This window comes from Diadema setosum, chromosome 14, assembly GCF_964275005.1.
Source record: "Diadema setosum chromosome 14, eeDiaSeto1, whole genome shotgun sequence".
NCBI lineage: Eukaryota > Metazoa > Echinodermata > Echinoidea > Diadematoida > Diadematidae > Diadema > Diadema setosum.
Window position 1 is genome coordinate 30,139,241 of NC_092698.1, and position 132,261 is coordinate 30,271,501.

At 38.9% G+C, this 132,261-nt stretch overlaps 1 protein-coding gene across 1 annotated transcript; it reads left to right on the forward strand.

Moving 5' to 3' along the window:
* The first annotated feature begins 5,019 nt into the window (after window positions 1-5,019).
* On the forward strand, window positions 5,020-114,551 carry LOC140237700 (transcriptional activator GLI3-like). The gene is made up of 14 exons (XM_072317625.1): window positions 5,020-5,137; window positions 30,906-31,008; window positions 72,010-72,213; window positions 84,059-84,158; window positions 89,451-89,668; window positions 90,846-90,980; window positions 91,337-91,616; window positions 92,381-92,570; window positions 102,834-103,112; window positions 107,561-107,710; window positions 108,844-109,008; window positions 109,590-109,865; window positions 110,454-110,883; window positions 112,876-114,551. Exons 2-14 carry the CDS (start codon window positions 30,933-30,935, stop codon window positions 114,498-114,500), a joined length of 4,128 nt encoding a protein of 1,375 aa, XP_072173726.1. The 5' UTR covers window positions 5,020-5,137; window positions 30,906-30,932; the 3' UTR covers window positions 114,501-114,551.
* Window positions 114,552-132,261: the final 17,710 nt, after the last annotated feature.

The window sequence follows — 132,261 nt, forward strand, 5'->3', positions numbered from 1 at the left end:
CTGCCATTTGTAGTTATATTTTTCGCTTTGGAAATTAAAGGGGACGCACCGGGCACAACTGCTGTCAATAACTGGCAGCAACATCAGGAGAATGCCATAGCGATTAAATGCGAGCGAGCGGAGCAAGCGAGCCTTAAAATTTTGACATTTTGCAATCCCAGAAAATGTCGTTTGTAGCTGCATTTTTTCGCTTTGGAAATTAAGGGGAGGCACACCGGGCGAAAACTGCTGGCAATTACTGGCAGCAACATCAGGAGAATGGCATAATGATTGAGCGAGTGAGCGGAGCGAGCGAGTTTCAAAATTTTGACTTATTACAGTCCCAAAACTGCCGTCTGTAGCTTTATTTTTAGCTTTGGAAATTAAGGGGGGCACCGGGTGAAACTGCTGGCAATTACTGACAGCAACATCAAGAGAATGGCATAACAATAAAATGCGAGGGAGCGAAGCGAGCGAGCTTGAAAATTTTGGCTTTTTACAGTAAAAAAACTGCCGTTTTTTGCTGTATTTTTTTCGCTTTGGAAATTAAGGGGGCGCACAGGGCGCAACTGCTGGCAGTTCGTACTGGTAGCAACATCAGGAGAATGGCATAACGATTAAATGCGAGCGAGCGAAGCGAGTGAGCTTGAAAATGTTGACATTTTACAGTCCCCCAAACTGTCGTTTGTTGCTGCATTTTTTCGCTTTGGAAATTAAGGGGGAGCACCGGGCGAAAACTGCTGGCAATTACTGGCAGCAACATCAGGAGAATGGCATAATGATTAAATGCGAGCGAGCGAAGCGAGCGAGCTTCAAAATTTTGACTTATTACAGTCCCAAAACTGCCGTTTGTAGCTATATTTTTCGCTTTGGAAATTAAGGGGGAGCACCGGGCGAAAACTGCTGGCAATAACTGGCAGCAACATCAGGAGAATGGCATAATGATTAAATGCGAGCGAGCGAAGCGAGCGAGCTTCAAAATTTTGACTTATTATAGTCCCAAAACTGCCGTTTGTAGCTATATTTTTCGCTTTGGAAATTAAGGGGGGGGGGGGAGCACCGGGCGAAAACTGCTCGCAATAACTGGCAGCAACATCAGGAGAATGGCATAATGATTAAATGCGAGTGAGTGAAGCGAGCTTCAAAATTTTGACATCTTACAGTCCCAAAACTGCCGTTTGTTGCTATGTTTTTCGCTGTGGAGATTAAGGGGTGAGCACCGGGCGAAAACTGCTGGCAATTACTGGCAGCAACATCATGAGAATGGCATAACGATTAAATGCGAGTGTGCGAAGCGAGCGAGCTTGAAAATTTTGACATCTTACAGTCCCCAAAACTGCTATTTGTAGCTATATTTTTCGCTTTGGAAATTAAAGTGGACGCACCGGGCACAACACTGCTGTCAATCACTGGCAGCAACATCAGGAGAATGCCATAGCGATTAAATGCGAGCGAGCGGAGCAAGCGAGCCTTAAAATTTTGACATTTTGCAATCCCAGAAAATGTCGTTTGTAGCTGTACTTTTTCGCTTTGGAAATTAAGGGGAGGCACACCGGGCGAAAACTGCTGGCAATTACTGGCAGCAACATCAGGAGAATGGCATAATGATTAAATCCGAGCGAGCGGAGCGAGCGAGCTTCAAAATTTCGACTTATTACAGTCCCAAAACTGCCGTTTGTAGCTTTATTTTTAGCTTTGGAAATTAAGGGGGAGCACCGGGCGAAAACTGCTGGCATTTTATGGCAGCAACATCATGAGAATGGCATAATGATTAAATGCGAGTGTGCGAAGCGAGCGAGCTTGAAAAATTTAGACATCTTACAGTCCCCCAAACTGCAATTTGTAGCTATATTTTTCGCTTTGGAGATTAGGGGGGGGGCGCACCGGGCGCAACTGCTGTCAATCACTGGTAGCAACATCAGGGGAATGGCTTTCATAGCGCTTAAATGCGAGCGAGCGGAGCGAGCGAGCTTTAAAATTTTGACATTTTACACCCCCAAAACTGCCGTTTTTAGCTATATTTTTGCGATTTGGTTTGTCCCACTTTTATGGGGGAACCATCCCCCCCCCCCCCATCGACGCCTCTGCATATGAGGGAGCTTTTGTTAAGTGAAAGATATGCTGCACACTCTTTGACAAATTAGGGAAATATACGTCAATCTCAACAGTGTACTTATCGAAAGGGATCCAGTATAGCGGAGCTTTTGCATGTTTATGATTGCAATTCAACGATTTGGTGCATAGTTCTGGCGGTATTTGGACAATAATTCCATTAAGAAAGTTCGAAATTTGTCCTCATCTCGGAAATTGCTTGGGGGATAAATGATTTGCCTGCCTAAACACTTTTGTAGGGGCGGGGCAAATGCCCTTTGCCCCCCCCCCCCCGAGATATTTTCGACGCCCCTGATCTTCCCTGTGTATACCCATAGATGTATCTTGACTGAATTATCAGTCACTGTCGTTCCTCATGAATGATTCAGGAAATGGAGGGGGTTCAATTATGGCAATATAGTTTTGTTATTGATTGTTTGTTTGTTTTCGTACATATTTTGCAGATGGTCCCAAGTTACTCTCGTCTTAGCATGTTTACATGTAGGCCTACACTATTTGACGTTGTCAACGTCTGAGCCATACCTTACAGTGTATGTCCATGTCCGCGAGCGAGCGAAGCGAGCGAGCGCTTGAGAAAATTATGCATTCGATTTCCTACAAGATAGAATACTGTTCAGCTCTGTTACCTGTCTGAAGGCCGGCGTACAAACGTCATGCAATATGCCAAAATTGATACAATCACATTTCTGCTTCCTCCATTTTTTTTCTTCAAAATTCAGGGGGGGATGATTGTACAGGCCATCCCCCCCTCCTCCATTTCAGGGGGGGATATATCCCCCCCATCCCCCCCGGGATTTACGCCCATGTATCCGGCGACACAATTCTCTTGGAGTGGGTGCGGTGCAGTTGCAGGTGTGGGTGCAAAATGCAGTTGAAGGAAGAAAATAGAAATTGAATAAAAATAACTATCATTCACCAAAAACATATGGGAGCATATGATTTGGGAACAAAGATCATTCTGTAACCAGCTCGTTTAATACGTCTACATAAAGTGCCACGCATTGAGAAAATTCGTCATTTCTGTCTTTTCTCATTTCTAAAAGCGCTTAGAGACTTGAATGTAATTTGCGCTCTATAAAAATGGTTTATTATTATCATTATTATTATTTCGAGTTGGTAAAGCATGGCAGTTTTTTTAAAGACTTTTCACATAGTATATTTTCTCATGATATAGGGAAATTTCATAACCCGAGTTAACGTATATAGTCGGATGGTAAAATCTTATCGTTTATCTCTTTTATAAGTGTGTAGGACTCTTGAATATGGAACTCTTCATAATATAACTGAATTATCTAAATTTCTAATTTGAACAACTTAATCAAAGACGTCAATGGAAATTTCAGAGCATAGTATTATAATGTCTATGAGCAAAAGCAATGTATAGGCCTGGTGTGTGTGTGTGTGTGTGTGTGTGTGTGTGTGTGTGTGTGTGTGTGTGTGTGTTTTCTTGTTGTTCTCGTAGGTCATATCATTATAATTGGAAGGGCGGGAGGACGATTAGGCCCTACCACATTCACTATCCCCGTTGTAGATAACCTCATTTTGGACGTTAAAGAATAATGCATTCTTATTTTATGGAGTTTTCGCAGATTTCATGCAATGTTATAAATAGCTATGGTGAGTGTAATATTTATCATAGGACCTATATCACGGTCCGCCATCTTATCACACTCAATAGGTGACTGCCTGCTTTTGATGTTAAATTAGCTGGTCATGCATAATGATAAAAATCAAAGGTTTCGTTTAGACTTGGTCTATATACTCGAATGGTAAGTATGAATGTCAGGGGTAAAATTCCCAAGGAGAAATGCCCGAGGTAATAATGTCAAAGTAGTAATGAACGGTAGAAGGTTAGTTTTAAATAAAAGAGAGAAAAAAAAGTCAAGAGGTAACATTTCCAGGGGAAAAATATCGGAGGTAAAGATGTCAGAAATAACAGTATGAAAGTCTTAAATGCAGATGTAAATTTCAAAAGTAAAAGGAAACTCAACAAAAATATCAGCCCAACTTTTATACAATGTACTACGAAAATTCAATATCGAATATATAGATTATCAGTTTGAGCAGAAAAGGCACGTAGAAGTGTAATGAATACAGGGACAGAGCATACACCTTGTTTCCTAATGTAAGAAGTGCCGATCGTAAATTATAATCACGATCATACAACATTACTGTTTTTACATCAGCGATCATTGTTTAAATCATTTTGTTCTCACGTTACCCCGACTGCGATGTCTTGAAACAATTTTAGCTAGTAGTTCTTTTTGCGACAGGTCGACTAACAGCGCTGTCTTCACCGTATCAGCCGTGTATTCCCGTAAATACTTTGATATCTCACAATCAGTCAAACATGCTGGCGAAACATTAAAATATAGCGAAAAGTACAGTATCTGTTTATGCTCAATGTCAGGGTACTATATTTTCGAGACTGGTTTGGAACCTTTCAATCCCCGTGAAAGCGACCCCAAACCTATATGGTTTTTGTACTAAAGAGGGCGGTCTATAATTTCCCTTTGGTGAGATTGATGAATGGCCACGGCGTGAGTTGCTCTCCGAAACGGCGCAGGGAAGGACCTTTTCGTTTTTCGTGTGGATACAGCAGCATGATGAATGGAGCTAGCGAGTGAATCGAGGGTTCGCGATGTGCATGCTATGCATGGTCGGCAAGCTAGCTTAGCACAGCGTCTTGAATTTGATTCAACCGAACTGCGTGTACCCACGGGATGCGGGGTCGGCGGTCACTCAGGCGAAACCTTCGGCAACTTCAATCCCGTAACGTTCTCAAGCTTCAGACAAACACGCCTTATGTGGAGATTGTTAAGTAAATAATCCCCCTTTTGGTAAATGTAACTGAGTAAAGTGTCGGTCAAATAGGTTGTCCCAGTAATTGATATTCTCAGCGTATATGGCAACAGACATTAGCGAAAACTCGAAGGACTCCCGGGCCGCCAGACCCCGCGTGGTCGTCAATCGGCATCCTGTAGACAGAAGGAACCTCGCGACATTCGCGTAGCGGCAAAGAATCAAATTTCAAGCTGTCGGCGAGGTAAGTACGGTACACATTTTGAGAAGTGTCTGTTTGCAACTTGCCATTGTCTCTGGAAAATAATCTACACAAAGACAAAATATGAGATTCAGCAGTTGCAGTATTTCTATCAATCTAAATTCATATCCCGCAGGCCCGAAGTTTGCTTTGTTCAGATTGGAGGTGCAGTGACAATATTGAGTCTGTAATTTAGCTGTTGACTTGTGTCAGTTTATGATTCATTTTAGAAGTAGAAATCTGTGCATTCACTAAATAAATCCCAATGTTGCATTTTGGCTAAATTATGATGTGCCATTGCCTACTAGTCTATCAAATTCTTGGACTTGTGAATTTTTTATTAAAGGATTAATTGTTAGACGTGTATGATTATGAATGAAGTAACTAAACACAGCCCAGTCGCTGTATATGTGCTTCGCACAGCGTCTGGTCGGCTATGAATGAAGTAGACCATTGCCTAGGCACTATCACTATAAAAAGGCCTGTTTGTATGGTAAAATTACTTATTAGGTCAGTCAGATATATAATGACAGCAATAGGCAAAAAGGGTGACTTCTGTACAGCGACAAGACTGTGTAGATACAGACATAGAACAAGATTTAGGTAACAGCACAAACTCAGCACTCCAGCAGTCACCAAAGAAGAACTTAACAGAAGTTCCCAATGGTTGCCCTTGTTAACAATAATCATTGCTGTATAACATACACAGCCCTGTCATGTGTCAGCTGTCGCTGTACAGAAGTGGTGCTTCGCACAGCATCTGGTCAGGCTACAGGCCCTGTACTGCTGTAGTGTATAATGTAGTATAGACCTTCAGTCACTCTGTTATTTGACTGAGTTTGCCAAAACTGTCAAGTTTGTTGTCATCAGGCTGCATATTCTACAATGTTCTTGTGACTGAAAATATGAAAAGTATGAAATAAGTATGGCGTGAAATTTGTCATCATCAGTGAGTCCTGTCATTTGTGCAATTCTATCAAGTACTTGTATCATGGCATCTAGTATCTAAAACTTTAGATTTTATGGGGAATTGGATCATTTGATGGTAGCATTACTTGCATAGAATTCCTTGTTGGTATATGTGATTTGCAGCGGTATCTTCAATGTGTACCCAAAATTAAGTTGATGTGCCATAAAGAGCAATTTTACCATTTTTGAAAACTATCACTATATCAGATGGATTGGAACTAATGGGTAAAAGTGGGAAGGATAGATTTTAGTGTTCAAGTTCTTTGAAATATTGTTTTACATTGTTGATGGACTTCTTGAATAGAAACAAGAGACATGAAACAGGCATGTGTAGTTGTATTCAGTTACTATGATGATTTTACAGAATGATCGTCGTTCTGAAAATATCATGTCATGCACACAAGATTTGCACATAATTCATAGTGTATCTTGATGTAAGTTTAAAAAAAAAAAGCATTTTCATTCGTTGCTTTTATATCTCTGCTGTTATCTAAAATGACTGCTTGTTAGCCAGGTTTCCCCTTAAAACCCCCCTAGAACTGTCATTGGTTTAGATAATTAGCTCATGTGATGAAGCATTTGATCAAAATCATAGATTATTACTACCAACATCATTTAGCAAGGAAAGCTGTGGTGGTAAGATATACGCTTATTAAAATGCACAATTAAGTTTCGTTTACATCTCATTCGCATTGCACCAGTAGCACTAGTATACAGAGGCATATATCTGATTCTCAAATGGGTGGTGATAGGTTTGATGTTATTCAGATTAAAGTTTTGCCTAAATGGGAATAGTATAGTATATCATAGTCAAAAACGATGATTGTTAAGGCCACAGAAGTCATATGATACCAAGTCAATGAAAAATCACCAACGAGCATTTGTGTGTGTGTGTGTGTGTGCAAGAAATGTCTTTGAAAGCAAAGACAGTGATCTCAGAAGGCACATTGTGTATTTTAAGATGATGGGCAGGACTTCTCAAAGGAAGTTTTTGAAGGTGGCACAAATACAGAAGGCTCATCCTATTTCAGGCTCTCTAGGCTGGCGCAAAATTACTGGATGCAAATTGCGGTCTCAAGGTCCAGTAAACACCAAGCCACACCACGTAGCCATACTCCTTTTCAGCTCTAAATATTTTTCCACAATAGCCTAGTTGTTGAAGAGAGAGAGAGGGAGAGAAATCACTTTCCTTTTCTACCCTCTACCTCTTTGTCTTTGCTTTCCGTACGAAGAGTACGAAAAGAATAAAAAAAAAACAAAAAAACGCCTCCCTGCTGAGTCGAGTTGCCTGGAGCAGTAGACTTACTGGGATTTACTTTGTAGGGTGTCTTCCTGTAAAATAGCTGCAGGAGTAAACCACAAGATGACTCCAGAAATGCAGGAATGGTACACGTACAGCACTCCACACTAAATTTTCAGGGAGGTGATCCCACCTCCCTGTTTATATGAAGCATGGAAAAACACTCATGCACACACACACACACACACACACACACACATACACACACACAAGAAAGGAAAAAACAAACAACAACAACATTTCCCAAGAATCTTCTCATGAAGTGAGTTTTAAAGGTACATAATTTGAATGTTAATCATAAAACCTGGTTGGTACGTCAAATGAGTTGTTGAAAGTGATTACATGCCATTGGGCTTAAAACATTGAGTGTATGCACTTGAGCCATTTGTACAATAAGGCATACAGTCTGACTAACATTATTTTGAATGTATCATAATTTTGAGAATTTCATTGATCACAATGTCATGTTAAGTCAAATATTCATGAAATGTTGTAAAAAGGGGGATGAGGGTAGGGTCTTTAGTTGGCATTCTTGTCTGGTAGTCTGGCTGAGCTGCAAAACACCCTGCCCCTAATCAATTTCATCGGAAAAGTCTTAGCCCCCCCCCCCCCCCCCTTCACACAGAAGGTCATTAACCTCATGTGAAGGAGTCACTCAGGTAAATTACAATGTGTATGTGTATGAAGTCATCTGGAGAAAGTGTGGCTAGTGTTTTAAATCTATTCCAGTCTGTGAAGATTACTAGCCAACAATTTCCAGACAATAGGGTGGCATTGGCAGTTTTATTTTTTTCTTGAAAAAAAGAAACAGGTATTTGTATAGTTTTTATATGTATGCTTAGCAGTGCTAAAAGATTTTAAAAAGTATTTGAAGAAACTAAGCTATTAAAGAGGATATTTTTGTAGTACCTGTATTATAATGTTTTGCTTTCTGCTGAGTAAGATGACTTTGCACTCTGGCTTGTGCTTTTTCTGGCAAAGTTTCAGGGGACAACTTTCACCCAAACTTTCCAAAATTTCACTTGCAATGAGAACAGAATTATATAGATATAAATAATTATCACAATTTTCCCCATATTTTGAAAATATGTGTAGCTCAAAGTGTTGTCATAAAAATGGATGTTACCAGTTAGGATTTGAAGGATTGTGAGCCATGGGGTCAAAGGCGAGGGTCAGAGGTCAAGTGAAAATGCTCAAATTCCCAATCCAGCCAAATGAAGCCTGGTTCAAGGAGAGTAAACACTCCACACATTTGTGACAAGCATTTATTTCATTTTTTTTTTTGTGCCAATTATGTGAAACTGTCATGTCACATTGTCAAGATGTACTCTAAACCTGTTGGGAGAACCATGCGACGTGGCGGAGGCATACCAGTCTCCATAGCAACATCTATAGTTTTTTTGTGAACAGCATGAGGTAAAATTTGGTCTATCCAGTTATTAGTACCCAATTACAAATTTTCTTCAACAACAAGAACTGCCTCAACTCATGTGGATAAACAGTTTGCCATTTATGTCAGAGAATGAAGTTGAATAACCTGTGATTTCATTTTTTTTTTTCATTCTCCTGTTGGAAGTCACACACTGAATTAAGAGCTGAGAGTTAAGCTTGGAAAAAAAAAGAAACAGTGTTCAAGTCATTGCCCTGATTTTAACTCCAATTTTGCAGTTTTCCTTTCCTTATGTCAGGTGCTTCTTTTACACCTATAACAGAAGTGAGTAAGCCCAACCTCTTGAGACATCAAACCTTCATAATATCTACGTGGAGATATTTTGATATTTTCTGAAAGGCTCTGTACCTAGTCTGTTTTCCTATTTTGTATCCTTCTTCTTATTTATTCATCACAATGTCTGGCATTTATTTGTATGTTTATTACGCACTTTATCAATTTATCCTCTGCAGCGTGAAGGTCATTTGTAAATAATCCAGGACCAATTTGATCCTCATTGGGACTTTTTCTGAATGGCTCATCTACTGGGCTGGAGAAAGGGGACAATGGCCTAAGTGACTGGGCATTGAGGCCCGGGCCTAATCTGGCTTTTCATGGGGAGCACATCATTGATGGAGACATTCCACCCTCCCTTTCAACTAGTTCTAGCCCCTCTCTTGTTTGGTTGCTTGCTAATAATGGAGCTTCCCCCCATAGTTCTGAAAGAAGGGCGGTAACTTGCCCTCAGCTCCTTTTCAGTGATGCCCTGCAATTTACCAGAGCTTTGGTTGGAGGGAGGAAAGAGGAGGAGAAAGGGGAGGACAAAAATGAAAAGAGATTTACGCAATAGTGGCTTCTCTTTTTACTAGTGATTAGTCTGTGCCCTATACACTTTATCGGGCTGGGGTAGAGTGGGATATATTGGGAGTTGGTGCTGACTGATAATGTATTTGATACATATATGTTCAGTCTTCTTGGGAGAGAATAAAAGTGATATTTGCTGGACTGTAGGGCCATTCTCTCCAGCAGCCACAAGATTTTGCACTTCTGCTCAAATGCTCAATCAAAATTCAGCAGTCCGTCAAGTTTGTGCAATGTATGTGTAATATGCTTCCAGCATGCTTGAGATGCAGATATAGGAGACAGGAAGAAAGAACCCATAAATTAGCTGTCACATGAACAGAAGTTGCAAGTTTTTAACAATCACACACTAGACTGTAAGTGAAAATGTGGATTTTTTTGTGTTAACTAATATTAAAAAAAAAAGGAAAAGAATTCATAAACTTCTTGAAAGTTTGAAAACTTGCAGTATCTCAATGAGATTGTCCGGAGGAAGAACAGAGAGAAAAATTATGGGACCCAGAAGGGTCCTTAGCTGCCTTGTGGATGCCCCAGCCCTATGGATAGCAAAAAAAAAAAAAAAAAAGATATATAAATATTTGTACAAACCCAAAGTAGCATTTTGGCACCTCTGTTTCCTGTTGCACCTGCTTAAATCAAGTCTGGATTCTATGGTTTTATATTATTATTATCATTGTGAGTGCGGTGTCGAAAGACATTTTTTCCTTCTTCTGTGACATGTGTCAAATTCTCTACTGAATATGAGTGTTAACTTGCGAGCATGAAGGAATTTCTTATCAATTTTCCTTTTCCTGTTGTTTCAAAAAGAATGTTATTTTAACCTGTTGTAAAGTTTCATCTGTTTCAGTTTACAATTGACAAAACTTAATATTAACATAGCTTTCTTGACTTTACACTTTCCTTGCATGTGCATACTAGTACACTGTAGCTTTATTAGCTAAAAATATTGCAGTTCATCTGTTGATTTTATTTGTCATAGTGACATATATAACTTCGCAGATTCCCAAGAACATTTTATATAACATTACATATTATACATAGGACCATTCAAGTTGTTTTGGAAATAATATTCCAAGTTATTACTTCCACCAAGGGAAGAGTTTATATTTTCGTTACCGTTGGTTTGTGTGTTCATTAGTAGTTAGTTAGTTAGTTTGTCCGTGTGCAAAATAACTCAAAAAGTAGTTAACGGATTGGGATGAAACTTTCAGGAAAGGTTGAGAATGACACAAGTACCAAACGATTAACTTTTGGCAGTGCTCCGAGAATTTTTGGGGAATTTATGAAGGATTTTTGATATTTTAGGCTGCGCGTATTTGAGGTTTGCATGCGCGCACTAAAGTGCATGCTCTAGTTTCTGCTAGGGCGAGGCGCGGTGTGCAGCTGAGGGTTTATGACGTAACATAGGCTTCTATATTGGGAAATTGGGCGACTTTCAGCACACAATGCTGTAAGTACGTATGGGTGGTAATCACTGATACATGTATCTCTATGGAAGAACAAGATCAGTTATGGAAATGAGCTGCATGCTTGGTGGAGGTCTGTGCTCTCAGAGTACTTCTCTAGTTGGTATTTTTTTTTTTTTTTTTTTTTTCCCAGTGGAGTTGGTATTGCTCAAGACTCATTGTTTATTTATTTTAGTCGCAATGCTTTGTAAAAGGTTATATTCTCAAAGAACCAAAATTAATCAAGACAGCAATAATGGATTAATGAAGACGCATGTCATCACTTTTTTTTTATGAATACACCTCCGCATTTATCTGCAGAAGCAATGTCAGTTATTGGGTTTGGAATGCAGACTACTTGTATGGAGAAATCCTTTCTTTATATTTCCTTTGAGCTGGTCATGCCCTTCCTTCTCTAGTGTTGAAGAAGTTATTTGTGCTTGTGAGATGGCACTGTGTGTGTGTGTGTGTGTGTGTGTGTGTGTGTGTGTGTGTGTGTAATGAGAGCTAATTATCAGAGTCACCTGAAATTCTTTTGATATCAATGGACAAAGCAGGGGAATGGACAGTTATAACATGTAAATTGAATGAACCTGAGGTAAAGCATCAATGACTCAGCTAGCAAGCCAAATACAGGATCAAGAGCATTATTGTTGTATACATGTATGCCACTTTGTTGAGCTCTACAAGTTGCATTCAGAATTGGATTACGAGTCAATACCAGAAGAGATAACTGTTTGCTGTTTGTTCCTCTTTAGAACTCCCCTACATAATCCCCCAGCATGCGCTCAGCATGGAGCAAATGTAGCATACATAGTGTATACACCATAGGTCTCTGTTTCATAAGTATAATTGTGAATGGGGACTTATTGAGACAATTTCATGAGTGGTTGAATTTGCGATTGGTAGCCATGGTGACAAGGGTGACAAATGAGTATTATCTTTGTTCAATAGGAGAGTGCAGATTTTCCATGATATACAGCGAATTCGTATAATTATATATTGGAGGCAATTTCGCAAAAAACTGCATGTATACAGTTCACATTTTAGCACACACATGTACAGAACAAACAAGTGAAGCTAAATGAATGTTATTGTCTCAATTTCATTCCATCTGCAGTGACAAAAGAATTATTCTACAGTGAACAGCTGAAACAGAAGCTTCCGTATATATTACGACTTAATAAGGTAATCCACCCCATCAGAATATGTTATTGAATAAGTATCAGATGTGATGACTTAAAGACCTGGTAGCGTGGGGATTCGTGCGAGCTTGGATTCATGGGTGGTCCGATTCATTCGCTGCCCACTGGGGTACATTCGTAAACCACGAATAGCACCGTTCAGCGAATACATGCATCGAGGCGTACGCTCATCGATATTAGTCAACTCCAGTCTAGAATCTGCGGCTGTGTGTGTGTACTTTCGTAAAGATCAGTGATAAAGCTGCATACAATTTATTTCGCCTGCTCTTTTCCAGTTGCCCGAATGAAATTATATACATCAGGGGACTTTATGACATTCTCATGCCATGTTTTTGATCTCACATGACTCTGTCCAAAAATGTAACTCTGCACCATATTCACTAGCTTTAATTAGATATAAAATCAGATTTAAAAACTAAAGGATGATAGAGGTTTCATCAAAAGTAGACCTTTGATTTGAAACTTATGAACTGTGTTTAGAATATTCAGTGTTTTCATAAGTTAAATACAGACCCTGTGCTAGTTGCAAGCCATTTTACTGAAACTGACAGAGGTGATGATGCCCTCGCATCCCAAGTCTTCCATTAACCCATTGAGGACGAGTCCCGAGTATACTTGGGCAGGTGTCTATGGGAAATGCTTGTTGTAGCAAAATCAGTCCGTCCTCAACGGGGTAATGACCCCCCTCAAGAAAAAAACAAACAAAACAAAACAGACAGTCACAGTCTTCACTTTAACCCATTGAGGATGGGCTGATTTTGCTAGCACAACACGCATTTTCCATCTAAACGCCTGCCTGAGTATACTGGGTCTCGTCTTCAACGAGTTGATAATGTCCTTTTTTTGTTGTTGACATAATTCAATTTTGTGTGTAGTCAATAAGACTTAGATGTATCTGCCCTATCAAATTATTTTTAGTCTCATGATAACCTAGCAAGATTACGTTTGGGATGAAGGAGGTTGCAGTAGCTAAGTCATCAATTAAAAACATGATTTTGATTGTATTGCCATGTACATTTGAACATATCATGTATGGGAGAGTTGTAAGGTGATAACATTGGTGCCTCTTCCAATTTCACAGGTTTGATGTTCAAACTAATTAATCCACAACTTTCTTAGTTTATGTTTGTTTGTTTTTTAAATGAAAATTCTAGCATTTTTTTTTTCATGTAGTTTAGCAGTAGTTCATATGTATGATAACTTTCAAACAGACAAACAAACCCAACAACTTTTGGAAGCCTCTTTAGCTATAAGGGCATGCTTGTCACTTTTTTTGTTGTTTCAAAGAAAAAAAAAGATTAAATATGGGAGATCATGTCAAAGGTAAAAGGTCATGACCCAAAGTTAACTATCTCAAATGAATTCACACAACCCAAGGAACCGCAAGGTAGAATGCCTTCAAATCAACTTTGCTGGGAGGCCATGACAAGACTATTCATTGGACTGTACTGAAATGAATCTATTTGAAGTCAAAGGTTAAGGTCAAAGTCTCAAATTTGACCATCTTGTCAAATAACTCCTACTACAATTCACTCAGACTTGGTAGCAGCAAGAAAAAATTTTGAGGTCATTTCTTAATGTGTATGTGGTCAGAAATTTAGATGCTATGGCAACCATGTGGAGACATCACGAAGATGTCTTCATATCAGTGAGAGACATCTCAGAGATGTTGCTTCAATATCCCTGCGACAATAGATGGGTCTTCACCAATTGAGGCAAATAAGTTGTCATCTTGTTAACCCGTTGAGGACGAGTCCCGAGTATACTCGGGCAAGCGTCTATGAGAAATGCGTGTTGTAGCAAAATCAAACCGTCCTCAACGGGTTAAGAGATGTCTAGGAGGTCACCAGGCTGGACAATTTAAAGGAAGATATCAAGAGAATTCAATATATTTTAATTTTTTAGCACTTGAATAAAAAAGTACAATGGACTCCCGTTATAATGAAGTCCTCAGGACTGGCAGTTTACTTTTGTTATGTCAAAGCTTCCATATAACCGAACAAATTAACAATAAAAAAAAAAAAACAGAGCAGATAATGTTGCAGTCTGAATTTTTACTTTGTTGTAACTGGAATTTTGCTATAACCATGTTCATTATAGCGGGAGTGCACTGCACATGTAAGTGACTTAATGCTTTCAGAAAACATGGGAAATTACATTGTATGTCATTAGCAGGAGGAGGGACTGTGCACTTTTCAAGAATTTTTTTTTTTTTAATATTAATCTCAATTAACTCTTCCAATAAACTCAGTTTATTGGAAATTTTGGGCAAATGGCGCATTAAAGCTGCTCCCCAAAAATTCACCAAAAAATCACAGACCAATTTATCACACATTGACCTTGGATAACATTTATGCGAATTCGGCAATAGGGTGTTGTGTTCAGAGTTACATGTATGATGTGCTGTGCAGGCATTGAACTTGGCAGGGACTACATCAGTGTTTAGTGATGGGTAGTGCCTAGAGATAAGAGATAGATATGATGTAGACAGAGAGAAAGATACAATGTACAATGTAGATAGAGAGAGATTGAGCAGAGAGGTGGGAAGAGAGCTTCCCACCTCCCTGGATAGAGCCTACCCAACTGTAAGTTCCACCTCCTCCATCTCATGACATCAGTATTTGGCTGGGGGGCACCGTGTTATCGGGTTGTCGATTTATCAATCTTTGTCATTGAACACCCTTGATTCTGTTGTCAGGAGAATTTAAAAACAAAACAGAAACAACAGCAGCAGCAGCAGCAGCAACAACAACAACAAAAACCCTTCGATGATTTTTCTTCACACTAGGCCCAAGTATCCTACACGAGGTCCAAATGTGCTGAGCTAGATATACTGTAGGTCATCCAAGTAGTCAAGAAGATGAGTTGCTATATCTCTCATTCTTGACCTGATGAGGTGGAGGGGACAGGGAATAACTGTATACGCCACATTGAAATTCCCAACGATTTTGCGAGTGGCTAAATTCGCGATCGTGGAGTCCTGCACTGAACGGAGAAGTGTAAACGTGTATGTCACATTCACATCGGGATCAGAGTCGTTGTTTTTGCGTGTCTTTAGTTTCGCGAATAGCACCTGACTCACGAAATAGGCAAAATTAAGAACCTCGCAAAATATTTGGCATATACAGTACAATTGTATCTTGTCTTCTCTGTGGCACTATAAAGCTTGCATACCCCTATCACCCTCACTGCCAGGCTTTGTAATGAAAGTGGGAACATGGGATTGAAAAAAGTTGAATATTTCATTTGCCTACCTTTCACACACACACACACACACACACACACACTGGTCGAAGTTTTGATGGAATGAATTTATATTTATATCCAAAATGTTTCTGACATCGGAGATAATGGATTAAAGTAAAGCAAAGACGAGTGATGTTAAGTCATAAAGGCTGTTTGACTGTCCCAAAATTATACAAAAGACTAAATTCCTAAACTTCACTATTATGAAGGCTCACAGCTCTCCTGGTAATTTGTTTGTCTTTTTTTTTTTTGGTATTACCTTCTTTATAAAACTAGACACTGAAATGAGAAGATTTGTGTATGAATATTCTTCAACCTAACTTGATATAGACATTATGTCTTGCATGAAGAGTAATGCTGTCTCTCAAGAAAAGCAAGAAAATTGCTTTAATGAAGAGTAATGCTGTCTCTCAAGAAAAGCAAGAAAATTGCTTTGGGAAGGATCGAGGAACAGAAAAAAGAAAAGAAAGAAAAGTTGGAAAAGAAGTCATGCAAGACACAGGGGGCATATGCTATATATGCTATGTGCAAGTTTATTTACTGCGGGCTTTTGGGGTTAAAGGTTAACCCCTCAGCTATTCCAGTTTGACTCCAGAGGAGAGACCCCATCAAAACCAGACAAGGTAGGGATAGTCTTAACTCAGACTCAAGTCTATTTTATCATCATGTTCATACAAAGGCAGTTGTAGCTGATGTGAGTGAGTGGAAGAAAAAAAAAAAACAGCAAAAACAGCAGCAACAACAACCAGAAAACAAAATTACAATAAATTAGTTTACACATTTGTATTGATAGTGTATTGATACAAGACTTCACTCCGATTTCTCAGATTCAATTGTTTACAGATGAGGCAAAAGTTGGTTTGGTTCAGAGGAGAGCTAAGTGAAATATTGTTTGTTCTGTCCATGAGCATAGGTGTGCTCTTTGCGTACTTCATCAAATTACTTTATCCTGGATGTTGTTCTCTTCAAATCCCTAGAATAAGAAACTCTCCACCATTTGATATCAGAAGACATCAAACCTGCAATCTCTTTGTGTGCTGCATAGAATGTGCAAACCAACATTTTCTTGTCCTTTATTCTGCTTTACAGAGAGAAGGGAAATTAACAATAACAACTACTAACTCTTTTGAAGTTTGATATTGCTTATTGTGTTTATCAGCTGATATGAAAATGTGTTTGACAGTCTGTCTCTGTAACTGAACCAAAGTTACTCAGAAAGTTGGATATGAAGGCATGATGATAGCACCTTTGTCAGTTCTTTTTGCTGTTGTCTGAAAAACTGGAATAATATAGAGAAATAAATTGCATTGGATCGACCTCATAATGATTTTACTCATTAAATGGTGAGTTTTGGTCACCCAGTGCAAGTGGATGTGTTGTTTTATAGCATCATTTTAGAGAACTCTCAAATTGTATGTCTATTTTATACTGTAAAACTAGAAACATACGCGGCATGAAACTTTTGTGAATTGGAGCCTGTAGCCATTTTCGTGCCATGAAATTTTCGCAAAATGCCACTGTCAATCAATGCATTGTGTAGACAAACATTTCCACTTGTATGCATTTTACTTCTGCAAGTCTTGGCTCCTCGCAAAACTTGTGATAGCTTCATGCATGTGAAAATTTCTGGGTTTACAGTATGCCATATAGGCCTATACATAAAACATGGAAGAATTCAAACATGCTAATTGTTAAACCACACATCATATCAAACAAATTGATAAAAAAAAAAAAAATTGCAAGCAAAGCAGTTGGCTTTATGTGGAAGCTGGCATAGTGAGGTTAACTAGATTTAGCATCCGGCAGACAAAATGTAATAACTGTTGTGAGTCCCCGTTTGTGTTGTCACCTCATGAACCCATGAAATCCATTGCCTTCACAAGGATGCAAAAATTGGAGTGGGCAGGGGCGATAAAGTGTGTTTTCAAGTCATAAGGTTTGTTATTACAGGAGAATCTTGAGAAGTAAAGTGAATCCAAATTCAGGAGCATGAAGGAATGCTCAAGGAGATAAATGCAGGAGTTGTTCTCAAGGACGCAAGATATGAGATTATCGCATGCGATTCTTCTCCCTCTTTTCATGGGAAGGGGGATGTAAATGCTCTTAGGCAAATGAAATTTACAGTCCAGACGGGCTGATGGAAGGGACACATGCTTCACATTGCTCAAGAAGCACAGATCGAACACTACTTTGTACACATTGTTAGCACCTAATATGTTTGAATCTAGGTTAGACAGGTTTCTCTTCACAATAAATGCCCTGTTTATTGCACCACTTGTGGAAAATCCTGCCGAAGCATGGAAGAACTCCCAAAGGGTGCGCAGTGTCTAACCTCCTTCTTAGGCAATACATAGTGTATAAACAGTTGAAGAATATGAGCCTGAAGTCTTGCTCATGATCGCGCACCCACCTACGCATTAAAGGCATAATTTACCATTTGCAGGTGAAATAAAACCCAGCATTAGTGCTTCAAAATAGTTGTAAAATGTGAGTTAGGGATAGAAACAACCAATGTAAAAATTTGTTGAATATACAAAATGTGAACAATAGTTGTAATAAAAATATTTCTAGACTAAACCGTCTACAGTTACGGTTTTTTGATAAAATAGTGATATACCCCTTATTTTTCAGGCTTTATTGCAAAATTGTTAGAGGGTAGGATGTTTTGTGATACAATTGAGGGGAAGGATTTACCCATGTGGACAGGCAGTTTTATGGCAATGTTTCATACTGAAAGCAAATTGAGTCGCAGCAAGCACAATAAATTAGGGCCTACCTGGAACCTCATACTTTAAAAAAAAAAAATCATTTTCCTACATTGTAGGTACTATTGCAGGCCAGTGAATCCTTGGATTACTGTTGTATGGTTTGATATTTTGATCTTGGTGCAGTAGACTCTAATCTCAATCTATATTTCCATGCATACTATGTGACAGAAGATAATGGAGGTGTATGTGTTGTAGTTTTGATGCACCCATTGTCATCTCATAGTCCATAAGGGCCACATACAGGTAACTATTAATGTTGTCAGCTGCGAAGGGACTGTCAATGTACACCAACTGCCCAGCTACCAAGGACAAGGTTGTGTTTGCCCCTACTGCATGTTGGCGGCAGTGCATCCAAGTTTAGCGGTGGTGGTGGTGGAAAAAGTTGACATCTTGCAGAGAGAAGTTTGGAGATTTTGTTTCAAAAGGAGAGGGAATTATTAAAGGTGGCTGAACTGTGCAAGCTGCTTCTTTCTTTCTTTCTTTCTTTTTTGGAAGATGGTTTTCGAGAAATGGATTGTGGACATTTTAGAGAGGGTCTGGACTATTTAATCTTTCTGAAAATTGAAAACCACAGACAAAACTCTCCCCCACTGGTCGCAGATGAGATTTAGGAGTGTGCTCAGTAGTTTTCATCTAAAAAACGAACCATGCAGCATTCTTTATTTCCACCTAATTCTGTACATTGCCCTCTAACTGGACAGGCAGCTGAAGCCCAGTGGGTTGCTTGGTTACATCTCTCCCAGCAGGAAAACTTCTTGCATTGTGTTCAGTCCACCGGTAATCGTGGGGAAGACTTCTACTTCATTGCACAAGTTCTGTGGTGGATCTTTTTTTGAATATGTGTTAGAATGCATTGTTCTCCTGTTATTGGTGTGCTTACTTTTCTATTAAAGAACTCTGAGAGAAGACGGTTTGCAGAGCTATGATGAAGGGGTGTTTGATGCCATAGATCTCCTAAATAAAAGCAGGGGTTTATTCGGGAAGGGCCCCTAACTCCCTAAACTCTTGTCATCTGCTCTGTGTGAATGCTCACATCACACACTGTGATGGATGAAGACCTTCAAAGTTTGACTTTAATACCAAGACTGGTGATTAAGAGTTTGCTAGATTACACCTCTTTGATACAGTGAGAGTGTTTTGCAATTGGGCAGCAAAGCTGTGTTAAGACAGTCAGGAGGGTGTTGACATTATTTTACAAGGAAGTCAACACCATTATGATAATTATATGTTGATACTTGTCATGTGTTGACACTGTATTTCTCGCTTGATGCTCTTTTTTTTTTTTTTAAAGTGATACAAGCTCTTGTCATTGCCTCTTTTTTAAATGTCAAACAGTGTCAATGCAATTGATTATTTCTGCAGTAGTTAGTTTTGCATTTCAATAAATATTTCCTGCATCCCTTTCTAGTACTGTAAAACATGATATATTCGCGGCATGAATTTTTCGCGAATGGGAGCCGACGGCCTTTTTTGCGGCATGAAATTTTCGCGAACTGCCACTGGCATTCAATGCATATAGTGTAGACAAGAACGTTTGTGTGCATTTTAATTACGTGAATCTCGGCGCTCGCGAAATTCGCAAAATTAAAATGCACGCCGAACATTTCTCGTTTTACAGTAACCCATTGGGAACCTCTCCCCTTTTAGAGAACTGTACCTGTATATCTTGTAACATACTGCAGGGCCTATAAGTGCAACATAACAAATGTTAGCAACACTATGAAAAACTGGTTTTGAGGTAGAACACTGGTTTTACTCTGTCAATTCTCTTTAAAGGGAAGGTAAACCCAAAGAACAATGTGGATTGAGTGAAAGCAGCAACATTAGTAGAACACATTAGTGAAAGTTTGAGGAAAATCGGACAATCGATGCAAAAGTTATGAATTTTTAAAGTTTTGGTGTTGGAACCGCTGGAGGAGGAGACTACTAGAGGACATGACGTATGAGTGGACAACAATACAAAGAAAATATAAAGGAAATTCAACAAAAATTCACTTTTCTAGAATTATGAAAGAGCAATGAACCAACCGCTTTCAGAAAGCAGGGGGAATAATTGCTACCCTTAACATATGTCAACATCAAGTTGATGGAATTTGTCATTTTCATGAAAAATGGATTTTTGCAGAATTTTCTTTATATTTTCTTGGTATTGTTGTCCACTCATACGTCATAACCTCTAGTAGTCTCCTCATCCAGCGGTTCCAACATCAAAACTTTAAAAATTCATAACTTTTGCATCGATTGTCCGATTTTCTTCAAACTTTCACTGATGTGTTCTACTAATGTTGTTGCTTTCACTCAATCCACATTGCTCTTGGGGTTTATCTTCCCTTTAAGTTGTAGTCACAGTAGGCGTGTCTTCATCAGCCCGAAGTTCAAACTAGCGGGACATTTTGCGGTCTTAGAAAATAGCCCGATACAGCGAATGTGCGTCTTCATCAGCTCGAACAGCCTGCTTCGGGAAATTAGTCCGAAAATTGACGCATGCGCACTTTGCAATATTACTCTGCCTGGCTCGCGGTTCGAAAGTGGATTTCCCCGCTCAAAATCTCCTATATCACCGTATGTACGATTCTACAACCAGGGAGGTGAGCAGTACAGCAAATTCTCTCCAAAGGGATATTAATAACTAAACGCTACTCTTTCTTCTGTCCAGTGAGCGGGCATCTTATATGAAATTAACGAATTGCAATGTTTAAACAAATCCAAAATGCACACAATCTGCAAGAATCTTCAGCTAAGGTATGAATAGAGTGGACCAGAAGAAGAAGTTTACAACAAAACAAAACAAAACAAAACCAGCTAGCATGCACGGCACTGAGTTTTAATAGGGAGGTGAGAGAAATAACCTCCCTGGTTTTAAAGATGACAACAACAGTAGGCCTATAGTACACACATGTGATCCTTGAATACACCGTGCGTGTAATGTACTATACACAATCACTATAGCTGCTTGTACATGCGCTTTCCATTGCCAGCTGGCTAACCAGAAGCGTGGAGGGATCGAGAAAATTTCGGGCTGATGGAGACACACCCAAGATAGCGCGCTATTTCACGAATTAGCGCTCTAGTTGACGAACTAGACCAAGATTTTGGGGGAAATTTTCCCGATCAAATAGCGCGCTATCTGCGTCTTCACTACACAGATAGCGCGCTATTTTGACATCGGACTAGTTTGGTAACCGCAAGATAGCGCGCTATCTTGAAACTTCGGGCTGATGAAGACACGCCTATTAGTCAAATTTCTGTCTTAGCTAGAAGAAAATTCTCAGATCAAAATATAAAAAGTGCACATAGATTACATCATGTTCAGTGTGTGAATATTGCCCTAGCAACAGCTTATCATCATACCCCAGTAGTCCCAGCCTCAATGTATGCAGAGTTATCTGCTTTTTAGATTACCATAATTTGTCATGTGTACCCCCATTAGACCTTCATAATCAGTAGGGCCTAAATGCCGGGTGAGACTGATATTTAATCATTTACCCATTATAGAAATTGATGAGATGAGAGCACAAAATAGAAAGTGGTCTTTGTATTCTCTCGATATCTCTCTCGCTGGCTTGATTCCACCAATCACAGTATGTTTCTCTCTGTGGTGCCTTTACCCCTCAGGGCATCCTAGCAATTGTGTGTTTATCTAGTTACAAGTCTATCACCCCACCCCTCTCCATTTTTGTTTGTTTGTTTGTTTGTTTTTTCTTTTCTTCTGGCTAGCTGCGAACTTGAGGACTGCAGCTGGTATTATCTGGAAAGGGTATTGGGCAGATGTGTAGTACAAGCATGCAGAATAACTTTTGAGGCCTATCTAGCTGGAGCTTGCTCTGTGACATATGTAGAATAATCGTGGGGTAAGAACACTGCTTCACAAGATATCCGCTGTACCAACTGCAGCCATGTAGATTGTCAAGTTATTAATATCCTTACTTGGTATTCATTGTTAGTGACCTAGATATATTGCTATCTTGACTTTGAACTGTAAACCCGTTAGGTATGAGCTGATTTCGGTATGCCATATGTTTTCCGTAGACACCTGCCTGAGTATACTTGTGACTAGTTTTCAATGGGTTAATGAACCAGGCCTACTCAAGGAAAGAGCAACAATGTACAAAATCGCCAAGCCCCCACAGCCCATAATTCTCCCTGTAGCATCCCTGCAAGTGACTTCATATGTTATATCATGGAGCTACACTCCGCGGTAATATTGTGCCTGCATTAATAGCCTGCTTTGTCATATGTTAGTTTTTTCCCCCACTTTCATTGACACCTTGAACCTTAGTGCGGTGATCACATCACTAGAAAAAAAAAAATGGGGGGGAGGGGATGTTCCAGATAAAGCTTGCTGCCATTTGTCCTTCTTCACTATGTTTGGGGGGGGGGGTGGTGAGGATTTGAGCCACTGCTTTTGAGTGGAGTCATGACTAGATGAGTGTGGGTAAAGGGTGGGGGAGTTTGAGGTCTATAAAGAGAAGAGGGTGGGGCATGTATTTGATATCTTTTCATGGATGACGGAGATGGGGAGGGAGGGGGATGTGGGAAGGGGAGGGGCAGGCGGTACTTTCAGAAATGCGACCTAATTTGACAGTAGGTGACGCTGGGTACATCTGCATTCCCTTTAACCACTACAACATCCGCGGGCTCTTTGAACTGTGTAAGAGAACACTATTACCTGTCATTATCAATGAGACGCCAGCTTCTCCCGCTATATTCCAGCCACGCCACAGCCTCCTTATGATCCTTTCCGAGGCAGAGAGTGCCCCTGTGGTGAATGGCAGTGTTTGTTAATACAGTACCCTCAGCATGACCTCAACTTGAGTTTTTTTTTTCCATCTTCCCTTCTATTATGTTAAAGGTAGATCACATACATGTAGCTCCTGCTTGCCTGTGACATGTACACATGTAATTGGACTCCAGTTGGAGTCCAGAACAGAAATTGAACTTCTGTTCATCATCCTGACTATCACTGTGATACTTCCAGAATTCAAATGCGTTCATTATATTCAAGGAAAGTGGAAGATGGTTACATAATTGCAAATATGTAAACTTTTGATTTATTAAAAGAATTCATACATAATGTCTAATTATTATTGCAGAAAATGGACAAAATGTGGACTGTAGCCTATAGGCCTATAGCCTACATCAATAAATAGATAGGCCTATTCATTTGTAAGATCCCTTTTAATGCTGTGAAATTGTCTCGACAACAAGGACTTGTAAGAGGTAGCTACTACCTTTAAGGGTATGTCATCAGACGGCATCTGCTTTCAAGTCCTTCTGCAGTGAGGTGATCACTGCACAGTTTATTCGCCAGTCCCCTTACCACCAGTCATCAGCAGGGTACCAGTTTGAGTCCTCCACTGATTACTTCCCACTCCCTACCAACCCTCGCCAGGTTCTGGCTGAGGAAAGAATAGCCAAGGATGACTACAACTTTGCCTCTGGCCCAAAATCACTGAGGGAAGACTGAAAATAAAATGTTTACTTCATTGAACTGTTGATACAGGAACTGCATGGTATGCAGAAAGGGGGGATGCTATTCAACATTAGATACTTATTTTTCCATGTAAGGACAAAAATAATGCCTGTTTATCATGGAATTATGTGTTCAAAGTGCCAATGTCTGTGTCATACAAAGATAAAGGACCTGCTTATTCTGTATAAGGAACATACCCTGGTACCGCCAATTTTGCCTGTATGCCATTCCCTCAACCCATCTTTCACTGTGCCCAATGAAAGTTCCTGAAAATTGATACTAATTCCTTTGTAGCTATACACTATTTTTCATTTAACAAAATCTCATTATAGAGAGGTCCATGTTAATAAAGAAAGTACTTTGAAAAATCTTTTTGATTGAAAGCATAACATTTAAGGTTTAACACTAACAGGTCAGTGAAGATTTGAGCAAAACCAGATTCACATTTAAAAAAATTGACAACTTGAATGTTGATAACTTGTTTTACATTGGTACATTCAGGCAATTCCACATTATTTGTAGCCATGACTGTGATATTGCTTGTTTTTTTTTTATATATATTATAGTCCTTAAATACATTAAATGGAAGGCACTGCTCTGCTTACTTTTTCTGGAAAGGAAAGATTTTGATGTGGGTTGTGACTGTTCTCCACATATCAAGGACTTCTTGTAGAGTTTAGTAGAGTTTATGGCAAGTCCTTGATGCAGCACAGTAGATGGTGGGGGGGGGGGGTGGGGCAGCTGGAGTTAGGCAGCTGATTCCTTTGTGAAAATGAACATTCATGATTTTTAATCCTTGTGTGTATAATAAAACAAATTTGATCTTCACAAGGGAGGTCATAATCAGGGATGGCTACTGTGTTGGCCAATATTTTCACTGAAATATGGAATATGATTGTCACAGATAGTGTTTTCATCTTATGAGATACAGAGACAGATTATTATGATATGAAGACATTGAGATATTCAGTCATATATTGTTTTGTATTATCTAATATTGCTGTAAATTGTTCTGACCTGCTACTTTGCTTAGTTTTCTCATTCAGCTGTGTCCATTGGCTGACTATTTTTTTTTATTTATTTATTTTTAACAGAGCTCTCCTTAGTTGATGGGAGTATACATGCATTATGTTTTGTTTAGTATGTTTTCATGACAGTTTTATAATAGCATCAAGAATTCAGGGCTTTGTTCATAAAAAAAAACCCAAACAAACAAACAATAACCCAACACCAACAAGACGCAAATAAAAACCAGTGTGATCATTTGAAAAGATGCCATGTAGTTAGATATTTAGTTTGCATTCAGATCACAACAGCAAAAGTTGTCTTGTGTTCATAAGATTGTAAAATCATCGTCTGTGCATTTTTTGCCTCGTGACTGCTTTAAACTAGAGTGATATGATTTGTTGTATCATGAGTCTCTCTGATCAACCAAAGATTAAAACACTATTATTGTTTGAAACACAGTTTTGAGCATGAGTTGGTTTGAGCTGAATTAATTACCTGCCAAATCCCTTTCTGCAACACTCGCAGATGTATAGAATACTGTAAATCAAGAAATGATAGCGGCATGTAATTTTTGTGAATTAGAGCCAACAACCTTTTTTTGTGGCATGCAGTTTTCTGGAATTGCCACTGGCATTTAGTGCATATAGTGTAGACAAGAATTATAGCATGCATTAGCCTAATGTCACAAATCTTGGCTCTTGTGAAATTTGCGAAATTAAAATGCATGCAAAAATTTAGGCCTATGGTTTTACAGTATGCTTCACGTTTGAAATGATCGATCAAACGGTGAGAAAAGAAATCTTTTTGATAGGCTCTGCTGACTCCTGAGAATGTGGAAATGACTACAAAACTTTCCTGTGCAACAAGGAGTTTTTACCATGTTTTTTAGCATTTAGCTGCTGTAAAGATGAACTTCTCAATATGTTTTATATTTGCATGCAAATAAGTATGATTCATGAACAGTTGTCTTGAGCGAGATACTTGTAAGTTTCATGTGGGACCAGAAGTTTTGCCAAGCATTCTGAAGTACCCCAGCAATTCCCCCACCGCTCCACCTCCCCACCCCCCCCCCAAAAAAAAAAGAAAAAAAAGAGAAAAAAAAAGAAATTAAACTCCACTTGGTGAAGAGCTGCAAAGCAGTCAGCACACACCACAAATTAGCTATAAATAGGAGACATTCAGAACATGGAAAACACCTTGTTTGTGTGAATAAATCTGAACAATCCACATGTTTATGTGGATGACTGGTAACTTTGAGGCCTCTCTCCATCCCGATCCCGAGGGAGGTCGGAAGAAACCTCCTGGAGTCTGCCGTGATGAAGAGCCCCAGCTGTGGTGGAGCAGAGCGCAGGAAACAGCACTTGTTATTCAAAATCCAACACTTTTCTTTGCCAGTGATGTCATGTGATACAGTAGGTTGAATATGACAAGGACAAAACAATATTGTGGAATGACAAGTTGATCATAATCACTTTTCCCCCCTAATGGTATGCTGGATACATATCCTGCCACAGAACAGTAACAAGTTTATAAACCATTTCGGCATGTTTTATTGCTTAGTGCAAGCATTTGCGGTTCCTGTTGCACTGTGTACACTTTTCATTGTGGGTATAAATGGCACCAACCTTGTGTATCCAGTTTATTCATGCCCACTAAAGAGGCTATTCATAACCCTTGAGGCTGTTTGCTCAAAGTCTTTAGTCCCATCTATAAGCCCATGTGGAGTGGCTTGTTTCTTTGTGTAGGACATTGCCATGACACACTTTTTGTTGGCTTAGTGTGTAAAGTAGGGCTCACTGTAAGCTGCTACTTCAGGGCTGGGTCCAGCAACGCCACGAATCTCAAATGAGCAGACCATGTTCATGTGTTAAAATTTTTATAACGGAGCTTGATCAGTGCTGACTACATTTCTGCCTTATAGAAAAGGTCAATTTTGTCACTCCAGATTTCATGCTGACCTTGATAGCCACGTCATTTTTGTTGTTGTTTTTTTTTTGCATCTTGGAGTATACATTGTAGATATGTTTTTGTTTTCTCTCTTTTAAGCATGTTCTTCAGAGAACATTGTCCAATTTGTAAGATTTCAGTCAGACATTTGTAAACTCCCAGAATTCTGGGCTTAAGTCATTCATTCATACATTCTACTCAAATCCTTATATCTTTGGGTTTTTATGAATGAATGAATGAATAAGATCAAATTAAAAGTCATGTCCTCCTTTTCAAGTTATTTAAGAGATCCCATTCATGCTCTTGAGCATTCTTTATATTATTTTCATTTTACTACCATTAATATAGGCCTACTGTTATTACTTCTTATATTTCTTTTTCTTTTTCTTCTTTTTATTGTTATTGTTGTCATGAATATTGTCATTGTTATTGTTAATGACTTGTTGTTATTATTAGTACTTCTTTTACTACTATTCTTATGAGATAAGTAGTGATTATCGAAAAACAATTTTGTGTTCAAACCAATGAGAGAGTCATGAGATAGGTCCTGATTACATCATCACCTCATCTAGAATGAGACTATCTCTGTTCTGTTTTCGTACGCTCAGAGAGGAGTTCCATAGATACCTGTTCCTCTTCAAGCATTTCAGCCTATCATCTCCAGTGAATGTTTTGCATCTCATACTGCCCCACAGTCCAAACTTGCATGCCATGCATTGGCCTGACACATCAGTTGATGGGTACCAATCACCTGACAAAACATGATAGGGCAAGGCAGGTTCCAAAATAGTTGTCTGCCAAGGTCACTGCCAATGCTACCGAACATGTTGCATCATCCCGCTCTACCCATCCCAATGTTCCATCTCATCATATGTGATACTTTTCTGTGTCATATCAAAGTTTGCTTATGATCCATCTTATGGAAATAGACTGAAAACACAAAGTCTTGGCTCTTCAAGATGACATTTTTTTTCCCCATTGTCATGTCATCAGTGGCGGACAAACACTTCTAGGAAAGGGTATTGTTTCTGTCATGCAAGCTTTCCATACATTACTCGTGAAGCCACTTGTCACTGTGAGTTTACCTCGATGGTTTTAGGGAATTCCCCAGGGGGATCTGTCGCCTTTGTGCTATGCAAGCAATGTGGAGATGGCAGTATTTCAGACTTCCTGCCTTTCATTTCTACAGACCATCTCTTACACCTCTTTCTTTGTCTTTTTTTTTCCCCAGGCATATATATCATTAGATATTTGGATCTTCAAAATTTGATTGTCCGCTTTGTGTAGTAGTGAGAACAATTCTCAACCAGCAAGAATTTTGTATATTGCATCATTTGGAATGATGTTGTGAAAGAGTCCACAGGAGGATTTCTGCCACTTTCATTTTTATTTTACCCCTATGAATCATCTTGATGTAACAGTATTCTATTTGAATACTATGTATCAGAGGGGAGCTGCAACACTTTTCCTCCCTTTTTAATGGGACAATTTGCTAGAAGAAGAAAATACTGCGAGAATTCTCCACAAATGAGCCCGCCAATGCAAATTAATGAAAAACATGTAGCTCTCTATATGCTGATTTACTGACTTGTCTATTGTTTTCCTTGTATGTTCTTGTCCATCTTAATCATATCATTGCTGTACTTTTCTTTGGGGATATGTATGCCTACAGTTTGTCAGTTTCCTGTGAGCACAACTGATGCATTTCGGAAAGTTCATATTGGCAAGCATCTTCATACCCCACTTTTCTAGCAGCAGCTTTGTTTTATTTTGGGCGGCCACACATGGTAGGTTTGTTCCTAGGAGGAATATGGCATCCATCATAATACTGTTTTTGCAGTCATTTCCTGGATGAAGTCAGATGAAAACTTCATGCTAATTTATTGTATTTTTTGTTTATGGGCCTATATTTGTTTGTTTTGAAGTTATTATTTTTTTATGCCTCCACCAACGAAGTGGCCGGAGGCATTTTGTTTTCGGGTCGTCTATCCGTCCGTCCATACGTCCGTCCCGTTTTGGTTTTGTCGATATCTCAAGAACCGTGAGGTGGTTTTGCATCAAACTTGGTATGAGGGTATATCCTGGGGGGGATAATACTTTGTTTGGATTTTAGGGTCACGGGGTCAAAGGTCAAAGGTCACAGGTTATTTTGTGAAAAAAGGTTGAAATTTCATGTTTTTCTCCATATCTCGCAAATGGTTCAAGGTATCTTCATGGAACTTAGTATATATGCATGTACCGATGGGCAGTGATTATCTAGGGAAGTTGGGGGTCATGGGTCAAAGGTCAAGGGGTCAAAGGTCAAGGTCAACTCCTCAAAATATCACTGCTTTCCTTATATCTATGCAATGCCTGAAGGATTTTTTTTAAAACTTGATGTATGCATGTATAACCCAATATATATTCTGTGGGAAGTTTCTTGCCAAAAGGTCAAAGGTCAAAAGGTCAAAGGTCAAGTGAAAGTGCTAAATTGCACTTCTTCCTCCATATCTCAAAAGTAACTCAAGGTATTATCATGAAACTTACATATTTATGCATGTTCTACCTAACAGTGATTCTCTTTGGAACTGTGAGGTCAAAGGTCAAAGGCCAGGTTTAGATAATGGGCCGAATGCATAAAACAAGCAATTGCTTGTAAGCAATTGCTTCAAGCAAAAGCACAAGCTCGTCTAGTGAAAGGTGTAGCTCAAGCAATTGCTTAAATACATATGCATAATCTTTTGCTTGTGCACATACCTTTTGCGTGCATTCAGCAAGCAATTGCTTAGGGTTCGAACAATAGCGTCACGCTTGTGCGAACACTGTACGTCTGAGAACAAAGGTGTGTTTCGTATTAGGTATTTCATAGGGGCATGTGTGAGCTGGAACCTGACATAGCAGTATAGTGATCATAACAACGCTCATATGAAATACACACACACACACACACACACACACACACACACACACACACACACGCTTATACCTTTTGGTTGTCCCGCACAAGCAATTGCTTGCGTTTTCAACAAAAGGGACGTGACGCCTGTGCGAACTCAAGAACAAAGGCGAGTGTGGCAGCATGCATTTGAAAGGGCATGTGTGTGCAGAAACATTTCCTGACATAGCAGAAGAGCTATGAAATGACACTCATAAATGCACACACAGACGCACACACACACAACTATACACACACTCGTATTACTGGCTGATTCCCATCACTGCTTACAATAGCCCGCATCTGCCAGATTGCACGTGGAGAGACGTCTCCTTGCTCTCCACCGAAGTGAGACATCCTACCTGTTTTTCATCAAATTTTGCGTGCTAACCACTGGACATTCCCGTTGTTGAAATGAAAAATTTCTTACTCTACTTAAGAGTAATTTCTTGTAGATTTATACCACTCCTTCACAATTGTTGTCTTTCTTCCATGAATATGAAAATGATACTTAAAAGGGAACGTCCCAGATAAGCAAAAGCTCAAGCTCATTTTACAGAGCTTGGAAAATCGTAAGCAATTGCTAGCAAGAACTAGCAAAAGGTATGTTTTATGCATACGTTTTTAAGCAAATGCTTGGTCTCTAAGCAATTGCTTGCGGACAGCAAGCAATTGCTTGTACTTGCTAGCAAGAGCTTCTGCTCGCAAGCAATTGCTTGTTTTTATGCATACGGATTCGAGTAAAAGGCTAGCACAAGCAATTGCTAGCGTTTATGCATCCAGCCCACTACTATTTTACCGTTTGATACTGAAATTATACTTTTTCTCAATACCTTGAAAATTACTCAATGCATAAACTTATAAAAGGGTCAAAAGTCAAGTAAAAATCATCAGTTCCCCCAAATACCTGCACTCTGACGTTTTAATCATTCATCCAATCAAACCTAGTTCTAGGAAAGTGAACATTCAGCACATTTGTGGCAAACCTGTCATTTTAATATTTTGCCAATTGTGTGAAACTTTCATCACACATTGTCAAGACATTGTACTACACTATAGACCTATTAGGAGAACCATGCATTATGGCGGAGGCATACACCAGTCGCCGTAGTGACATTTCTAGTTTGTGGTAGATTCATGTAGAAATTCCTTTGTTCATTCATTGGTTCATTTCTTTGCTTTGTTGTATTTGCTTTCATTATGCAGAATTGCCCTGATGGTAGGTTTTGGAGCATGGCCAGTCATTTGCCAGCGAAGCGGCAGGAGATGGAACGCATTCCTACCAAGCAAGAGAGAGACTCGCCCCCAGGTAAGAATCCTTGGCCAGCTCCATCATTCAATCATGCTCGTGACTTATAACTTCCTTCATAATACTCTGCTATGTTGTTTTGAGAAATTAACTTTCCTACAAGGTAGTTAACAAGTAATTTTTTTTTATCCTCATGTATGCATCATTATGATTACCATTGTATGCAGTCAGAAGTGTTAATGGCGATAAAGAAATTTTGGTGATCAGCACTTTTATCATCACATTTATTGTGGTACTGATGGGTAAGCTGTGGGACAGAATTCGGCTCATTTAAAGGACAAGTTCACCTTTATTAACATAAGAATTGAGAGAATGTAGCAATATTAGTAGAACACATCATTGAAAGTTTGAGGAAAATCGGACAATTCCTTCAAAAGTTATGAATTTTGAAGTTTTTGTGCAGTCACCGCTTGATGAGAAGACTACTGCAGTGTGTGCTGTCACATGCGTACAACAATATAAGGAACATATAAAGAGAATTTCACAAAATTTCATCTTTTGAAAAAAGTACATATTCCCTTGACTCATTACTGACATATGTTATGAGTAATATCATTCCCATTGCCTTTAGAAAGAGGCAATTCAAGTGCTCTTTTATTATGCGAAAAAAGTGAAAATATGTTGAATTTTCTACATTTTCTTTATACTGTTGTACTCATATGACATCACGAGCCTTAGTAGTCTCCTCATCCAGCGGTTCCAACACAAAAATTTTAAAAATTCATAACTTTTGCATCGATTGTCCAATTTCCCTCAAACTTTCACTGATGTCTTCTACGAATATTGCTGCATTCTCTCAATCCTCATGTTTATGAAGGTGAACTTGTCCTTTAAGTGCAAACAGTCTGTCTTTTAGTGCTGAAACAGTCCAGGGATCTAGGCATATGCCACAGACAAACCAGTCTTCCATCCTGGAATGTAATTCTGTGTTTACAATTGTAGCATCTTGGAAATTATTACATCAACTTGAGAATGATGTATGGCTTTGACTGTCCCCCATAAATCACTTTCCTATCTACATGCCACCATCATTAGCAGTATTGATGCAAAGTGGAAGGAGAGTGGTGCTTGGCGTGTATCCATCAACACCCAGATGTTTCAGCAACCCTGCAAAACAGTGGTAGCGTTCTTGAGATAGAGGTCATTTGACTAGTAGCACTTGCTTTTCCTCCAGACTTGCAAATAAGCGGTGACTGTAATGGCAGTCCTGTGGCTGGAAACTATAAACCCCTAACAGGTCACTTCTTGCAAGAAAACCAGCAATGACCTCACTGTCTTGACCTCTTGCTTGACCTCTGGGATACCAAGGGGGTGACGGTAGGAGCAGGTATAAACTTCCCTCCAGGGGTCCAGAAAGTCACACCCCTGCTGCAAAATAGAGCAGACTAGAATAGTCTGAGGTGTACAGACCCAGAATCCTGACTGAATGACTCTAGCCCTCTTTGGAAGTCATAGTGATCCTCTAAAACTTCTGTATATTGCTACCGCAAGGAGGTGTGCATATCGTGTCATGCACTCCAAGAATTGTAATGCCCTCGCATTGGATGATATGGGCAAAACAATTTTTTGGTGTTGTTTGAGAGAAAGTAGCAGTGTTTGAATAGACTAAGTACCTCATCTATCATTCCTGCAAAATACACTGTAGTCTATATAGTTACTCAAAATTTTAAGTATTCTGATATTCTATGAAATTGTAATACCTGTTGCAGAGTACAGACCAATGCTGCCAGTAGAGTACAGAGTCCTTTCTCCGAAGTCTGTCAACTTCTATATTTGAAGTAGTGTGTTGAAATGCCTCCATTCTTGATATTTCTTTTAAATGGAACATTGCAACCAATAAACATTTTCTTAATGGTAGTGATGATATAAAAGCTGTTGACATTACTTGAAAATTGAATAGAATGAAAAAAAGAAAACTTACAGTACAAGAAATAAAAGTGTAGGTCCTAATTCTCCACTATGTTGAAGCTGGCTAGAAAAAAGTAGCGTGTGTGAGTAAGACAGAGTGGACAAAGTTTCATCAAGAACAGGCCTCAAATTGGAAAATTACAAAATTACAAATGTTCACATTTTTATGGAAGAGTGATAAAAGAAGCAGCCAAATATGCAAAGTAGATGAGTTAAAAGTGTCATTGGCTTATAAATCTCACATACATGTAAGTCCACACACATAATCTTCACTATTTCTTGTTCTTTTTATATGTAATCATAGTGAAAGGCATATCCTTCCCATCAAAATGTTGTGATGTTGCAGTAACTTCATGAGGATGAAGATTAGGGGCAAAGTGTTGTAGCTGCAGAATAAAAAAAAAGCAAAATAATGTGCTTTCACTTTCCTCTATTTTTTTTTTGTGTGTGCACATAAATCAGTGGAAAATTGTGAGCTAATGACTTTATCATCTCAACTTAAATCATCTATTGGTTTTGACCAGTAGGCCTATCACTATTCAGTGAAAACATAATGAAACTTGGAAATTGATTTTGTAACTCTGTTCTTTCAGGTAGGCCTCTAATTTTGATGTCCCCTTCAATTTTGTTTGTCTATATTTTATGCATTTTATATAAAAATGGAAATGTTGTGGAGTCTGTACAAGTAGGCCTATAATGGAGAACAATTTCTTTATGTGTTCTTGGTCAATGGAAAATAAAATGTAGCTTTGCCAATGTTATAAAGTTTCTTGTTGTAGACCCCCCCCCCCTGCCAAAAAAATTAAAATCCAAACAGCAATACTGTCAATGGTTATTAATCTCTTTTAAAGAATGATAATAATTTTAAACTTGAATGAGTAGAGTGAGTGGAGACAAAAGGGTTATAAAGTTATGAATTGTCTTGGTATGTGTTTGTACTCCTTACACTTCAAAGTACCGTCTTTCCATAATGCAGACGATTGGCAGTGAAAATATTGTAAAGATGCTGGAGTTGTACCTGTACTCCAGTTATCTTCACTGTATGTTTCCCCATTATGTGTGGCTTTAGTTGTGTACCCACATTTCCAATAAAGTTTGTGTTGAGAGACTATCACAACTGTTGGCCCTTTCTCCTAAATCCTAAGCAGGAGGTCATTAGGATAATGCTGCCATCTAAATCCATAATCCTGTGTCCCCGTTCACATGCCATGCTTCTCTCCGCAGTCCCCTCCAAGCCCCCAAGTCGGTCTGGTTGGGGGCAAAAAAACGATGGAATTTTGATTGGAAGTTTCACTTTACACAAGGTGACAGCTCAGGGGGGAAAGGTGGAAGGAAGGAAAATGGTAACATTAGAATATTTCGAGATGCTGCCCCCTGTGAGTTCAGATGTTTTATGTTGCCGTCGGAAGTTGATTTGGTGTTATTCTTTTTTCCCTTAGACTCGTGGAAGGAGACGATTTGTATCTCATGGAATCACTGAGCTTACTCTACACATTGATACTAGTTTAAAGAAAACCAAAACCCCAAAGAGCAATGTGGATCTATTGAAAGCAGCAATAGTATTAGAACATATCTGTGAAAGTTTGAGGAATATTGGACAATTGATGCAAAAGTTATGAGTTTTTGAAGTTTTCGTGTTGTATTCTTGTACAGTTGAACCTCTATTATCCGGCCTCCCTTTATCTGGATCTCTCTATTATCCGGACGCAATCTCGCCGTGATTTTTTTATCTTTTTTTAATAATTACGGGAGGAAACACACATGAATTACATATACTTGATACATTTCTTAATAATTATTTAGGTAAATCATCCCAAGAATTTATAAAAGAAAATGATTTCCGCTTGCAAACACGAACCTCTATTTTGGGGTCTGTTACTGAGTGTAACAATGAAAAGGTCGCAGTATACACATTACTACATGTGGTACTACAATGGGCTACATCAGTACATGTGTATGTGTATGTACCATAGAGCTCTATTATACAGTATGTACATGTATAAAGCATTGAGTCTCCCATATCCGGCCAAATCCCTTATCCGGATGAGCCCCGGTCCCGACTTGTCCGGATACGAGAGGTTCAACTGTAATCACTGGATGTAGGTTTCATTACGTCATGTGTGGACAACAATATAAAGAAAATGCAAAGAGAATTTCACAAAAATTCATTTTTCATGAAAATTACACATTTCACTTTCCATCATCTTGATACTGATTATTCCCCTTGCTTGTTGAAAGTGGTTAGTCAATTGCTCTTAAATTATGCTAAGTTTAAGTTAAGTTTTCTTTATATTTTCTTTATAATTTTGTCTACACATGATGTCATAAACTCAAGTAGTCTCCTCATCCAGTGGTTCCATCACCAAAACTTTAAAAAATTCATAACTTTTACTTGCATCTTTTGTATGTTCTTTCATAATTCATAAAAGGTTTCTCATTATCTCACAAACACACACACACAAGTTGGAAGAAGTTGGAAACCTGCATCCCTATACACTTTAGGTTGTCTAGATCTGTCCTCATCCAGCAAGTCTTCTAGCCCAGGGTTTTCTTTCAAATATCAGCTTAGGAATAGCTTGTAAGAAATTTTGATTGTAAACTAGGTATGCTTACAAAATATTGAAAGGAAATTTAGCTTGACATAAAATTGCAAAACTGTTGGGTTTAGGTCCAGTGTCAAAGACCACAGACTGCACAGTAAGATGTGAAAACTTCACTCATTGTGCAATAGCCAGAAGAGTAAGAAGTACACAGTTTGTAATGCAATAAAACTTTCAATGTACACACTGTATGGAAGGCTGGAGATCAGTTTTTGCTAACAGCTCTTTTGCCAGTAATGAATTGTATAAGGTTAGTATTGTGAACATTCATTAGAATACTCCAGACTCATCAGCATGATACAGAGAGCCTCATATGCCAATGTGACACTGAATTTCCATCTTCCGGGCTTCTGCAGTGTTTAAGCTTTGTTTTTTATGTTACTTTAAGTACTTAAAGGGGAACTCTTTACCAGTCAAAGTTAGTCTGAAAGAAAGAATGAAATTCAATCAAAATCATATAAAACAAAAGTAAGTAAGGAAATTGTTCAGTTTCTCAAATACTTGCCCAACATTCTCAAGAACAGTTTGATATTTATTATAAAATGGGTTCAAGAATGTAGCCAGTTGGAAGCGCTGAAATGAGTCACGTGTGCGTGCATTAATTTCTTAGTAAAAATATGCACTAAGAAGAGTCTCTCTTCCACCTCCCTGGCCTGACGTACGTCACAATGTTTACACTAGCAGTGCGCACTCAATCAGTTGTTACAAGTGCGTCACGCGCTACTATACGCGCTGTCAATCCTGTAAACAACTTCTAGTTCGGGCCGCGGGCTGCCACAACAGCCGGCGGCCTTTCTCGTGCATAACACGTGGCGTACATATACTCTTTTATACGTACGTACAGTACTTACATGTATGTGCGGGATTTCCGAGTGCGACGTGCGTAAATGTTTGGGACGAACATCTTCGGACATCTTGACTTTTGAGCGAGTGCTACATGTAGCTAACTGGTATTGACCCACAAAGGTACGTGAATAATGCTGTTAGTTTTCGACCCATTTTATAAAACAAATGATGCACAGGATTATTTTGTGGCGTTAGTGAAGGTGCGGCGCACTCTCGAGTATTGACAACGGTTGCAAACATGCACTCGGCTGCGCCTCGTGCATGTCGCACCATTGTCAATACTCTCAAGCGCGCCACACCTTCACTAACACACTCTATCCTGTGCATCATTTGTATAATAAATTAATATGCATATGAGTGAAGTGATGATGTTATCACATCACAGACTTCCACTGATTGTGTACAAAGAATAGACAAACATTTTATTTTCTGCAATAAAATTGTAAAACATAGCATTAATCCTGGCTGAATAATAATCAGAATGATGATCAGTCATCCCACGTAGTAGGATTTGAGACTGGGGCATAACTTATGCATTTGAACGAAAAACATGAAATGTTAAAATTTTGTGTACAAACTATAATGCAAGTTGTAAATTGTCATTGTTACACTTGGAAAATCAAGCACTCTTTTTTTTTTTCAGACTAACTTTCAACTGATCTGGAATTCTTTAAATTGCGTACAGTTTTTGAGGGTACTGTAAAACATGATATTTTCGTGGCATGAAATTTTCACGAATTGGAGCTGACGGCCTTTTCTGCGGCATTGAAAGCTGACTTTGGCTGCTCGGGATAATGTTTCAAAGTGGCATTACATTTATGTACTCTATCTTATCTATTGTTAAAAAATGCCTCAAACGCATTTGGGATCATGATTCTGCCTCAGAAATGTTTTAGATAAATGCACCAGGCAAGTGATGACTTCGCGTTTGCCTGTTCAGAAGTTTGGAGCCCTTACCCAAATGCCCATTGGGGCATATGGCAAAAATATTTTCTGGAATGCCTTGCAATATGTTCTTTGAGGAATAACTGTATACAGCATGTGCCATCACGATGATATAAGCTCTGCATTGGTTGTATGACATTGAATAATTTGTTATTTATTATTACAAAGTGACTGCTCTCTCGTTTGTGTAGCACCACGTGATCGATGCTCCAGTTTTCAACAAGTCAGATTTGATTAATCTGCAACCGCCACGCTCAGTGGAAAACTGACTCCGGCCTGAGTCAAGTGCAAGTTGTATAGGATAGTGATGAAAAATGACTGGTCATTCAGTTTGTGGGTGTAATGGCCCATATCATGGAGGCACATGTTCAGATTCACAATTGAATTGGTGATCTTTCAAGTCGAGTCTGAAGACCCTTTGATGATAGTGTTTTCAGAAGCAGTGCTAAGTTTGTATCCATGGATTTATAGATGGTGAGAAATACATTGTATATAGGATGATTAGTTGTGGTTCCAAAACTTCGTGGAAAGGGGGCAGAACTTTCAAACAGGTAATACAGTACCAGTTTTTGTTTGTTTGTTTGTTTTTTTGCCAGCCTTCTGTATAAAAAAAAACCCTTGATAGAAGTTGGAATGAGAAATGAATGAGTTAGATTCCAGGTAGGTCTCCTCTGGTTTGGGAGGAGAACAACATTTGTAATTAATTTTTATGTTCTCTTGTCATGTCACAAGTAACGTAAAACACAGTATTTTCGGGGCATGAAATTTTCACGAATTGGAGCCAATAGCCTTTTTCGTGACATGAAATTTTCGCGAGTTGCCTCTATTGAACATTCAATGTGTATAGTGTAGACAAGAACTTTCACATGCATTGAATGCCAGTGGCAGTTCGCGAATTTTTTCGTTCCGCAAAAAAGGCAGTCCGCTCCAATTTGCGAAAAATTCATGCCGCGAATATATCATGTTTTACAGTAATAGAGCAAGAGATGTGTGGGCGACGCTGTAGTGTGAAAGCCACTAAGGCATTGGGGTAAACTACTGAGTGAAAAACGCAGGTCAGCTTACCAACAGCACCTTTGCAGACCGTTTGGCGCAGTCGCTAAAACGTGTACTTCCACTGCAGAAGATGGGACTAGAAAAATTCAATTGGGAGCTCATTTGGAAGTTGGGAAGAATTTTTACATGGGTTTCTGCAATGATCCCCTGAGTAGCTAGCATGAAAGGGGTAATAGGTTGCATTCACACAGAAAAATTGTGGGATAAGGATCGCGATTTAAATAGTGCAGTGTTTTGGGCCTGTTTAGATGGACAGAAATAACCTGCTAATTCTTGGCATTGCCAATACCTAGGTGCAGTGCGCAGAGCAGCATTTTAGATGCATTATGGGATAGCTCATGGGACAAATTTGCCCCAATTTTGGCTGCACATGCACTCAGATCATGCTCTGTCTTTCTCCAGAGATATTTTTTGTTGAAGATTTCTTCGCTTTCCATCATATGACCAGCACATTGAAGCCTTGCAGTTGTGAACCATAACTCTAGTGACCGCAAATCAGTAATACTTAGAAACTTTCAACTCTTTTAAGCAGAATTATAGCCAAGAAAAAAAAAACAACGGGGCAGCAGCGGAAAAGTAGACAAATAACTCCATTGAATTGTATGAGAACTGCGACTCGCGTGTGACAACCGGAAGTGAACAAGGGCACCGAGGAATCCCACAGTGCATCTGTGATAGAGCTCTTCAGTGTGCACAGAAAAAAAAATTTCTACGCATTGGCCATACCGAGAATTGCTTATTGTGATGATTTGTCAACCAAACTGCGCATGACGTAAATCTACTGGAATGGTGACCGTTGCCCGTGTGTTAGCACACTGTTGTGACGTGTGTTTTGAAGGATGAGACAAAAAAAACAAAAACAAAAAAAATTGGATTTTTGGTGCCAGCATTCATGTACTTGCAGTGCAAATGTCATTTTGTTTTTCAAATCATGGCTATAATTCTGAAATGATTGTAAGATATCTTGGGACTTTGGTTGTGATACCTCACTCTCTATTTAGTGGGATTTTTTTTTTTTTCTGTCCATGTTTGTAGGCAAAAATCTTGAGATTTGGATTGTGATGCAAGTCTCAGCATTTGTATGTAGCTATAAATTTGCATCAGGGTAATCCCACTTATGGTCGTATCTGGTGCAGAAGAGGGGGAGGGGGGAAGGAGGGGGGCGATAGACTGCAAACTGTTGTTTAGAAAGTTTAGAAAGAATAACTATTTAAAAGAGCTGCTGGAATTCAGTGAGCACAAGGACCGGAATGCCTGTGTTTCATTTCAGCTATCTGTTTGTGGCCTGGAGCATGTGTTTGTCCCAAAGAAGACAGCAGATTAAAAAAGAAGAAGAGAAAGAAGAAGAATTGCTCATGGTGAGGAGGAAAAAGAAAGAGAGAAAGTGAAGTGGAATTGGCATAGTGAATGTATGCTTGAGTGAACATAGGAAAAGGCGATGTATAGAAGAGGTGTAGTGGAGTGATGATTCTGCTGATGCCCCCTGAGCGGTAGGCTAGCAATCTTCATTGGTGGTCCATCCAGAGTTGGCCATGCATGTAATGCGACCTGCCTAACACTATCACTGCAGCGGTGAGAGCCTCTCTGCGGCGGGATGTGCGTGTGTATGTGTGTGTCATTGTGGGAGGGAAAAATCCTCCCTGAGTTTTATACCAGTGTTGAGTTCATAACCAGGTTGAGAGTAGTGCAGGACACTTGATGTAGAAGTCAATTCTCAGCATCATATCATGGAAGGAGAAAGTTTTGCGAGACTGGAGTGTATCCACGCGGCAGCAGGTATGCGACATCTGGCTCGTAGTGGGAGAAGGTCTTGTGGTCTGCGCTGGAGGTGAGGATGACACCACAGAGAAAAAGACGGACGAGCTTACGGACGCCAACTTTTTGAAATTGGGCCACTCAACTTCAGCTGTCTTCCATCTCCCCACACGTCAGACAAGGCACTGTGTCATAGTGCAGGGGGAGTGCAACTGGTAGAGCTTGGAAGTAGGGAAAGGTTGAACTGCAGGAAACAACAACACTCCTATCTCTGCTCTTTTGATGGGAGAAAGAACACAGAACTGTTTGATGTGTCTAGTTTGTCTCAGCTTGACAAAGTCCATACCTCCGACTCTCCAAGGATAGATAGATAGATAGAAGGTGTTTATTGAAAAACTGGAAAGCTGCATATCATATTTGTCATCCTTTTGCTGCATAGGACAGGGAGATACAACCGTGAAATCGTGGAGGAAAGCAGCAGATTAGATCGGCGTGTGCAGTGATATCATCCGTAAGGATTCTTAATCTGGAATATATCACTACAGAGAGGTGTGCGTCCCGATATTTTCAGCTATAACCCATCCCATCACGACAGAGCAGCAAACCAGCTGGGGTCTGGGGACACTGGTGGTTTGAGGTAATGCTGAGGGGTGGTCTGTGTGTGGTCCAGTGTGGTGCCATGGATGTGCACGCCTGCACATTTATCCCGGCCTTCCGTTATGTTTGGGTTGATTGCCTAACTGCAGAGTCACAGGGCTTTCAATAAGTATCAGACACATGTTTTTGAGAAAGAAAAAGAAGAACACATGCATTTCTAACTCATGCCATTACTGCATGTTGCCAAAATTGCTGGCATGGATAGTAAGTTTTTCATTTTGTAGCAGTACCATAGTGGTTTCGATAGTCTCCAAGAGAAATCCAATCCATGGTTGAAAGTATTGATTTTGAGTCAGAGTGATAGATGGATTTTTTTCCCCCAGATTTATATGACATACACTCATGCCCAGAGATCAAGATAGTTCTGTTTCAGTACTCCCCCCCCCCAAAAAAAAAAAAAGAAAGAAAAAAAGATGGACTGACATCTAAAGATTCATAGGTGATTTGCTACTTTGTCAAGCAGTGATAATTTACGAACATAATTTTATGACCATAGTTTTCGATCGTCTGTGTGCATGTACAGATTGGTCTGTAAGAAATATTGTAACAGACCAAATTTTTTAAAACACTTCAGTCCATTTTAACAGTTAAATCTTTTAAATTTGTGTTGTGGGCAGTTCAGATGCTGATATTAATAACTGTCCACATAATGTAGAATTGATTCAGTGCTTATCATCAGTAATTAGTTTGAATAGGATACCTGTAGGCACAGCATGCAATGTACATTCAGGCATTAATGGGTAATTCCATGAAGTTGGGGCAGTGTCCATGTAGCATCGTGATATTTAAAAAATACATTTCAGCATAACTCAATATTAATTATGCTATACATTTATTGTTTGTAGGCTTTACATTTGCATTGAGGCCACACATTTTCCTGGAAATTTTGTGTCATTCAGACTCAAGTTTGATGAAGTTATTAAACAATATGTAACAGTGTCCTGTAGCATCGTGACGTGTCCATGTAGCATCGTGATATTTTAGAATTTGGTCCTAAGAGACAAATTATGGCAATTAGCTTGACCAAAATTTGATGCAATATGCATCTTTACAAGATATGAATGAGATAGCTAAATATCTCAAATTTCCTGTACACAGTTTTAATTTTAAAAGAAAATTACAAAATGTATCACGATGCTATGCGGTGTCTTTTTTGTGATATTTGGTGGACACTGCGTAGCATAGTGACACATTGTGTAATTTTCTTGTAAAAGTAAAACTGTGGAAAGGAGAGTTAAGATATTTAGCTATCTGACTAATCTAGTAATTATGCATATAATATCAAATTTTGGTCAAGCTAATTGCATTAATTTGTCTTTTAGGACCAGATTTTAACTATCACGATGGACACATCATGATGCTACAGGACACCGTTACATATCATTTTAATAACTTCATCAAAATTGAGTCTGAATGGCACAAAATTTGAACTATCACGATGCTACATGGACACATCACGATGCTACAGGACACCGTTATATATCATTTTAATAACTTCATCAAAATTGAGTCTGAATGGCACAAAATTTCCAGGAAAATGTTTGGTCTCAATACAAATGTGAAGCCTATAAACAATATATGTATAGCATAATTAGTATTGAGTTATGCTAAAATGTCACACTTTGTGTCCCAACTTCACTGAATTACCCGAATACAGATTTTGCTTCATAATTTGTCCAGAGAATATGTAAGGCCTTCGTGAAAATGAAAGAAAAATGTTATGCTGAAAAGCATGTTTTCTTGTTCTTAGTCACACAAATAAAGGTACCATACCTTAAAAACAAAAATGGTTCATGCTTTGTACTAATTAATCTATATAAAATTTTGGAAATCAGTATTAATATTACAAAGAGACTAAAATGTATACATTATTTTACAGAAAAGGAAGAAGTGCATTTGTCAAAAAAAAAAAAAAGAAGAAGCGAGAACTGCTTCTGCCAGCTTGAACTTTTTTTTGATGTACAGAAATTCTGGTTTTAGTAGTCGTTACGACTTTAGTAACATTAGAAAAATGCGCATAACTGTTATTTCATGCAATGCATGTTGTTTCATTATCACTTCATATTTCTATGTCAATTGAAGGCATGATTTACCATTTGCAGATGAAACAAAATTGTGATTAGTGCTTCAAAATAAGGTTCTGAAATGTGAGTTAGGGATAGAAACAACCAATGTAAAAATTTGAACCAGTATAATCGATGTTCAGTAGTTATTGTAAAAATGTTTTTAGACTATAAAACCGTCTACAGTTATGGTTTAATGAAAAAAATCACTGCCCCCAAAGGTAAACAGGACCTTTAAGCTTAAGTTGCAGTATTACTAACTTTTGTTTTATCTCAAAATCTTGAACAAGAAAAAGGTCAGTATGCACACAAAACCTGCCTGCTCATTGTAACTGACTTACAAATTGTCCTTCATCTTGTAAAGAAACACTGATTATTCAGTTGTTTATTTGTAGCCATGATAAAACTTATTAATTTGAATCATTAAAGGCATAATTTACCACTTGCAGATGAAACAAACACCCAGCATTAGTGCTTCAAAATAGTTTTTAAATGTGAGTTAGGGATAGAAACAACCAATTTAAAGGACAAGTTCACCTTCATTAGCATAAGGATTGAGATAATGTAGCAATGATAGTAGAACACATCATTGAAAGTTTGAGGAAAATCGGACAATCCGTTCAAAAGCTATGAATTTTTGAAGTTTTTGTGCAGTGTATGATGTCACATGCGTACAACAATATAAGGAAAATATAAAGAGAATTTCATAAAATTTCATCTTTTGAAAAAAGTACACATTCCCTTGACTCGTATACTGACTATATGTTATGGGTAATATTATTCCCATTGCCTTTAGAAAGAGGCAAGCCAAGTGCTCTTTTATTATGCGAAAAAAGTGAAAATATGTTGAATTTTCTTTACATTTTCTTTATACTGTTGTACTCATCCAGCGGTTCCAACACAAAAGTTTTAAAAATTCATAACTTTTGCATCGATTGTCCAATTTTCCTCAAACTTTCACTGATGTGTTCTACTAATATTGCTGCATTCTCTTTCCTTATGTTAATGAAGGTGAACTTGTCCTTTAAAAATTTGAAAAAGTTTAATCGATGTTAAATATTCTTAAATGTATGTGAACAATAGTTATAACTAGACTCGGAATTTGTCAACACTGACAAATTAGGTGATCCGATCTATTGGGAAATCAATGATTTGAGTCCTGATCCCAATAGGCATGACCATACAGGTTTCATCTGTGTTGAGGGGACATTGGCCATGTGATGTTTGGAGTCTCATTTAGAAAAGGGAGTCAGACCTGCCATCTTTGGTACCGAATTCCGTATGCACTAACGAAGATACAGAATGAAGTATATTTGACCTTTGACCCCATTTTGCACACCAAAGATGGCATCTGAGCAAAAAGTGGTTATTTTGTGAAATGATTCTTGTAACATGGTCTTTGCGTGTGCAAAATATGGGAAAGATAGAACAAGTATTCACCAAGATACAGGATGAAACACTTATGACCTTTGACCCTAATTTACATACCCATATGATCAAGTAGTGGTTATTTTATGACATGATGTACGTGACATGAACTAAACATGTGCAAAATATGGGGGTGATAGAGGCTGTTTTTCTTGAGTTATTACAAAGAAAGTTGCAGAAAGAAAGAAATATCTCAATACATCGAGGATAAGCTTTAATTTCAACCAGGTTTTTTGGCATGATCCAGACATCGTATGAAAAAACAAATGCACATTTCTGATAGCGCAAAGTCTCAGCTACAACATATTAAAATCTGGGAGAAATTCACCGAAGGGTAAGTGAGCTAGTGCTCGATAAAGACAATCATGTCAACTTTTACATCTAGAAAAATTCCCTTCCATAGAGATAACACGTCATAACGAAGATACAGAAAAAAGGTACATATGACCTTTGACCCGACTTTGCACAGACAAGATGGCATCTGAGCAAAAAGTGGTTATTTTGTGAAATGATCCTTGTAACATGGTCTTTACGTGTGCAAAATATGGGAAAGATAGGGCAAGTATTCACCAAGATACAGGATGAAATATTTATGACCTTTGACCCTAATTTACATACCCAAGATGGTGTCCGATCAAGTAGTTGTTATTTTATGAAATAATGTACGTAACATGAACTAAACATGTGCAAAATATGGGGGTGATAGGGGCTGTCTTTCTTGAGTTACTGCAAAGAAAGTTGCAGAAAGGAAGTAATATCTCAATACATCGAAGGTAAGCTTTAATTTTAACCAAATTTTTTGACGTGATGCCGACGTCGTATGAAAAAATGAAGGGCACATATACGATAGCCCAAAGTCTCAGCTACAACATATTAAAATTTGGGAGAAATTCACCGAAGCATAAGTGAGCTAGTGCTCGATAAAGATAGTCATGTCAATTTTCATTTCCATAAAAAATGCACTCCCATAGAGATAACACGTAAACTGGTCAAATTTGACAAGATTACTTTGAATCCATTTTTACGAGGTGATGCCGTCATCCAATCAAAATGCTGTTATTATATTAATGAAAGAGCATTTAGTAAGCTACAACATACTGAAATCTGGGTCAAAATGGGCAAAGAGTAAGTGAGATACGCTCGAGTGAACTTGTAATTTGATGATGTCATTTTGAAAATTTACTCTTTTTATTTTATTAAGAAATTTGATATCTTTTGATCAATTATCCAGCATCATCAACCCATGAAATGACATGTACAACTCATCAGCTTTCAGAATATGTAAAGAAAATGGGACGTCACCGTTCATCCTGACGAGTAAAATCGGATTTAAAATTGGCGGTTTTTTGGCATTGTTGCACTGTATATCGCCATTGACGCGCGCGCGGAATTTCAACTTTGACGGGCCCGTATGACGTCATATTGAGTCGGATTGACTTGAAACTTGGTAGACGTATTCCCTGACATTTCAGGCAGGCGATAAGTGTGAAAAAACGGGAAATTTCTATTGCATATGAGCTGTGCGTGCGTATATGCACGCGCGCGTACGCGTCCGTAAATTTTTTTCAATTTTTCAAAAAATGCTCTAAATGGTCTGAAACGTGTGCAAAAAAAATTTGAGCTCGATTTGAGCATACAAATATTTCAACGCGCGCGTACGCGCACGTTTTAAGGTATAGATGAATTTTGAGAATATGAGTAGAATGCGCTTGACTTGAAATATATGTGACGTAAATTTCATTGAAAAATTCTATTCCATTAATGAGATATGATTGAGAATGTGTTTTCATATAATGACGTCATAGTGACGTCACGGTCGACTGATCACTTTGATTTTAGTTCGATTGCCGTCTTTGGGAGACGATACATATATGGTATAAGTTTGAAATTGATAGGAAGAGGACTTTCTGAGCTAATCGATGCACAACTTTTGGGGAGAAATAAGAAGAAAAAGAAGAAGAAGAAGAAGAAAGAATCCGTACAAAAACAGAAGGTGATCCGAGAGGATACTCGGATCACCTAATGAAATGTTTCCAGTTATGTCTACAGTTATGGCTTGATAAGAAAATTAGTGATATCTCCTTATATTTTAGGCTTACTACAAAATGTTTATATGGTAGGAGGTTTTGTGATACAACTGACCTACACATAATGCATGAAAAGGGATATCTTGAACATTTTTCAAATCACTGCTCCCAAAGGTAAACAGTACCTTTAATATGTATAAACTTGCCTGCCTGTCTAGCCTTGTACTTTGTATTATGCCTATAAAACTGATATAATAGTAACACCATCCTAAAAAGAACAAAAAGTGAAATAGAAATTAGAGAAAAAACATCACAAAATTAGTGAGCAAATTGCTCAGGCCTGGAGATACAGGATGTTTATGGAAAAAGATGTCAGCTCACTGTTTGTTCATGAGGTGAAAGTGGAGAGTAGCAGATAAGGGGTTTTGATTTGTTGGATTGACAGATTTGCAAGGTACTTTGTATCATGCCTATAAAACTAATGTAAAAGTAACACCATCCTAAAAAGAATAAAAAGGGAAATAGAAAATAGAGAAAAACATAACAAAATTAGTGAGCAGATTGCTCTGGCCTGGAGATATGTACAGTGTGTTTATGGAAAAAGATGTCAGCTCACTGTTTGTTCATGAGGTGAAAGTGGAGAGCACTTGTCATGATACGCTCTTTCAAAAGTCACTGGTCATTTAATACTCACTTGCCTCAGTGTTGGCCTAAATTTCATTTTGGGAGTTTTTATTGTTTGATTGACAACTTTTTTTTTTTTTTTTTTTTAATTTTGCTGATTAGGAAGGGTGACATGACATTTGCTCCTGTGTTAATTGCTCCAGTCTTATTTTTTCCAAGGACTTACCAGGGCTAGGGTTAGGGTTAGGGTTGTGATAGGGTTTTAGATTTAGTTTGATGTGAGGATTAGGATTATGGGTAGAATTCATGTCTGGCTTAGTGAGCAGATATTTCATGGGAGCAATTGTCTCAGTAGCAAATATCATAGAACCATTTGATAGAGAAGATGCTCCGTGTACACTCCAGATCACCCAGTGCATTTTTAGCTCACCTGAGCTGAATTTGTTATTCGTAGTCTATGGTATGTTGTGCGTTGTGTGTAAACTTCTTCACAAATGTTCAATTTCTGCTATAAAACTGGTGGCTGGATATCGACCAAACTTAGCAAGAATCTGTGAATGAGATGAGGATCACAGTTTATATATAAATGGTATGGCTGAATGACTTGTTTGCGCCACTAAGCCGAGGTAAGCTAAAATGGATGGTGTGACTATTTTGTTTAGGTGTGTCACAAAGTAGGCCTATCTTGAAAATTTGCTTCCGGGGGTGGGGGGGGGGGGAGTTTTGGCACAGCCACAATACCAACATTTCCCAAATTTTATTGCAAATTTTCATAAGTTTTGTCATTCATTTCATCTTCTGGAAAACAATTGACTGGAATTTGACCAAACTTGGCAGGAATCATCAGTGGGGATGGGGTTGTGGTTCATGCAAGTGGTGGGGCAGCAGATATGGGGTTTTGATTTGTTGCATTGACAAATTTGCAAGGTACTTTGTATCATGCCTATAAAACAAATATAATAGTAACACCATCCATTTAAGCTTACCTGGGCTGAATGTCACAGATGAGCTACTTATTAAAACTCCAGAAATTTTTTGCATGAACAATTTTTCCCTCTCAGCCAGGTGAGATGAATTTGACTTTTTTTTACAAAATTTCATGGACGGCTACGGCAATTTAGCAAGCACTTCAAACAGTTCGCTACTGGCATGGAAATTACAATTAAGGGCTTTGGCAGCACATTACTTCATGTACGGTAAATGGTAGCTAATGTGCATTACTATACAAATGATGCACAGGATAGAGTGCGTTAGTGGAGGCATAGCGCACTCGAGGGTATTTACAATTGTGAAACATGCACGAGGTGAAGCCGAGTGCATGTTGCACTACATTGTAAATACTCGAGAGTGAGCTGCGTCTCCACTAACGCCACAAAATAATCCTGTGCATCATTTGTTTTATAAAATGGGTCGAAAACTAACAACATTTTTCACGTACCTTTGTGGATCAAGATGTCCGAAGATGTTTGTCCCAAACACGTCGCACTCGGAAATCCCGCACATACGATATAAGTACAGGTACTGTACGTATAAGAGTATACGTACGCCACACATGTTATGCACACAAGAAAGGCCGGCCGGCAGCCCGAACCAGAAGTTGTTTACAGGATTGACAGCGCGTATAGTAGCGCGCGACGCACTTGTAACAACTGATTGAGTGCGCACTGCTAGCGCAAACATTGTGACGTACGTCGGCCGTGGATCCGGATGTTAGTAAGAAATTAATACAAGCACATGTGACTCATTTCAGCGCTTCCAATTGCCTACATTCTTTAACCCATTTTATAAACCGGCATATTCACTAATGTTCAGGACTAGTGAATGTGTAGAGAACTACATATCAGCAGTTATACCCCTGCAATATGCCTGCGCTAAACTATAAAGATCGTAGAATGGTACTGTAAAACGAGGAATGTTCGCGTGCATTTTAATTTCGCGAATTTCGCGAGCGCCAAGATTCGCGAAATTAAAATGCACTCGAAATTTCTTGTCTACACTATATGCATTGAACACCAGTGGCAATCCGCGAAAATTTTATGCCACGAAAAAGACCATCGGCTCCAATTCGCGAAAATTTCGTGCCACGAATATGTCATGTTTTACAGTATGTCTTATAGGAAGCCTAAATTTACTTTATTTATGGGCTTGTCTGTTATGCAAAATTTCCAGACTGCAAAAATTTCCACTTTAACAGTGGATTGCGATCCTTCATCATCTGTTTTCTGTCGTCCTTTTCTTTTGTCTGTAATCTGTCATTCATTGTCTTTTGTCCATTTTCCTTGGGCACAATGTGATATGTGTAAACTTTTTTACATTTTCATTTTTTTTTTCTCGACAAATTGCAGCTTGATTTTGACCAAACTTTGCAGGAATCATCAATGAAGAGAGGAATCATACTTTGTACAAATGATGGCCTTTGCCCCCAGAGGGCCCTTTTTTGCAGGGGGCCCAAATACGTAATGTCCTGAAATTAGCAAATGTTCATGATTTCTGACATCTGCTGGAAATCTTGGGGCTGGATTTTGTCCAAACTTGGCAGGAATCAGGAATGGATGGATGGGATCGTAGTTTGTACAATTAGTAGCGATGCTCCATGGGGAGTCCCTTGAGTGGGGCCCAAATATCCCAGATCAGCTAATTTTCATAAGTTTTGACATTTTCATCATCTTCTAGAAAACTCTCATTCTAGATTTTGACCAAGCTTACCATTTATGATATTGTCATCAATAGACGAAGGGGATTATACCGGTACTTCATACGCAAATGATGGTGATGCTCCCAGGGGCCCCTTGGCAGAACCCCAATCTACAGTCCAACCTCTCCTATCCGGACATGTGGGGACTGGTGCTCATGCGGATAAAGGATTTGGCCGCATATGAGAGACTCACCCCCTATTCAGACGCAAGCCAGTTTATACCAAAACTCGATAAAGAAACGACGTATAAAGAATCATCGTATAGCCGATAGACCGTTCAGACGCTAATTTTGACCATTCCGGAAAAACGTTGTATAGATGTGCAGTTTCTCACTGCGCATGTTCTTATGGTCATGAGTGACAGGTACAAGGTCACCTTTTGTGCTCGCTCCCATTAAGCCCCACCCAGTTATACCGTTCTATGGTCGCCATATGTTCAGATGCACAATGCACACGATGGAATGCTGATTCGTTATCGAGTTCTAGTTCGAAACGTTGCTCTGACCGTCGTTTCGCTATACGTCGTTTCGTTATACGTCATTTCGTTAGTCAGCGTTCAGACGTATAAATTCATCATATAGCTATACCGTTTTGGTATAGCTATACCGTTCTAGTATGAATTTTCTGCGTCTGAATGCCCTGTATATGTTTAATATACACAGCTGTCTACCCAATGATAGCTACATGTACACGTATCAATTTTGTGTGAACATCGACAGCAGGTCTGCATTCAGCATCCTCTGATAATTTGCTCAATGAACAATTGCCTGTACTGTGCCCTGATTAATGAAAAGTTTCTGTCCATATTCCTGCTGTGATTTGGGGATAATGAATCTGAATGCATGTTATTCAGATGAAAATTAGATGTGAATGCCATGTTCATTATGTTGGGAATGATGTGTAATTTCTGTGATTTTGTGTAGCAGTTTTGTTGAAGTTTGAAATTCCACTTTTCCCCATAATTTCCCCCCCCCAAAAAAAAATCATGCCGAGATCACATTGAGATAATAGAGAGATGTGTATAAAGGGAGGCCAGATAGGAGAGGTTGCACTGTACTCAGAAATGTGGAGGCTGTTGCCAGTGAGGGCTGCAGCAGTCCCCCAATCTCATAAATACACTTTTGTATGAACCACTGTTGTCTTGTATGAAAAACATCTATGAATCGATTAAAACTGTTCACATACATATATATATACATATCTGTGCAATCACAAAAGATCAGTTTATTTGCGCTACTTTTAAGGCTATCTTACAGTTGTAATGAGTATTTTTGGCAGAACAAACCATTGCATGGCTTGAGACACCACCTCAAGACAGCACTTTATCTGTTTGTTTGTTTGTTTGCTTTTGTTTGATTCTGTTTGGCAGGGAGTTAGGGATGAAAAGATGCCTGCCCCTCCCCCCCCCCCCATCCTGTTTCCTTTACTTTTGGCAGGGTAGTAAAAATTTGTATAAATTGAGAAAGAGAGAGAAAAAAGACATGGAAGATCTGTGACCCCGTGTTAAATTGATCAAACTTTGATTCTAACTTACTATAACTTCTTGATTCTACCCTGACTTGACTCTCAAGCAGCTTTGAGAGGGGCAGTCATCATGATTTCATTCAGAGCAAGAACTGTTTGCATCTCATGCGAACATCTGACCGCAGCTCTTGTCAAAGGAATGGGAAAAAGGGGCTTGATTTGGCATATGAATTGAATGAGCAGAACAGTGTGGGTGGCCATTATCTAATTATTTAGGCAGCTACCACCGTGCTTCAATTAAAATGTTTTGATAGCTCAAGGTAAGGTGCACTTTGAAAAGACACAGGTCTGACACAAAAAACTTGACTTTAGAAAATGCAACCTCATCTGCTCCCTCTTAGGCGAGATGATGTCTTCGATATTGCTAATTGCAATCGAGTGTAAGAGCACAGCACTCATGTAGCCCCCTGTCATTGATTCTGACTGACTTTTAGTTGGTCCACGTCTGGGACGCGGCTGAGCCGGGGGTCCAATCACAGATGAGATTAAAAACCAATTTCCCTCCGTCACTCCCATTCACACAAAACTTCTCATGTTTCCCCACCTCCTGTACTCCTCCTGACTTCCTCGGCCGATGGGACAAGATTTCATATCCTCCCAACCATGTGATCCAGCGAGAAAATCTGTCTTACTCTTTGTTAAAGGGATTGTATTGGTGGAGATAAAAATTGGGCTTTAACTTTTTTGCGAGATATCAAGAAAGCACTTATGAAATAGTGCAGAGCGTACCATTTTAAGATGAATTCAAAGTTTATTTGATAAAAATCTGGTTTTGAATAGCTGAAACATCCAAAAACAAATCAAAACAAAACGATCGTAATAAAATGTGGGTCACACAATTTATTAGGATTATCTCTGCCATTTAAAACTAATTTTCATCAAATAAACATTAAATCCCTCTTGGAATTACATGCTCTTTCATATTTCATAAGAGGTTTCTCACTATCTCACGAAAAATGATAAAAACCTGAAGTTAAGGCTCAACCAAAACTATACGATTCCTTTAAAGGTCCACATGGCAGTAGCGTGGGAAAAAACACCTTTCAATGAAGTATTGGCCCAGTGATGTCTGACGTGGCATTTTTTTCCTTCTTTTTTTTTTTTTTTGTCAAAGGGATAGGCGGAATGTTTCATTTTCAGAAAGATCTTACTGATCGCACTATTTAATGAGATTTTTCTGTCCGCACAAGCAAAAATATTTATGAATCGCGATCCAAATCTTGAGATTTCGATCCAACTAATTCATGTCAATGTAAATGCCACTTACACACCCACTTGCACCCAAACCACATATGACTTAATCATGGAGCTTCTGTACATTACATAATGTCTTGTTTCTCCTTTTGTAGATATATTATGCATAATTCAATATTTTTAGTCACACATAATGTGAAAATTGACATCTCTGCATGTAAGAATGGTTCTGACGAGAAAGCTGCTGTTAGACCAGATTTGTGACTTGAATCTGATTGCTAGAATGTTACATTTGTCAATGAAAGAAAAGAAAATACCAACCTATCATACTCGTGGAAGTTAATTTTGCAGCACGCATAGCCTTCAACTTTGCTTTATTCTTCAAAAGATTCATTCTTCACCATGCTAGGAATGCAAGCATTTGCATAATTACGAAATTTTGTACAGTAGACAAGGCAGTTTCTCTCTGAACGAAAATTCTCAGTTGAATTTTGAAAATGGATTGCTGCTTGGGGTTAAAATTTGCCCAGCACAGAGAAGGAGAGAAAAAAAAAATCTTAATTAAAGGATGTCAGAAGCAATGAATAGATGAAAGCTTTGGAATTTCCCAAGGATTTAACAATTTAAAACCTTACCTCACAGGAACATGCAAGCGTGGACAGATGATGAAATCTTATATGTGATTGAAATTGGGCCACAACCAGAGGAGGTCTTTTAAATCGTATTTAAAAAAATTAAAATCGTATGAAGGCATTTTTATTCATTTTGGAAGAGAGTCCAGTATAACTTACGAAAGTTGGGACTTGAAATTTGAAATGTTTTCGAGGAAAAAGAAAAGTAAGACAAGAAGGGATATTCAACCAGCCACATGAATGACATCTGTCTATACATCTTTAAAAGTTTTTATGGTAGAAAAGTTTGAAAGATAAAATCATGTACTTCTGCATTTGGACTAGACATTGGTTTAGTCCTGTTTTGACAAGTTTTGATAGTAATTTCACCTGCGAAATTTGTAGCAAAATTTTATCAGCATGCCATATCATAGACAACAGATGGTGTGTTGACATCAGTGTAAAGGTTATTGTTTTGTTCTCACCTTGTGGTGGAGGTTAGGCTGGGATTGATGCATTTTCCTTGTCACGCGTGGGATTGAAGTATGTGTGACATGAGACCACAAATATCACGAGAAAAGTTGCTTCCAGTGTAAAGAGTAGAGTCCAAAAGCCTGAGTGCAAACAATGTGTATGGAAGGTTAACTTAAACTGAGACTGCAAGTAAAGTTGTGGGAGGCGTTGTTGTTGTTGTTGTTGGTTTTTTCCCCAACATAATCTCTTTCATTCCAGCTTCTGGTAGTTTTTATGCATTAGTTGTGAAGTTGATACTTTGATCTGCTCAGCATCATTGAGCTACACTTGTAGTAGCAAATACAGCAAGTCGTTTCAACTTGCAATTTTGAGCAATTTTGTCTTTCCACCACATCACAGCATTGGTGTCAGTGTTGTAATTGCGAGGTGAGAGCACTACTTCCTGTTTATTCCAAGTTTCTGTCCCAATACAATGGGGAGATTTTTCTGGAGCATTCAGAGGGACAGGGATGAAGAGGGAGGAATAGTTCTGTTTTCTTGTGGCAGCTCTGAAAAGAAAAGAAAAAAAGAAAGAAAAAGAAAAGAAGAAGGGTGAATACCTTTAAAAAAAAACATGTCCAATTCCGTCAAATTGGGTCAACCCTACCCACTCTTGTGTCAAGTTTGTATACTCTTTTGGTTAACTCCATCAGCATGTTGCACATGTTGCCCCCTTGAGTGCGGGACTAGTCACAAATGGATGCCTCCCTCCTCAAATTAGCATGTATTCGGGGGAGTGACAAGCTGCCAGCCCTGATCATAATTGTCAAAGGGAATAATTCGCCCTTTCCCCTGAATGCTCTCCCGATGAAATTCCGCACCAACCACACAGAGTCTCCTGACAGGGGGGACGGCGCAAGGCGGTGTCGCTCGTCGGCTCTGGTGAGGAAAAACTGTCCTCCTGCTGCACCTCTCATGAGCCTCTTCTTTGTTGCGTTCCTTCTTAAAAGAATGTGGGAATGTCTTATGTGTGCCCATCACTGCTGGAGATCTTTTGGAAAGCTGTGTGCAGTACTGAAAAATGGATTCTCATTGATGGTCTGCCATTAGAGTGTCTTATACAAAGCTTGTGAGATAGTTTCCTGCAGTTGGATGCCACTTTATCACTACTTGTTGGAAATGGAGCAGAATAAACACATGATAGCCAATATCTTGGGTAAGTCTGTGTGATGGATGTCTAAGTCCATGAGTCAGGTCATCAAGATAGTGCTCAACTAATAGTATTGCCTGCACCGACCAATGAGTTGCAACTTCAACGATCTTGACCAACTTGACCATCGAGCATGAGACCATTGGAATGGGCTCCTGTTGGTTCTTTCACAGTCATTATCCACATCCACTGGCATACATCAGAAGATCTTTTTTTCTGGCTTCATCCTGTCTGAATGACTAAGGCAGAAGACAGTCAACAGATCATGAGCAATTACTGCCAGCTCACCTGTGCAGTGATGGTCTTTATTGAATTGTTAGTGATTTTAACTTATTTGTTTTAACAATAAGTGAAAATATCAGTGGCATTTGTTATCTCTTCAGATTGACCATTGATCCATCAATTGTTGTTGCTGTGTTTTCAAGAAAGAAGAGAGAGAAAAATGGGACCCTTTAAAACAAATAATTTGCCCCCAAAATCAATTGTAAAAAGTAGTCTTGTTTCAATTATCTATTGTTCCAGGTAGAATGTAATATATTTAATGGGTAAGTCTGTTCCTTGAATTCTAAACCAAAGTGTTACAGTGGATGGACACCTTGACATACACTGACTTGGCTGATACTGGCAGGAAGAATGTAGTGATCCATTTTTGACGGTCTCAAGGAAGCTTTTCTTGTATGGGAACTTGTAAAAGATGATATCTAAATCTTCACCCTTCATAACTCCCCCCATCTCTCCTCTTTTAAGAAAGTGTTGACAGAGATTGGCCAAGTCAAATATTGCCTGAATTAGGTGAAGGGTCACGGATGGGTTATGATGTCAGGTGGTCAGTGTAATCACGCCATGACACACTGGACACAGAAGGAGGTGGATACGTGGAGTGTCAAAAGAAACAATGCCTTGGCATGAAAAGAGGGGATTGGGAATCAACAGTGACCACTCTCTAGCTCCCCATTTCGGTCGGCAAACAAACGTTTTGGGCAGTGGCGCTAATCCACTTTTCAGTGAACGCGGTGAATGGATGCCTGAGCTGCCATTATCTGGGCAAAGATGAGTAACGGAGCGGCACCTCCTCTCCGTCACTCTCGCCCGCTTTGATGCCGATAGGTCAATCGCCGCCTCCCGGCCCCATTCACTTCCCTGTCCTTCTCTGAAAGGGGGCTCCAGAGAAACGGCAACAATAGGGGGGTTTATTCCGACAATGAAAAGCTGATGATTTGAGCTTTAGGAGCAAGAATAGAGGTTGGGATGCAAGTCAGCATTATTTTTGTCAATAGAGGAAGAGGCTCATGGATGTAACTGTTTGAAGCAATCTATAACACTTCATGCCAGAGAATACTTAACATTTCTTGGTGATGATCAAGCAGTGAATTGATAGTAGCACACATATAAAGGGCAAGTCTCGTGCCTCTTCCTCTATTCATGTCTACTAGTACTATGTGACTTACAGTTTGCCCATTGCGCTGATGATGAACTTCGGAACATCGGATCTACATCTTAAAGATGTAAGTTGAATTTGGAAAAGGATTTTGAATCTAAGCTGTAACATTCTTCTTTCTTTGCTTACAACAGATTCTACTCATGTGTCAGGGGAATTTTGCCCATGAGATTTGTCGAAAGAACTTATCAACTTCTGCCATAAGTAAAAATGAAGAATAGGAATTCAAGGTCATATCTTCACTTTAGTAGTTCCTACCAGTATAGACCTAGGTATGAAGGAGAAAGGGGGTTTCTGAAAGTCTTTTCAGTAGGTGGGTTCACACAGCCACCAGTAGTCGTGCTTTTTAAGGTCGCGCTGTGCATTGCGACCCCCCAAATTTTTTTTTTTTTCATGTGTGTGCACATAATAATCATGACTACAAGTGAGACTCAGTGAGTGAGACTCAGTGACCAGCGCACCACTAAAAGTGTGACATTTCTGAATAGTCACACTTTTTTTGATGAATCGTCATCATTAGTGGTGTGAAGTGTGTATGAATGCTGAAAACACACCGGTTAATTGTATCCCACACTACAACGTGCGAGTTAGTCACTTTCTGTGCATTGTTGTTATGTGTGTGCGTAGGCCTACCATGCATTATATGCCTTGTATACATCAAGAGTCGATACTAGCCTCCGTACGCTTGCTGCGATTACGGTGCGTGGGTAATTCAATGTTTACAGACAAGTCAGACAGGCAGCCATTTAGCTTTCTCATCATGCAATGCCAAGGTCAGGTTTTCAGTTTTTAAATAACTTTTTAAGAATTCGTACAATCTTTATGGTAAAAAGCAAGAAATATTTTCTTCAATTTTCAATTTTGAATTTTCATTGTAGAATTTTCACCAGTGGGAGGGGTAGTCAATGGTCAGTGGGGCCCTTGTAGATACTTGCTAAATGTAAGTAAGCATGGACTGCATAACTCTTTTTGTTTTTGGAAAATCGGCATGGGGGGGGGGAACTACTTGTGTTTGGGGTTGTAACGCTCTTTTTGATAGTTGGGTAGAGCATTCTTCAAGTTGGGTAGTGTGGACTTTTGTGGAGGGAATGTGAGTGTAGAGCTGTAATAAACACAGTGATATGATGTGACGTCAACACAGAGGAAAGTCCAGTTCAGCCAGTATCATTTTATTGGTAGACATACAGTTGATGTACAGTACCAGTAAGCACTTGGCTCTCCTGAGTATGCTCCTTATTGGGTCTGCAGTGAATAGCAGGAGATATAGGCCCTATCCTTTGCCAGGTGGCAAGAGGTCTGGTCAAACCTTTGTCTGGACTGAACAAGAACTATGAGCACATGTTGATATAGGTATTTATACTTCAACTTGTGAATGTATTATCCACTGTGGCACTTTACATAAAATAAAAGGAGAGGCTATTATCATCTAATCCATATATGGATATTTACAAGAGGGACAGTCCAATTTAAGGAGGGGGAAGTTCTGAGACCATATAGGCCCTATTGTCACTGAGGTGCCAAGACCTTGAATCACAAATTTTAGTGAAAATGACTGTTTGATTAATGCTCAGATCTGTAAAGTGATCTCCTGTCCAAAACCCAGCTGTCTTACCCCCAAAATGAAGCCACCACGGCATGTCAAAGGAAAGGCTATCAGGACTATTTGCTGTAGTGCTTTGGCTGCCATGTTTTGTATTGTTTTGTTTTTTGTTTTGTTTTGTTGTGTTTTTTTCTCTCGTGAACATTTGACATTTTGTTGATATGAGGTCTTCTGCAGGATATGATCATTAGATATTTATGTATGACCACTCTACTCTGCTGTAGTGGTTGATGCCAGCACAATGAAATTTGGCAGTCAATTGTTCAGACAGGTAGCCCAAGACAAATGGGCACATAGAGGTGCCTCTCAAAGCAGTTGATGTATGTATTAGTTTATTGTAATGTCAATTTTGTTGCACAAGTTCATGACGCACAAGCTGAGACCTGTTCTTGTCCTCCCAACAAAAGGTTGAGTGCCACTCGGTGTTACCTCCCTATTCTATGAATGATCAATAAAGAGATGAGAGCAACATGTGAGACGTGTATAGTCACAGACTTTGAGAGGTGCGTGGCGGATGCGTGAAATCTGTCCGCGACACCCTCTTCCAGAGGCAGTTATGGGTAATTAAGGCAGATTCTTACTAAACCTTTATGTACTGCTGTGACATCGCAAGTAGCAGCACCCCCAACCTGCCAAATGAATTCCGCTCAATGTTAATATCCTCAAGGGGGAAGAGATTTTCAGGTGGTATGGTTTTCTAAATAAACCGCAAGTCAAAATGTGGTAGTTTTGGCTGAGGACATTGTAATAATGTTGAAAATTCCAATGGCTCTGGACCACCCAGAAGTAAAGCAGTCTGTGTATGTATGTGTGTGTGTGTGTGTGTGTGTGTGTGTGTGTGTGTGTGTGTGTGTGTGTGCATGCATGTGTGTGTGTGATAAACTGATCTTATGTAAGTCTGAGGTTGAGACTACTGTACTATCATTTCCGCTCTTGCTCTCACCCTCTCTACTTCCAGCCCTGTTTTCTCTCCTCTCTGATAACAGTAACTCTCTGTTCTTCCGATGCCACACTATCTATCATCTTTCTCTTATCTGCAGTAAGACGCCAGTGGTTAGACTGGATGCATTCCTTACTGACCACTGCTGACCACAACCCCTTCCGTTCCCATGGAACTCACTGTATAAAAGATGTACATAGACTGGAATAAAGTCAGTCCGGTAATTGCAGCCACTGAGTCAACGTCTACTTTCTTTTGCGTGCATATAACCTAGCTATATACTTCACACATATATATATTAAGGTTATAATACTGGCGACGAGGATTAAACTTCTGTATTATGGCTGGTCTGGTAGGAAATATTGAAGAATTCCGAGAGGGAATCGACTGGTGCCAATACATAGAGAGATTGGACCTGTACTTCAAAGCCAATGGGATTGAAGCAGAGGAGAAGAGGAAAGCTACATTGCTGACTGTCATCGGACCAGCAGCTTACAGTCTTCTCCGCAGTCTTGTTTCTCCAGCCAAGCCAGCGGACAAGAAGTATGCTGAACTTGTCCAGGTAATGACGGAGCATTACACCCCAGCACCAAGTGAAATTGTTGAACGGTGCAAGTTCAACAGCCGTTTTCGAAAAGACTCAGAAACAATCAGTGAATTCATAGCTGCACTAAAGTCAATGGCAGAGCACTGCAATTATGGTTCTACTCTAGGGGAGATGATTCGCGATCGATTAGTCTGCGGCATCAGACATGATCGGATCCAACGTATTCTTCTAGCTGAGAAGAAGCTTGATCTCGCCAAGGCCGTTGACATTGCGACGAGTGTGGAGATGGCAGAAAGAAATGTGTGTGATCTTCAATCAACACAGGCTCCACGCGGAAATGGTGGGATTAACAAAGTGTTCAAGCAGCAGGCAGGACACAAAAAGAACAAAACCGGAGCTCAACATCGCATCTCGTGCTATCGCTGTGGACAGGGGCACGAGAAGGGCAAGTGCAAAGCAGTCGACGCCACTTGCCATAATTGCGGAAAGCGTGGACACTTTGCAAAAGTCTGCCGGAGCAAGACTAATTCCGGGCAGAGGACGGAGGTCCAAACGCAGTTCCTAGCTGAGATTAGCGCGGAACAGTCGACACCACCCAGGGACAACATGGAGGAGCTAGAGTACTTCATGCACAAGGCGCAGGCATCGCCAAAAAAGGAGGCTCCGATGTTGCTCGAGTTGGGGATTTCCCATAATAACACTGTGATGGAGATCGATACAGGAGCTACCCTATCGATAGTGAGCGAGGCAACTTATCGGGCATGGAAACATCAACCCCAGCTGTCACAGTCTGATGTGGTGTTAAGAACTTACACAGGGGACAAAATACCGGTAGTGGGCGCATGCAAAGTGAATGTGAGGCATGATGCCCAGGTCCTGGAACTTCCCTTGCTAGTTGTCGAAGGTGATGGGCCGAATTTACTGGGGAGGAACTGGCTAGCACGGCTAAAGCTGGACCCTAGTATGCGCATCCCCAAACCAGCAGACTACGTGCTAGTTATGCAACACCTGGAGTCGACACCCGTCACACCGACATCGATCAGGCAGTGGACCGCGAAGGATCCAATTTTGTCGCGAGTGCGCGAATATGTTCTTCGTGGATGGCCGTTAAAGTGTGATGAGGAAATTTCGCCTTATTTCAGGAGGCGGGATGAGTTGTGTGTGTATGATGGCTGCATCATGTGGGGAGCACGTGTTGTGATACCTCCACAAGGGAGAAATCAGCTCACTGAGGAGCTGCATGAAGCTCATCCCGGGATCTCGCGAATGAAATCGCTCGCTCGCAGTTATTTCTGGTGGCCTGGGATGGATGGTGACCTGGAAAGCAAAGTGAAAAATTGCAAGGAGTGTCAGCAATCTCGTAAGTTGCCGCCAGCAGCACCACTTCATCCATGGGAGTGGCCACGAAAGCCATGGTCACGAATCCACTTGGATTATGCAGGGCCATTCATGGGCCGTATGTTTCTTGTGTTGGTAGATTCGCATTCGAAATGGATGGATATCTTTCCAGTCTACAAGGCAACCAGCTCAATCACAATTGAGAAGCTACGCGAAACCTTCGCGATACATGGCCTGCCAGAGCTCATTGTCACCGACAATGGAAGCATGTTCACAAGCGACGAATTTCAGCAATTCCTACAGCTGAATGGAATCCGTCATGTTCGCACTGCACCTTTTCATCCATCATCAAATGGGCTGGCAGAGAGGGCAGTGCAGTCCTTCAAAGCTGCAATGAAGCGCATGACCAACGGCACAATCGAAACGAAGTTGTCGCGATTTCTGATGGCATACCGCATCACACCTCACCCAACAACCGGGACACCTCCTGCGCAACTTCTTTTCAATCGCATTCCCCGTTCGCGATTTGATTGTGTGAAACCAAACATGGAGGAGCGCGTTCAGCGAAAGCAGCATGATCAAAAGCAGAAGCACGATCAGCGTGCTAAAGCTCGCGATTTTTGCATCGGAGATCGCGTGTACGTGAAAAACTTCGCCAGCGGTCCGCAGTGGATGCCAGGCGAAGTCATCTCCATCGACGGCGTCCAATATACGCTGAGGCTGACAGATGATCGCATCTGCAGGCGACACATTGAGCACATCCGACGTCGCTATGACAACGACGATATGACCGCGGATGTGTTCCTTCCTCATCCACGTGGGGAGGGGAACAACAACGCACAACAAGACCATGATGACGAAGCACCAGCACTTCGCAGGTCTAACCGCCAGCGAAAATACCCCAAACGCTATGGGGAGCCAATACCACATTGAGGAGGCAGTTGTAAATAACACTTGTGAATATGCCGGACACTGGACAATTCAAGGTCGAAATTAAGTTCAAAGTTAAAGATAACTCTTCGTTGTTTCACAGCTGAACTCAAATGGACAGTTCATTTGGACATTATAATTTTGGTTTTCGTGTGTTGATACATTTGACGTGGTACACACATACAGTTATACCTCCCTGAATATAAGAAAGGTGACTTAAGAATATAACAAACTGCAAAATAAGTCGAACAGACCTATTTAATTAGATGATGTATTATTTGGAAATATTAGACATTTGGAAGTTTTGGGGTAATGTTCAAATAAGATACTGATATTCAAAAGAATTAAGACTTCACTTTTGGGTTAAATAATGTTGTGTTAATTGATGAGAACCATTTTTGGAAAAACCAAAAACAATTCTAAGGGGGAGGAGTGTGATAAACTGATCTTATGTAAGTCTGAGGTTGAGACTACTGTACTATCATTTCCGCTCTTGCTCTCACCCTCTCTACTTCCAGCCCTGTTTTCTCTCCTCTCTGATAACAGTAACTCTCTGTTCTTCCGATGCCACACTATCTATCATCTTTCTCTTATCTGCAGTAAGACGCCAGTGGTTAGACTGGATGCATTCCTTACTGACCACTGCTGACCACAACCCCTTCCGTTCCCATGGAACTCACTGTATAAAAGATGTACATAGACTGGAATAAAGTCAGTCCGGTAATTGCAGCCACTGAGTCAACGTCTACTTTCTTTTGCGTGCATATAACCTAGCTATATACTTCACACATATATATATTAAGGTTATAATAGTGTGGTCCGGTGGCATTATTAGTCCTTGTGTCCTTGGTCCTGTGTTAGGTGGGCAAGTGGCCACTCATATGACTGGTCACTAGAGGCCAGAAATGTAGGAATTTAATTATGACAAACTACGATATCTTTACCAGGAGTCTGGAAAGCTGCCCAATTTTTGTGTTATGATTGAAGACAACAAAATGAAAATAAAAAGGCCTAAGGTGAGATGTGGTGATAATGTTTCACATCCCCCCCCCCAACTTGCCACATATTCTGGCAATATACTGTCTTGAATTGTCATTTCCAAAGCTGATAGACATGTTCTCCTATATAGACGCACTCTCCATTTGTCTTAGTTTATTTAGTATTAATGCCATTTGTGAAAAGAAAGAAATATTCAAATGCTAAGCATCTCTTTATTTCTTATTGTCTCATCATAGATTGTGTGAAAAAGAAAAAAGATCTGCTAGACTGATGCAAGATATGTATTTGATAGTATATATACTATATGTTTACAGCATTATTGATCATCTACCTTCATATGATCTACTGGCATAGGATATGAATGAAATATCTGTAGAAAACACAATGTAAGATGCAGGGTCAGTATGTCCCATTGCTTGACAAGACTGGGTAGTGTTGATGACACATGATATAAGTTTTGTTAGCTTCAAATAGTTTGTGTTGCAATGGGGAGTAGTCTGAACATTTTAAGTGAAGATTTGCTGCAAAACAACAATTTTCTGTTGTGAGGGTTCATAATGCAAAATCATGACAGCAGATTTGAAGCAAAATAAGAAAAAAATTGCTTCCATTCATTGTAAAGACTGAACAAGCTGGCCATAACACTCGTGTATAGCCTATGCCCTTCCTGTCAAAAAAAAAAAAGAAGAAAAAAAAAAAGATGGACCAAAAGTTTGAAAACTTTTCCCGTGGATTTTCACTACGGCTTGTGTACAAAAATAAATTATAGGGTGAACAAATAAGAAAAGAAAAATCTCTCTCTCAGAAATATGGGATTTTGCTGATGTAAATGAGCCTTTTGTCACTTTCTTCATACTTGTACAGAATTGCCCAAAATTTGGCTGGTTTGTGGCTCTGATTTTACATTACATCATGTAAAACAACCATCTCATTTGAGATGAAGTCCCCTTTGTCTTTAAGACCAACTTCCTGTGAATTCTCAAGTGCATACATTTTGTGGTCCACCCATGATTTATGAGAAATTTGTCTGTGGCATTCCTTCATAAAAATAAAAATCTGCCAAATCATGTTTTTGAAAACAATTAGTTCTTGACTCTTGAATTTATGATCACAAATGGAATTTTTTATCACATGCCTGCCTTATGAGTCATCTGTCACTGCTGCTATGATATAAGTATGTCTCACTGTGTATTTCTTCTGAGCCTGCCCCCTTCCTCCCCCCCCCCCCCACCCACTTACAAGCTGTTTGGTGAATAGAGCTGATTTGTGAAAATTTCAGTGACGATGCATTTCTGTAAGAAACCTTTGTGATGTGCTGTTTATAGTAAATATGAAAATCTTGATACAGAGTATTGAGCAGAACAACCAATCAAAAGCATGGTTGTACACATACAACTTAAGAGGAATTGTATAGTTTTGGTTGAGACCTAACTTCAGGTTTCTAAGATTTTTTGGTTGGATACTGAGAAACCTCTTATAAAATAAGAAGGAGCATGTAGTTCCAAGAGGGATTCAGCCTTTATTAGTGAAAATTGTTTTTGAAATGGCTGAGATATCTAAAACAGAGCAATCCTAATAAAAGGTGATGGGACCCACCTTTTAATAGATTGCTTTGTTTTACTTTGTTTTTGGATGTCTCAGCCATTCCAAAACCGATTTTCATCTAATGATTATTGAATTCCTCATAGAATGACTCTGTATTATTTCATAAGTGGTTCCTTGCTGTCTTGCAGAAAGTCAAAAGCCCAATCCTCATCTCCTGCCATCCCTTTTAAACATGCCATTTCTCTCACAATGTGAGACCCGTATAGGTCTGGAGGTGTATCTTTTTATGATGTGTACATCGCGATCACATTTATAAGATACATTTTGGTCTGACAGTTCGTGATTGTGTGCAGTTGGCTAGTGGGGATGCTGGTGCTGTTCTGCAGATTTGTTTACGTGTTAGACAAGACAATTTATCTCCACTTTGGTCAAATTATGGAGGAAACGCATCCTGTGCTGGTGATTTATGATTGGGATTTGTTGATGATAGTGGTATCCAGCCCAGCACAGGACCAGCCCCTCACTCAGTCTCAGGGGGCAAAGGTCACAGTCAAGTATATATCCTCTGGCTGACATGCCACTAGTCTCCATCTTCAGACCTAGCTCTTGTTGAGTTCATTTGTGTATAATCTTTCAAATATGTCTGATGCTAAGAGTGTAAGCATACCTTTCAATAGGAATTGTAACAAAGTTTTTACACCCAACACATTTCCCCAAAAATCTCGCCATAGCAATTTTTGTGGTAGACTTTATAAAGCACTGAGAAAGGGCAGAATGCTCTACATTGACGTGTCTGCATTTCCTAGCCTGTCTAAGATGGAGTTGTGTATATGCATGGATTTCACAGGAAATCTGTGACTAATATGATGTAAATGTGCTGACCATGATTAAAAAAAAAAAAAAAAAAAAAGATATGTGTACAAGAGCAGCAATAGATGGACATAAAACATTATGAGTGTGGTTATTCAGTTCTTTCAATTTCTCATGCCCCCCCCCCCCCATATAAAAAAAAGAGAAAAGAAGATAAAGATGGAGACAAAGAAGAGAGAAAGAGAGAGGGGTGAGGGAAGCCCAACCTCTTCCAGGAAAAAGATGCCTTTCGTTCTCCAGTCCGGGCTCCTGTGGTGGCGATCCTAATCAATTTTCTTACATAACTCAGTAGCTGGACGTGATTATATCAAGTTTTCCACGAGAGGACAGTGCACTCTCTGACATGGTGTTTTCAGGGAAAGCTGGCTGAATCACAGAGTGTAGAACTCTTTACTGTTGCAGAAGGGACATGGTTTTTGTCCATGAGGATTAGGCATAGGACCTATAGTTTGCTGAGGAAGATATTGGTGAGAGATTTTAACTGTTTGTCAAGAATTTGTGTGCTTATTTTGTTCTATACTCTTGCATGCGTTTGATATGTTTCTTGTATTAATGCAGAACAGTTACATATTATTATGATAGCAGTTGAAATTTTTTGATTTGTGGGAATAGTATTCCATTGTCATAGAAGTTGACATACATTGCCTTGAATGTTTAGGAAGTATGTTACACAAAGTTTGTTTATATTCCAATTACTTTATACCCTGATGTACATGGACCTCTGTCTATTTTTAGTTATTTTGACTTGGATTATTTAGTGCGTGTTGGAGAAAATTCAGACTGATTCTCTTATCCACATTCCTACTGTCATTGTTTTGATTGCAGTGGAAGCGACATTTACCAGAAAAAAATTAGCATCTCATATGAATTATGATTTCCCTCTATTTTTTTTATACATGTACTACTTTCAAGAGAGAATTGCCGATAAAATAGAAACTTTTCAAGCACAGAATATTTAATACAAACTTTGCCTTTTAGGGCTTTCGCTCAATATTTTTTGGGTAGAATGAAGATTTACAGCATGCTCGGAGAACTACATTGCAAGAGATCTTGTTGGCATATAGGCTGTGCATAATCAGCAACATGTGGAAGTACGCAACATTTAGAAGCATGGTGCCATCGATGTCATGAGTCGGGCAATAATGCTGGAGGGGGAGGGCAAGGGAGGGCTTGTGAGGCCGTGTGTCAGCGTTTGAAATCTGATGCGATGTGAATCCAAAGCCAAGTGAAGAGAGCCGACAGGGGCCCTTTGCTGATCTGCCGGTGCTCCAGTGCGCGGCGGTGCTCCAGTGGTGTTTACAAGTCATTTTTCATCTTTGTCCTACGGCACTCGACAGGGATATGCTCTCACATTATCTATTCTAGGAGAACAAACATGATGTACATTTGTCCCTTCTCTTTTGGTAACTTTGAATATTTGTTACTTTTGAAAAGATTGTTTAATTTTCCTTAATATTTTTTACCGATATGATCTACTTACACGTATATTGCTGCATTCACTCAATCTGCGCATGAGTATTAAGTTGAACTCGTCCTTTAACAGAGTGATCTTGTAAACACAGTTTTCACATGATCTGCATAATTGTTCTCCCCAAAATGTGAAGACCACAGGCATATATGTATTTGATGAAACTATGACAAAGGAATTTACTCTCTAGTGATTTTAAGAATATACATTGAATGTGTTAGTAATGTACAATGGGAATTATAGAAAAAAAAATGTTGATGCTCTTTTGAGGTAACATTGAATAACTTGCATTTTGTGTTTGAAAGGTAGAAGAGAAATGCACTAAGAAAATGTAGCTCATGAAATGATATGTGTGACCACAATGAGATAACTTTGCATACCTCATGTTGTTCCTGATCTGTCCTCTTGTCTCATTGTCTCCTTTTGTGAATGTAAATTAACATTAAAGTTAAGGCTTGTTGTTTTGTTTTGTTTTGTATTGTATTTTGCTTGTAAAGCAGGTTATGCTTTACTCTACCCCTGAATTCATCACAAGTGTGAAATCCATGCTAAACTCCTTCATGTAAAGTTTGACTGGAGAGGTATGACAGGGGAATATATCTCTTCCTCATCTCACATTTTGTCATGAAGTTGTTTTTTTTTTTTTTTTTTTTTTTTTTTTTAGTTTTTATCATTATGCTCAGACTAATCCAAAGGTTTTTCTGGCATAAATATTCCTCGAGGAATGATAAACGCCAAATAAATTCAAATAACAACAACAACAAAATAACAGCACAATTGGAAGAAATGCTCTAGAAAGAAAGAATGTCAAGATGAGAAAACCCAATGAAGCAGCAAACCCTGTGGAAAGAAGAAATAACATGATCAATATCTGTTGCGGAAGTGTCACTTAACCTTGCTTAGCTTGGCAAGTTATCACTTTCAAATCAATTTCTTCACACCCAGTGTATTCACATTGTACTCGCGTGAACACTTGAAGGCTGATGGTCCCAATGCAGGTCATGGGGGTCGTGTATTCAATTTTTTGCCTGATTGATAGGGAGGGAAGGGGAGGGAAGAACTAGCCTGTAGTGAGGATGTGTAGACTTATCAGTGCTAGAAGTCTCAAGATGAATTATTGTGCTAAATTATAGGAACTTGGTCCACTTAATGAACAAATATTTACATAGCACAGATATTTGATTTGAATGCCAGGAACTTCCATAATAATTTGTAAATAAGAAGTTGCTGATTGTTACATGATGCAATAAGGAAAAACTCTGTGGCCTGTATGTTCCAAAGCAAACCAAAGATGGTTTAGTTCTTGTTGAATTAGGTGATCCGAGTATCCTCTCGGATCACCTTCTGTATCTGTACTGATTCTTTGTTCTTCTTCTTTTTCTTCTTCTTTCTCCGCAAAAGTTGTGTAGAGGTAATCTCGGAAAGTCCTCTTCCTATCAATGTCAAAATTATACCATACATGTATCATGTCCCAAAGACGATCCTCCTAATAAAATCATAGTGATTAGTCGACCGTGACGTCACTATGACGTCATTATATGAAAACACATTTTCATTCATATCTCATTAATGGAATAGAATTTTGCAATGAAATCTACGTCACATACATTTCAAATTATGCGCATTTTACTCATATTCTCAAAATTCATATTTTCTCTTAAAACGTGCGCGTACGCGCGCGTTGAAATATTTGTATGCTCAAATCGAGCTCAAATTTTTTTTGCACACGTTTCAGACCATTTGGAGCATTTTTTGAAAAATTGAAAAAATTGGACGGACGCGTACGCGCGCGCACATATTCGCACACACAGCTCATATGCAATGGAAATTTCCCGGTTTTTTACACTAATCGGATGCCTGAAATGTCAAGGAATATTTCTACCAAGTTTCAAGTCAATCCGACTCAATATGACGTCATACGGGCCCGTCAAAGTTGAAATTCCGCGCGCGCGTCAATGGCGATATACAGTGCAACGATGCCAAAAAAACGCCAATTTTAAATCCGATTTTAATGGTCAGGATGAACGGTGACCCCCCATTTTCTTTACATATTCTGAAAGCTGATGAGTTGGACATGTTATTTCATGGGTTGGCGATGCTGGCAAAATGAATAAAAGATATCAAATTCCTTTATAAAGTAAAAAAAGTAAATTTTCAAAATGACGTCATCAAATTTCAAGTTCACTCGAGCGTATCTCACTTATCCTTTGCCAATTTAAACCCAGATTTCAGTATGTTGTAGCTTAATATATGATCTTTCATTAATATAATTACAACATTTTGATTGGATGACGGCATCACCTCGTAAAAAGGGATTGAAAGTAATATTGTCAAATTTGATCAGTTTACGTGTTATCTCTATGGGAGAGCAGTTTTTCTGGCAGTGAAAATTGACATGACTCTCTTTTTTGAGCACTAGCTCACTTATGCTTCGGTGAATTTCTCCCAGATTTTAGTATGTTGTAGCTGAGACTTTGGGCTATCGTAAGTGTGCCCTCCATTTTTTCATACGATGTCGGCATCACGTCGAAAAACTGGGTTGAAAATGGCACGAGGCTTCGATGCAGCGTCATTTTGCCTAATACACAGGGCCTATGGAGAATGAAATAGGTCATTGCGTAGCGCATCCGACTCGTAATCCTAAGGTCCCTGGTTCGAGGCTCACCCCTGCCATTTTTTTTTTTCTAAACACTTTTGTTCTTTTTTTCTTTAGTTAATCTTAATCTCCCTTTCCTTACTTTATCTTTTTCTGATTTTTTTATGCTTCTCCTTCAAATTTCTATAAAATAACATAATTTTTTCTTTATTTTTCTTTCTTTCTACTACTTTCTGTGCAATAGATGAACAAACACAATGGCTATCAATCCCATATTTTGCACATGTTTAGTACATGTCACGTACATTATTTCATAAAATAACAACTACTTGATCGGACACCATCTTGGGTATGTAAATTAGGGTCAAAGGTCATAAATATTTTATCCTGTATCTTAGTAAATACATGTCCTATCTTTCCCATATTTTGCACACGTAAAGACCATGTTACAAGAATCATTTCACAAAATAACTACTTTTTGCTCAGATGCCATCTTTGGTGTGCAAAATGGGGTCAAAGGTCATATGTACTTTATTCTGTACCTTCGTTGTGACGTGTAATCTCTATGGGAGGGAATTTTTCTAGATGTGAAAGTTGACATGATTGTCCTTATCGAGCACTAGCTCACTTACCCTTCGGTGAAATTCTCCCAGATTTTAATATGTTGTAGCTGAGACTTTGCGCTATCGTCTGTGTGCCTTTTTTTTTCATACGATGTCGGGATCATGCTAAAAAACTTGGTTGAAATTAAAGCTTATCTCCGATGTATTGAGATATTTCTTTCTTTTTGCAACTTTCTTTGCAATAACTCAAGAAAAACAGCCTCTATCACCCCAATATTTTGCACATGTTTAGTTCATGTCACGTACATTATTTCATAATATAACAACTACTTGATCGGACACCATCTTGGGTATGTAAATTAGGGTCAAAGGTCATAAATGTTTCATCCTGTATCTTGGTGAATAATTGTCCTAACTTTCCCATATTTTGCACACGCAAAGACCATGTTACAAGAATCATTTCACAAAATAATCACTTTTTGCTCAGATGCCATCTTTGGTGTGCAAAATGGGGTCAAAGGTCAAAATATACTTCATTCTGTATCTTCGTTAGTGCATACGGAATTCGGTACCAAAGATGGCAGGTCTGACTCCCTTTTCTAAATGCGACTTCAAACATCACATGGCCAATGTCCCCTCAACACAGATGAAACCTGTATGGTCATGCCTATTGGGATCAGGACTCAAATCATTGATTTCCCAATAGATCGGATCACCTAATTTGTCAGTGTTGACAAATTCCGAGTCTAGTTAGGTCATGTTATTGTACTAAATTGCATTTTACATGTACATTGGAGCTTAACTAGAAAGATAATGTCCACAGTTATTATTGCGCAGATGTTTTAAAAACAGGTCTCTTTTGCAATCTATTTTCCAAGGTAGAATTGTTTGCGCTTAGCCGAAAAGTCTTAAATATTGAATTTTTTTTACCGTGTTATTATGTCCACAATGATTCAGAAGCAGTACGTAGGCCTGTATTACTTAATAAATCTGTAATTGAACTGGAATATAAATATATTGCTTTCAGTGGGTATAAGTTGACAGTGCAATAAAGCTCTAGACACTAAGTCAAAGGTATCCATTTGCATGAAAGTAAACCATTGGATTCATGATATTGTTGAAAAGTAATGAACACCTAAAAAGTAGTTCTTTCTTGTCATCACATTCAATACAAGTGAATGACAGATGTTCAGTAAATCAGATGAGCTTCTTCACTGCAAATGAAAAATAATTTTTTGTCACACCATTCAAAGATATGGCAAAATTGGGCACATTGCTGTCATGAATGCATGTCAGGCCAATTCTGGAGAAAAGGAGGTAGTACTGCTTCCCCAGCATCCCTTGGGAAGCTCACCTCTAGATGCTCAGTGCTCCTGTAGGAGATTCATACTGCCAACAGAGCCAGCTCAATAGTGGCCTGCCCAGTCTGGATCGATACCGATCGATACCCCCTTTTGCGGAGTGCCCCTCCTGTTTGCTCCCCTCTGAATGAAAACCACCCCGTGTAGCTGTCCGCACTTGGGCGGTCCCTTCTCGGCCTCCTCTCATGTCGCCATTGATTAATTGATTCGGTCCCTAATTAGTTGGAAGTCTTCTCCAGCCTTCGCAGTCCTTGAAGAATCTCCCAGCTCTTTTCGGTCTATCGACAAGCTTGGCCCCATGAAAGGGTGTCCCCATTCTTCCTCTCCGAGCGATATCCCCACTGTAGAACAAACAGTTTTTCAACTCTGTTGGTTTTTCAGTCATTCAACCAAGCTTTTTTTCTCTCTCTCTCCTTCCATAAGGATGGGGCTCTTGACTGTTGCAAAGGAGCGATTATAGAATTATAGGTCACCTAGTTTCCAGGCTACTCTTTATAGAATATTATTGCATACACCATGTATTATGTGAAAGATAGGACAATTTAGAAGTGTTGAGACCTGCAGTTGAGAACATCATTCACATAATGAGATAAAAATGCATATTTGTGTTATGTAGGACCACATTTTGCAAGTTGTTTAGTTTGCAAATATCAGTTGACTGGCAAAATGTAATAAACCTTTAACACTGCAAACTATGTGTAGTATACGTCTCTGTGTATATATATGAAAAATTAAGTTTCTTCTGTCTTCATCTGAAATCGCATGGGATAGCACCTCATCATCACAACTTCATCAGAGCAATTTCACCAAGGAAAGTTAAACTGCATCACATGGTTGGTTATGTAACCATGTGATGCTGAGACGGATTCGCTGAAAAACATCCATTTCTTGAATTTTCTCTTTCATTGTTTTTAATCTCAGCCAGTTTCCCCATACTTTATCTTTGAAATTATTGTTGTCAATAATATACTGCAACATTCGATAGGGCCTATATCGTTTTTTATGTTGATGATGTTCAAAATCATTATACATTGTAATGAACCAAGTATATTTGAGACCCTGTGTGCAACCCCAGTGAAACATTGTGAAAATATTGGCTGATGCTTCCTACCACCATACAACTTTTTGATTGGCAAAGCATGCATTTTGTGATTCTCAGTATACAACTGTACCTCTGGTTACCTGTCCTCATATCCCATCTTTCTTTCAGCCAAAGAGAGGCGGCCCGTAGGCAAGTCCTCCGACGAAGCACCATCATCCACCCACGATCACGGCAGGGCGAGGCGTGATTCTTCTTCGTCGTCGACATCCCACCCCCTACACCACCCGTATGCCTCGGTTCATCCCCATCACCCCTTCCCAACGCTGCCCTATGTGTTCGACCCGCGATCAAACTTCATAGACCCCAGATATGGTGAGTACAGTGTTACTTCAAGTTTTACAACGTTTGGTGATAATACATCATAAGAATGTGCTTAGGTCATCACTGTAGTCGGTGGGAATGCTAGCTGTGTCACTCGTTTATCAGCTGCACCTGTCAAACGTACTTGACGCACAATACCACGAACCTTGATTGTCTCAAATATCATCTGCTACAATGTGCCTTACGACCACTTTGAGGAAACGACAAGCTGAGGAGCTTTTAAAGATGCTGTAGTGTTGGGACACCATGGAATGGAAAGATACATGTAGGCCCAGCTCAGATTGAGAATCCACCGTAACGAATTGTGTGCAGCTTTTTCACTGATCTCTCTGTAAGGTCACACACAACAGAAGAATATCGACTGGAGTTGACCGTCACCGATGAGTGTACGCTTCGATGCATATATTGCATATATATTAATGGTTTTTGAATGTCCATGGTGGGCAGCGAATTCAATTGGACCACCCATGTTTCCTCATGCTACGCAGGTTTTAAAGGGATCGTATAGTTTTGGTTGAGACCTAATTTCAGGTTTCTAACATTTTTTGGTGAGATAATGAGAAACCTCTTATGAAATATGAAAGAGCATGTAATTCTACGAGGAATTCAACGTTTATTTGATGAAAATTGTTTTTGAAATGGCTGAGATATCCAAAAAGAGCGATTTTAATAAAGTGTGGGACCCACACTTTATTACGATCGCTTTGTTTTACTTTGTTTTTGGATGTTTCAGTCATTCCAAACTCGATTTTCATCAAATAAACTTTGAATTCCTCTTAAAATGGTATGTTCTGTACTATATCATAAGCGTTTTCTTTGTATCTCGCAAAAAGTTAAAAGCTCGATTCTCATCTCTACCAACACTGTACCATCCCTTTAATCACTGGAAGTTCAATGCCAAGACTTAGATTATTCCTCTTGGCATGCTCATTCAAAATAAGCAAACTGCTAGTACTGTACCTCGATGTGTTTTGCCTTGTGGATAAAAGATCAGTGTTGCTCTTTCTTCCCTTTGATTTGATTATAAATATGCAATACTTGGATCACATTTTCTTGTGGGTTATGCATTGGAATGATTCCGGACTGTCACATCCCAATTCAGATTTTATGGACAGTCAAAACTGAAACAGATCAATGTTGACGTTTTTCAAACATTTTTCTTTACTATTGCTATCAGGGAAGTTTTCCTCCATTAGACTATTTTTTTCCCTCAATATCCTGTCATTGTGATCTTTATTTCAGCATCAACACAAAATTCTGCTGGAGTACATACGCCCATGATTTTTTGTCATGGCTACTACTTAAAACACTGATCAATTCAGTGCTTCTTTACGTCAATGTAGGGAAATTTATCTATCAGTTGCAACACAAAGTCTGTTTTTGAAGTGCAATATGAATCTTTAGCTGTACTTATATTTTGAAAAGAAAGACAATGTATGCCTACCTTTAGGAAATAGTACTCATGTATGAGCAAAGTGCTACAACAACAACAACAGCAACAAAAATCTTCAAGAACCATTTTGAATATGGCCATTCAGCAGAACGCTTCTGTAGCAACCTAAAAAGTCACTTGAATAATAGCCCTTATTTTCCCCAATGCAGGACCTGTTATAAATTTAAAATTTCCCCAAGGGTAGTTCGTGGAGGTGTTTCATGTTTCGTAGGTGCCAGCACAAGTTAGTGGAAACATGAGGGATTAAAACATTTGGCCTACCGGCACAGGAAATGAGGAAATTTAAAATGGGAAGGAAACAGATGCTGGATGAAAAGAGAAGAGAATCAAGTTAGATGGGGTGGCTTGGAGAGTAAATTGAAGATGGACCTTAATGGAGCAAGATAGAGAAGCCAGCTCCATGATACCACTTGTAAGTGGTGCCAACAGGTGGATTCATTGTAATGTCTTCTTGTTGCTTTGAGAATGCGCTGCGTCAATACACACTCTGATGGAAAACAGGGAAACCTGTGTGTGAGGGCCATGCGATAATACCTGCACAGGTTAGATTCAACTTCATGGCTTGCAGTGCCGTGACTGCGAGTGACTGCGAAAGACGAAAGACGTGGAGCGGAGCTGGCGGCTTGGTACCTTTAGAGTGGGGGTTGGGGCTAACTAGGTGCAGATGCTGAAGGTTAGGAAAAGAGGTCACCCCATCATCAAGCTTGTGCTTTTCCTCTATTACTCTCTCTCTCTCTCTCCCTCTAGCCCTGAAGATCTCTGTTTCTGGCAGTGGCCTATGATGCCATCTATGTCGTGTCCAAGATAATATTTCCTAGCCAGGGAAAACTTGCTCGCACATATTGTGAAAGACTCTGCTATAGGTGTGTAGTTTCAAACATATTCCTCTGCAATATGTTGTATTTTAGAGCCTGACAAAAGATACTTGATTGAATAGGCAACATATATGCCAATTCATTTTACCATTGATACTTGCCCAACAGCAAGTGTTAGTTGCCCTTGACTAATGGGCAAGTGGATGTGTAGCACCCTTACAATAAGTGTCAAAGTTGAATATAAAATGACAGTATTGAAACTCAACATTTGTCAGTTGTAAAACCTTCACAGACTTGATCTTAAAGAGTAAATCCAGGCCAAATATAAGTTAGTGTGATGAAAAAGAGTAAAATCTTTCGAGTTCAATGGTAAAAATTTGATCGCAATCAGATGAAAAATAAGGAAGTAATGACATTCTGAAGTTTCGCTAATTTTTCGGGAAACAGTTCTTGAATGGTCAATGTGAATATGCAAATGGCAAAGTGAGCATGCCATACCCTCAAAACTTGCCATACAGTTTGTACTTACAATTTTGAAATTTTCAGTTTTTCATTCAAACTCAATTATGCTCGAGGCTCAAATCCTGGTATATCCAACTGATCACTGTTCTGAAGTTATTCAACCAGGAATAATATAATTTTATCAGACTAACTTATATTTGGACTGGAATTCCCCTGTAAAGGAAAAGAGATGACTCATAAAAAATCAAGAGCAAGTATTAAAGATATTAGACCTTTATATCTGTCACTCTGTCTTCAACTTGTTGCAGTAATGACAACTTTTATGATCTTTATGATGAAAGTATTTAGTGGAGCTACAGAGCACTATTCAAAATGTTTTTTCAGCGTTACAACTTGATGTAACTTTAACCCGTTGAGGGTTAAACTGGGATGCATGTATATTCAAGATACATTGTACATGGAATGGGAAGTAGCTAGCATTACCATTATTTGTCAGGACTTTGTCTGTGAAAAGAAACATATGGCCTTTTTTACGATCAGTGGTGTAACTTTTGTACTCAGAGGGTCAAAATTTCAAACAAAATATTTTTTCATTATTCTGTTTGATTCCTGTTGGAAAGTATTCAAATTTTTGAAAAAATAACATTTCAGACCTTAAAGCTGAAGAGTTATTGGTGTAATTTAAGGAAAACGCTGGCACCTGAAGTAAATTTAAGCAAAATTTTGTTTTCATGAATTGCACCATAATGACAAAACTCTGTAGTCAAACTTCACCATGCAAAGTTTATATGGTTAACAACAATATATAGTTTGTGAATCAAAACTATTTGGGGGTTGAACATAAAGTGAATTTAAAAAAAAATACATGAGATTTACAAATTTTTGGTAAAAATACCAATTGACATGCAATTTTTAAGATTTTAACTATTTATTGGAGGGCAAGCCAGGTCAAACTCTATACTATAACAAGTCTTTAAGAAGGGCTACCTTCCTATGTAGGTTAAATGAAATTCCAATCATTTCTTTAAATCTTGGATTTTTCACACATGGATGTTTCGGAGGTGACAGTTAACATAATAGAATGTTTCGGAGGTGACATTAATATTAACACTCAGTTTTTTTGAGAATAAGTGACAATAACACAAAACTTCTTCTTTTTATCAATGTTTTTGATAATTATAACTCGAGAACAAGAAATTAACTCCTGTTTCAAGCAGATAAACCACACAGAACAAGTGTTTTTTTACACTTCATTAATTAGCATGGGCACCGGTAGTTTGCCTTCCATTTGGACGAAGGTTGTAAGCTAAATATTGTAATCTGAAGAAACATGGCATTCCATTTTCTACCTTAAATTGAGATGAGGGTGTGAGATCATTTTAGTAATGTTTCTTTGCTCTCAGAACATTTTATTCCACAACACCAGGGAAGAATCACTTCGTTTCGGAGGTGACATTCAATGTTAACATTGTGTTGAAATATTCATTTACAGTAAGAATATGACGGACATATTTAAAGCTAGATATCGTAACCTTAAGAAACATGGCATTCCATTTTCTACCTTAAATTGAAATGAGTGTGTAAGATCATTTTAGTAATGTTTCTTTGCTCTCAGAACATTTTATTCCACAACACCAGGGAAGAATAGCTTTGTTTCGGAGGTGTTAACATTGTGTTCAAGTATTCATATAGTATGCCCCCCCCCCCAAAAAAAAAAAAAAAAAAAAAAAAAAAATTACAATTAGACTTTTGCATTGATAGCACCCAATATGATTAAATCAGCTAGAATCTACTTTGGGGTCTTAAATTATAACATCTTAGCTCTATTTTGCAGAAAGCCCCAGTCAATTTGGTTAAGTGGTCTCAAAGAAATGTGGATTGTTATAAAGGATGTCAAGAGTCTGATTCTTCCAAGTTTAGCACTTGGATGCTCTTGGAACTGCATATTAATGTGTAAACACAATATACAGAACTTGGAGGGAAGGGATTCCTGACATGCTCTACAAAAATCCTCATTTGTCTTTGACCTCTGAAGCAAATTGAATGGGGTTTTCTGTATTAAAGGTGTGGGCAATGAGTTATAGTTTCAATCCCTCAAATTGTATTTTAGATTGATTCACTATCTTTAAAGTTATTGTTGCGGAGGGTACCATTGTAATTTTTTGGTGGGGACATAGGTTATGAATGCCAAAAGCAAAAATTCTTATTTGACTTGTATTATGTTTTTGTTTGCACATAGTATTATAAATAGATTAATTCAAGGATGTTCATGAATTCTTCATCATTCTTGATAGCCACCACACAAATGTTATAATACTGGTGAAAGGTGTTTGGTTCATCTGGGATAAATTTTCTATATACCAGATTCATTTAAACTGTTGACATTACTAAAATATATTTAATGTATCTTTCTGAATTGCTTGAAAATTAACAGCAAGTCATATATATTAGTCACTTTTGAGAGTAAAAAGTATAAGATAAGAAAAAAAATCATTTTATTGTTTTGGAGGTGACACAACACAGAGACAACCCAACTTCTCAGGTGTTGGCTAATACAATTGTGAACATTCATGTCTTTCCTCATGGCTTTAATCGTTATCTTTCAGTTCTTACTTGTTATTTTGTTTAGTTATTCTCTTTCATGATAGTGGATACCAGCTCATATTTTGTTTTAGATTGTAATTCATACTAATCTTTAGCAAATTTTTACAGTTTGGTTAAGACAACAGTTTGTATTTCCCAGCTGAAGAGAGCAGCATAATGCGTTTGTGTGAACTTATGGGGAAAATCTTTTTTAGTTCAGTAATTTTACCCATCAACTTCACAGAAGGTCCCGGACACAAACTGGTCTCAAATAACCCTATAAGGGACCGAAAAAGGACAAGTTCACCTCAATAGACACGAGAGTTGAGTAAATACAGCAATATTAGTAAAACACATCAGTGAGAGTTTGAGGAAAATAAGGCAATCCGTTCCAGAGTTATGAATTTTTGAAGTTTCTGCTCAGTCAAAGCTGAATGAGAAGACTTCTATAGCTTGTGATGTCACACGTGTACAAGGATATAGAGAAAGTATCAAGAAAATTCAACATATTTTCACTTTTCTAGCATAACAAAAGAACACTTGACTTCTCTCTTTTGGAAGGCAGGGTGAATAACATTGCCCTAACATACATCAGTAGCAAGTTGAAGAAATGTGCACTTTTTTCAAAAAGTAAAGTTTTGTGAAATTCACTTATATTTTCTTTTTATCGTTGTATGCATGTGACATCATACATTGTCGTAGTCTTCTCATCCAGCAGTGATTGCATCGATATTTAAAAAAGACCATAACTTTTGAATGGATTGTCCAATTTCCCAAACTTTCAATGATGTGTTCTACTAATTAATGTTGTTGCATTCACTCAATCCACATGTATATGAAGGTGGACTTGTCCTTTAAGAAACCATTTTCTTTTCTTTGAAATTCCAGTACTTAAAGCCAATTCTAAGATAAAACATAATAACAAAACAAGGTAAACACGTCATCAAAATTATATTGAGATAGAACTACAAATCTTGTTTTTGGATCTTTCCCTTTCCAGTCCTGGGGACTTGTTCCTCTGTTCACTTTAGTTGTCAGATAACTTCAATAATATTTAAAAATACAATGTCATAAACAGTTGGTTCAACTTGGAAAATGCAATAATTATTGTCATATTTAAAAAAAAAAATCACATAAATTTGTTTATGATTACCACGTTGTACATGGAAAAACAACAACTAAGAATTCAAGAACAAGTTGTGCACCAGCTATAGGCATGTGGCCTTTTTGTGGAGTTTGATTATTTTATGATTTTTTTAAGATTGTGGACTAGGGCATGCATGAACTGCCACATGTATCACTTTGGTATCAAGGGAATTCTGGTGAGCTAGGTATACAAAAGTCACTTCTACTGTGATGATTTTGTAGATATTGAATGTATTTGAAAATGTTAATAGATAGTGAAAAGGAACTGAAGTCTTGCCTTTCACTATCACATAACAATATGGTGTTAACAAACAATGTCACCTCCGAAACACAAGAAAAAGCAACCTACATGGAAAGCTGTGATTGGTAAATCTTCACAACTAAATTGCTTAAATTGGAAATCAAGTTTCTAAGATGAAAGCATCTATATGTTTACTTAACTAAAGCAGGAGAATTGATCTTGATTACAATATTATATATACAACAGATGGGTGTATTTTGTGCATTCTCTTTGTTAAAAAAGTGAAAAAATGTAAATTTGCACTAAAACGTACAGTATAGTAATAAAAATAAGAGTGAGAGTGTGTTAGTTGATTTCTCCACTTTGAGACTTATGTTACTAAAATAAATGAAACCATTGGTGTACATGATATGGTTTCTCTTCAATAGAAATGAGCAAAAACTCTTGTTAACAGTGTTTTGTCACCTCCGAAACAGTAATTCTTAGTTTTTATCAGATCTTTTATTAATCTCTAGAAAATTCTCACTTCCTGTTGCCATATTACTATTTTCATCCAAAAGAGATTCCTGTCAATTGGACAGAATCAAACAAAATTGCTTTGTCTTCGAGAAATTATCAAATATAATACGCTTGTTGTTTCGGAGGTGACGATTGTTTCGGAGGTGACAAGTGTTAACGGAAAATTGTAAATTGCTCCGAAATGAAAACAACAGGCTATATTTCTACTACCTTCCTTCTGAGATAATGTGAGGGGATATGTTACATTTTTGTAAATGTAATGTATAACTGATGTCAAGAATAAAAAAATCAAATACATAAATCTGTTGTCTCGGAGGTGACAGAAAAGTTAACGGAAAAGTTGCATAAATTTATAAACACTCACCAAAAAATGATAAGCTATTTGAATCAAATAATCTTTGGATCGAAGTTAAGTCAGACTGATTACTATTCTGTTTTGATGGAAATCAGCAAAGTTGAATTTTATAATTGTGAGCAAGAGCTAACTCAAAAGAGGGGTTAACTGTTAACGGAAAATGTCACCTCCGAAACACAAAGTTTAGACAATTTCAGTCTTTAAACAAGACAAAGCAGAACCTGGTAAACATAATAGTTCTTAAGTTTGGATACCTGTCTATCACCACAACAACAAAAATAATGAAAAGGAATAAACAATTTAATATGCTAGGTCTGACAAAAAAACCATGTCAGAGTGCATACACCAAAAGTGTTGGATTTCAAGCATGTAAATGCATGCCACATCTGAAAGAAAAAGAGAGGAAAGTTCATTAAAGGCATAATTTACCATTTGCGGATGAAACAAAAACCCAGCATTAGTGCTTTAAAATAGTTCTAAAATGTGAGTTTGGGATAGAAACAACCACTGTTAAAATGTAAATCCATATAATCAATGTTAAGTATTGTTGAATAGACAAAATGTGAACAATAGTTAAAATCAAAATGTTGCCAGATTAAACCATCTACAGTTATGGTTTAATGAGAAAAATATTGATATCTTCTGATATTTTGGGCTTTATTGCAAAAATTTTATATGGTAGGATGTTTTGTGACACAACAGATCTACTCATATGCATCAAAATAACATTTTTGAAATCACTGTTCCCAAAGGTAAACAGGGCCTTTAAGGTACCCAAGGTAGACACTGTGGGTGGTAAGTTTATGAGAAAAAATAATGCATATCTGTCTGTGTATAAGAAAGTTATACACCAATTAGTGCCAAAACCGTGTTTTACACCACTGATTGTAAAAATGGCCATATTGTATTGCGTTTCAACCCCTTCCTGGTCACTGTTCAATATAAAATATTGTATAATTACAGGGAAACCACTACAATGTGTTGTTGCTGAAGTATTTGTAAAATGGAACCAGTCTTGTGTGCAGCCTCATACAAGAGGGGATTGACTATATCAAGGTTGATGATCATTCCAACTTTTTATGATCCCAAAGTCCTATCGGAAACAGGAACTTCTAGATGCATTTTGTATTTTACATTTTATGTCCGGTGTTCTTTTCTTCCATTCTGCTTGTCATAGATGTCCCAAGAAAACACTTTGTGTGGGTTGTATGCACTCCAATTTATTTGCTAGCTGAATGCAGTTATTTGCGGTTAGTAGTCCCACAGTAATAACCTGGATTTTACCTTATTCAGCTTGTTGTCATCCAGTAGCTCCTTATCAGAGAAGAAGGGGGGGGGGGGTGGAGTGATGTTAGTGAAACACTTCCAATTAAAGTGAATTTACTTACAAGTTGGCTCTAGAGCCTATTTGTGGTTACTGGGGTTTGCTTTACCATTTACTTACAACTTCAAACTGATGTTGAGGTTGAATTGGTTTGCTAAGTGCTTCGTCCAAGGCTAATGTCAATAAACCATGACACCCTCTGCCCCCCCCCCCCTACACACACAAGGGCAAGGGTAAACTAGTAGGCCTATAGTATGTGTGCTAAGCAGCTTAGAAGGCCAATTACATTACTTATGTCATGCCACTTCAGTAGGCACTAGGCATGTATAACACTACCTGAAGTCCTTTCATACGGTTTTTTCAAGGGTTTGTCAGAGGGGCTAAGGACTGAGCAGCAAGTCAAGCATTTGAGCAAACGATAGACTCAATAGAGGGCCAATGTATCAGTCTTTCCTGTCTCCAATGTGTGCAGGCCAGCTAACTCTCTCTCCAATGCTTTTCCTACAGGGTATTCAGATGGTTGGATACTCTAAGACCATGCAGGAGGGACTGAAAGCATTGGTAATGGATGATTGAAGTGGACATTTCTTTGGTTTGCCTTCCTGTGGTACCGGTACTCTATGTACTGGATCTTAATTTCAGTAGTGCCTAGCTTGATGATCAATTTCATCATAGAAATTGGTGTGGTGATTCTGGGAAGAGCTAGTCATACAATTTTCTTTGTAGGGAGACCGTGTGGAATTTAGTCATTTTCCCCCTCTTTGATGAGACATCAGTGATCAGTGGGTTTGACAAAGTGATGTTCAGAATCCACAGAAGCTACTCATCGTTGTTCAAGTCCTTCCGCAGATATCTTCCAAACATCCACGTTGTGGAGGTGTGACTGAGTGTGCAAACCTCCTATAGGACATCTCGTCTCCTTCCATGGTGTGATTTGTAGACTGTGGAATCTTCTGCTGGATGATGGCCATACTGTCGGATGGTTGATGATCATACTGAATAAGCTCCATCATAATCTTACTTTCCAGACTATTGATAATATTCTCCAGTCATCTGGATACCAACGGCATCCCTAAGTCACCATAATATGCCTTGTTTTTAACTGACAGAGCTATCAGAGGAAACTGAGCATCATGAACATCGTACGTTCATCACGAACATCATGAACAACTGTATGTTTGACCAAGCAAATGTTTGCTTGTGGTGATTCTCTCAGAGTATTTTCACATCATATCTGCAATCTTCATGTTTGTTCTGCTGCACTGACCTTGTAAAAGCTGTTCAAAATGTGACTTTGTTGAGAAAGATCAAGAGAATTTGGTCAGCAAAATACATCATTTCTCATGTCACCGTGGAGAAGTAAAAACTATGCCCTTGCCCCCGAATCTCGCCTGGATACTTGTTCCTGCTACGTTATGAATAATAACAGGAGTTATGCTGATGATTCACGGGGTAGAGCGTTGAGAATACAGTGATAGATCTTTGTTGAGTATAAATGTAGCTGCAAGGATGATACACGCTCACAAATCGTTGATGAGCATATTATTGTGCCATAGCAAGCTTTGATCGAGATAACAGTATTAAACAGTGGGTGGAGAAAGTGTGCTTATCGTCTGATATGCCGGGCTAAATTGACCCTGTCAGTGTGGGATGCAAGCATGGAAAAAGAAGTAGTGTTTGCTGCCCTCTACGCTGTCTTGAAAACCGTGATACCCACCCTTCTAAGAGTATGCCGAGAATGCCATCGGACTCCTCCTCGACTCTGAGATTCAGTTGACGATGACAAGTTGACGAGTGCGAATGGACGATTCGTACATTGATGGATTCAAAAGATCTAGTCCCTGGTGTTTACACTTTCAGAGGACATTTTGGAATGCACTTCCAAAGAGCGGATTTATTCTGGACTGGCTGTGTTGATTTTCTCCTCTTAAAAAAGAAAAAAAGAAATCATGGCCACTGCTAAATGCGTCTATATTCACAGTGTAAGTGAACGTAGGATACCTTGAATATATTTATGTATCAAGTGGGGTTTATCTACGATAATGACAGAATAGCATGATATTGATTTAACATTGTTACGCATTCTACAGCAAGATTTGGGTAGACCACAGAAGCTTTTAGAGGATTTAGGACTCTGTACTCATAATCACAAAGGAGAAAAATCACTTCATGTGTATTCTTATGTGAAATTTGAGCACATACTGACTTTATCTGTGTGCTGTGAGTGCATGTCACATGTTTGTCTCCCAAAATAGGCCACTTGACTGAATAATGTACTTTATTTAGGGAAGAATACAATTGAAGTTTTGACACAGTTAAGTGTGTACTATTTCTTACACATATGTGAACGATCATTTTAAAGAATACTAGTACCACACTTGTTTGTTAAGAAATTGAAAAGACATTCTAGAATTTCTGTCCTAAAAATCCTCCAGAATCATAAAAATAGAGGTATATTACAAATAAATGCACAAGTTGGAAATTTTTACAAAGTTTTCAGGGCTTGAAGTGCAACCTTTTCCTGGTGTTCTAAACTTCCATTGCCAGGTTGAAATGTCTCTCTGAACAAGTAATTTGAAAGTGCTTGATAGTATTGAAATTGACCAGCAAACTGATGTGTTAGAATTGTGTAGAAATCATCATTTATAGCTTGAAATATCAACATTACAATACCAGAATGGTTATTTTGATCTAAAAGCAAGATAGCTGTCGGACTTCTTGGGGCAAAGATATATATCTGTCTGTGTTATACAATAAATGGAAATTATGAAGTACCTCGCAATGTAAAAAGTTCTTACAATGATATTCTTAAGTTCTTCAAAGTTCCTCTTGTAGTCATTTTTCTGTATTGCTGTTACTATTAGTGTTGTGTTAACACCCCCCTCCCAGTCTAAACATTCAGCCTCTTGAAATGCATTCATGTATCTTATCATTGCAGCGATGGAGGGTCGTGTAGGGTACCATCCTCCCATTCCTGTCAACTCGAGGACACACGAGGGCAGGTATCACTTTGACCACATGCACCATCCACTTCACGGGTGAGTAAGAAATGTCGATTCGTTCTCTTGTCATCATGTGATGGTCAGTATCGGGGCATGATGTGATGTGCATGCGAGTGTATGTAAAAATGGCCCTTAATCCCTATATTAAAGTACTGCATAAGCTGTTATTTTCATCTACAGATATTTTCGCAAATGAGGTCACAGACATTTTCGCAAGATGTTGTTTTCGCAATGTGACACCAAGGTTATCGTAAGTGCACTATTTGTATTAGCCTACACGTGGTAGTATACGCCGACATTTTCGAGTGTTGTTAAATTCGCTGTCCAGCTGTGATTCGCGAAATTCGCAAAAATTAAACCCTCGTGAAAATAACAGCGTATACAGTATGTATGTCTCTGTGGTTTGTTCATGAGTGAAAGATGTAGCTCAGCTCAGCTTTGTGTGGTAAGGGGCAACTAGTTTTCAGTTGCAAAATTCTTCAAGTGTGTAGTGATTTTGTAGGAACTTAACTAAATTTGTTAATCCTTTTATGAGGACCATTTAATTATCTTCCACATCCACTTGTGAGGGAAAACACATGTGCATTACACTCCTCGTGGAAACACTAACTACAGCACACAGGTAAGCAGAATTCGTGATTTTTCAGGTTGCCAAATTACTTGCATAGTCAATGTACAATGTAATCATCATAAAAGAAACATATCTTTGATCTGAATGTCTTTGTGATTTTCAGAGTTGCTTAGACTCCCCCTAATGTCAAGGCAATAGTCCTCAACCCAGTAACAAAAGATGCTACCTGTTTTGTGGCAAGATCAGCAGTATAACAAAATTCAGTAGCATCCAACAAGCTGGAGGAAATAGTTTCGTGACAGCCATAATATTTGCAGTCAGTAATTATTTGCTGCAAGGTGTTCAGTTTCTTCAAACGTGCATAATGTATGGATTGTTTAAAGTTGAGGGAGTAGTGAAACGGTAAAGGATGTTGTAATAAATCAAACAATCCATCTTTAGGTTACAATTTTTTGAAGTTTTTATTAATTCAATGTGCTGACTTTTCTAGATGGGACCTTTAACATTTCAAAATACATTTGTATCACTTTTTTCAAGAGATATCTAGAACAAACAATATTTTCATCAACATTGTTTTGTTTTGTTTTTTGGATAATGACAGAGCACTTGACCTAGCTCCTCCAAAAAGCATGGCAAACAGTATTTGCTGTCATATCTCAGTAACATGAAACTGTTTTATTTAAAAGAGAATAGAAGAAGAAATGAGTGCAGATTTGTAAAATTGTCACAAGAAATGTCTGAAGTGCAAGACGAAGACCTGTTGGATGTGAAAAGCACAGTTACCCTGCTCCCCCCCCCCCCCCCAAAGTATGTTTCAGACAGGTGTAGACGATAATAATGCATGACAAAATTTGGCCCGGAATTATTGACCTAGAATTGCAATGGGTATAGGAGGAGTTGTTTTGAAGGAAACAGTGGCTTCTTTGTGGCAATGCGAAACCCCGGCAGTGGCTATGTGAGAAGGCAATAGCAACTTGAGGAGATGATTGTTAACCTATGCAAGGGGTGAGGTAATTGAAAAGACAAGTTTGTTTGGCCCCTTTCACTGACTACGTGTGGTTTGTCATCAAGGTGAAATGCAAGCACATCATTACTGCAAGTCTGTTTGCTGGTGCTAAGCATCCACATGCAAAATACCCCATTCACACCTTCAGCCACTTGGCTTTAAAGTCGGCCTTGGTCTGATACACTGGTACATTTTACCCAGTACAATGTGGGACGGGTGCCTTTATCCGGACCTTGTTTAGACCCCTGTTTAAAGTCTGGACCTGGTGTGGGCCTTGTCTGGGTGTGGCGTTGTTGGTCATTCCTGGGTCTGTGCTCTCTAGCTTCCATTCATGAGCATTGGGAGGTGAGATGGCCCTGAATCAGCTACTACATACAGATGAAGTTTGTCTCACTAAATGCTTCAAGTCTTGGGTCTAAAGGGCTTTTTACACTTGTAAATTTTTGCTTAGCCCCGGACTATCGGTGGGGCTAAGGGGGGGCCTTAGCCCCACCGATAGTATGGGACTATCCTTAGCCCACTTTCTGTTTACACTCGTTTTTGCCAAAGTGGGCTAGCCCCACCGATAGTACGGTACTATCTGGCCCTGCAAAATAGCAGGGGTTAGCACCGCAATTGCGGTGCTAGCACCGCAATTGCGGTGCCAAGCAAGTGAGTGTAAACAGAACGAAAAAATAATCCTGGGCTAAGCGACGGAGACGAAGTGCGACCCTCACTGACCAATCAGAAACGAGGTAATCAAGTGCTGCCGGTGCGTGCGTGTACGTGTACAGTACACAGCGTAATTATGAATATTCATGTGGTTTGGAAAGTCCGGGGCTAAGAAAGACGAGTGTAAAAAGGTCAGTTTTCTCCTTAGCCCCGGACAAGAGATAGTACGGGACTAATTGGCGAGTGTAAAAAGCTGAAAAAATTGGTACGGGACTAACGATAGTCCTGGGTCAGAGAAAGTCCGGGGTTAAGAAACACAAGTGTAAAAAGCCCTTATATTCCTCTTCTAATCTAAGATCAACTTTGGGGCAACTGATGGTTGATGTCTCATACTTTTTATTGTGATTTGCCACGAAAGTGAATGTTACAGAGCATCTGAATTTTGTGTTATTGTAACACAATGATAGGGTACAAAATATTCTTTCAAACTTTAATGGATAGGGTAAAATAATGGAGCTACAGTCTAGCTCCATATTTTTTTTTTTTCTGTGAAAGACCTAAAAAAGTAAATATACTGTCCCAAGTGAATGGAGCTATAAGAATGGCAGGTGACTTTAATAGTAAAGTGACCAGCTTCATGCTAGCATAATATTTCCCAGAAGAGTTCAGATATATTGCCCTTGCACATTCCACCATCATAGACCAACACCCCCCTCCTTCAGCTTAGCTATACCTACACCCCTTTAACCCTCTTCCACAACATTCAGAGCCCTGAGGTGAACCCACCAGATTTTCCTAGGAAAGTATGAGATATGCGACAGTCCCTGACAGCTCACCTCTGCTCCCAGCACCCAACAAATGATGAGTAAACAAACATGAAATATTGCCCAAATATCCCCATAATGACTCCGTCAGTATGCTTCTGCACTTGGGCTGTGCGCTAGCATCAGCTGTGCTGTTTCACATGGGGAGAGGGGAGAGCGGAGTGGGAATGGGGGGAGGCCAGGAGGGTGGAAGTTGAGGGAGGGGATCTTATTGAATTATGTTCTCAATTTGGGAACACTGTGCCCTCTTTCAACCTGTTAAATGTGTTTATGTAAGCTTTTTTTTTGCCTCTGCTAGGAGATGGCAGCGTAGCACATGGTGTACTGACAATGTGTATGAAGCTTACCCATACCACCAAGCTATAACTGTATACTTGTTGTCAGAAGGTGTCAATAGCTTCAAAAAACACAGAAATTTTGCTGCAAGTTTGCTCCATTCCTATTTCTTCCTTGGATTGTTGGCTGTTTTCTGTATCTTCCTCTGTCTCAATATTGTGTTCACTAGGGATGATGCCATAGTTTAAAGTTCTATAATATTTGATAAAAGAAAGGACTGTCCATCCAACCCTCCTTGCTATACACACCTGCAGTGCATTGGTTCTTACATACTTGATTTACGCAGTATTTTGACTTACAACTTCTTTTCTGTGCATCAATGTTGCGAGAGCTGGTGACTGGTGGAAATTTGAATTCTATAGGGAAGAATATTTGAAAACAACAAGCAAAACAAAACGCTGAAAATGACATATCTTTTAGATGGTACTTGAATGAAGGGTGATGATAGCTGGTTGGATATGTTCACAAATGGCTTATCAATGACAGTATTTTAGTAGTATTTTTTGAATTGTCTGATGGAGGTGCTCAGAGATGACGTTCATCGAATAGCCAACTCCCTTTGATGTCAACATCACTCATCACTCTCAGTACGAACATCATTGTTGAAAACCTGACAACATATCCCATTTGTTCATCACAGAATTGCGTGATCACAAATGCCTGGCGTGGCATTAAAACATGGACAACACATGAAGAGCTGTAGGAAATACTACGAAGTCTTGAAATGTGCTCATGCCTCGGAGCACACACACTGGAATGCTGGGAAATACCAGCGGGGAAGGCAAAGCCTGTGTGTCACGACAGGCGAGAACGCTATGCACAGAATTCTGACAAGCAAAATCTCTGCCACAAACACTCCTCACTTCACAACATGGTTTACGGGAACTGTTCGGATGAATGAAGGGGGGCATGTCAGATTTTTACAGATTGCGTCATCTGCATCCAAATCACAACCCCCCCCCCCCCACTTTGTCATCCATTTTTAAATAATTGGAAGGAAAAAAAAAAACACTTTGAAGACTAGGTTACCAGAATTTGGTCATTTCCTAAACAAGAATTTTGTTTATTTGTATTTGTGTGTGCTTGTTACCGTCTGCATCAGCATCTCGCATTTTGCATCTACATATTGAGAGAACGCATTCATACCTCTATTTTCAGTCACATGTGACTTGAAATAGAACCTGTTCTAGATTGGAGGAATGGATATAGATAAAAGTTACTTGGTCGTGCATGTGTAGATATTCAAGTTTAACTGTGAACACAGCCCAAATGACATTCAAGTTTTGGACACGTGAGTTTTTTGCATTATGACAGAGTGATCATTTGGTGTGCACTTTGTAGGCTGCAGCATTACAAGTGTATTATATGAATGAGTCATTTATTTTTATTCAGCTACATTGTATATCCAAACCAATCTTGTTGTTGAGCTGCTTCTGTGTGAAGAAAGTCACAATTTGATGTGTAGAAAACATGTGCAAAGTAATCATTGAAATTGCTAGTTGCAATTTTGTTGTAATTTCATAATACGTATTGCTTACCCATTTTACATTATGTGCATTGTAATTGAATATCTACTTTTATAGTGGCAAGACAAAAATATCCCCAGGCATTTTAAGGAATTAATGAAGTTATCAGATAGATTATATTGTGGATGTCTTTCTATCTTTAGAGATTTTTTTTTTCTGACATGGTGTTTAATGATGCTGTCCTCCTTGTCTTTCTTTCATTTGTGACTATATGACGAGAATATGTGCTTTGAATTTGCGGAATCATTTTTAAGGACATAAAAAAAAAGAGCGTCATCAGATGCTCTTTAGGATTCATCAAGAAAACTATTAGTATATTTTGTTATGGTAGGTCCTATATCCTTAACTGTGTATATTCTCTTCCTTCTCTGTTCTTTTCTTCTTTTCTTTCCTCCTTTTTTTTTTTTCTCACAGCCACACCCCAGGAAGTAGTCCAGTACTCTCTGACGTCTCACTGATCAGACTCACACCCCAGCGCAGTGGGCTGAGCGGCCTGCCCGAGAGCCCCATCTACCCGTACTACGCAGTCCCGTCCTACATGGACCATCACCTGCATGGTAGTCCAGCCCTGTCCATGCTCTCACATGCCCGCGGTCTCAGTCCAACCAGTTCTCATTCGGCCGACAGAATAGGTAGCTTTGTGGACCCTAGGTGGCACTCTTTACAATCTTGTCTCTCCCCCCCCCCCCCTTTCCCTTTTGACTATAGATAGTGTAAGAAAATTGTAATGTCTGGTCTGTGGAAGAGAGAATGATGTTTGAATTAGGTAAGAATTAAATAGGCCATTTGAAGTGTTCAAATGTTATGGTGGAATGGAAGAAATTGCTGCACAGCTTCATTTCATGGAATTGTGTATCTGTTTGCAGTTTTTAATCTTTACTCAAGATATCACAGTAGATTAAGAGGGACGTTATGTTAACCAGTATATCTGCTTCGCTAGAGGGCACAGAGACTTCATAATTCGGCCTGTGGTTAAAACTAACGACACAAGGAAATGAAATTTGACGCACCTTGTTTCAACTAGATGTTCGTTGTAGAGCCATGACCTTCCGCAACATCATTAGAAACCATCACTTTAATGATCTATTTTGTTCTGTTTTTGTTTTCTCCCAGGTATGGCTCCTTGCCAATTCCCTCTACTGATGTTGATAATGTTAAACTGTACATGCGATATATTTAGCTGCTGTTATTTTTTGGAAATTTCGCTAGTGGACCTGTATATTCGTTAATTTAAAAGCTCACGTATATGTCAGCTCCTGTAACATTTGGCAGCATGCTGATTGGTCTTTTGGTTTCCTCTTGAAAAAGGATAGTTTTTCTCATTCCATTAATGAGGGTCTTAATTGTGAATTCAATTCCCGAAAGTGTGGTATTTTATACTCAAGCTGTATAAGCAATATACTGCATGAGCATTAAAGCTGTTATTTCGAACCAGTGTATGGACACAAAGTTGACTATGAACTGTTTATATAAAAATTCTTTAAATCATCATTCAATTTGATTTTATGCAATTGTGGTAGTAACAAGCCTTATTTTTTTTTTCTTCTGAACTCATATGTATGCAACTGGACGAAAATTGGACAAGTGTCTCTCATCTTCAGTAAATTCTTTGTAAGCGTTTTACTGAATATTCTGGAACTCAGCTCGTTGCGACACATTCCCTAATCCATACCAATATTTAATTCATGCCATTTCCAGTAGTTATTCGAACCGACAGGCAGTCATTCTTTTCCATGAATATAGTCAACTAAACAAATGTGGTTTACAGGTCTGATTTACCTTTGCTGCTCTGTTTAGGTGTAGAATTAGGAGCTCGTGGCACTCCGGGTAGCTTCATCCCTCCACTGGCCTTTGGGCACAGCTTACCCTCTGACGTCTACAGTCATCCTCCCAGTACTGCAGGAAGCATTGAACATCCCGCCCTCGACTTCGGATCAGTCGAAGGTACTGTCTCTTGCCGCCGTCAGCAGTGCAGAAATTTCCTTCATATTAAAATTGTCTCCATTTCTCAGCGCCATGAGCATCATTCTTGATGGACTTCAGCGCATTATAAGAGACTACTATCATTATTTGAATAAATGAAAAATTATGAAATAAATAAATTTAAAAATATTACTTGATATGGATGGAAGTAAAATAAAAGTGCATAGTGGCTAGTCAAAGTAGGGAAGCTAATGAAGAAGTTGCTTTGAAAATGGAATGAAGGGCTTCTCAGGTTTTTTTCGACGGAAGCCTGTCTCTCCTTCACATGATGTGGTGAACTCCAGCTCTGTTCTCAATCTGTGCTGTCTGCATCGTAGGGTCAAGGTTCTCCAGCCCCCGCCCCGGCGGTCGGATGAGTCGAAAGCGCGCCCTCTCCATCTCACCGCTCTTCAACGAGTCGATCGACATCAACGCGATGATCCGCACCTCGCCCAACTCGCTGGTCGCCTACGTCAACAACTCGCGCAGCTCCTCGGCCGCCAGTGGGTCATACGGTCACCTCTCTGCCGGCACGGTCAGCCCGGTCAACTGGACCCATCCGGTCACTCCGCTGGCTCACCTGCATCACCTCCAACAGCAGCTCATGAGGCATCACAGGTGATGATGATAATGTTGATGATAATGATATTGATAATGGTGATGTAACAACAGGCAAAATAATTGGAATGGAGGCTGTGTAGGTGATAATACTTCTTGCTGTAAAGCAAGAAATATTCACGGCATGAAATTTTTATGAATTGCCACTGGCATTCAATGCAAATAGTGTAAACAAAAATGTTTGTGTGCATTTTAATTTCGCAAAGCTAGGCTCATCAGAAATTAAGATGCATGCAAAAATTTCTGGTTGTACTGTATAACAGAATTAGTTTATTTTTTTGATAATGGAGTATGAAATATAATGGATGTTTTTAAGAACGTCAAAATCATTTTCAAATTGCCTTAATATTGCATCATGAGAATGCCAAGCAGACGCCGTTATTGACTTTCATATAAAAAGACAACAAAGACTACCAAAACTTTGTGGACTTTTCATTGTACACTTGCCTGCTATGCATATTCAATATAATTCATAAAATATGACTGTATGTGTATCACACATGTTTGTTAAAAAGCATGCTGGAATATTTTGAAAAAGAGTATTATTATTGTAGTACCCGTATGTTTCTTGGGGAATTTGTATAGAATTTGACTTGTTTCTGTTTAGACTGAATGATATTCATGAACATACTAAGACAACAAATGTAGTATAAACTATTTTCTTAATTCTTTACTGTTGAACTTTCCGTATCTATCTATTAATAGAATGTATATAAGATTTCTAAACGAATATTTTAAATTTTGTTCTCCCCGTTGTATGACAGAGAGATGTCAGGGGCAGGATACCTGCCCGGCGGGGTTCCCCCTCCCCAGCACCATGCCATGGCAACGCTGCTAGCCAGGGCACACGGCCAACAAGGCGGGGACATCCATCCAGCCTCCTCCTCCTCCACATCAGCACACATCACAAGTCATTCCAAGAAACCATCTGAAATCGAAGCTCTCAGTCCTCAGGTTAGACTCGAGTCCAGTCTTCCTTTCACTTTTATTTTTTATCTCTTTTTTTTATCCATGTCCAATTTATTCAGCTTTGATGCAGATTGATGTGGATTTTATTTTTCTCTATAATTAATTTGGCTTTAATAGATACGGTGAGTTTGAACAGAAAAGTGACGACTTCAAGAACACTAGATAGTCAAAATGTAGAGTGATGGATTTTTTGAGTTCTCATATATTTGACAATGCAGTCATGGTGGTTACAATCCCACACATAAACTGCATGAGTGAATGTTGCTATACCTTCTGTGGCTCTTCCCAGAAGGTTGCCAGAGGCATTGATTTTAAGAATTTTTTTAAATTTTTTTTTGAGGAAATATGCTGAAGATTTTTGTGCAAACCTGTTGGAGATTTAATCTTAAAAGCACTGTTTATTAATGTTTTAATTAAAAAAAAAAACAAGCTGCAAAATCCTGAACACTACCATAGATTATAATCATTTGAGTAGAATGTTCATTGAATAATGGGAATGGAATTAGCCGTGGGTGGATTGTAGTATGACCAAGACAGCTTTCTTCGACTGAGCACTCCTTGTGATTATTACTGGCCATAATGTATTTCTTTTATGTATCCCATGTTGCAGTAGAAAACCTGTGTCTGTGTGTGTGTTTATGTGTTGTTGCTGTTGTTGTTGTCGTGGTTGTGGTTGTTGTTGTTTTCACCTAGAATGATGTAGTTTTTCAAGTACTGTGTGATTTGTATCTCTGGACTCTATTTTCATAACGTCAAACACATGACTCTGTGTGAATGATGATGATGAATGATGATTACGTTATGATTTGAATGAAATCTCGCCAGCCAAGATTTTCTATTTAGCTCTGCATGTTTTTATGTTTGTGAGCAGTGGCGTATCTAGGGAAAACGGCGCCCGGGGCAAGCACGAAAATTGCGCCCCTAATTTCTGAAAAAGTGTTCAACCCCAACCCCATCCCGGTAGGGACTTTAAACAAAGTCCACATGATGCTTTTTCAAGCACTTGAAAGGGATCTTTTGAGGGTGATTTAAATGTAATGAATTTTGATAGATTTTGGCGAGCGAGCGCAGCGAGCGAGCCGAAATTTTTTGTATTTCAGCTTACAAAACATGGAATTCTTGTCATTTTTTGCTTACCAAATCTTACAATTCTAATCAAGATATAGTGACAGCCTTATAGATATCGATTTATACCAAAAAACTGAGGACTTTAAAAAATACTCTAAATTAGTGCGCGCGAGTGAGCTGAAATTTGTAAATGTCCTCGTCATCATCACGTATTGTTCTTATCTTTTTTTTATATAAATTTTGGCGAGCGAGCGCAGCGAGCGAGCCGAAAATTTTTGTATTTCAGCTTACAAAACATGGAATTCTTGTCATTTTTTGCTTATTAAATCTCACAATTATAGTGACGACCTTATAGATAACGATTTATACCAACAAACTGAGGACTTGAAAAAATACTCTAAATTAGTACGAGCGAGTGAGCCGAAATTTGTATATTATTTCTGCGTCATCATTACGTTTTTTTCTTCTTTTTTTTTTTTTTTTGCGCTCCCCTCCCCCGTATGTTCGAAACCGTTGGCGTCCCCTTTTGATCCAATCGGCGATCGCTTCATAACGAATAAAATTGCAGTCGCTGCTCCGTGTAACATTTTTCCTGCTAAATATAAAATGACATGAGTGAACACAATAGGCATTATCATTTTTGTCCGCGTCATCGTCACGTTTTGTTCTTATCTTCTTCTCTTTTTTTTTATACAAATTTTGGCGAGCGAGCGCAGCGAGCGAGCCGAAAATGTTTGTATTTCAGCTTACAAATCATGAAACTCTTGTCATTTTTTGCTTATTAAATCTTACAATTCTAATCAAGATATAGTGACGGCCTTATAGATAACGATTTATACCAACAAACTGCGGACTTGAAAAAATACTCTAAATTAGTACAAGCGAGTGAGCCGAAATTGTATATTTCCGCGTCATCATTACGTTTTGTTCTTATCTTGTTTGATTTGTTGTTGTTTTTTGCGCCCCCCCCTCCCGTATGTTCGAAACCGTTGACGCCCTCTTTTGATCCAATTGGCGATCGCTTCAGAACGAATGAAATTGCAGCCGCTGCTCCGTGAAACATTTTGCCTGCTAAATACAAAATGACATGTGTGAACACAATAGACACTGTCATTTTGTCATCATCACGTTTTGTTCTTACCTTCTTTTTTATATAAATTTTGGCGAGTGAGCGCAGCGAGCGAGCCGAAAATTTGTGTATTTCAGCTCACAGAACATGGAATTTTTTGTGTGAACACAATAAACATTGTCATTTTGTCTACGTCATCATCATGTTTTGTTTTTTCTTCTTCTTTTCTTTTTTTCTTCTTCTTCTTCTTCTTCTTTTTTTCTTCTTCTTCGTTTTTTTTTTTCGTTTTTTGCGCCCCCAAGGAGTGGCGCCCGGGGCACGTGCCCCCCTTGCCCCCCCCTAGATACGCCACTGTTTGTGAGAGATATATTTTTGTTGTTGTTTTTTGTTTTTGTTAGTCTTTATTTATACATGTATTGTTTTGATGTTGTGGAAGACCTCTAAAATCCAAGGCATGACCTTACGTTACAACAGTTTTGCAATTTCAAATCACAGTTTTCTCATGGTGAGTAGAGAGATTCCGTTTGCATCTTGGAAGAGCCATTAACCTTTTCATCTGATAACTTTTAAAACAATGTTCATAATTTCATCCATTAAAAAAGCAAACAAACAAACAAAAAGACAGCAAAAAGCTATGTTAGATACACTTGTGTATGTACAGCTCACGATCTGGATTGTAAACATTAGCACTCACAGTGATGTGGAGAGTTGGCCTTAAGCTTCCTGTCTCTGAACATAAGAGGGAGCTATTCAGTCAATTTCAGCAAGCTGTCTGTGGAATAGCTGCATGTACCCTACACTATTTGCTGTTCTATCAGTGGTTCTGTAGTGAAGGTGTAGCTGTCCTATGCTAGCCCTCTCAAAGCTTTTCCCAGGAGACTGCAACTAGAGTCATTCTGATACTCTGATTGTTCATGTGAATTCGCATGGTCTTTTCTTCTCTGCATTCTTTAAACTATTTTTTTTTTGTTTTTTTTTTTTAATTAAAGAAAGTCACAAAATCATATTCTAGACTGACACATTTTTATGAACACCAATACTGCCATATTGGATATTTTGCGGCATTCAGACTGTCATAATATTATTATTGGTATGAATTTTTTTCAAAGTCAAAATGAATTTAAATCACTGTGCAGTATACATCTTTGATCATATGACTGTCCAGTGATGACGTCAGTTACCAATGTTGCTGATATCTATGAAAGGAGAAGCATATCTGTCTTTATCATTTGCACTGCAAAAACAACAACTTTTAAAACAAACAAACAAACAAAAAAGTTGTCACTTACCAGACTCAAGAGAGTACCATTACTGTGAATAATATTTCAATACATCTTTGTAGTGCTTTGCAGTGGGATGTGGCCTGAATGAGTTGTACTGCTGTAGTTTAGTTTTAGTAACTATTTCATTTCTTTAGAGTAGAATAAAGGCTTTTTATTGGGGGGGGGGGGGGGAGGGGGGGGGTCTAACAGCCTCTGGTATTTTGTGGAATTATTTGATCAGTGCTGAAGTATAAATGATCTCTGGAAAGCTCTATCAGAGAATACAGGGTCACATGACAATAACCGTGTTCTAAAAAAAAAAATTGTCCAATTTACGACTTCATGTGTATGTTCAAAACTTTCTTAAACATTTTCACTAGTACATGTATATGTGTTATAAATGTAATACTGAATTAGTATTACTTTATTTCAGGGGCTCTTAGTAAGAAATTTGAGATACTCCCTTAAAACTGTAGTGTTGTCTTCTGGAATGTCTGTCATTACAGGGTTTTGAATTCCCCCCCCCCCCCCAAAAAAAAAAAAAAAAAAAAAAAGAAGAAAGAATGTATACAACAAATGTAGTTGTATGTAGCAGGTCTTGACAGGTGTCTGGTTTGTGCCAATAGAATCTTTAAATTTGAAATATTGGTGGTTTTAATTAAGAATGCATTGTTCCAAAATAAAAGAAAACATAATAATCCCATTTTTAATGTTGTAGTTGCCTAATCGGGACATTAAAGGATTACTTTTTTGGAAATTTGGTGGCCTGACAGTAGCATTTGGATAAGGGCCCCCGTACTTGGGCAAATCTTCATTCAATATATACTTGCCTGACAGTGAGTTTTGGTTTGTAGTGCTCTGCGTAATGCACAGCTTTGCAACTCCCATTACAACTTGGTGCTTTGAGAAGATAAAGACAAGTATTCATTATTTCATTTCTTCTGGCTATATCTCCCTCTGTTTCCCTATTTTTTCTTTCTATCACCTCTCTCTGTCTTCCATCTCTTTTTCACCGTCATTTGTTGTGTTACTTGTTTCCTCGTGTTTGCTTCATGATATCGGGCCAATTAATATTTTAGATTACAATGTTATACACTTTACATTGGGTTGCTAAATATGATTGGTTGACCATAAGCGGATCAACAATCATGCTGAATTATCTCCATTCGTTTGCCAAATAGTGGCCAAGTTTGCTGAGCTCTATGCAAATGAGCAAATGAACAAAGCTCAATTAACTTATTATGAGCATCTTTTGCGGCTGATCGCGATATCATCTCAGTTGATAGAATTGTTCTCGCTGAAGCAATAAGTATTAATATCCTGTGGTCAATAGAGGTATTGCGACAGACCAAGTATTAGTAAATCTTAAATGCGGCATTCCAAACAACAGAACTGATATAGGTCAGTTGGTTGAATGTCCACTCCACCCAAAGTTTTGACCACTCATATTTCAATTAGTAAAACTGTCCACACAAATTCACAGAAATTGCTTGATGAAACCTTGCTTGTCAGTCAAGAAAACAGCAATGGTGGCTACAAAGCACACACACACACATACACGCACACACAAAACCCAGGACAGAGCATAAAATGGGGAGAAAATGAATGAAATGTTCACTGTGTCAGTCAGTGGTTAAAAAGTTTAATGATGAAGGACACTATGTAAGTGGCTGCCACCATAGTCTCTATTTCAGACCCCCTTGACACACTGTATGTAGCTTTCTGACTCAACTGCTGATGTTTATTAGTATGGGGGAACAAATTGTGTGTGATGTTCCAAATTGGTGAGTGGTTAAGGATGCAGCTGCATGCAGTGTGTTTGAGTGATCAACTTTAATTTGCCTTGATTTGGCCCAAACTGGGATGTTCATCAGTGCAATGGTTGGGAAACCGCGAATTCGGGTTTGTGCCTACAGACCACAATACTTGCCGGCTGAAATGGAAGATCCTGTTCTGAAATCCAGTGATAGAGGGCGCTGCAAACTTGTCACGTCTGGTCACGTCGTCAGAGGAGCTGGCGCTGACTCGCTCCTTGCCAAGTGATCCGGAGAAAAAGCAGCGGGGTGATAAATGTCTCCAGTGTTCGGAAGTTGGAGCATGATTTTAAAGGGATGCAGTTCACTCGGGGAGTGAATTAAAACTGAACCAGGTTACTTGTTAAAGCACTTCTTCTATGTTCTCGGAAATCTACGTTCTTGTATGTTCATGTAATGATCTACAAGTTTGTCTGAAGACTGCAAATTCTTCCCCCACCCCCTGCTGCCCCTTGTGAAAAGTGCCTTATTTTTATTGCCAGTATTTCATGAGCAAGTGTGACCATACAACAATTACTTAAATCGCAAAAAGAACTTGGACCACTTATGATCAAGGAATTATGATGTCATTACCCTGTCAGGAAATTCTGTTTCTAAGGGCTGAAAAATTGTGCAGTAATGCATCACGCTCTCCATTTTAAGGGAAAACTTGATAAAATTCATGCAGTAGCAGTAAAATACTGTTAAATGCTCACCACTTTTATTTGTATATATATATTTTTTTTTATTGTAGGACTGTCTGTTATTTTTACCATGTCTGTACCTGACATACAATGTAGTTGTTAAACTTGTGTGTGAGTTTTCACCTAGGGACTGATGTAAATTGCTACTATCCCACTTCAAAGAAATGTTTCTTGTAAACCTTACTGTGCTTCGTTTGCTAATTGGCAGAGATGTATGGAAATTAACTGTCAAAGAATAGAGAATACCTTAATTCTCCTAATCATCTCTTTTGTGACACCTTGGCCTTCCTGTGTGACTGAGGAACATTGCTGCACCTGAGTGGGCTTGCTACCTTTACAACTAGGTTCAGTTTGTTGGGATTGCTGAATGCTGATAAAAAACAAAAACAAACAAACAAACAAACAAACAAAAACATTTGACAAGATAAGCCTAGTATCTGGGATGATATTGGTTTTGATATCCCATTAGACTTGAACATCTTTGTCATTTTAATGTTAAAAAAAAAATGAATGCAAAGTCTTGGACATGCTATCAGACCAAGAAAGATCAGGTATGATATTCTGTATCTGATGTCAGATTTTTTTTCTCAAGTCTATTCACATTTTGCTTTTTCCATGTATCAAAATCACCTGAAAATGTTGATTTCTGATTTTTTTCTTCAACAAACCGCAATATCATCCCTGAAAGATGGATTACAGTATATTTTAGAATAACTGTTTATAAGAGCAGATTAGGTTCCCCCCCCCCCCCTCAAACCAAATAAGAGAGTGTGAAAGTCATAATCAGACTTTGTGCCTTATAAGATATCACTCAGACACCTCTGTTTGACTTCTTCTAACCTCTCAAGCTCATAATCGGGCAATTGGGGAGAGTAAAATTCAGCTTGAATGCTTCCTCCTCCCCCCCCCCCCCCCAATCCCCAAATAAAGATGAAAAATCCAGAAGCAGTACTATGATGTGGTGTTGTGGTGGGAAATAATTGATTTGTTTTCGGTTTTTCACAGTCCCCGCAGGGCTCACAGATCAGACGTAATTCTCATCTTGAAGCCTCAGGAAACTCATTTCACAGTGGCTGAATGTGTTCATGCTGTGAAAACTTAGTAGTTATCCGTAGCCCCAGGTGGCACGAACTCTTAGAATGAGCTGAGCAGGTTCGTTTACCGTTCAAAATTTGTGTGAAGCATTAATTCTGCTGTACATCAATAACAACAACAATAACAACAAGATGGGTGGGGTGGGGGAGAGTACTCCTGGTAAGAAATTTTCCAATAGCTTAAGACATTAAAGGAAGAGCTTATATTTTGATGTAAGACTAGGATTTATATGTTTAAAAAAAAAATTGAATGTCAGTCATGAAATCATAGATGAACTTATTTTACATACAGAGACCAAAAACACCTGTGATATCTATATGAAAACAAGAAGAGCTGAATCCTTCAGAGTTTTCAACTTTCATCTATTATTTAAATCCTTCATCATGTCGTTTACTTATCTATTGGTTATATACTTCCCTCTTGTTTATTTATTTTTTTTTGAGGGGTGGGGTGGGGGTCGGGGGTCGGGACACAATTTGAATTTTTGTGTGCAAGTCTGCATTCTGCTATTCAAGATTCAGTTTTGAATGCATCAGGTAAAAGAAAATTTACGGTGAGAAATGAACACATAATGTATGGAACCTTGTCCCCCAGTCACCACAGCATGAAATAGATGAACTGTGAGTTAATAAGGTGAAAATGTAGTTGTGAACTTCACTGACACCAGTACTGGTATGGAACTTAATTTTTTTTTTTCAAGGTAATGGTCATGAGAAAGTCAATTAAATATAGCAATAGAGCCCATTACTTCTCAAGTTCATTCTCTTATCCTCCATCTCATGTTATATGAGAGAGGGTTGATCATAATTTTTTGTACAGTATGAACCATTATAGGAGACTGTAGCTAACTAGGAACTGTGACAAGATCAGAGTCAAAGCAAATTATCCCTTTAAAATCTTGGATTCCACTAGTTTTTCCTATTTTCAGAGGGAAAAGTGCTGTCGACCTTTGGGGGCTCTAAATGAGATTGTGGTCGGAGGGATTGGTAGAGAAAGGGTGTTAATGTGTCCTCTGGCTCCCTAATTTCCCCACTTGTCTTCCAGGCCCATGTTGTTCGAATGCTTTTGTTGGGTTAATGAACACGCTTCTAACCACATTCATGATATGCGTTTCCTCCGCTAAGCTCCGCTTTCCCCCCTCTCCCTTGGTTGCAGTGCGACTCGCAAAAATCGGTTTCGACATTTAGCTGCGTTTTATGGGCGCTCCGCGTCATGGGCCTGCAAATCCAAGGATTTTGGGAGTGGAAATGCAAGCCAGCAGAGACCCTTTCAATGCGTAAATAGAACGCTTCAAGGTGGAGCTTACTAATGAAATTCTTCAAGTCAGAGTGGGTTTCGGCTAATGAGTGTGTCGGATATAGGGGTCACGACTGTGACCACGTATCTTTCATGATTTGCATAGAGATACTAGTGAACACTTTGAACTCGCGATGATATAACCCGTATGTGGCAATCGTACGCTCCTCCACCGTTTGCGAATAAATGAATGCCCATTGTGCGTAGAAAGTCTCAACTCCAGGTAATTAGTCATAATTGTTTTAAATCTGCAATACCATTAAACACTATGATGTTTATTGTAGAGAAGTTAATATTTTGTTGTTTGAAAGCATACATACTGGGTCAAATCTTGGACTGCCGTGGTAACAGCCACTTTGTGCCCCCGTCTGGCTGTTCAGAGTCTATGCGTGGGACTATGGACATGAAGACCTGTAATAAGTAATCTGGATAGAAAAGGTTACCATGAAAGCTGCCTAGTTTATTAATTGATATGTTAGTGTCACTTATTTTTATCAACTTCTGAAATTCCAGAAGTTCATCGACTTCTGAAATTCCAGAAGTCCCTTCTAAAATAACTGAAGAAAAAATTGAAATGGGCACTCAGTTTAAAAGAGGTTTTGTTCAGACAAAATATTATTGCATTTAAATCACACACACCTTGTAGTAAACATGAAACAGGTTGTGTTCGGTTATGTGCACGATTAGAAAAGAATCTTTTAGAATATATTTGATTTTTTTTTCTCATTTCGCAACACATATGATTTGCTTGTGTTAATGAAAAGCATTAACGAATGAAAGTTGGAGATAATTGAACTGTGATCGATCATGACTTGAGGTGGTTGACATCGAGTAACATGTTGAAATAAATTAACTTTGTATCTATCATGTGGTCAAAGACTGAAGCAAGTTGGCTTATGAACTCCAGAAATATGAATCGGTTGTTCAGAATACTTCCTGTCTTGACGTGTTAGTCCTTGTTAACTTAGTTACCAGGAATCGTTATGATTATTTTCACTGAAGGAAATACATGTAGAGGCTGTTTGATAGTTTTCTTAGTAACATGTGGGTTTACTTGTTGTTAACTGTCTGATACACTGTACTTTGTGATACAGAGCAGCTGTGTTCATAATAAGCAAAGGGAAGAAGTCGCAGATATCCAAATCTTAAGTTGTTATACTATTTTTTTTCTCCCTTTTATTATCACACTGTGCACTTTATAGTTGGATGTCAAATTTCTGGCAGAAACACACATCCTTTCAAGCTGTATCTCAGTCAGATATGTTACAACATTTGCAATGATGTCAATGGAAGTGACAGATATATATATATATTTTTAAAATTAGAAATAGTACTTTTATCTAGGAGCTGAATATTGGGGAGTTTTGGATGCCCAAAATGGCCAGATACTTCCAATAAGTGAAGCTGTGCATGAAGATCTCTATACAGTTTGAAAGAAAAAGAAGAATCAATGATCATTTCTTTCTATTTTTCACCATCTTCTTTTTTTTTCCCTTCTTCTTCAGTTAGATTCTGATTCAGTTTGCCATTCTTTTTGTTTATATGTGACAACACAAAAATTCACAAATACAATAATTTGGATGCTCAAAGGAGACACCAAAGTTTCATACAGGAGTTCTTAAAATGTATACCATGGGTGCTTGTCATGAGTCACCAGGTAGTGCAATTTTTATTCACCCACTTTGCAATGTGCTACACTATCCATCCACCCTGTAGGTCGGTTTGAATGCTCTCAATAGCGTAATAATCTCAATGCTCTCGATGACGTAATCACACATCTATCATATAGAACCCTGAACCATTTTCAAACATGTGTTTCCTGTTCATAACATTCTGTTTGCATTTCATGTTCCCATCACAATTATGTGTACTCCAGAAGTAGTTTCAAATAGTATAGGTATATCTGATCTCATTGTATGTCCTGACTTTCTGCTTTTGGCATCCATCTTCTTGTTTCCCAGGTAACCAAGCACAACTCAGAGCCCAACAACAACCTCGTCAGCAGCAGCGCCGACCTAGATCACCACCCGGTCAAAGGTCAGGACGACCCCAACACTGTCTCCTCCACCTCCCAGATGGAGGGCTCACCCTCCGTTGCTGGGCACGGCCACGCCCGGGTCGCCGTGGACCACAGGGACGAGGATGGGGCCCACGGGGGTGAGGAGGACATCCCCGTGGTAACGGACTGCGAGTGGCTGGACTGTCGGAGAAAGTTTGACACGCTGGAGCAGCTCGTACAGGTATGACTCTATTAACCCTAACTAGACCGGGGGGGCTCCGAAGCCCCCTCCCCCCCTCGATGTTCCGCGCGACGTATCGTTATTGCGAAAAGCTATTGCCGTGATGTTTCATGACTTTTTTCTTTTGAGTCTCCCGCATCTTTTGACACCAAATTTGCGATGCCCGGGTGCACAATTCCGAAGTTGCACATAAATATGTACATGCACGTCAGACCAAAAATTGCTCAAAAATGTGAATTCATGTACAATTTCAATGCAAACTGTGCTTACAGGCAAATTTCATAAATGCATGATTATTTTGGGGTTTTATTATCAAATAATAATATTTTCTTGTTCAGAACAATGCCGCGGACAAATTTCATTGAAAAAACAGTGAAAAACATAAAGTCCAAAAAACAGAGAAATACATAAGAAATTCAAAAAAACAATAAAATACTTCAGAAATTTTTCTGATGCCACAATTTTTTTTCTTACATTTGCTAAGGAAACTAAAAAGAATATTTACACAAAAATGTGCCTGTTTTGAGCTTTATTTAGTAATTTATACCAAATTGTCTGATTTCATGCATTATTATGCATAAATTAGCATAATTTAACATAAACAATAATTTATGAAAAATTAACTTCATGGTACTTTAGATTACCTCATAGGCAATTTGTGTGCCAATTTTCGTCGCGATCATGCGGTCGATGGTCGAGATCTGAGGGGGGGGGGGCCTGTTTTGAGCTTTATTTAGTGATTTATACCAAATTACCTGATTTCATGCATCATTATGAATAAATTAGCATAAATGATAATTTTTTTGAAAAATTAACTTCATGGTACTGTAGATTACATCATAGGCAATGTGTGTGCCAATTTTCGTCGCAATTGCGCGGTCCACGGCTGTGGCTCTATCATCTACCTAAATAGCCCGGCCTTGGTAGGGTTAAGACTATCTGTATGATTCCAGTTATAACGAGAATGACACTCAAATATAGACCGATTCAAGCAACTGTTCATGGAAGTGCGCCCTCTTAAGGCGACGCCATAACTGGGGGCCAAACAGGCCGGGTCGGCAAGCGCCCTGCGTGCGTGGCAAGGGTGCCAGCGGCAGCCAGTGCTTTTACCACCCGGCGCCAGCCGGCCAGCTAGCTGTCTCTGGCGCTGGCAGCGATCGACGCATCTGGCTTTGTCTCAACTATGGTCTACATTTTTTTTTCGCTAGCTGATTAAATATAAATAAAATTAAACAACTTGTACCGACTATGAGCGAATGGGTAGATGACATACGGCTGTAGCCAAAACTTGAATTTCAAGGTAAATATCGGTACGATCCGTGAGTGTTTGTAGACTCTACTTCTTTGGCGATGACTTGGGTACTCGCATGTAAGCCCCGTATATTAACATTTGTGTAAGAGAATAAAAACCGCTGGGGAGAATTATTGCTAGGCGCAGGCAGACGTCTTGCTAGTAAGCCTAGACTGTTGATAAGTTAGCTGATATAATTAGATACAATATGGAAAAGAATCGTGAGCTAAATATGGCGCAATAAATTGCAAGCTATCAGTTAACTTAATCTTTTTAGGGCAGGCTTTTGCCTTTACTCGGGAGTGTAGGGCCAGCAGGGTAAAATCTGTCGAACGTTAGATCTTGTCTAGAAATCTAGGCAAGAGTCCCGACTAGATCTAGACCTATTGACTTCTAGAACCCTACATCCTATATCATTTTCGGTTGTCGATAACTTCAGGCAAGCCTAACTAAGTAAACCAAACGGAATATAAATCTAACCGCGTTAACTTAGGCGTTTCTATTAAACGACTACGTCGCCTGATGTCTACAACCAAAACTTCTACTGTTTTAGGTCTAGAATCTAAGTAACCTTGCATAACATCACGCTAACGCCTAATATTATAATCTACAAAAGTGATTTTAAATCATACTTTCTTAGTATGATTATGAAACGGATATGTTTGTCACCATCCATGGTTTAATAATTATAAGTATCACTTTATCAAAAGTCAAATTCAGAGTTCCATTGAATAAAAATTGAATAGGCCTAGGTTCCTATGGTCAATTCAGTGCTGAACATTAAAGAAGTGAAAACAGTATAAGAATTTAACGCATCTTGAAACATTTATTTAGCTGTAGTGTAGGCTGTAAAATGTTTATCATAATAATAAAGTCTAGCCAGGAAGTGTATTCTAACTTTGGCAAGTAGGACACCAAGGATAAGACAAAAAAAAATCAGTGAATTATCAAATTCTTTGATCTAAACTTGTCTTCTAAGATGAACAACATATTTTACGTATATGCAGTGATAACCTAATTAAAATAGTTAATAGAGAATCTAGTAGACATAGTTTGTTTCGAAATCTGTGCATTTTTTATACCGTTGTATTTCACTTAATTGTCTTTAATTCTTGCCTTTACCCAATCATGCGTCAGCGGTGTCTGAAATTCACACACTGCCGTGCAGCTTCCATTTCCATTTTTTCTGTTATTTGTGTACCCAGCAACTGCACAATATGTTTTCCTGATCCTTCCTTTGAAGCTTTCATTGTAGATCAATATGTCTGAATCACTCATATCAATTTGTCTAAAAGAAAAGCATTAAAAGCCGCTGAATGACTTTTCCCACAGTGAGTAAACAATCACAATATTAGCGCGGCGGTCGCCGGCCGCGGCGCAGCGGCCAGGCCCGGCTAACTATGCGCGATGGGTACGCTAGGCTGCTGAGCTGCAAGTGCAACTTGCTGGGTAGCTAGCTCGCTGGAAGCCCCCCGTTGGCCCCCAGTTATGGCGACCGTTATAGCGCCGCTAGCGGCGGTAGGTGAATAGGTCATCGAAATTGAATCGGTCTATAAATTGTGGAAATGCAGCAATATCAGTAGAACAGATCAGTGAAGTGTGAGGAATATTGGACAAACTATTTGAAAGTTATGAATTGTTGAAGTTTCTCTGCAGCCATCGCTGGATGAGAAGACTGTGCAAAACTTTGTGACGTCATTTTCAATGTAGAAAACAATACGAAGGAAATGCAGTACAATGTATATTTTCACTTTTCTAGCACAATGAAAGAGCACTTGACTTGCTTCTTTCAGAAAGCTGGGGAATAATATTACCTCACCATATGTCAGTAACAAGTTGAGGGAATGTTAACTTTTCAAAAGAAATGGAATGTTGTTGAATTTTCTTGTTGAATTTTACATACATCTATGTGTGGTCGTGAACTATAATAGTCTCATGCAGCGATGAACAGTACCTGCCTACTGATGGGGCTACCCTGTTGAAAAAGGACTGAATAAATAAATAAATAAAAACTTCCAAAATTCAGAACGTTTTAATAGATGGTCTGATTTTCCTCAAATTTTCAGCAGTGTTTCTAGTGATATTCACTCACTCCATTCTTATCTATATTTATTTTTCATTCTCCTTCAAAGGGATAAGACTTGTGGTGTAAATGCTACATTATACAAGAACGAAACCAGTGAAAGTTTGGACAAACTTCGTCATATAATTGCAAAGTTCTGTGCGCAAATGTCAGTGTATCATGTGAACATGTGTCAACTGGGTACTGCACAGTGAAGTTCTTTCCTGTGGTGGCCTTTGCTCAGAGTTCCTTATTATTATGTTAATATGTGTGCACTGAAAGTACAAATACATTGTATGTGCCTCTCTCTTGAATTCAGTGAAAGGCACACGCCTCCTCTGTAGTGAATGGCAAAACACAAAGTCCTGGATACAATTTTGAAATTGATGACCTTTCATTGATTGAGAATTAGAGTGTATTGATGAATTTTTGAAAAATCTTTTCAATTTGTCCATGTTAGTCAAATGTGTCCAAAGGAATGTTGTTAGTGTTTAATATACCAAGTTTTGTAATAATAGTGATAATAGTAATAATGATAATAATAATAATAATAATAATAATAATAATAATAATAATAATAATAATAATAATAATAATAATGATAATAATAATGATAATTATAATAATAATAATAATAATAATAATAATAATGAAAATAATGATGATAATAATGATGATAATGATAATGATAATTATGTATTATTTATCCAGGGTACAGTTTGTAGCCTCTTCAGTTTTGACACTGTTCTACCAGAGGGCCCTGCCATTATTATTAGCCTAGCGTTGCCAGGCACCCATTTATACGTCTGGGTCGAGAGGGACATGGTGGTTAAAAACATCTTGTCCAAAGATGTAAGCACTGGATGGGAATCTAGTTTTTGTCCTCCGATTGGGAGTCGGGAGGGTTATCCATTCGATGCCACAGTGCCCTTTGTGATTAGGAATCAGTGATGCATTGCAGTCTAGAGCATTCATCTCTTGAACCAATCACTTTGCTGAGATGAAATCAGTGATCTTTTTGTTGCAATGATAAATAAACGATGTTCTCTACCCCCTATCTGTCCTTTTTCTCTGCCCCTCCTCACCCCTACACAGCACATCAACAATGACCACATCCACAGCGAGCGGAAGGAGTTCATCTGCCGGTGGCAGGACTGCATCCGGGAAGAGAAGCCGTTCAAGGCCCAGTATATGCTGGTGGTTCACATGCGCCGACACACGGGCGAGAAGCCCCACAAATGCACCGTGAGTAGTGTGCAACAGTGATTATATGTCATGCCACTATCATAGCCCTCCTCCTCTCTGCCTCCCCCCCCCCCCCCCCCACGCATCTCTCCCTCTTTCTCTCTCTGCGAAGAGAAATATGATATACAGAGAAAACAGAGTTTTAATGCTATTGTATTCTCTAGGAGGAGAAACATACAGAGAAAACTGAAACCCGAATTCACAAAGGTGGTACAATCTTTGTCCACAAAGACCATAGTTCTGTATAGGGCGCCAAGTGTCGCATGGATTATTTCGTTACGAAATGTTCACATTTCTTCAATGAAATGATCATTTTGTTAACGAAATAGTCATTTCGTCAAAGAAATGACTGATTTCGTAACGAAATAGGCCATGCGACACTTGGCGCCCCGTACAAAACTACGGTCTTTGTCCATGGTTTAAACCATGGACAAGATTGTACCTCCTTCGTGAATTTGGGCCTGAGAGTTTTAATGCTGTTATATTGTCAAAGACACTTATTGGAGCTTTGACATTCAACATGCTTTGTTTGCTTATTGGCATCTTCTCACTGGAGTGCTCTCTTTTCCGATTGGCACAGATATCCGAAAACTAATTGGCAAAGAATACAGAGATTACCCAATCCCCTTATACGTACCTATTGTATCACCATGGCCTGCCTCTTGGGACTGAGGCATATTGCTATGCCTGATTAGGCTTGCTAATTTGACTGGATGCTGCTGAAAAAATATGGCAAGTTATAGCTAATTGCGTAGGCACATAAAGGGTTAAAAAGAATAGGACATGCCATGCTGTTTGTATAAAAACTAATGTGACATGTCATCCGTTCCCACTTATGATTAAGTTGTGCAGTTCTCATCATTTGAGTAAATAAAGCGAGGTTAGCTTCCCTGCAAATGAGATGAAAGTATAATCAATGTGTAGGGACAAAAGTTACAACAAAGATTATAGCCAACCAACTTCTCTAAACTGATAGAAAGAGGTTCATTTGTGTTTGCATCATACTTCAATTGATGCAGCTAGATCAGATAGTTGCTACCATGTGCTTAAAAGGGTGTTTTCAAGACACCAATGATGAATGTGTTCATCTATCCATCTTTACCTGTCCTTTGACCCTTGACCTTGCATCCCAGTTTGAAGGTTGCAGCAAGGCCTACTCCCGACTGGAGAACCTCAAGACCCACCTACGGTCCCACACGGGTGAGCGGCCCTATGTGTGTGAGTTCCAGGGGTGTACCAAGGCCTTCTCCAACGCCTCCGACAGGGCCAAGCATCAGAATAGGACCCACTCCAACGCGGTGAGTACTAGTTCAGATTCTTGGCACACGGAGTACATCACTCATGTGGACACTTGTAAAAGTTGCTTTCTTCACTGAACATCCACAATGCATCAAGTGCTTGTGGATAAATGGATACTGGAAGTTTAGTCCTACCTTTCTAATGATTTGACCCACTATTGGTACATTGTCAGGGGTACCTTGTACAGCCATCTTAGGAACACCTACATGAAACCCATGTGAAACAGGTACAATATGTATATGAAGTTGCTTAACAGATTTCCAGGTTCATGACAGTACAGTAAAGTTATACAACGCCGTTTTTCTTTTCATCATGTGATCAATTCGTAGATTTTCGAATGGGCTTGAAATTAGTAAATCAAGTTTTGTACCTTAAGCCTACAGCTGTTAACCTCTTCCACAACCACTTGTACTTGTTTGCATTCTTTAATTCACAAAAAAGTTTTGCCATGTAATTGAAATCTGTTGTCATATGGTATGAACAATGTATTTGTGCTTGTGAACTTCATGAAAGCGCATCCTGAATCCATAATGTCATGCAACTCTTACCAACTGATACGAATGATATATTTTTTCCACAGAAACCATACATTTGTAAAATACCTGGCTGCACCAAACGCTACACAGACCCCAGCTCTCTGCGCAAGCACGTGAAGACGGTGCACGGGCCCGAGGCCCACGTCACAAAGCGGCAGCGCGGGGACAAGAAGGACCCCACCCCAGGCCCCGGCACTGGGGCCGGGGACAGGATGGACAAGAAGGGGGAGGAGCTGGACAAGAGAAGCCCTGGAGACGGGGAGAAGAAAGTCCCAAGCAAGGCTGTGGAGATTTCATCGAAGTCAACCAATAACAACAGGGTAAGTGATTTCGGCTTTCTCATGACAACACAATTCAGGTTGGTCCCTATTTCATTGAAGCAATATATGCTGGGAGTTTCTGATAGCAATAAAAAAGAATTGGCTATATAATGCTTTATGCATAAGTGATAAGTGTTTGAAGGGACAGTTTTTATTCTAAAGAGCATAGCATAGCAGCAGTTCAAATGTGATTGGCCTAATTACCTGTTCAAATTAGATTAGCACACAGCAGTTTCCCCAACACGTCTAGTTCTGGGCCATATAGTGGCTTTGCTAATAATATATATGTTTTAGTTTATGAGGAAGTGATTTCTTGTGATTTGTCATATTGGATATTGTGGATTCAGTTGGAAAGCTGAGGTCTCGGAGAGTGCAGCACCACAATTACAGTGAACATGTGTTTTGGATTAGTTGTCTACTGCCAGTATTTTTAGCAGAAGTAAGAGTGGCTGTCAAACATGTAACGCCCAATTGCCAAAAGGGCCTCTGCAACCAATGCTGATGGTAACATACCCGCAAGTAACCCTGAGCATGACTGATATGAAATGCAATCACCCACAACACGCTTTGTTTCCCTGCCTTTGGCAGACGAAAGGTGTCCACCATGACTGTCACCCGAGTGCCCATCTCAGCGCTCCTGTCGTGGACTACAGCTGCTCTCCGCACAACGACAGTGGCGTGGAGATGAACGCCGCTGGAGGGAGCATTGGCGACCTGACGGCCATCGACGACGAGAAACTCATCCAGGACGACCAGATCAGCTCCAACGTCGGCGAGTCCGGCGATGGCGGCGGCGCCCACCTGGGTGGGGGAGGGCGCAGTGGCAGGGGCGGAGGCACTGCGGTGACCACGGCCCCTATGGTTGCTGGCAGGACCACCAGTCCTTTCATGGAGAAGGCCATCAAGACCAAGGCCCGAGTGGGTCCCACGTCTAATCGCATGGCGCAGAAGATGAAGCCTGGGATGCCCACCTTGCCCCAGATTGCGCCCCAGCTTCCTGCCTTGGCAAATAACAATCGTAAGCCCCAACAACTTTTACAACCTCAAATATTAGCTGTGGGCATTGAAGAACAAATCCTCAGAAAACATTTCTAGAACCTTTCACATTTGATCAATAGTGCATATACTTCAGTGAATCAGTGAATACGTTTGTAAATATGGAAGTTCTCAGAATCCTAATGCAATCCTCCATCTAGACTATGAGATGGGAAGTGTTGGAGCATATTATCAAAATTCTCTTCCTAGAGGTAAAAAGATTTTCAAAATCAAAGTCTTTCTCCCAGTATATTTGGAATATTTTCCAAAGCTGAATGTTAGGGGCTATATTTGCAGGAAAGTATGACATTTTTAAAGGGAAGGTAAACCCCAAGAGCAATGTGGATTGAGTGAAAGCAGCAACATTAGTAGAACACATCAGTGAAAGTTTGAGGAAAATTGGACAATCGATGCAAAAGTTATGAATTTTTAAAGTTTTGGTGTTGGAACCGCTGGATGAGGAGACTACTAGAGGATATGACGTATGAGTGGACAACAATACAAAGAAAATATAAAGGAAATTCAACAAAAATTCACTTTTCTAGAATTATGAAAGAGCAATGGACCAACCGCTTTTAGAAAGCATGGGGAATAATTGCTACCCTTAACATATGTCAATATCAAGTTGATGGAATTTGTAAGTTTCATGAAAAATGGATTTTTGTAGAATTTTCTTTGTATTTTCTTGGTATTGTTGTCCACTCATACGTCATAACCTCTAGTAGTCTCCTCATCCAGCGGTTCCAACACCAAAACTGTAAAAATTCATAACTTTTGCATCGACTGCCCGATTTTCTTCAAACTTTCACTGATGTGTTCTACTAATGTTGCTGCTTTCACTCAATCCACATTGCTCTTGGGGTTTATCTTCCCTTTAATGGTTTCTTTGTGTGAATGTAGAATGTTTGCTAATAAGTGGCTTAGACATATGACAACTTTGACCTCAAGTTGCCCACTAGCCGTTCCTTCAGCAATTATCTGAGAACCTTCGGTGCCCCCAAACAAGATTCCTTTTTAACTCTTTATGTGCCACATTCACACACCCGACTCAGTCAACTTCGCATATTCTGCTCAAACGCACACAAAGCCGCCCTAACCGATCAATAAATCACCAAATGCCATAGTACAATGAAAGTGTTTCTTGCGATTCCGTTCCTCTCACATTTAGCTTGCACTTTATGTGGTGATTGACTAGCAATCAGTGTTCCCTACTGGATTGGCCTGTAAATTCCAAGTTTCTGTCACTGTTTTGTGTGCAAAAGTCATGATTTAGAGTGATTAACTACTGGTCATTTGAAAGGAAAACAATCGTAGATTTGATGTACAATTTACATCAAAGCAAAGCTTGGTATCTTCTCTACAACTTTGCTCACCATACATGTCCAGCTCAACAGAAATCTTCAAAAGTTACATAGATTTGAAAAACAGAATGGTTTCTCAAAGTATGACTACGTTGGTGTCTGAGAACAATGTGGCATGCAGGGGGTTTACACCATGGCACATAAAGAGTTGAAGCAAAAGATTATTAAGCAGAAGGGTGAAGATATGGGGTATGAGTCTTTTTGAATTTGTCTCCCTCTCTACTAATGAAATATTTAAGATCACATCTGCTGATCTACATTTTAACAAAACATGTCAGAAAAAAGGAACCAGCAGGTATCAAAGTACGTAACAGGTAGATGGCACTTAAAGAGGAAAAATGCCCATTCATCATTGAAAACATTGTATGTGATGACATTCTGATTGTCACGGCTTTCTCTACATTTGTCTGATTTCACTCAAATTTCAACTTTTCTGTCATTGGTGCCATTCATTTTATTCAAGACAGTTTTCTGCCTGACTTCTGTCACATCAATGTGCCTCATTTACATTGCTTGTGCAAACTTTGAGTACTGTTTTACTTGCCAGTAGTTCAAACATGACATCATGTTCTGTCACAAGGTAATGACTCTGTTATATTTAATTTCTGATCCAGATGGAGTTGATTTCAAACCAAAGGATCGCACCATTGAGAAGCTGATTCTGGAGGAACGCTGTGACAGCTCACAGTCTATGACAGGAAGCCTGGAGAACCTGGGCAACAGACGTGGCAGCAACCACAGCACTGTCAGCTCCTACTTCAGCGGCCGGTCATCAGAGGCGTCGTCATTCTTCATGGGCAGCCAGTTCTCCAGCCGCCGTTCGAGCCAGACCAGCTCCTACCTATCATCCCGCAGGACGTCCGGAGCATCTCAGTGGTCGGGTCACATGGGTGTCAACTCCCCCTATGACCCCATCTCGGCCGGGTCATCACGCCGGTCGAGTGATGCGAGCAGCTTGAACGGGCCGACAGGACTCCCGGGGCTGACCCTGCAGCAGCAGAGGCATCTACAGGCCCGGTATGATCAGACGATTATGCAACAGAATAGTGACGAGCGGTTCGGCATGACACCTTCTCCCATGCCACCACCCGGTTATCGGAGGCTCAGTGGCGTCGCAAGCATGCCTACCCACCCTCCACGGACTCCCTTGCCACATGAGGTGCAAGGTAATGATGTGAGGAGAGGCAGTGAGCCCATGAGGTTGAACCAGCCCTCTCAGGGCAACAGAAAGTACAATGTGTTCAACAACGCCCAGCCCCTTCCTCTCCCAGAGAACATGAAGAGCTTCAAGCCAGTCTTCCACAACATGAACCAGCCTCCTCCGACGATACCCGAACAGGAGATGGCTGGAAACAGGGAGGTGCCGTGGCAGAACATTCCACACAATCAGTTTGAGCATCAGACAATTCCAGAGGAGAGCATGGATACGGGTGGTACCGGTGGGCCTGAAGAGTTCATGCTCCCTGACGAGATGGTGCAGTTTTTGGACGACCAGTGCAAGCAGGAGATGCAATGGAATGGACAGACGCAGATGAGTGAGGGTGGCAATGCCGGCAGCTACAGCCACCACCCAGCTGGCAGCCACATGCCAAGCGGCTATATGCAACACAATGCCCACATACCCAACACCAACATGAACATGGCTGCTCATCATGGTCATCAGCAGCAGCAACACCAACAACATCAGCCACAGCCACCACCACCTCGCCAGCCGTACAACTCGCAGCATCCGGGCTACCCTCACCACATGAAGCAGGAGAATAGCCGTGGCATGGCAGGCCACCGGCAGCCGCAAGTCAACTGCAGCATGCAGCAGCCGTCCACCATGGAGATGTCTCCCGGTTGCAACCAGGTCAGCAGCAGCGTGGACGTGGTCAGCAACCCTTACAACCAGCAGCGGCCACAGCCGCCACCACAGCGTGCCCTCGCCTCCCAGAGGCCTCACCAGCATGCAATGGGCAACATGGAGTGTGAGAATGACCCCATGGCCAACATGCTGGCTGCACTGAACTCCGACGCGCTGGACCATGTCCAGCAGATAGTCCCGGACACCATGGAGGGGGAGACTGGTGGCGACGCCAAGATGACCTACAACTCACAGGGTGTGGCAGGCTACCCCCAGTCGGCGGGAGATGGCTCCACTGCCATCAACCCTTCCATGGCCAACATGGCGGTCAGCGACATGTCCTCCATCCTGACCTCGCTAGCCGAGGAGAATCGCTTCCTGTCTATGATGTAACACTACGCAAAGCATGGCGGGCCATGTCAAAGGTCAAAGGTGCTGGGACAGTCCGACCTCTCAGCATGGGAATGCTCAGTATGAAGAGATGCTGTGCTGAAGACTTAGTCTCGTGGAGCTGTTTTGCACCCTAGTGCGTGCAGGGTAGATGTCGTAATTGTCAGTGCATAGGAAGGATAAAGTCTTAGGAATAGCTGAATGGCTTAAAGTGGTGGTAATTCGGGTAACATTTTGTGCCAATTCGCATAATCTGTGTGTCTTGTGGTTTTTAAACAGTGATTGCATACATCGATGTATAGATCACATCAGGCACAAAGGAATTCCCAAGATATTGCTAAATATGCGTAGCTGTGAAATTTTGTATGATTGTTGTGTGTGTGTTGGGGGGGGGGTATGGTTGAGGTATCTCATGTGTGCTAAGAATGTGAGAGAAATTGATATCCATTTCTCTGTTATGTATAGTTTAGTGTGTGTCACTGCATGTCTTTAGTTCTTGTAGTGACATACTATCATAGTAGAATTTGATAAAAATATTTTAACAAATTTCCCATGAATTGAATAAGAACCAGGATTACTGTATGAAAGCCATCGCCTACTGCCCAAATGTTGTTGAAAGCATTAATGGTGATTCAAATCTGCTGTTTGACAGTACATTAACTTACCTTACAAAATTGACCAACGTCTCATCTGGAACCAAATGACATTTTCAGTTAATTCTTGAAAGTGATGACACCCCTTTGGTACTCAGTTGATTAATTGAAATTGAAAGTCTGAAAGCCTTGATGTGTCTTTCCTGCACTGGATACGCAGTTGACCTGATAGATGCATAGGACACTGCAGCTGTAGCAATTGTTTCACCTTCAGCGAATATGGGAAGGTGATTTCAAAGCAGTGCGAAATGTTTTACGTAGCTTTAGATTTTCATGCTGCCCTATGGGCTTGCAGCACTCTGGCAATGTATACAGGTCACATGGTAGATTGTTATACAAATTGTATTTTGGATGCCTGCTCTTTTAGGGGTAAGGAAATATTGAGGTTAGGGTGTAGGGCAGAGTCACTTTTCTGCTGAAACAGCTCCCGATTTGTTCAAAATGCTGCAGTACCCGATTCCATCCAGGATTTGTCAGTGTTCGTCAATGTTTTTTTGCCATTTCTTTATCAATTTGTGGACTGTCGTGTCTTTGTAACTTTGGTTACATGTCTTCTTTGGATGTGAGTATTTCTTTGAGAGAGAAAAATGAATCTGTTCATATCAAATTGATGACAAATTTAGAATCCCTGCATTGATAGTGTTCTATTGACACAGAAATGAGTGAATTAATTTGAAGAGAATTTGTATTCAATATGCAGGTAGTATTACACTAGGTACTGAAAGGTCAGTATTTTTGTTCTGCTATGGTCGATTCGACTCATTGTGTGTGCTCCATCATGTAGTGCTTCTTTTTTACATCAAGGGTTGTGGTTCAAGTCCTGTGTGCTTCCAGAAGAAGGTAGTATGTGCCAATTTTTATATTTCAGGAAAGAGTTTATCTGATGATGACCATGTGTGCTTTTAATGTGGTGCTTTGTCTTCCATGAACCTTGAGAAAGTGATGTGATGGAGGGAAGTCTTTGTAGTAACAGCTTTTTTGTATTCAGAAATGATCAGGCATTCATAGTAGAAAGATTCTATTTGCATCATATTTCAGCGTAGCACAGATAAATCTGAGTGAATACACTGTATTCATAATATATATGTATACAGAATTTTTGTTACATATATTGTATTTCCTTGAACAGAGGATAAAGCTCAACTTTATACCATATTTTTTTACACATAGATAGTAGATAGTCGTAACATGAAAACCTAACGTGGATCAGAATGCAGGATTAAGTCACAAAATGCTGAAGATGACTGTTGAATTGGATAGAACTGGCATAGGTCTAGTATTTTGGAACCACCTGCTCCGAAGAAAGACAGAGCAAAGTATTGATTATTTGATATAAAATTGTCCGCCCTACTTATGTTCTTCCATGGATGTGTGCTAGATACCAAGGAGTATAAATCTCAAGTCTCATGCAATAACCAATTTAAAGTTTAAAGGTGCATGCACTACTTGCTTTCACAAAAGGTCAATTTGATAGGTCATGCGTCTAGCTCGTGAAGCCTCGTGAAGATGGTAGTGCGAGATTTGTAATAAGATGCTGGGTTGCTAACCAGTGGCTGTCGTCCAAGGAATTTTGCCAGCCATGTGACAAGATCAATTTTCTTTCATTGTTTACTGTGGTTGGTAAAGATTGTGTGTATGCCGTCCTTGTAAGATTCGCTCTTTCTTATTCAAAGCAGTGCAGAAATCTCTATTTTTGGTGAGACTGCGCAGAAAATACAAACCATTCTGGACAAAGCATCTTTGTATGTACATTGGATATGACATCCTTGCATATGACTGTAACGAAAGAGAGAAATTCAAGATTGCCACAATGCTCACAGACCCATCGCTCTGACATTCAAGCATGTTGCTTTTTGTCCGCAGTTTTCCTTTTTCTTATTTTGCCAAGTGTGTTCAACTGGCTGCCTGTGCTTCCTTTTACAGAAGAGGCCTTGAATACTTAGTGAAAAATTAAGTTGACAAAAAAACAACTGCTGAATATTGAAAATTGGTCTGCCTGGAAGTTTCCATAGTGACAGTCCTCAAGCTGAAATTTGTTCAGAGTGCCGTATGAAGGAGGGCTTAGTTTTTTATCATACCATCTTTATACACATACATACGTGCATGTTTGTGACTTTTACCAGCCGGCATCGAGACAGTGTGCGACATCTAATAAAAAAAAAATTAGAATAAGCGCTATGTACATTTTTTTTATGTAAAGCAAATAGTATTCATGAAGTGTGCCAAGACAGGAACACTTGTTTCTATGAGTATTCAGATATACAGTATTCATTTGAATTCAGGGGTAATACGAGCAATTATTCACTGTCATTTACATAGCAATTTTTCATTTGCAAGCAGCCGGAGGCAAGGGTGATGAATGATCTAGCCTCATATCAAGGCACCAGTCTGCCTTGATTCATTGCTTAGCCTCCATGAAGACACCAGATTGCTTGCCTGTGGCAAGGTGCTGCTGAGTGTTGGCCCAAATGTGCTAGATGTGCCAAGTCTTGGCCCAAAACTGCTATGCATGATACAGAGATGCCAACTGTTACATTTTTTGCTGTATTTAGTACTGCGGGTTTTTTTTTTTTTTGCCTAAAATACTGCAGGTTTCATGGAAAATACTGTTTTCCCCATATTGTTTTAAAGCTGTTGGTGTGCCAAAAATACACCTTTTTGGCCCTCAGAACACTGCTGCCTTCAAAGTTGGCATCCGTGATGATGCTACATTGTAGCTAGCAAGATCAGCAGTTTAATGGTATACCATTCATCAGTCCAACCACTTATAGTACAGTAAGGCAAAAAAAAAAAAAAATTGTTGCATTGGCGTAACACGAGATTTTCAAATAGGGTCGGTCGGGCGGATTTTTTTTTTTTTTTTTTTTTTTTTGCTACCTGCATTTTACGTGTAAAACTCGTGCTCAGCTCAGTAAACAGTTACAACTGCTGCACCGAATGTGCTGTGTTCATCTATTCTACAAATCATTTATGAGGCTGATATTACTGGAATTATACCCCTTCACAGAATTTAAAGATGTTGAAATCCCTATCCTGAGTGTTTTCGCTTCATATTTTACTATTTTGACTTAGATAAGATAGATGCAAATTGACCCATATGTACGATCTTTTCATCGCACACGGCGATCTCTATTACAGTCCCACATATACAGATTCGTGTAAGTTCTCCACACAAGAAACCTACGGCAAAACTGTGCACAATACATCGCAGTCTGAATGCTACGTATACACTGAATAAATCTTGTTAGAGTACGTGTCCGTGTTGGAAACAGATGACGTACTGATCAAGGAAGGCTTATGCGAGGCGCTAGATCTGTCCCTCGTACATCCGATATCCCCAGAGCCGTTTCCACTTCCGGGTTTGTGCGATCGCGATCGCAATCAACAAAATATTTGATATCGATAGCAAAAAAATAAATAAAAAAACATGGGGTCGGCGGAATTTTTAGGGTCGGGCGGGTTACGCCAATGCAACAATTTTTTTTTTTTTGGCCTAATTATAGTACATGTGGTGCACAAGGCAATGGACTGGTGTCCCAGCCAGGTGGCAGAGATGGTAGGCTCATGATAACCCAGAGATGGGAACAACTGAAGAGTTTGATTTCAAATCGGTTTAAGTGCCAATTTTATAGATTTCAAAGAAAAATCACCATCAAATAAAGCAAAATAAAACCTGTCCAATGATACCTCACTTTGTTGCATAACAAGGAATATTCTTGCAGTTATGATTCAAAATATCCCATATGTTCTTGTTGTTTCCTTGTCTTTTAGCAGGTTTACTCACAAATATCTCAAATTCACAAGAATGGAGTTAACTCGTTTTGTGATTAAACTCTTCAAGTGCTGATCTGGCCGGCTGCTTTCGGTTCGTCACATACTCTAGCCTTTACGATGAGAATAATGGGTCTGGAGATATGATAAAAGAAATACACTACCCTTTGCCATTCTACCTTGATAAGGTCGCTGATATAAAGCTGAAAAAAACTAAGGATGATATGGCTAAGAATGTTTGAAATCCGACAATAGTTTGTATATCGAAAGGTTTATTTGTCGCCTACACTGTGCTTAAATGCCCCATCTATCACATGCTTGTTTTCATCGTAACTTGGAAGCCTACTCTAAAAGCTTTTCTTGAATGTGTCGAAATAGATTTCTTGTCAGTTTATGGTAAGTTTAAATCATGCACCGTGAGAATACTTTCATGTATTAGAAATGAAAAAAAAAAAAGACTATTATCAAAAAAAGTGATGACTGGTCACCTTATCAGGCTTTCATGGTCAAGGGTCAAATACTGTATAAAGATTCTAAGTATTCATATTTTGTAATGTTATCACTAGAAAATTATTTTGTAATCTGATTTGTGGTCAAACTTTGTAGTCATGAGGCTAAATTAAACATTAGTCATACTTGGAGAATGAGTTGAATTTAGATAGGCAAATCTCTTGATTCTACCAATATCTGTTTGTTAGCAGTTAAGTCCTTTTGAAGACATATTAAATGCAGATCAGCTGGTGATGTCACGACAGTACATGTAACTAAACTTAGAAGGAAACAATTTGAAATACATGTGTAGGTGCTAGGGTGATCAGGGGAAAGTAGCAAAAACAATAAAAAAAAAATGACAATATCTGCAATGACTACTTTATTATCTTCACTGCATTTTCATAGCTGATCATTTGTTATGCAAATATGTCAGACCAATTTATCTCTGCCATTCAAGCAGCCATCTGTACAATTTTATAAAGAGGAAATTTATATTTTTGACGAGTGCGTGTTCATGTGAATCAAAGCCAAAGATTTCAAAAGGTTGTTTAGTAATGGATTTTATTCCAACTTTTGCATAGCTTTCATGCAAATCTGTGTCAATGCTTGTCATGTTAAATGATTTGCCAAAGTTTGTATAGAGGCCAAAATTTGTGTATGCATCATTTTTATTTATTATTATTATTTTATTTTTTTTTTTTGTTACAAGGATGTTCATCTTTGTTCTGCCAAAGTCAAGCTTTTGCATTAATGGTTATAGAAGTGCCTTCAATTATTATCAGACATTTGCCAAATAAAAGCTTATTTTTCAAGATATGAATACCAAAATCCATCACATGCTGTGTGGGCAGTGTCAAAATGATGCTATAAAATATAAACTTGTAAAGTGTGTGCTCTTTATGATTTGTCCCTATTCCAAGAAAATATCTTGAGTGGCTGAAATGAAATGTCACTCCATGACCATTTTTTTTTTGTTGTTGTATAACCTCAAACTTCTTCTTTTGTCTTCCAGATGTGTAAACTGATGTTTGTTTTGTTTTTGCTTGTTTGAGCTTTTTTTCCCCTCTTGTTTTCTATTGATACTAGATATATGATTATTTGGTGCCCGAGCATTTATCTTCAACTTGTGCTCGATTGAGCAAGTGAAGCAGATGTTGATTTCTGCAGACTTGAATTCATGTTGCCAATTTTGTACATACATTTTCAAAAAGGGTTCCACCTCTTTTTTGCATTCACACCGTACCACAAGGGCTGTGTGCAGATAAGTGGCTGAGTGGCATCATCTTGCCTGTTGACTATTAAATACTTCAGCAAATAAAAGTGTCTGTCATACATTCAAGTGAGAGAATGTATGAACTTGATGATGCTGTTGATACTTTTTTTTTTTAAAGTTACAAAAAGGGGCCTTCATAATACACAATACATGTATAGTGGTATTCACATTTGCTATTGTGACACTGCTGAAAGTATACAATTCATGTAGCTCTCCGGGACAGAACACATTCATCATCTCTTTAGATTGAAGATCCACAAAAATGAAAGCAATGATCAAAAAAAAAAAAAAAAAAAAGAAATGAGAGGAAACTGAGCTGAAGGAATATATATCTTTTTGATACTTACAATTAATGGTGGATGGAGGATCTCAGCACTGTTTGTGTGCCCGAGACATGGGTAGTTGTTGTGACTTGCGCTCAAACAAACAATTGTCCGAATGTGTGTCGTGATGTTGTATATACTAGAGGGTAGAAGAATTTACTATCATTGTAATGTAAATGACCTGATTGTTCATGTTTTTACACCTCTGTAAATAGATGAGATTGTTATGTATACTTTCTTTCTTTTTTTTTTTTTTTTAAAGGATGCCTTGTTGTGTTTGTTTTGTTTTTGTTGTTTTTTTCTTTGAAGGCTGAATGAATGATGTTCACGTCCCCTGCCCAGTAGGTACAGGTGTTCTATTTTGCTGTTCAGTATGTACAATGTATTTATCTCAAAATCAACTCCTAAAGCCACTGCATGACATGAAATTTATTACCTCACATCACCTCTTCATCTTTGGGCTCCGTGGGTAGAGCACATGGTCTTATTATGGACCTGCTACACTTATGGACTATGAACGGAAATCTTTCTTTGATTCCGTCAACACCGCTGCCACCTGATTATCTGCATCTTGAGTGCATAATGAGTACATTCAGATGTTTGGACAAAGACGATTATGTAATAGTGCATCATCACTGACGAAGCGTGTCCCTCATTTTGGTCTTATTTGGCCGAGGTTTTTTTTTTTTTTTTTTTTTTTTTTTTTACTCAATTGCCTTTAAATTAACACCAATGATGGTTAGCAGCAAACCTCAAAACTTGACAAATTTTGTGTCAAAACATTGGTGATTATTGAAGTTGACACTTATTAACATGCATGTAACATTGCATAACCCGTTGATGATGAGTAAATTATGCTACAACACGCATTTTCCATAAACACTAGCCTAAGTACATGTATACTCATGACTAGTCTTCAGCAGCTTGATTGTAAGACATACATGTTGCCTACCGTTACTGTAAATGTTTACTCTAAAACAGTGTTAAAAAAATGCGAATAATTAGATGACAAATCACAATGAACCTGCCAAAATGTTTGCTTTCTCTCGTTAAGTACATGCTTTTGCAAATGAAATTCCTTGAGCGATCATTTTGCAATATACGTGACGACTGCACATGCATTTTTCTTGATATATGAGATATCATTTTCTGCGCATATAGTTTTAAATTTCTCAAAGCACCGTCTTGTTTTTATCCAGGTTGGTTATCAGCTGTACAGATGAGATCAAAGCGGGAAATCATGTATGATTTTTTTTTCTTTTGTGATGCTTCCGACAGAAACAGGTGCATGAATTAATCAACGAGCGATGAATGTCCATGTGTAGTAGGTCCATGGTCTAATGATTGGTTGATGTGGCTTAGAGAACATTAAACACGGCCTAGTGATTTAGAGAAAAGTCTGTTGTGCATATTGTGTACATGGTATACAACAACAATATATGGCATATAAATGACACATATAATGTAAATGAATTTGGGAAATCGAAGAAAAATATGAAGAAATGGGTGAACAAAAGGGTGAAAGCTTGAAAATAAATGCCTAGGACTGCTACAATCAAATGTAGCTGTGGTACTACTTTGAAATGAAGTGAACATAGATTCAACATGTTTTGCCCTTTCATTTCCTGCAACAGAGATTGTAGCCTCATAGAATGATTCCCCCCCCCCCCCCTTTTGGCCTTGTGGAATGTAGTTCAGGTCATTGACAGTTATAATTACTATTGCCACAAGCAATTCCACAGTACAGTCAATGGTGACATCATTTGGAATTTGGCCCCAGGACTGCTAGGAGGAAATTATTACCTGACAATAATTGTCCAAGTGTGGTATCAATTTGAAAAATTGTTGAGATGTATTTCATGTCATTTTAATCTAGTTAGTCCTTTTTAAACTGTCATATGACATAAAAATGACACATAAATTAATATTTATGACATACCCTGTCCGGTATGCAACGTATCACATCGTCCGTCCACAATGTGTGTGTGCTACCCAGGTACCATCCGAAAAATGCCTCTGTGCTGTACCAACAAGAGGTGCTAGTGCGGTTGGATACCCCGCCTTGATTCAACTTTTGTTGTGCAAGATTTTTCCTGTTTTTTTTTTTTGTTTTTTTAAAGAAGAGAGAAAGGATAGATTGATGCATCTTGCCAATATTAGGTTTCCAAGGAAAGTGTTTGACCCTAACTCCTTCTGTTATGTTTATAGTTTTAGTCATTGTTATGAAACCCCTCATGTAAAGCAGAGGTTATTGAAGATACAACTTTGCATTTTTTAGGAAAGTGCATCTTATTTTATTGAAAGCTTGGATGAAATCATGATGCAAGGATTTTAGGGTTTTCGGTTTCTAGGGGTGATGTTTTGTACCAAAGAGACCTTTAAAATTTGTGAATTCAGCCAAGCAGAGCAGTTTGTATTTTTCACAAGTAACAGAAAAGGGAATTTTTTTTACATCAAGTATATTCCTTCCTTGGGTAGTTTTTTTAAGCAAATGTTTGTAGATCATAGTGGACTTCCAGGAAAATCTAATAGAAATTGTGAATATTTTTTTGTGTCTTTGAAAATGTTTGATAAGGCGATATATATATTTTAACCTATTGTATTTTGTTACTTTGTATCATATCTGAACTTTTGTTTTAATCATGTGAATAAACACATGACTTGTATTTCAGATTGTTACAGTGTAGTTCTGTGTTTGTGTGATATAATTCAGTGTTTCAATGTGTGTGTGTGTGTGTTTGTGTGTTTGTGGTGCAGGGATTTGGAGGTTTTTATTAGGTGTTTAGAAGATATCATGTTAGGAACATGGAACCCTGGGACAGTGATAATCTCTTTCTTATGACCAAAACAGCAAACACACACAACCCCCCCCCCCCCACAAACTTACAATAGAGGAGCAATAGTTCTGTGTGTACTTGTTTTTTTTCACAGGTCCATATTTATAGGTGGTTACAAAATTGTGAGGTTTTACTAATTCTGGCAAGGCACTTCTTAAACAGTCAATATGAATATGAAAGTGAGTGGATCGATGATGTTACTATCTCACAACTTGCCATATACTGGTAGCTTGTACATAGATCTTGAAATTTCCTGATTTGTTTGTTTGTGTTTAGTTTTTTCCTTTTGTTTTGTTTTTGGTAATATGCAACTAAGCCTCAATTTCAAATCCTAATATATTTGCCTGATCATTATTTTGAACTTGTTCTACCAGGGGTAACATGTGTCACATTTTATTTGCAGAAATTTGAATTAAAGGTCCAGTTTACCTTTGGGAACATACAATAAGTAGATTTAAAAAATTTTGAAGATATGACATTTAATACATACACGTATATGTGTAGGTCTGTTGTGCCACAAAAAAAAAAATCCTATCATATAAAATTTTTGTGATGAATCCTGAAATATAAGGAGATATCTGTATTTTCTTCAAGAAACTGTAACTGTAGACGGTTTAGTCTGGAAACATTTTAACTGTAACTATTGTTCACGTTCTGTATATTTAACAATACTTAACATCAATTTTACGGATTCAAATTTTTACAGTGGTTGTTTCTCTCCCTAGCTCACATTTTAGAACTATTTTAAAACACTTATGCTGGGCTTTTGTTATATCTGCAAATGGTAAATTATCCTTTGATACATCTATCAGTTTTTCGTGCACGGTCAACTGTGAGGTGATGTCATCAGCTCATTTATTTGCATATATTCATGTCAACTGCTCAAGAAATGCTCATTACTTCCCAAATTCTTATCTGATTTTGATCAAAATTTCACTGTTGGCTATAAAATTTTACACTTTCTTTTCAGACTAACTTTTAACTGGTCTAGAATTCCCCTTTATGGTTGAAAGGACAGCACAACTTTACTTGCTTGACAATTAAACATACATGAGTGAACTCTTAATGAGAAATGGCTCGCGTAACTCCCAACAACTGCTAGTAGATATACACATTCCTTTGACTTGTTACCGATATAATGGGTAATATTATTCCCCCTGCCTTCTGAAAGTGCCAAGTCAAATGCTCTTTCAATATGTGAAAAAAAGGAAAATACATTGTATTTTCTTTATCTTTTCTTCATATCATTCTATGCATGTAAGATCACAAGCTGTAGTAGTCTTCTCATCTGGCGATGGCAGCACTGAAACTTCAAAAATGTAACTTTTGAATGGACTGTCTGATTTCCCTCAAACTTTCACTGATATGTTCTACTAATATTGCTGCATTTTCTCAATCTACATGTACAGTGGACTCCCGTTAAAACGAAGTCCTCGGGACAGGCAGTTTTCTTTCTTATATCGAAATTTCGTTACAACCGAACAAATAAACAATAAAAACACATAGTGTGGATGAAGTTGCTACCGTAAAACGGGGTGAACAGGGACAAATTTAAAGTTATTATGATTGTATTTTTTTTCATGCAGCCCAGAGACTCAATCTTACGTGGGGATTTTATGTCCACCTAAAATACCTTTAATTTGGTATTGTGAAAAAAAAATAAATATTTGGGGGAAAAGTATGTTTTTTGATAAAATGATGCTGTCCCTATTGACCCCAAATTTGGGGTCAACAGGGACAACACTATTTTTGATCCAAAAAAAGCTGTTTGGAGGCATTTTTTTTTCAATCCATCCAATGAATTGGATTAAGGGAACAACTACAGAGTTTAAAAATGATATACAAACATTTAAGAGCAATCTATTCCATTGATAAATCAATCTTTAACAAAAATTGCAACAGCCCAACAATATGAGCTGATATAAAAAAATGTGACCCATCAGGTCAAAGGTTAAAGGCATAATATACCATTTGCAGATGAAAGCATTAGTGCTATAAAATAATTCTAAAATGTGAGTTAGGGATAGAAACAACCACTGTCAAAATTTGAACTCGTATAATCGATGTTAAGTGTTGTTAAATACACAAAATGTGAACAATAGTTATAATAAAAAAAAATTTCAAACTAAAACGTATACAGTTACGGTTTATTGAGAAAAACCCTGATATCTCCTTATATTTTAGGTTTTATTGCAAATATTTCATATGGTAGGATGTTTTATGATACAACAGACCTACACATGTGCATCAAATATGATATCTTGAAAATTTTTGAAATCACTGCTCCCAAAGGTAAACTGGACCTTTAAGATTGAAAAGTAGGTCAAAACTTTACTAATCCATTGAATTGCACTCAAATATTAACCCACTTCTTCTTGTAGTGGCAAATCATGATGTACAATCTTATTCATACACTCTAAATTCAGTGTAACTTGACTCTTATGATGTCGGGATATTTTGGGAGTTCTTACAGCAATTATAAGCTGGCACCTATAGTATGGGTCTGACCCAAACAGATGTGTTATTGGCATTAAAACATGCAGAAGACAGAGAAAAGGGTCACGAAATACAAGTGGAAAAGTCCTAGCCTGTCTTAGGCAGTGAAAAAAAATTCCCAAGAGGGTGGGTGGGGCCGGGGTTCCCAGACCCTTCCTCCCCAAGTTAGGGTTACGACAGCAAAGTTCACTCTCATCTATGTATACAAAAGTGAAGCCACATATCCAAAGATCTTATTGCTCTCTTGTCAAGAGATTTAGAATAAAAATTCACACTTTTGGAAATAGCTGGACATAACAAACATTTCAGAGCAATTTATGACATTGTAATAGTTAATCACACAGAAAATTTAAAGGGCCAATCAAACGACACCATGGTGTCCCTATTCACCCCAGTCTAACTGATTTTTTGCCCAAGAGAAGAAAAAATGTGCTGTCACAAATTCCTGTAGTAATAATTATTTCATATTTAAAGGTGTGTTGTAGGACCTAATAGGCTAGATTCATGAACATTTTCAGCGAATTTCATTAATCAATGGCCACAGGAGCAGAAAAGTTTTGACCGCCCTGATTTTTTTGTGATTTTTTTGAAAACTTTTTATTTGGATCTCCTGTACCCTTTAAAAAATTTTTCACATCAGAAGGACCACTTTCTGGACACTGTTGGATGGTCCTTCCATCCTGTGATAAAAGTAAGAAAAAAAGTTCAAGCAAATATGAAACATGCACATTCAAAAAACTTTTCTCGGTTTTCTCCCTATTCACCTCGCCGTCCCTATTCACCCCGTTTTATGGTACCTGAATTTTTACTTCCTTGTAACCGGAATTTCGTTATAACCGTGTTCGTTATAACCGGAGTGCATTGTATGTGCACTGTATATCTAGGTGAACTTGGTCCGTTCAGGAAGCCATGGCATTCAGACATGTGCCATACACACGAGTGCACAACCGACTACTGTATTTGCCATATATTGTGTGAATTTCAGAAGTCGGGTGTTATTCTTGAATTTTACAAAATGCAAAAGTACCAACTCTGATCCAGACATGAATGTGGCATACACCTGTACGTTCTCTGTTCATTACTGTAATCTACAATCGTGAGTTAAAACCACACACAAAATTATCTAGTCCCGATTAAAAAAAAAAAAAAAATAATAAATGAATAAATAAATGAGAAGACTCATTAAATATATGGCATATACAGTCATCGCTTGGCAGAAGACACTGGCATTTTCAATCTTCTAATCAGAGAAAACTCCACCATTGTCTTCTCTTGTACGCAAGACTCCAGAAATTCCACTCACTCAAAACACGTAACAGAAGCAGCTACACATCCTCTGCATGCCCATACAAGTAAACTTTATTTGGCTTTTACATGATCAAATCAAAACAACAATTATGACACACTGTATAATGATACCAATCGTTTTTATACGCCATACTTTTTTTTTAAATTTTTCTTTTTTTTATACGCTGCCAAGTAGCTAGTATTCTTTAAAGTCCTACACAAAGCGTCTTGATTAACTCAGCTCTACTCTTCTCCTGGTTAAGCTATGATACAATGTCATTCACAAAACATATCATCATCGAAAACATGGAAAGAAAATGTAAACAGATTCCATCCATCCTAGCTTGTCAACTAAATTCAAAATGGAAAACAGACAGGCAGCATTATTTCATTGTCAGCTGTAACTATCTTGAAGATTTCTTGTCATTCTTCTGCAATGGCTGTACAGACATACATTCAGATATTAACAAGTATGAATGTCATCCTATTCTGGCGAAATACTGATAAAATTTGATACTGCATTTAATCCTTCAAAATATATTCAGAAAAATGGTGTATTTACCCGAGGGTGTACACAAATTTCCCCCTGTGCTCGGGCACAATTATCTGTGCCAAATCCTTTCCTTTGCATTTCTTACGCAGCTTCGTAAATCCACATCATCTCACTTGTGAAAAAAAAAAGGGACAAAAAAATACATGTTATACTCTATTCTTTCTGGCACTAGGTGCGATTTGACAGTCCCTTCCACAATACACAACACAACAATAATATATCTCGCTTAGCGACTCTGTACGGTTGTCTTTCTGCATCTTGTCTTTGACGGATAAAGTATGACAAGGTACGATTCCTGCCATGGCGATTACAGAAAATCTCAGGAGCTATAATCTCTCTCTCGTCTCATCATCTTCTTTGCGTTGTTAGAATAACCCTATCAAAAATCTCTAAAAACATCTGTTATGATGTCTCAAAGTATCATCCCTATATCACAACTTGCATCCAACTTTTACTCTCATCAAACCATCCCATCTCAGCACTTGGGAACTTAGCCTCTCCTGCACAAACACATGTGATGGAAAGATACTTTGAGTAGTTTCTTCAAAAGATTAGAATAAAAATATACCAACCCCCCCCCCCCCCATTTCCACATTTTTCTCCGACATTACTCATGCCCAGACATGTAAACCTTGGCGCAAGTGTGACGTCCTGACATCACGTGGTTGTAAGCCACTCGTTTTCCAGCAAACTCCTGACTTGTTGGCATAAAATGTGCCATCAAAATTTGTTGCCGGCACCTTGACTTGAATTTTAGTGTTTATTTAATAACACACACCACTACCTTCTCATCTTATTTACTTCTTCCCCTCCTACGCACACTCCACCCTCCCTCCATTTCTCTCTTCTCCCCTTTTTCTACCACCCCCCCCCCCTCAAAAAAAAAAGAGAGAAAATAATCAAGGACACTACTTTAACATTTGTCAGCTGCTGTTTAAAAAAAAAAAAAAAAAGTTATACACCTCATAATCTACTTATGACAAAATATATCTGCTTAAATCTGCAGAGTTCTTGTAAGGATATATGTATCTCTGTATTATGCCATCTATCTCTTTTTAACTCCATGTCCACCTACATTCAGCGCAGTAAATTTCTTAATATGACTTTGGCAGGCTTTCATGTACGCAAAATACACTGTCTCAAATTTACACAGCAGCAATTGTGTATTCTAGACTCTGGCGAGAAATCCTCCACATGCTAGATCAGCTCTGAACTTGATTCACTCAAAAGACTCTCAACTGCGGAGGAAAATGCTGTAGAGGATTCATCCAGCACAAGACTCTTGCATTCAAGTTTATCTGGGCAGATTTGGAACCCATTCTTGTTGCTGGATCTGCACTCTTCATAGTGCAATAACCTTGCAATGGCCACGTGGTTAATTACAGACACACACAAATATACACAGACAAACAGAACAGCATTAACAATCTGTTGCATTAGCTCTGCTGCATGAAAGAATTTGCTTGCTTGACATGAACATGTGGAACCACTTGCGCATGCAGGTGGTAACACTGTTAAAATGTTGAGGGCTTTTCCCCAGACAGATGGTGGGTATGTAGATCAGTCCTTTCAAGGGCGAATTCAAGCACGTTCTGTATCCATCGGAGGGCAGTAACAGGTATGTGTAAATATGTATGCACAGCTGTGTTTTAATGTTCTTCTGGCATTAAAAACTGGTTATTCCACTCACTCCTGTTACAGACACAAGTATCATTATATATGAAGTTGTGGGGCTGAAGAATTTCCAAAAGTAACATATTCAACACACAGTCTTCAAAACAACACTAACATCCTACTTTCGACTCCCCTACTCAGCTCAGTAGCCTCCACCACCTTTCCAGTTCCTTACTACTGAGAAATCTTGCCATAACGAGGTTGCCGGTACCACTAAATTCACTGCGTTAATAGTGGTACCTCTTTGAAGCAACTCCGTTCGACAGCGTTTTCCTATACCTGTATTACAAAATAAACAGATACGCCCTAACGCAACAAATGCTGCTTTGTCTGTTTTAATTTGACGACACTCCACACTGAGCCCATCAAAAGTGTTTCCAGGATTAGATAATGATCAGGCATCTTCTATGTATATCCTCTTTCCTTTCGCCGCACCAAAACGGCTGGTGTCCAACTCTTCGCCCTATCAGCAGATGGCTCTACGAGGAACACCACAGTGGTGTGACTTGGGACGGCACATAACATCCAACCAACCAATGGTTGCACAGTCTTGCAGGATGCTCAGTGTGTATCTGAGCCTCCCTCCCACAGCTTCGTTTAAGTTTCCAGGTGACTTATGGAAAGGGAACACATAACACCCGGACACGACCAAAAAAGTTCACTAGGATATTCTACAAGCAATCACAGAGCTTAGACCACAACTTACAGACACTTGACATAGCTAACACAATACGGTGGGTAGCTGTGATACGAAACTCACAAGCGTGTCACATTCCCCCCCCCCCCCCCTGACTGATTAATACTGACATACAATACTCTCCGACACCTCAATATCCATTTCTGCTTCTTACAGCACTAGCTGTACCAGGAACTGCATTACATGATCTAAAATTGGACAACGGCAAGGGTATGAGGGAGTTCCATCACAATTAACTCTATAATAACACTGCTACATGTACAACACAACATGTGCAGCGGACTACACTACACAATATACAGAACACAAAGACTACTGGCATATCGACAATAACAGATGCTTAGTGTTATCAGAACTGTAATCATATACATACATTTTGCTTTTACTGATCATTATCATTACCTCTTTTCAATCCTTAAATGTGATTATCATTTGCAAGTTGAACCAATGCCAGATTTTCACCTCCACTGTGGCATTTACTGACCAGCTTGGTGGCCATATAAAAACAGGCAGTGAAGTGCATATCACACTATGTTGCTATTATCTGCATGTTCAATAGCCCAAACTATTGACACTCCTGGACTCTCTGTGCAAGTCAACTCTAGGTCACATTGCCACTAGTTCCCAAACCTCAAAATCCTTGCCCCACTCTGAATAAGATATGTTTTTTCCGTTCAGCATGGTGGAATCTCGGCTGACAAAAACCACTGGTATCTTCTACCCGGACTTCTTCACGCCTTAAAAAGGACAATCATCAATTAATGAATCTGAGACACGACCACTCCTGCATTCAGATGATGCTGTGAGGCGTTACACCTAGCAATCTCAAACCTTTCTTCAGCTTAGCTCCTGTCACCTTTTGCATACACATACAAGTTATCAACCAATCCAACAAAAGCTACGTGGTGACAGAGTTGCTTGTCTGTTCTGTTTTTTAAAATAATACACTCCACTCTTCCGGCAAGAACTTCTTAAAAAAAAAAATAAATAAATAAAAAAAAAGAAACTTTTCCTTTAATTTTGCTTGCAAGCATGTAATGGAAAAAAAAAAATGCAATAAATTCAAACATACACTAGCCTACATGAATAAGTCATGATACCAATCCATGTGAATTCATATTCATATATGTATACAATGTATAATATATATATATGTGTGTAAGTGTGTGTGTATATATATATATATAATAGAAAAACAACCAAAAAATTCTGTACAGAATTTACAGTTTAAGCACACTCACCACATGTGGTATCAAGAGTGAAATAAGTTACATTACGTTCTCGGCCATGATTCAGACTCGGCCATTGATAATACTGGCCAGTTCTTCACAAAATTTATCATTCAGTAAAAAAAAACAAAAAAAAACATACACGACAAGATAAGCAAAAATTTGCAAATCTGCATCGTTTGTTTACGTCTGTGTTTGTAGATCTATTTGTTTACTCTTATTTTTTTTTGGGGGGGGGGATGGGGAGGAGTATTTGTTGGGGCTTGAGAGAGAAGCTCTATCAAGAAAATATGCAAATTTCTTTTTTAGGACTCAAAATATGCTTTTAATGCCAAATTAAAACATAAACATTACAGTTCATCATCATGACACATGGCACTCACAGAGGTCAACATCATTTGACCCATACCCTGGCCTGGACGTAAAATCAAAAGGAGGCTAACAACGCAGGTTTGGAGGGATGGCATGTCTCAGGAAGG

Coding starts and splice junctions, on each gene's coding strand:
- LOC140237700 (XM_072317625.1), top strand. CDS start 30,933: ATGGCCAGTCATTTGCCAGCGAAGCGGCAGGAGATGGAACGCATTCCT. Junction 89,669..90,845: donor TCATTCGGCCGACAGAATAG/GTAGCTTTGTGG, acceptor GTGTAGAATTAG/GAGCTCGTGGCACTCCGGGT. Junction 103,113..107,560: donor CGCTGGAGCAGCTCGTACAG/GTATGACTCTAT, acceptor ACCCCTACACAG/CACATCAACAATGACCACAT.